The 121896-nt window shown below is 47.1% G+C and overlaps 1 protein-coding gene across 1 annotated transcript; it reads left to right on the top strand.

Annotated features, from left to right (window-relative positions):
* Positions 1–55463: 55463 nt before the first annotated feature.
* FOXK1 (forkhead box K1) lies at positions 55464–121693 on the top strand. The gene is made up of 9 exons (XM_064295983.1): positions 55464–56020; positions 101759–101944; positions 114137–114293; positions 115216–115362; positions 116771–116964; positions 117662–117828; positions 117941–118225; positions 118992–119216; positions 119777–121693. The coding sequence occupies exons 1-9, from the start codon at positions 55464–55466 to the stop codon at positions 120046–120048; spliced, it is 2190 nt and encodes a 729-aa protein (XP_064152053.1). The 3' UTR covers positions 120049–121693.
* The last annotated feature ends 203 nt before the right edge of the window (positions 121694–121896 follow it).

Raw genomic sequence — 121896 nt, forward strand, 5'->3', positions numbered from 1 at the left:
GACACCCCAGTTCCTACCGTCTGGCCTCTAGCTCACCTGCTCTGTGTTTTGAGCTCCCCAGCAAGCCCTCAGGGCACCCAAAGAGGTCAGACCTGAGCAATTGAAAAATGGAAAGTATGAATGAAACAGGCAGGAAGCAAAGTCTTTGTGAGTAAAGACCAATCACTCCAGCCTGAAACCCTGGATTGCTCTCTCGCATTCACTTCCGCCTTCACTCCATCAGCAAGGGCAGTCCATTTCTACTGCAAAATACCTCTCTGGTTTGCCTAGCTCTAACTATCTCTACTGCTGTGATGGGTTGAATTGTGTCCCCCAAAGAGATATGTTGAATTCAACATGCAAGCCCCCAGAGTACAGCACACAGATGGGTGGTGGTTGACTGGAGAGAACACAAGGTATTGCCCAGCCTGTTGCGTGACCCTTCACAGTCCCTGCATAAACGTTTGCTCGATATGAACTCCTAAAAACCCTGTACCTGTGAACATAACCTTGTTTGAAAACAGGGTCCTTGAAGATGTTATCAGTTAAATTAACACAGGGAGTCCCTGGGTGCTGCATATCGTTAGGCACCGGATTACTAACTGAAAGGCTGGAGGTTCAAACTCACGCAAAGGCACCTCAGAAGAAAAGCCTGGCGATCTGCTTCCAAAAGGTCACAGCCTTTAAAACCCTATGGAGTAGTTCTACTCTGCACATATGGGTCACCATGAGTTGGAATCAACTCAACAGCAACTAACAACAACAAGTTAACATGTCACGAGGTCATGCTGGAGTAGGGTGGGTACTAATCTTAATCCCTTCTGACTCATGTCTTATGAGAGAACAAACACAGAGACAGAGTCACACAGAGGGAAGGTGTCATGTGAAGATCCAGCAAAGGGACAACAGAGGAAGAAGGAGAGTCAGCAATAGGAGGAGGGTATGGAATGTGTGGCTTATTGCCACCATTAACAACTGCCTCTTCTGCAATGACACCAGAACTGGAAGGTACCTGGCTACCATAATTGAACATTTTGATCAAAGATTCCCTAGAAGAATTCTGATCAAAAGGGAGGAAATGCAGAACATAATTTCAAATTCACATGGACTCCAGACTTCCTGGAGCATGAAGGCTGGATGAAATCCCTGAGATAATCTTTAAACCTTAAACCAAAAATATCCCCTTAAGTCTTCTTAAAACCAAATAACAGTTTAGCTTAACTAGCAAAAAATGTCTGCCTTGAGCATTATGCTCTTTTAATAAGTATCTATATAAGATCATATTGACAACAGCAACTCGAAAGATTAGATAAGGAACCTTAGTCAGCAGTGAATTCACAGGTTAATGGGGGAAGAACTCTCAGAAAAGAAGAATGAGAATGGTTACACAACCCGAAGAATATAATCAACTTCACAAAATGGTACATAAAGAAACTGTTGAATTGGTATACGTTTTGCTGTACATATTCTCAACGATGACAACAAAATAAATAACATCATATTTTAAAAAAATTATAACCTAAGAAACTCTACGGGGGTGTTCTACTCTACCCAGATTTCAATGCAACAGCATTTAACAACAACGGTCAGAAAACTCTGGTTGAAATGAAGTCACTAAATAGTTATGTACACATAAACAAGAAAATATGCAGTGGTGAGAAGAGCAACGATGAAAGTAAATCAGGGCAAAGTGACAGGGAGTGATGGAGAGTCATTCAGGCTGGTTGGTCAACAAGGGCCTCTCTGAGTAGGTCATGTTCGTGCTGAGTCTTGAATGACAAGAAAGAGTTGTCAGAGTATGTAGTAAAGTGTTAATTCAGCAAGCCTGGGCTGTCCAAACCTTCCACATTCCAAAGAAAGAACTGGGGGCCCTGGGCACCACCTGATAGTTTATGTTAATGATGTGATTTATAGTGAGGGTCTTGGGCTACACTGTCTCAGTTTGACCGCTGGAGGGCTGGAGATTGAATAACTATGATCGGCTACATGAGCACTCCATGGCTACCTGACCAGCCCCCAGTAAAAATCCTGGACACCAAAGCACATATGAGCTTCCCTGGTTGACAATATGCTGTACATATCATACACCATTGCTGGGAGAATTAAACACTACCTGTACAATTCTACTGGAACAGAACAAATGGAAGGTCATTCCTGGTGTCTCCTAGGTACTTCCCTGTATACTTTTTACTTCTACTGATTTTAATCTGTATCCTTTTGCTTTAAGAGACCATCACCTTGAGTTTTTGGAGTTCTGTGAGTCCTTATAGTGAATTATTGAACCTGATGGTGGTCTTAAGGATCTACAACACAGGCAGAAACTTCAGGAAGAATGTTCCATGCAAAGAGAACAGCATGTCTTTTTGGGTAACACATTTCTACCCATAATATACATATGAAAGACTGAGCTGGAAGGAAGAGTGCAGCAGCTTGAGTGAGCACACCAAGATGAGCCAAAGGGTCTAGTCTTACCTTCTGGATCTGCTCTTTTCAAACAGGGGCCACCACCAAATGTGGTAAGCGGAGGTTCAAAGAAGGGAATGCCAAGTGGGCATGACCCAGGCACCTCATCTGCTTCACCCAGAACAGCTTTGCAAATTGAGACTTCGCATTCATTTGAAGAATGTAATCAAGGGTCTCCTGGCCACAGAGTGCCCAGTGAAGGAGGTATTGAAGAAGGCAGGGAGTGGGAGCCAGGAACTAGCTAGATAGGACCAGCTGTGAGATTATGGAGGAAATGAAGAAATTACTGTAACAGAACTGTCAGGAGGAAGTCATCATGGGAGTCTGGACCACCAGGGTCCCATTCCATTTCTGCCACTCACTCACTTGATCTTGAGTAAGTCTCTTCCACTCTGTTTCCCCACCTGGCACATAGGGAGGTTGTACTAAATGTTCTCAGTACTCCCATACTAGTATTCCATGAACAAAGTTCAAAACTTCCCAGGTTATAAACCTAGAAGATGGGGATAGAGAGCAGAGGTGAGAGATCAATAGCAAGCTGGAAAATGTTGCAATTTGATGATGACACACATATGATGTTTTCCTCTCACTCTGCCTCACTGGCATGATCCTCCCTGAATGTTAAACAATGAATTCAGTTGGACAGATGAACCTTAGAAGTTCAGCTCATAGCCAGACTACTTCAGGCAGGTTGAGAATACGAGCTCAACTCACCACAGAGATACACTAATATGGGACAACTCTAGTGCCTGTCATTAAAAGTCGAGATTTATGTGACAGTTTCAGCTCTCCCAGAATGTGTGCATTGAACTAGAACCTAAAAGGCAATTACCTGCATGCCCAGAAATTTTATTTGCCACTGAAAAGGCCCTACAGAAGCTAGCTGAAACATCACAGGTTCATATTCATTAAAATCTCTGGGGACATTAATAAATAAAGTCCAATGCTGGTGAAGTGACTTCAGTGACAACAAACACCAGGGTTTTTCAAATACTTCCCAGGAAGGAAGCGAAGGCTGTGTAGCACTCTCGTAGCACTATGATGGGTCAGTAGACATGGATTCGCCATTTGTAAAACCTGACACAACTCAAGAGTTTAGGGAAACAAGGATTACACTCATAAAAATAAAGGAGACCCTCAATATATAGAGGAAAGCTTTGGAAGAAAAAGGGGCAGACACAAAATCAGATCTGTTGACGCTAGGCTAAGACAACTAACTTAATTCACAGCTATTACAGAAAGGAATGAGAACAGAAAGAACTAGAAAACAGATCATGGAGAATCTGTGTCAGAATAGAAAGGGGCTGCCAATGGAAACCATCATCAGGGAAATTATTAAAGATGAAATTTTTGAACTAAAAGACAACCCACAATGGATTTATAAAGAACCTCCACCCCCAGAAAAATAAAAGTCCAGTTTTAAGCTTTAAAGATAAAGGTAGAATTTTTATTAGCTTTCAAAAAAAATTAGAAGAGAGAAGATTTACAGACATGAGGATAATTATGACTTCTCTTGCCAGGTAGGCTCTGCAGGAGAGAAAGACTTAGGGGGAAAACATCCACATCAACTTAAGACAATGGAATTTCTCTACAGAATTCCTTGAAAACAAAGGGAACCCATTTTAACCGTTGGATGATTTGAAACATTTTGTCCACAAAGCTCCAGAGCTGCAAGATGATTGCAAAAAAATTGGAAACCAAAAAAACCTGAGAACCAAACAAATGAGGAAAGAAGGAAAGGAATCTAGAGAGATATAAGAAGCAGAAGATAACTGTTAATTTGAAGGTTAGGAAACGCTCATATTGATGTTCTAGAAAATAATCAATCAGAAAATTAAGTAACATATTTCCAGAAATGCAAGAGGCAGATGAAGAATTTCAAAATGGCTGTAGGGTGATGTTATGGGTTGGATTGTGTCCCCCAAATAGATATGTCAAAGTCTTCACCCAGGGTACCTGTGAATGAGACCTTGTTTGGAAATCGGGTCTATGCAGATGTTATTAGTTGACGTGAAGTCATACTGGAGTAGGGAGGGTCCTAATCCAATAATAACAGTGTCCTTATAAAAGAGAAGAAACTAAAGACAGACAGAGGGAAGACAGTCATGTGTAGATGGAGGTAGGGATGAGAGTGATGCATCTACAAGTCAAGGAACTCCAAGAATCACCAGCAGTCACCAGAAGCTAAGAGACAGGCATGGAACAAATTCTCCCTCAGAGCCCTCAGAAGGAATCAACATGGCTGACACCCTATTTCAGACATCTGGTCTCCAGAACTATGAAAGCATCCATTTCCATTGTTTTAAGCCACTCAATTTGTGGTCTTTGTTACAGCAGCCACAAGACACTAACACAGGTGATAAAGATACAGTGGCAGCCTGCTAATGTCATGTATAATGCATTCCTGGAAATACACATGTACATCAAACAAACAAAAGGTAAACCACCAACTCACTGTCATCAGGAAGGATTCCATGCTTAGAGAGTCCACCAACACTGTAAAATCTCTAACTGAAGGCCATTTAAATACAATCTTCAATCATGTATTCCAACAGTTTGTACATGTTCTTTCACTTCCTTCCCTGTTGAATTAACTTGAGTTAAGATCCACCATGAAGGACAGTGATGGTTCAGTTGTAGAAATGAATTCTCACCTTCCACGCAGAAGGCCTGGGTTCAATTCCAGGGCAATGTACCTCATGTACAGCCACCACCTGTCTTTCAGTGAACACTTGCATGTTGCTATGATGCTGAACAGGTTCCAGCGAAGCTTCCAGACTAAGACAGACTACTTCTGAAAATCAGCCAATGAAAAGCCTATGGAGATGGGAGCCAAGATGACGGAATAGACAGATGCTTCCGTCAAGCCCTCTTTACAACAAAGACCCGAAAAACAAGTGAAACGAGTATATTTGTGACAAGGTGGGAGACCTGAGCATCAAAGGCAAGCTTACACAACGAAATGAGGGACAGGGGAAGGAACGGACCGTTCAGAAGCAGAGAGGAGTCACTGGACCTGAATCGCAGGAAGCCCTCAGGCACCATTTCCTGAGCGGTAGCGGTGGCGGCGGCGGCAGGCTGGCAGAAGCGTTCGGCCGCAGTTTCCTCAGGGAGAAGCAGCCAGCCACACAGCCCACTCACACTTCCGGAACCTGAGCAGAAGGGCGCTCTTGGCAAAAGCTAAGTACTTGCGTGTATTTTACCGCGCCCCCCCACCCCCAACCCAGCTTCAGCGGCTGAATCCCTAGGCCTGAGATAGACCCTGGTGAGCACCTGGAGCTGTCTTCCCAGCCTTGGGGAAGGAAAAAGTTTCCAACTGGGGGGAAAAGATAATTTGCTAGCTCCATTAACTGGGGGAGCTCAGGACAGAAGCAGCTCCTGTCCAGACAGAAACCGTCCATAGACCTTGAGCACCTTTCCCTTCTGCACGGACCTGTGTGGGCCTATTTCGGGGGAATAGGCCCTTGCTGGCAAACTCCAACCATTTCAGCGGTGCGGTGGAGAGGTGGGTGTTTGACGTTTGACATTGCTTTGCCTATTAAACAAGGTTCTCACCTACCCACAACAGGGACCTAAGGACTGGTGGCTCCACTTGGGTCGCCCAGACAACCGTGACAGGGGCCCAGGGATAACTGGTACCTCCCAGTCCTTACAACAAAATCTTTGGGTGCCCATGGTCCCTCTGCAGAGCCCACCCACCAGCACGCTCTAGGGAACAGAGACGTGTTTTCCTCAGAGACACTTGGGGGTCGGTTCTCAGCCCCCTGCCTTGTTCAGAGTATGACCCCCTGCTGCAATCAGATAGGGGTATATACACCAATCACCCCTGCCCCTCTAAGACTGTAGGACAGAGCCTGTATATCAGCTACGTGGAAACCTGAACTGAATTCATACAAGAAAACTGAATGGACTCCTAGACTGATATACCTGGTAACAGCTCTAGCCAGCTGCAGACAGGACACCAGAGCTCCAAAAGCGAAAATAATCAAGCTAGCTCACTCAATCAACCCATAGGGGTATATCAAAACAAAACAAAGCAAGCAGCTACAACACAGTAAGCAAGCATAAAAAAATACAATAACTTATAGATGGCTCAGAGACAACAGTCAATATCAAGTCACATAAAGGAACAGGCCACGATCACCTCAACAGGCTCTCAAAACAAAGAATCCAGGGATCTTTTAGATAAAAGTGCGTTTCTGGAATTACCAGATGCAGAATACAAAAGTTTAATATACAGAACCCTTCAAGACATCAGGAAGGAAATGAGGCAATATGCAGAACAAGCCAAGCAACACGCAGATAAAGCAACTGAAGAAATCAGAAAGATTATTCAGGAAAATAATGAAAAGTTTAATGAGCTAGAAAAATCCATAGACAGACAGCAATCAGAAATTCAGAAGATTAACAATAAAATTACAGAATTAGATAAAAGAAAGTCAGGGGAGCAGAATTGAGCAAGTAGAAGCTAGAATTTCTGAACTCGAAGAGAAATCACTTGGCACTGATATATTTGAAGAAAAATCGGATAAAATAATTTTAAAAAATGAAGAAATCTTAAGAATCATGTGGGACTCTATCAAGAGAAATAACCTACGAGTGATTGGAGTACCACAACAGGGAGGGCTAACAGAAAATACAGAGAAAATTGTTGAGGATTTGTTGGCAGAAAACTTCCCTGATATTGTGAAAGATGAGAAGATATCTATCCAAGATGCTCATCGAACTCCACATAAGGTAGATCTTAAAAGAAACTCACCAAGACATATTATAATCAAGTTTGCCAAAACCAAAGATAAGGAGACAATTATAAGAGCAGCAAGGGATAAAAGAAAACTCATCTACAAGGGAGAGCCAGTAAGAATAAGCACAGTCTACTCAGCAGAAACCATGCAGGCAAGAAGGCAACGGGACGACATATTTAAAAAATCGAAGGAAAAAAACTGCCTGCCAAGAATCATATATCCATCAAACCTGTCTCTTAAATATGAAGGTGAAATTAAGACATTTCCAGAAAAACACAAGTTGAGGGAATTTGTAAAAACCAAACCAAAACTACAAGAAATACTAAAGGGAGTTTTTTTGGTTAGAAAATCAATAATATCAGGTATTGATCCAAGACTAGAACACCAGGCAGAGCAACCAGAAGTCAACCCAGACAAGGAAATCCAAAAAAAAAAAACAAAGCAAGATTAAAAAAAAAAGAAAGCCCAACACAGGGTAATGGCAATGTTATTATATAAAAGAAGACAACATTAAAATAATAAAGAGAGACTAAGAAATGTAGTCATACACCTTCCATATGGAGAGGAAGATACGGTGATACAAAGAAATAGAAGTTATTTATAAATTTAGAAAAATAAGGGTAAATAATAAGGTAACCACAAAGAAGCCAAACTATCCTACTCATCAAAATACAAGGGAAAAATACAGACTCAGCAGAAACAAAATCAACAACAAATATGAGAAAGGACAATATATAAAGAAAATCTACTCAGCACATAAAATCAAGTGGGAAAAAGAAGCTGCCAACACACAAAAAAAGACATCAAAATGATAGCACTAAATTCATACCTATCCATAATTACCCTGAATGTAAATGGACTAAATGCACCAATAAAGAGACAGAGAGTGGCAGAATGGACTGAAAAACAAGATCCATCTATATGCTGCCTACAAGAGACACACCTTAGACTTAGAGACACAAACAAAAACTCAAAGGATGGAAAAAAATGCATCAAGCAAATAACAATCAAAAAAGAGCAGGAGTGGCAATATTAATTTCTGACAAAACAGACTTTAAAGTTAAAGCCATCAGAAAGGATAAGGAAGGACACTATATAATGATTAAAGAAACAATACACCAAGAAGATACAACCATATTAAATATTCATGCACCCAATGACAGGGCTGCAAGATACATAAAACAAACTCTATCAGCATTGAAAAGTGAGATAGACAGCTCCACAATAATAGTAGGAGACTTCAACACACCTCTTTTGGTGAAGGACAGGACATCCAGAAAGAAGCTCAATAAAGACACGGAAGGTCTAAATGCCACAATCAACCAACTTGACCTCGTAGACATATACAGAACACTCCACCCAACAGCAACCAACTATACTTTCTTTTCTAGTGCACGTGGAACATTCTCTAGAATAGACCACACATTAGGTCATAAAGCAAGCCTTAGCAGAATCCAAAACACTGAAATATTACAAACCATCTTCTCTGACCCTAAGGCTATAAAAGTGGAAATCAATAACAGGAAAAGCAGGGGAAAGAAATCAAATACTTGGAAACTGAACAATACCCTCCTGAAAAAAGACTGGACTATAGAAGACAATAAGGATGGAATAAAGAAATTTCATAGACTCCAATGACAATGAAAACACTTCCTATCAGAACCTTTGGGACACAGCAAAAGCAGTGCTCAGAGGCCAATTTATATCAATAAATGCACACATCCAAGAAGAAGAAAGGGCTGAAATCAAAGAACTGTCCCTACAGCTTGAACAAATAGAAAGACAGCAACAAAAGAAACCCACAGGCACCAGAAGAAAACAAATAATAAAAATTAGAGCTGAACTAAATGAAATAGAAAACAGAAAAACAATTGAAAGAATTAAGAAGACCAAAAGCTGGTTTTTTGAAAAACTCAACAAAATTGATAAACCATTGGCCAAACTGACAAAAGAAAAACAGGAGAGGACGCAAATAACCCGAATAAGAAATGAGATGGGCGATATTACAACAGACCCAACTGAAATTAAAAGAATCGTATCAGATTACTATGAAAAACTATACTCAAATTTGAAAACCTAGAAGAAATGGATGAATTCCTAGAAACACACTACCTACCTAAACTAACACAGAGGTAGAACAACTAAATAGACCTATAACAAAAAAAAGAGATTGAAAAGGTAATCAAAAAACTCCCAACAAAAAAAGCCCTGGTCTCTGGACAGCTTCACTGAAGAGTTCTATCAAACTTTCAGAGGAGAGTTAAAACCACTACTACTAAAGGTATTTCAGAGCATAGAAAAGGACGGAATACTACCAAACTCATTCTATGAAGCCACCATATCCCTGATACCAAAACCAGGTAAAGACACCACAAGAAAAGAAAATTATAGACCTATATCCCTCATGAATGTAGATGCAAAAATCCTCAACAAAATTCTAGCCAATAGAATTCAACAACTTCTCAAAAAAATAATTCTCCATGACCAAGTGGGATTCATAGCAGGTATGCAGGGATGGTTCAACATTAGAAAAACAATGTAATCCACCACATAAATAAAACAAAGACAAGAATCACATGATTTTATCAATCGATGCAGAAAAGGCATCTGACAAAGTTCAACACCCATTCATGATAAAAAAAAAACTCTCAGCAAAATAGGAATAGAAGGAAAATTCCTCAACATAATAAAGGGCATTTATACAAAGCCAACAGCCAACATCACCCTAAATGGAGAGAGCTTGAAAACATTCCCATTGAGATCGGGAACCAGACAAGGATGACCTTTATCACCACTCTTATTCAACATTGTGCTCGAAGTCCTAGCCAGAGCAATTAGGCTAGATAAAGAAATGAAGGGCATCTGGATTGGCAAGGAAGAAGTCAAAGTATCTCTATTTGCAGATGACATGATCTTATACACAGAAAACCCTAAGGAATCCTCCAGAAAACTACTGAAACTAATAGAAGAGTTCAGCAGAGTATTGGGATACAAGATAAACATACAAAAATCAGTTGGATTCCTCTACACCAACAAAAAGAACACTGAAGAGGGAATCACCAAATCAATGCCATTTACAGTAGCCCCCAAGAAGATAAAATACTTAGGAACAAATCTTACCAGAGATGTAAAAGACTTATACAAAGAAAACTACAGTACACTTCTGCAAGAAACCAAAAGAGACTTACATGAACATACCTTGCTCATGGATAGGAAGACATAACATTATAAAAATGTCTATTCTACCAAAAGCAATCTATACATTTAATGCAATTCCGATCCAAATCCCAACGACATTCTTTAATGAGATGGAGAAACAAATCACAAATTTCATATGGAAGGGAAAGAGGCCCCGATAAATAAGGCTTTACTGGAAAAGAAGAACAAAGTAGGAGGCCTTACTTTACCTGATTTTAGAACCTATTATACCACCACAGTAGTCAAAACAGCCTGGTACTGGTACAACAACAGATACGTGGACCAATGGAACAGAATTGAGAATCCAGGCATAAATCCATCCACATACGAGCAGTTGATATTTGACAAAGGCCCCAAAGCAGTTAAATGGGGAAAAGAGTCTTCTTAACAAATGGTGCTGGCATACCTGGATATCCATCTGCAAAAAAATGAAACAAGACCCATACCTCACTCCATGCACAAAAACTAACTCAAAATGGATCAAAGACCTAAATATAAAATCTAAAACAATAAAGATCATGGAAGAAAAAAATAGGGACAACGTTAGGAGACCTAATACATGGCATAAACAGTTTAGAAAACATTATAAAGAACGTAGAAGAAAAACTAGGTAACTGGGAGCTCCTAAAAATCAAACACTTATGCTCATCCAAAGACTTCACCAAAAGAGTAAAAAGACTACCTACAGACTGGGAAAAAGTTTTTAGCTATGACATTTCTGATCAGCGCCTGATCTCTAAAATCTACATAATACTGCAAAAACTCAACTGCAAAAAGACAAATAACCCAATTAAAAAATTGGCAAAAGATATGAATAGACACTTCACTAAAGAAGACATTCAGGTAGCTAACAGATGTATGAGGAAATGTTCACGATCATTAGCCATTAGAGAAATGCAGATCAAAACTACAATGAGATTTCATCTCACTCCAACAAGGCTGGCATTAATCCAAAAAGCACAAAATAATAAATGTTGGAGAGGATGTGGAGAGATTGGAACACTTCTACACTGCTGGTGGGAATGTCAAATGGTACAACCACTTTGGAAATCGATTTGGCGCTTCCTTAAAAAGCTAGAAATAGAACTACCATACGATCTAGCAATCCCACTCCTTGGAATATATCCTAGAGAAATAAGAGCCTTTATGCGGACAGATATATGCACACCCATGTTTACTGCAGCACTGTTTACAATAGCAAAAAGACAGAAGCAACCAAGGTGCCCATCAATGGATAAATGGATAAATAAATAATGACATATTCACACAATGGAATACTACTCATCGATAAAGAACAACGATAAAGCAATGAAACATTTCATAACATGGAGGAATCTGGAAGGTATTATGCTGAGTGAAATTAGTCAGTTGCAAAAGGACAAATATTGTATAAGACCACTATTATAAGAACTTGAGAAATAGTTTAAACTGAGAAGAAAACATTCTTTTGTGGTTACGAGAGGGGGGAGGGAGGGAGGGAGAGGGGTTTTCACTAATTAGATAGTAGATAAGAGCTACTTAGGTGAAGGAGAAGACAACACACAATACAGGGGAGGTCAGCACAACTGGATGAAACCAAAAGCAAAGAAGTTTCCTGAATAAACTGAATGCTTCGAAGGCCAGAGTAGCAGGGGCGGGGGTTTGGGGACCATGGTTTCAGGGGACATCTAAGTCAATTGGCACAATAAAATCTATTAAGAAAACATTCTGCATCCCACTTTAGAGAGTGGCATCTGGGGTCTTAAACGCTAGCAAGTGGCCATCTAAGATGCATCAATGGGTCTCAACCCACCTGGATCAAAGGAGAATGAAGAACACCAATGATACAAGGTGATTACGAGCCCAAGAGACAGAAAGGGCCACATGAACCAGCGACTACATCATCCTGAGACCAGAAGAACTAGATGGTGCCCGGCTACAACCGATGACTACCCTGACAGGGAACACAACAGAGAACCCCTGAGGGAGCAGGAGAGCAGTGGGATGCAGACCCCAAATTCTCATAAGACCAGATTTAGTGGTCTGAGACTGGAAGGACTCCAGTGGTCATGGCCCCCAGACCTTCTGTTGGCCCAGGACAGGAACAATTCCCAAAGCCAACTCTTCAGACATGGATTGGACTGGACAATGGATTGGAAAGGGATGCTAGTGAGGAGTGAGCTTCTTGGATCAGGGGGACACTTGAGACTATGTTGGCATCTCCTGCCTGGAGGGGAGATGAGAGGGTGGAGGGGGTTAGAAGCTTACGAAAAGAGAGAGTGGAGGGAGAGAGCAGGCTCTCTCATTAGGGGGAGAGTAATTGGGAGTGTGTAGCAAGGTGTCACTGGGTTATTGGGTAGCAAGGTGTATATGGGTTTTTGTGTGAGAGACTCACTTGATTTGTAAACTTTCACTTAAAGCACAATAAAAGTTATTAAAAAAAAAAAAAAAACCCTGTATGGATATCAACGGTCTGATCTGCCACAGATCATGGGGACGGTGCAGGATTGGGAAGTGATTCATTCCACTGTGGGCAGGGTCACCATAAGTCAGGAGACAACTCGAAGGCCGATTAACAACAACTATCACAAAAATTCATCATTTTTCACACACACACAGTGATTTCTCTCTTCATCTCCATTTGGGTTGCTTTTTTGTTCAATGCTTCTTATCACTAGTTTTCATATTAGGACATTTACAATATTATTATTTTTGAAATAATGAGGCAAAATGCAGTAAAGCATTCCAAAAAAAAAAGCATTCAAATAATTTTAAAAATATGCTCTGCTACTCAGAAAGCAAAGATGGTGTTGCTCCACTGATCCGGCAGTGAGCGCCACCATACAGTAGGTCAAAATGTTCTTCTATCAGGTGCCAGATGGACGTTTGGACTCAGTGTAAGAGAAGCAAGTCCATTAGGGGTGTCACTGAGTAGTGTTCAAAAATGTGGGTAAAACAAGGTCAAACCTACAGAAATAAAAGGGAAGAGTGTGATGCGGTGAGTCATTGACCTCAATGTTCAGCCACCACTGGCCGCTCCCTGCTCTGCTCTAGGCCTCCTACTTTATCTTCTTTGGAAGGGTCTCTGACCACAGATGCTCACACTCACAATCCCTGGATGACACAATCGGTTAAGCACTCAGCTGTTAACTGAAAGGTTAGTGGTTCAGACCAAACCAGAGGCACCCTGGAAGGAAGATCTAGCAATCTGCTTTTGAAAAGTCATAGCCTTGAAAACCCTATGGAGCACAGTTTTACTCTGCAACATATGGAGTCGCCATGAGTTGGCATCAACTGAATGGCAACAGATTTTTTTTTGTTTGGGCAGTGCAAACTGTTAATGTTCTGGCTGATAACTGAAAGATTGTAAGTTCAAGTCCACCCAGAGTCACCTTGGAAGAAAATCCTGGTGATGTACTCCTGAAAATTCAACCATTGAAAACCTTTTGGAGCACAAATGGGGTCTCTGTGAGTTGGAACTGACTTGAGGACAACTGGGTTGGTTGGGTGTAGGTTGGTGGGTAGGTTGGCGGGTAGGCTGGCAGGCAGGCAGGCGGGCGGGCGGGCGGGTGGGCGGGTGGGCAGGGTGGCAGGTTGGTAGGTGGTAGGTGTTGGGTTGGTTGGGTTGGTTGGTTGGTGCCACACACACTGGTGCATACCAGTCCCTCGGAATTTTGCTGCCCCAGTGGGCCATTGCTCAGCAGTAACTGCTCACCCCATGGAGGGTGGCCTTCTTCGACAACCCCTTGAATATGGCAGGATTCCACATTCAAGGACTAGCCCCTGCTGGGCGGGCTATAATGACCTGTCTAGCAGATTAAAGACTAGATATTGGCACTTCATCCCCCATCGGCTCGGACTGCCCTGGGTCAGGCTCAACTGTCAGGAAATATTTATCCCCAACCACAGCAGTAATGTCTATCAAAATCTTTCACATTCAAACAAGCCCAAATGAGTTTCTATGATGTGCCCATGCATTCAATGAACATTTTCCTAGAGTCTCCTGGGCTCTGGCTGCCCTATTAGACACCTCAAGGTGGTCACAAAGGATTGTTGTTGTTGTTCTTGTTAGGTGCCATCCAGTAGGTTCCGACTCTTAGTAACCTGTTGTGGATTGAATTGTATCCTCTCAAAATATCTGCCAACTTGGCTAGATCATGATTCCCTTGTATGATTGTATGATTGTCTACCATTCTATCATCTGATGTGATTTCCCTATGTGTTGTAAATCCTATCGCTATGAAGTAATAAGATGGATTAACAGCATTTATTTTGATGTGGGCTACAGGATTAGATAGTGTCTTAAGCCAATCTCTTTTGAGATATAAAAGTGACAAGCGAGTAGAAGGACAGAGGGATCTCATATCACCATGAAAGCAGCACCGGGAGCAGAGCACGTCCTTTGGCCCTGAGGTTCCTGCACTGAGATGCTCCCAGACCAAGGGAAGGCTGATGACAAGTTCTTTCCTCCAGAGGCAACACAGAGAGAAAGCCTTCCCCTGGACCCAGCGCCCTGAATTCAGACTTCTAGCCTACTGGGTTTTGAGAGAATAAACTTCTCTTTGTTAAAGCCATCCACTTGCACTAGATGACTAAGACATGACTCTACGTACAACAGAACTAAACACTGCCCAGTCCTGTGCCATCTTCACAATCGTTGCTATGTTTAAGCCCATTGTTGCAGCCACTGTGTCAATCCATCTCATTGAGGGTCTTCCTCTTTTTTGTTCACCCTCTACTTTACCGAGCATGATGTCCTTCTCCAGGGACTGGTCCCTTCTGATAACATGTCTGTGATGGTTAAGGTTGTGTGTCAACTTGGCTGGGCCATCCCATGATTCTCAGTGGTTTGGCAGTCATATGATGTTGTGATCACTTCCATGATGAGATTTGATATAATGTGATCACCTCCAGGATGGGATTTGCTGTGAGTAGCCAATCAGCTGAAAGGGAATTTCCTTGAGCTTTTGGCCTGCATCAAATATAACTTGACGTAATGGCAAGTCTTGCGGCTTTTCCTTGCTCTGGATCCTGTAGCTGGCTCCTGTTCATCCAACCTCCAGTTCTTGGAACTTGAGCTAGCAGCTTACCTGTAGTCTTGCCTGCCAATCTTTGGATTCATTGATCTTCACAGCCTGTGAACAAGAGCCCTGCTGTCTGACCTCTGATCTTAGGTTCGCCAGTCCCTGTGGCTACATGAATCAGGAGAAGCCTCTATACTGACTCATAGACTTGGGACGTTCCAGCCTCTACAACCGAGTGAGCCATTTCCTTGATATAATATATAAATTATATACACATAATATACAAATTATATACAAATTTCTTTAAATATATATTTATACACTTCACTGGTTTTGCTTCTGTAGAGAACCCAGCCCGAGACAATGTCCAACATACCTGAGACAAAGTCTTGCCATCCTTGATTCTAAGGAGCATTCTGGCTGTACTTTCTCCAAGACAGATTTGTTTGTTCTTCTGGCAGTCCATGGTATATTCAATATTCTTCATCAACGCCATAATTCAAAGGCATCGATTCTTCTTCAGTCTTTCTTATTCATTGTCTAACTTTTGCACGCATATGAGGCAGCGAAAATACTCATTGGCCAATTTTTTTAGAAGTAAATTGCCAGGTCCTTCTTCCCAGTCTCTCTTAGTCTGCAAACTATGCTAAAACTTGTCCACCACGGGTGATCCTGCCGGTATTTGGCGTATGAGTGGCATAGCTTCCCGCATCACAGCAACATGCAAGCCACCACAGTATGACAAACCAGCACAATGGATTAGAGAAGTAGAATGGCAGAAACGTACGATACATTCTTAAAATCAAACTAAAGTCCATAGACTTTTGGAATTTTAAATATTGATATAATTAATTCCTTTATTCATTTAACAGCTATTTTTATTGAGTGGCAGGCATTATACTAAAAGTTGGATCTCCTGGGTAGAAAAAAACAAGCACATTTCCTGCCATCACAGAATTTGCATAGAGCTAATAATTTTAAAAAAAAGTTGCTGAAAGGGACAGCATGATAAAGAGATTGTAGGGGCCTAACATCCTGTATTGTTGCATTGTTTCTGCATGGCTTGCACTATTAGCGTTTGCATACCCCAGCGATTTTGTGATTTGTGCTTTGTTTCTTCCCTTCCCTCTCCCATTCCCATGATTCTATAAAGTTTACAATTAACCTATGTTCCTCTTGGAGAAGCAGAACAGCAATCAATAAGATCTGGGACGAGACAACTAGACAATGGGGGCCCATCTTGTAACCGAAACCAGGATGGCATCAGAGGACCTCTGAGGATACCCGCAGAAGTTCAACATGTTTGAAATATGGTCAACATGCCCCCTCAAAGGAGAACTGCCATTCTCTAGATTCTTCAAGCCTAAACCCTAATCCTATAAAACCCTCCGGTCGGTCTCTGACAGACAGACAGACTTTGGAGGAGCCCATGCCCCTCTGTCTCTTGTATACAATAAAGCTCTCTTGCTGCTTACCTCACCCCATCTCAGCATTGGCTTTGCGGCAGGTGGCTCGAATCCGTGTTTTGCGGTAACATTGCCACTGAGTTGATCCCAACTCATGGTGACCCCATCTATTGCAGAGCAGGACAGTGCTCCATAGAGTATTCAATGACAGATCTTTCAGAAATAAACCACCAGGCCTTTCTTACAAGTCACCTCTAGGTGGATTCAAACCTCCAACCTTTAAGTTAGTAGTCAAGTGCTTAACTGTTTTCACAGCCCAGGAACACCTACAGAATTAATAGGTGAATTAATAACAGTAATTACAACAGTAACCACAAAGCTTATATTGACTGAGTGGGGTGTTAAACAGCTTTTTCCCGTTACATCCTCATTGATATAGGTGATCTCCACTGAGACTTACAGATAGAAAAACTAAAGCACAAATAACTTAAAAAGCTGGGACTTACAGAAGTGTTTTTGGTCTGTGACTCGTTTTCTTAACATTTGGAACAATTTTGGCATCTTATGACTTCTGACAACCCTCTTTCTTCTTGGATGTTTCCTGGCTGTATTTGACATTTCCTCATGGGAAGGTACATAAGACAGTAAAGATTAAATGTGTAATACTGGATAATGTCCACGTTTCCCCGTGGACTGCTGATAATAAATTAACGGGATTTTTTAAATTAAGCATCTTGCCAAGGTCACATAACACTTAAGCAGCAGAGTCTGACCTCAGATCCAGTCAGTCTGATCTATGACCCATTCTCTTGACCGTACAAAAAAACCAAACCAAACCCGTTGCTATCAAATCAATTCCAACTAATAGTGACGCCACAGGACAGAGTAGAACTGCCCCATAGGGTTTCCAGGGAGTGGCTGGTGGATTTGAACTGCTGACCTTGGGGTTAGCAACCGAGCTCTTAACCACTGCACCACCAGGACTCCCTCTTGACCGTGGCACTTGCTAAATTGATCACAAAAAGTCTGTCTGCCTCAGCCAGAAACCTGAGCTCACTCAAATTAGCTAGGACAGAATTAAGGGTACTGATTTCATTCTCTCCGCCTAGGCTGCAACGCAGGTTGATCATATTTTTGAGTTATTAACCGATGTCTTTTTTTTTTTTTTGAGCTGAAATTCATATCAAAGCTTTCGCCATCAAGTCATTTTCAACTCATAGCGACCCTAAAGGTCAGATTATAACTGCTCCATAGGGTTTCCAAGGTGCATCTTAACCACTGCGCCACCAGAGCCCCGAAATTCATATAACAACAGGATATTAACCATTTTAAAGTGAACAATTCAGTGGCATTTCAGACATTTACAATGTTGTGTAACCACCACCACTCACTAGTTCCAAGACGTAACTGATGGCGTTTCCATTCCTGGTATTTCCTTCAACCTTGTTTTCAATGCCTGCAGGAACGAATGACAATGCAGGAATGCAGAAGGAACCTGTTCAGCCTCTGTCTGAATAAAACCGGATGCATCACTGGCCCTCTGTCTAGGGCTCAATATTTATTTCATTCCTCCTATAAGTTTACTTGGAGCCCTGGTGGTGCAGTGGTTAGGAGTTAAGCTGCTAACCAAGAGGTCAGCAGTTGGATCCACCAGCCACTCCTTGGAAATGCTACGGGGCAGTTCTACTCTGTCCTACAAGGTCGCTGTGAGTCAGAATTGCCTCAACAGCAACGAGTTTGGTTTTTTGGTTTATAGGGCAAAAATAACACGTGATGAATGCGTTTCATAGTTCAGTCATGTATATGAGACTAAACAGGCACAACAGTCAGAAAGTAAAGACAAGAAGGCAGGAAGGGACAGGAAAACTGGTGGAATGGAAACAGGGAAACAGGGGTGGAGAAGGGGAGAGTGTTGACAAACCTCGGGCTTGGCAACTGTCTTAGTCATCTACTGCTGCTATAACAAATACCTCAGGTGGATGGCTTTAACAAAGATAAATTTATTTTTTCAGTCTAGTAGGCTAGAAGTCTAAATTCAGGGTGTCAGCTCCAGGGGAAGGCTTTCTTTCTCTCTGTCTGCTCTTGAGGAAGGTCCTCATCAATCTTCCCCTGGACTAGCAGCTTCTCCCAGCAGGAACCCTGGGTCCACAGGACCCGTTCTGCTCCTGGCGCTGCTTTCGTGGTGGTATGAGGTCCCCCAGTCTCTCTGCTTGCTTCTCTCTTTTATATCTTAAAAGAGATTGGCTCAAGACACAACCTAATCTTGTAGGATGAGTACTGCCCCTTTAACATAACTGCCCCCATCCCACCTCATTAACATCTCAGAGGTAGGATTTACAACACATAAGAAAATCACATCAGATGACAAAACCATGGACAATCACACAATACTCAGAACCATGGCCTAACCAAATTGATACACATATTTTTGGGGGATACAGTTTAATTCATGACAGCAACCAATGTCACAAAACAATTTGTGTACTAATTCTTTAATGAGAAACTAATTCACTCTGTAAATTTTCACCTAAAGCACAATAAAAAATTTTCAAAAAAAGACTTCAGTGGAGGAAGTAACTACAGAGGTGCTGGAAACAGCAAAAGAACTAGAATAAGAAGTGGAGCCCAAAGATGGGACTGAACTGCTGTCATCTCATTTTTTCACGGCAAAACCTCAATGGATGAGGAGTTGCTTCTTATGAATGAGCAAAGAAATGGTTTTTTAGGATGGAATCCACTCCTGGTGAAGATGCTGTGAACATTGTTGAAATGACAACAAAGGAGTTAGAATATGATGTAAACTTAGCTGATTAAGCAGCAGCAGGGTTTGAGAGAAGTGACTCCAATCTTGAAAGGTGTCCTACTGTGGGTAAAATGCTATCAAACAGCACCACACGCTACAGAGAAATCTTTTATGAAAGGAATAGTCAATTGATGCGCCAAACTTCATTGTCTTCTTATTTTAAGAAATTGCCACAGCCACCCCAACGTCCAGCGACCGCCACCCTGATCAGTCAGCAGCCATCAACATCGAAGCAAGACCTGCCACCAGCAAAAAAATTATGACTCGGTGAAGGCATTTTTGAGCAATAAAGCACTTTTTAATTAAGGTACGTACATCGTTTTTTTAGACGTAATACTATTGCACACTTAATTTATTTCAATATTTGCTTTTTTGCGGTGGTTCTAGAATTGAATTCGAAATATCTCCAAGGCCTGCCTGTACATATATACGTGTGTGTGTGTGTGCATGTGTGTATACACACACATACTTCTTGTTGTGTGTCGAGTCGATTCTGACTCACAGTGACCCTACAGAACTGGTCATAATAACGAGTGAGGTTTTCTAGGCTGTAATCTTTACCGGAACAGATCACCAGGCCTTTCTCCTGAGGCGCCTCTGGGTGGGTTCAAACAGCCAAACTTTCAGTTAGCAGCCGAAAACTTAAGTGTTGCCCACTGTGCCACCAGGGTTCCTTCATATCTATCTGTACCTATCTAAAGTAGATAGATATAGACATAGAGAAAGAGAGACAGAGACAGAGATAGAGATACATCTCACTGGTTCTGTTTCTCTAGAGAACCCTAAGACAGTCACTAAGCACACCTCCTGCCCACCTATCTGCTATGTTTCCCTAAGTAAGACTTCACCTCCCAGACGAGGTCAAAATCCCTTCTTACATCAGTTCTTAGCACCAGGAACCCCATCTCTGTAGCACATACTCATCACGCACATGTACTTAGGTATTTGATGCTTGGCTTCATCACCCTTTGTTGTATTTGCATTGTACTATGTCTCCAACACTAAGCACACTGCCTGCCACACAGCAGCCAATCATTAAATGTCACTTGAATGATTAAATGAGTGCTTTCCCACACTGGGCAATGACCAGAGCCTCCCAACAATGTCCATCTGAGTAGCAGTGTTAGAGGGTTACTGGGGGCAGGCTGCAGGGGATAGCAGCTGACCCAGGCTCCAGATTTCTCCAGGAAGCTGGGCCCAGGACACACTGGGGAGAACAGCAGGCTGCTCTGGCGATGAAGGCAGGGAGGAGCAGCTGTGGGTTTTTGCAGCTTCGCACCCTGCTCAATTCCCGTCCTGTACTGCCATCTCCAGGACGCCAGGCACTGTCCAGGATGATCAAAGGTACAGCAAACTCAGCTGGAAAAACAAATCACGCTCACCCTCAGCACTTTTGATTGGGAGACGTTGGACTATTTTAGAAACATTCTCTCATTGTTATTATTTTCTCCTGACTGTGCAATGGAGAGAGGAAGGAAAGTCGTTTGCTCAAAGCACCAGGGACAGAATCAGAAGCCAGACACTTATTGCTCATCAACTACACGTTTGCTGGCAAGACCACAGGGCCAATACGGGGGCAGGGGGTAGGGAGAGCCTTGACCAGCATTTACCATGCCCTCCCAGTCATCCCCTGGACGCTGTAAAATGCAGATTCAGATGCAGAGCCTGGGGCGGGGCCTGAAAGTCTGCATTTCCAACAAGCCCCAGGTATGCTGATGCTACTCTTCAGAAGGGCAAGGACCAGCAGCATTAGTGTCGGCACCTGGGAGCTGGTTTAAAATGCAGAGTCTCAGGCCTTGCCTGGAACTCTGCATTTTGACAACACATCCGGGAGACTCACAGCCATTATATTTGGAGACAAGACAGTCTGCTCTAGAACCCTGGCTGTCAACCCCATCTGCACATTGGGACGCCCTGGGGAGCTTTAGTAACTACTGATGCAGGAAGCCCTGGAGATTCTGATTTGATCTGTTTTGGGTGCAACCTGCACATCAAGGATTTTTTTAAACTCCCCACGTGGTTCTAATATAAAGTTTGAGAACCACGGTTCTAAAACTTTCATGTTTTCTCTCCTACCTGCTATTGCCAGAGTAGGTCCCTAGGTGGCACAAACGGTTCACAATTGACTGCTAACCTTGAGGTCGGTGGTTTGAACCCAACCAGTGGCTCCGGGGAAGACAACGCCTGGCGAGCTGCTTTTGTTAAGGTCCTTGATGTTGCTAGGTGCCGTGCAGTGGATCCTGGCTCTCAGCAACCCCGTGCGACAGCGCAGAGTCGATCCGTAAGGTTTTGTTGTTTCGTTTTGCTTTGTTTTTTAACATTTTTACAATCACAAGGTGAAAGTTTACAGTGTTATGGGTTGAGCTGTGTCCCCCAAAAATGTGTGTCAACTTGGCTAGGCCATGATTCCCAATATTGTGTGGCTGTCCACCATTTTGTGATCTCATGTGATTATCTTATGTGCTGTAAATCCTAATTTCTAAGGTGTTTGATGAGGCAGGATTAGAGTCAGTTATGTTAATGAAATAGAAAAGACAGAATCAAGCAGAGAGGAGGGGGAACTCATGCCACCAAGAATATCCTTTGGACCTGGGGTCCCTGCACTGAGAAGCTCCTGGAACAGAGGAAGAATGATGACAAGGACCTTCCCCCAGAGCCAACAGAGAAAGAACTTCCCTGGAGCTGGCACCCTGAATTCAGACTTCTAGCCTCCTAGGCTGTGAGAGAATAAACGTCCCTTTGTTAAAGCCATCCACTTGTGGTATTTCTGTTATAGCAGCACTAGATAATTAAGACACAGAGCAAATTAGTTTCCCATTCAACAATTTACACAGTTTGTTTCATGACATTGGTTCCAAACCCCTGAACGTGTCAACACTCTCCCCCTTTCCTTTCTGGGTTCCCCATGTTCATTGACCCAGCTTTCCTGCCCCTACTGTCCTTCTGAACTTTGCTTTTGGGCAAGTGTTGCCCTTTAGGTCTCCTATAATTGATTGTTCTGAGGTGTACATTCCCCACCGGTGTTATTGTTCATTTTATAGGCTTGTCTATTATATGGCTATAACGTGATATCCAGGAGTGATTTCGGTTCCAGGTTTGAAGGGTATCTAAGGACCATAGTCTCGGGGGTTCTACCAGTCTCTATCAGACCAGTAAGTATGGTCTTACTTATGAGTTTGAATTTTGTTCTACATCTCTCTCCCATTCAGTCCCTGACCTGCTACTGTGTTCCCCATCAGAGCAGTCCCGCAGGGTTTTCTAGGCTGTAACCTTTACGGAAGGAGTCCCTGGGTCTCTGTGAGTTGAAAACTGACTCAAATACAACGATCTGTACGGAAGAGTATCACCAGGTCTTTCTCCTGCTGAGTAGCTGGGTGGGTTTGAACCGCTGATCTTTTTGTTAGCAGCGAAGTGCTTACCGCCAAGAAAACCATATGGAGCAGTTCTACTCTGTAACATATGGGGTCACCATGAGTCAGAATCAACTCAACGACACCTAACAACAACAACATTGCTACAGTAAATTTTAGAAAGCCTTTCCCTTAGAGCTAAAGGTGTATTTGACACCCTTGCTGGAGAATTTAAAGCAGAGATTCGAACTGGTCTGTTCTGGTTTGAACCCCTGCTGAGAACTTCCATTTCCACCCCAGATATACTGAATCAGAATCTACAGTTTAACAGGATCCCCAGGTGATTCTTATGTATGATAAATTTTGAAAACCACTGCTCTACTAATAAGGAGCCCTGGTGGCGTAGTGGTTAAAGCGATCAACTGTTAACCAAAAGGTCGGTGGTTCGAAACCTCCAGTAGCTGCAAGGGAGAAAGATGTAACAATCTACTTCTGCAGAGATTACAGGCTTGGAAACCCTATGGGGTTGCTGTGAGTCGGAATCGATTTGATGACAGGGGTTTGGTTGATGGGGCTCTACTCATGGTTCTGAGAATGGTCTCTAACCAACTGCATTAGCATCGCCTAGGTAGGAACTTGTTAGAAGTGCAACTTCTCAGCAAGGGTTCGAAACAGAATGAACAGGTTCGAAGCCCTGATTTAAATTCATATTAACATGCTGGCTGATGAGTTCTGTTGTCCACCCCTTCCACTTATGAAACTCTACAATTAGCAGACTTTTCATAAATATGTATTGGTCTGATTTGTAAATTCATATGCTGACAACTCCCAAATTTGTATCTGCAACCCAGGCTTCTCTCCTGGTTTCCCTATTCATACATCTAACCACCCCAACAACTCACTCAGAGTTAGAAGGCAGAGTTCCTACAAAGGTCTGCAAAGCCCTACAAAGTCTGCATCTAGCCTTTCTCAGCTGGGTCCACCCCTCCTCAAGCCTTTGCTCAAATCTCTATGCTCAACTCTTGAAGTCAGCACTCCAGACCCTTGACGCTGCTCTGTTTTCTTTTCTCCATGGTGGTGATTGTTGTTAACTACCATCTAGTCGGCCCCCGAACTCACAACAACAACAGGATCAGACTGTTGTGACCCGCAGTAGTTTTCATTGGCTGATTTTCAGAAGTAGATCACTAAACCTTTCTTCCCAGTCTGTCACTGAAACCTGATCAGTATCACAGCAACATGTAAGTCTCCACTGATAGACAGGTGGTGGCTGCTTATGAGTGCATTGGCTGGGAATCGAACCTGGGTCTCCCGCATAGAAGACAAAGATTCTCTGAACCACCACTGACCTCTTTCTCCACGGTACTTATCACTTTCAGACACCGTATTAACTTTACTTATTTATCCGGTTTACTGTTTATTGTCTCTTTCCCCCACTAGCTCATCAGTTTCCCCATGGAGATCTTGGTCTGTTTTGTTCACAGATGTATTCCCAGCACTTAAACCTATGCCTGGCTCAGAATGCATGTTCATTTATTGAATAACTGAATGAATTGTACTTTAAAGAATCATAGATGCAAATGCCTGGACCATGTTGATTAAATGGGCTACAGGTATAAAAAAGAACATTTAGAAATATTAAGCCATAACGAGAAATGATGTTCTGATATAAGCTACAACATGGATGAGCCTTGAAAACATTGTGCCGAGTAAAACAAGGCAGACACAAAAGAACAAATACTGTACGATCTCACTTATGTGAAATATCTGGGATAGAATAGTGTGTAGAGACAAAAGTTTATTGGTGGTTACCAGGAGATGGGGGGAGGAGGGAATGGGAATTATTGCTGAAGGGGCACCAAGTTTCTGTTTAGGGTCATGGAAAACATTTGGAAACAGATAGTGGTGATGCTTGTACGACATCGTGAATGTGATTAATTCACTGAATTGTACATGTAAAAAATGGTTGAAATGGCAAATATTTTGTTAAATATATTTTACCATGATAAAACTTTAAAAGAAGTATATTCAGAGCCGTAAGTTATAAGCTACAACTTTCTAAATAAATGTTATTATAATTATTTTTTAAAGCTGCTTTTATGATGGTATGACTTTAAGTCTGGAGGCCAGGGTTCAAGACCTGATGCTCACTAGTGAGCTAGATGTTGCTGGTAAAATTGCTGAATTTCTGGGCCTCCATTTCTTCATTACTAAAATGAGAAGGCTGCTGAGCACTATGCTCTGTTAAGAACTACCTACATGGGATCAAATTGAGAACAGCAACTCGAAAGGTTAGATAGGAAACTTAGGGGGCAGTGAGTTTACGTTAATGGGAGAGGAACAACTTGGAAAAGAAGGATGAGAATGCTTGCATAACTCGAAGAATGTAATCAAGGTCACTGAAGTCTACATGTAGAAATTGTTGAATGGGTATATATTCTCCACAACAAAAATAAATATTAACTTTAAAAAATAAACAAAATGAGAAGGCAGAACTAAGTAAGCTTTATTATTTTTCATTAATTTTCCTGAGTGGGTAATATATGTACATGAAATGAAATTCAAAAGGAACAAAGAAGTAGACAGTGAAATTTCAGTCTCCCTCCCACCCCTAGCCCCAGTCATGACCGTCATCAGTGTTCCAGGTGTCCTTCCAGAGAAGTCCCTGGTTATGCAGAGAGGTAAGTAGACCCTATTGTCCTCATAATCATTTGCAAGAGGTGCAGTGTCTGAGCCTCATCTTCAAGTGTCCCTCCCACCCAGATTCTAATCCCTGAGTCAGAGATTTCTCAGCCAACGTCAGTATGATTGCCAAATCTCAGATGCTCCAGGTTTTCCCTACATTTTATAGGCCCAGAATCTGGCCACAAAGGTTTTGCAAGAAGCCACATGTTCCTGCACCACACCTCAGCCTTCTTGGAAACTGTTTTGGCCTATCGTAAGGTGAGTCAGGTTGGCGGTCTGAACCCACCCAGCAACTCCTCAGGAGAAACACCTGGCAATCTCTCTCATAAAGATTACAGCCTAGGAAACCCTATGGGGCAGCTCTACTCTGTAACACTTGGAGTCCCTGTGAATCCAAAATCAACGTGATGGCATCAACAACAAGGTAAGTCTGAATCGTTCTTCTTCCCTTTCTTTTTTTAATTTAATTGTGGTAAAACATGTGTAACAAAATATTTGCCATTGTGGCAGTTAAGGTTGTGATGGCTGGGGCATGACTCTCAGTGGTTTGGCAGTCATATGACAATTACCTCCATGATGAGATTTGATATAATGTGATCACCTCCATGATGGAATCTGCTGTGAGTAGCCAACCAGTTGAAAGGGAGTTTCTTTGGGCATATGGCCTGCATGGAATATAAGTGGGCATTCTGACAAGGCTCGTGGGCTTTGGCTTCCTCTGAATTCTGCAACTGGCTCCTGTCCATCTGACTTCTGGTTCTTGGGACTCGAGCTTGCAGCTTACCTGCAGTCTTGCCTGCTGATCTTGTGATTCGTACATCTTTGCAGCCTATGAGCAAGAGCCCTATTGTCTGACTTGCCAATCTTGGGTTCACCAGCCCCCGTGGCTACATAAGTCAGGAGAAGCCTCTATCTGACCCACATATTTGGGATGTTCCAGCCTCTACAACTGCGTGAGCCATTTCCTTGAGATATACACACACACACACACACATATATATACACATTCACGCTTTACTGGTTTTGCTTCTCTAGAGAACCCCGCCTAAGACAGACATTTTAACCATGTTCAGTAACATTAATTACATTTACCATGTTATAACTGCCACCATCTACTTCCAAAACTTATTACCCCAAAGAGAAACTCAGTACCCTTGAATAATAATTTCCCATTCCTGCCTCCCCCAGACCCTGGTAAACTCTGAAGTATTTTCTGTTTCCATGCATTTGCCTATTCTAGATATCTCATACAGGTGGGATCATACAATAGTTGTCCTTTTGTGTCTGACGTATTTCAGCATAATGTTTTCAAGGTTCACCCTTGTCATACCATGTATCAGAACTTCATTTCTGGAGGCAGAGCCAAGATGACGGACTAGTCAGATGCACCAAGCCATCCCTCTGCAACAAAGACCCAAAAAACCAAGTTGAACAGATACAGACACCAACCCTGGAACCATGAATTTTAAATAAAAGGATGAAGTATTAGATCAGAAACCACTGAGAAGAAGAAATTGATCAAAAACAATGAACAAGCAGAAACACAGAGTGGAAGTTCCCTGCCATCCGGCACAGCACAGGGCAGCCATTTTGAGATAAAGACAAAAACCTCATGCAAAGAGCACTGAAAGTCACCTTTGTGGAACTTCCAATAGAAGATGCAGGAATGGCAGGACACACCCAGAGTGAAGTGAGGTCGCGTTTGCTGGCTGCAGCTCAAGGAAATGCCCCAACACTCTCACACAGTAACCAGAGGAGCACACTCCTACAACCCCCACCCTTCTGGCGAGTAGTGGCAAGAACAACCCCACCCACCCCAGCAGCACCAACTGCCAGGAACCACAGTACAAACTCCCTCTACTCCTTCCCCAACTAGACCTGTCCAACCCCCTCCACCTGCCCTTCTTGCCTCTCTCTTCCCACCAGCCACATCCTGCCTTGATGCAGCCAAGTGACCCAGGTCTGGACACCTCCCTCCCTGCTGGCCAGTCTGGCTATGTCATAGCAGAACGACCCAGACCCACGCCCCCTTCCTTCCCAATGGCTCTGAGACACTGTGCTGCAGCTGAGCACCCCAGCCTATGTCCTCCCTCCCTGTCCATTCCGCCCTGCTGCCCCACAGCTGAACATCCTGGCTCTGCCCCTCTCCCTGCTGGCTCCTCAATGCTGCACCACAGCCAGGTGACCCAGCCCACGCCTCCTCCCTCCCACCAGCTCTGCCCCACTGCCCCACAGCTGTGTACCCCAACCCATGCATCTCCCTCCTCACTGGCTCTGCCCCGCTGCCCTGTGGTTGAGCGCCCTGACCCATGCCCCCTCCCTCCCCACTGGCTCCACACTGCTGCCACGCAGCCGAGCATCCTGGCCCCATGCCTCTCCCCCTGCCAGTTGCACCCTGCTGCACCACATCCAAGCGATCCAGCCCCACTCTCTTCCTCCCCGCAGGCTGGTCCTGTTGCACCAAGGCCAAGCAACCCAGCCCCATGTCACTTCCTTTATGCCAGCCATTTACAGATGCCAAAGATAAAGAGAGAATCCCAAGAGCAGCTCAAGAAAAAAAAGTCACTTACAAAGGAGAAACAATAAGACTAAACTCTGATTACTCAGTAGAAACTATGCAGGCAAGAAGGCAATGGGATGATATATAATAGACCTGCCCCACAGAGTTTCCTATGCTGTAATCTTTCGGGAGGTGGGGGCAGGTCACCAAGTCTTTTCTCCCATGGAACAGCTGGTGGATTCAAGCCACCGACCTTTTGGTTAACAGCTGAGCCCTTAACCACTGAGCCACCAGGGGTCCTTTGAATGTCACTGAAGTGTCAAAATACTAAAGAAGTTTCTAGATGCTTATTTTTTATTTCTGCTCTTACCTCATCACAGACCAGAGAACAGTCGGCAGACCAGGAGTGGTCCACAGACTACACTTCGAGTATCCTTGCTTTACCCATTAGCCCTGCCGTTGAGTTGATTCCAACTCATAGCAACCCCATAAGACGGAATAGAAGTGTCCCATAGGGTTTCCAAGGCTATAACTCTTTGGAAGCAGACTGCCACATCTTTCTCCCACGGCGTGTCTGGTGGGTTCAAACTGTTGACCTTTTGATTAGCGGCTGAGTGCTTAACCACTGTACTACCAAGACTCCTTCCATCTTTGCTTTAGACTGCTTCTAATGCTGAAGTTTTAAGATGCTAAGGTGCTAAAGCAACAGTGCCGTCTCACATGTTCAATTACCAAACTCTGCTTTCTACTTCAAGATCAACGGAGCTTTTGCAAGCTGGAGACACCTGAATAAATGAGTTACAAGTATGTGTGTGTGAATACACTTTTTATGTTTAAAATGAGGAAAAAGGGAAGGGATAATATCCCAGGGATGGAGACAGATAGAAAGATGGCCGGCCGGCCGGCCTGTCCGTCAATAGATATAGAGAAATCATAGATAGATTAGGTAGATTAGATAGATAGATAGACAGATACTGAAAGAGTTAAATGAATTTTTTCCAAACTTGGGGTGGGGAGGGAGGCAAATCTGAGCCAAAAATAAGTTTTAGAAATTCTGAGCAGTTTACAATTGGGTGGGCAGTGTTATGGACTGAACTGCGTCCCCAAAAAGATACGCTGAAGTCCTAACCACTCTGCTGGCGAATGTTACCTTGATTGGGAAATAAGGGGTTTAAGTGGTTTTTTGCAGATATTAAATTAACAAACTCGTACAGGGTATGGAGTGGATCTTAATCCTAATCCCTTCTGACTAGCGTTTTATAAAACAAGACAGAGAGGGAAACACTGATACACAGGCGAAGACAGCATGCGAGGATCCATCTACCCACCAAGAAATACCCAAGGCTACAGAAGCTGAAAAATACATGGAAGGTGCTTCACCTAGAGCCAACAGAGAAAGCTCATCCCTCAAAACCAAAACCAAACTCGTTGCTGTGGAGTCAACTCTTGACACCCTGAATTCAAACTCCCAGCCTCCAAAACTGTGAGACGATAAATTTCTCTTCTTTACAGTCACCCACTGTTACGGACTGAATTGTGTCCTCAAAAAATATATGTGGTAAATCCTAATCTCTATGCCCATGGTTTAGAGCCCTGGTGACACAGTGGTTAAGTGTTCGGCTGCTAACCAAAAGGTCAGCAGTTTGAATTCACTAGCCACACCTCGGAAACCCTATGGGGCAGTTCTACTCTGTCCTGTAGGGTCCCTATGAGTCTGAATTGATTCACTGGCAATGGGATGCCTGTGGTTAGAAACCCATTTGGGGATGGGTTGTCTTTGTTACGTTAATGCGGCAGGATTAGTGCAGGGTATGTCTTGAATCAATCTCTTAGAAGATATAAAAGAAGCAGATTAAGCAAGCCAAGGTGGGGGAAGATAGATGCCAAGCCATGGTGCTCTCCAAGGAACCAGGAAACAGAAGCTGAAGAGGTAAGAACCTTCCCCCAGAGCCAACAGAGACAGAAAGCCTTCCCCTAGAGCTGACACCCTGAATATGGACTTTTGGCCTGCAAAACTATGAGAGAATAAATTTCTGTTTGTTAAAGCCACCCACTTGTGGTATTCCTATTATAGTGGTACTAGACAACTAAGACACCCACTTTGCGGTATTTTGTTACGGCAACCCTAGAAGACTAAGACAGGGAGGGAAAACTAAGTTTTTAAAAATAGATGCTTCAATTAAGATGTCTGCTCTCACTACTAACTAGTGTCACAAGTGACGTTAATGGCCTAATCGTTCCTGCTGCAGAGGGAGAATTGCCTGTCCGTAATTACATGTTGGGCCTGCTGGAGTCTTATGAGATCTTTGCAGTAAGCTCAGGACAAGTGGTGTCTGGGATTCTGCCAACTACACGGATCCACTGGCAGGTGAACAACTCATTTGCAGCTCTGAAGCCAGGGGTTTCTGGTCGGTACCCCACCCTGCTCAGCTCCCTCCCTCACCGGCCAACAGTGAAAGACCACTTATGAACTCTCTGGAGTTTCGGCTTCCAAGAATCTTCATTTTAAAGTCAACCATAGGGGCCATCTAGGCAGGGTGACGCCACCCCAAGGGGCTGGCCAGGCTTGCCCTCAGGCCCCAGGGCAAGATCCTCACCACCAAGCAGACAGCTCCCCAAACTCCCGGGGGTTCCAGTGCACTCCCACAGTCATCATCATAAAACTGCTCCTTTTTGGGGGTCTCCCATCTTTATTTTTCCTCTCATCTCCAAGTCCCATCTCCCTGCCCATTACTATGTTCCATTCCATTACATGTTGTTCCTTATGACCATGAGCCTGGTAGCTTCTTTGAGAAATGGTGTGATATAAAAAACCCCTATTTCAGTAAGAATTCTTCACAATGGTACTAGTGGGACCCCCAAATGGACTAAACCTTTGCACATGTTGCTGTTGTTAGTTGCTGTCAAGTCCATTCTGACTCATGGCAACGCCACATGTGCAGAGAGACCTGCTCCATCAGGTTTTCAAGGCTGTGGCCCTTCAGAAGCAGATCACCAGACCTGTTTTCCAAGGTGCCTCTGGGTGGGCTCAAGCCTCCAACCTTTTGGCTAGTAAACCGAACCAAACCCACTGCTGTCGAGTCGATTCCAACTCATAGCGACCCTGCAGGATAGAGTAGAACTGCCCCATAGGGTTTCCAAGGAGCACCTGGTGGATTCGAACAGCTGACGTTTTGGTGAGCAGCCACAGGTCTTAACCACTACGCCACCAGGGTTTCCTTTGGCTAGTAGTCAGGCATTTAACTTTTCACCACCTTCATCCTACCTCTCTAACCCATTACAAATTTGGGAGATTGCGGGGAGAGCGCTGTGGTCACTGGGAAAATAATCCAGCCCACAGCTTGAATCCTGACTCTGTGAGCCAAGTGTCCTTGAACAACTTACTCTCCCTTTCCAAGCCTCTATTTCCCAGTCTGTAAAACAGGGCTAAGGATTCCTGTGAGGAACTATGTTAAGGTCTGTAAAGTGCCTGGCTTGTAGTAGGGGCTCAACAAGCAGCACTTAGAAACACTAAACACACCTTGCTGAAAGCTTTCCATATATCCATTCCACAAGCATTGACTGAACGCTTCCGGTGGGCCAAGACCTGGGCTGGATGCTGCAAACACAGGTGAGAATGAGACAAATAAGTTTCTTGGGAGTGAGAGATACAGGCATTAAATAGGTAAACCAACACACAAGGTAATTTGAGACAGTGATAAGGGCTGTAACAACAATAAAACTAGAAGTTCCTGAAGGCTTCCATCCATGAGGCTGGAGCAGAGCAGGGTGAGAGAGATATGGAAGAGAAAGGCCTGGGTTCACTCATGCTGAAAAAGCTGAGTCCTAGTCCTTGCTCAGCTGTATAACCTTGGGCAAGGTTCTTCACCCCTAAGCATCATTTCCTCCATCTGTAAAACGGTGCTACGATCACCTACTGAAGTGATTTTGAAACATGGCTTCAAAAACAAAAGCCTTTGACACTCCTCCCACTGAGGTGTCCTTCTCCAGGGACTGGTCCCTCCTTATAACATGTCCAAAGTATGTGAGACGAAGACTTGCCATCCTTACTTCTAAGGAGCATTCTGGCTATACGTCTTCCAAGACAGATCTGTTCATTCCTCTGGCAGTCCATGGTATATCCAAATACTGTTCAGCCACAAAGAGAAATAAGTCTTGATACATGCTGTGTCCCCTCTTCTTGAATTTGGGCAGGCTTCCGATTGTTCCAACCAATAGGACACAACGAAAGTGATGCTACATGATATCCTTTAACCACTGCTATTACTTAACTGTATATACTTAAGTGAAAGACTTGAAAGCAAGGACTCAAACTGATAGGTGTACCCCAATGTTCACTGTAACAAATTAAGAACAAAGTTAATTAGTGGTTACCGGGGGCTGGGGGTGGGGGGAGACGAATGAGAAATTATTGCTTAAGGGGTACAGAGTTTCTGTTTGGGGTGAGGAAAAAGTTTTGGAAACAGATAATGGTAATAGTTGTACAACATGATCAATGTAATTAATGTCACTGAATCATACATGTAAAAATGGTTAAAAAGACAAACTTTGTGTTTTATAGAAAAACTCAACGCCCCTTAAACAACCACTCCCTACTTCCCCCTTTCCTCAGCTCCTGGTAACCACTAATAAACCTTTGTCTATACGCATTTGCCTATGCTAGATATTTCATATATTGGGATCATATAAATATCTGTCCTTTTGTGCCTGACATTTCACTCAGCATACTGTTTTCAAGGTTCATCCATGTCACAGCATGTATCAGGTCTTATTTCTCTTTATGGCTGAATAATATGTTGAATATACCATGAAGAATGAACAAGTCTGTCCTGGAAAAAGTACAGCCAGAATGCTCCTTAGAAGCGAGAATGGCAAGACTCCGTCTCACATACTTTAGACATGTTATCAGGAGGGCCCAGTCCCTGGAGAAGGATATCATGCTTAGTAAGGTATAAAGTTATTGAAAAAGACAAAGACCCTCAACGAGATGGATGACACAGTGGCTACAACGATGGGCTCAAACACAGCAATGACTGTGAGGATGGTGCAGGACTGGGCAGCGTTTTGTTCTGCCATACACAGGGTATGAACCAACTTGACGGCACCCAACAACAACGGATAGACCACATTTTATTTATCCGCTCATCTGTTTATGGAAACAGGTTGTTTCCACCTTTTGGTTATTGTGAATAATGCAGCTATGAACATTGGTGAACGTGTATCTGTTAAGAGTGACCACTTCTAAGTTTCTTGGGTATATACCTAGAATTGCTAGGTCATATGGCAATTCTGGAAACCCTGGTGGCATAGCGCTGAAGTGCTACGGCTGCTAAACAAAGGGTCATCTGTTTGAATCTGCCAGGCGCTCCTTGGAAACTCTATGGGGTAGTTCTGCTCTGTCCTATAGGGGTCGCTATGAGTCGGAATCGACTCGGTGGCACTGGGTTTGGTTCATGGCAATTCTAGCTCCCTGCGATCCGTGGTTAAGAGCTTGGCAGCTAACCAAAAGGCCAGGAGTTCAAATCCGCCATCCGCTCCTTGGAAACCCTATGGGGCAGTTCTATTCTGTCTGACTGGGTCGCTATGAGCCAGAATCGACTCCATCGCAATGGTTTTTTTTGCGGGGGGGGGAGAGGAGAGGGGGGTTGCACAAACTGACCGCAATTGACTCCTAAGGTAATGGTTGGCAGTTGGAACTCACCCAGCGGTGACGCAAAAGAAAGGCCTGGTGATCTGCTTCCACAAAGATGACGGCTAAAAAAACCTACGCGGCACAGTTCTGCACTGCAACATATAGGGTTTCCGTGAGTTGGAATGTGCCCCACCCAATGGATTTTGGGGTTTTTTTTTTTTTTTGGTTCGTCATAGTTTAGTTTACCCTTTTGAGGAGTTCTGACTTGTTTTTAAAGACACTCTTTGGCTGCTACGTGGAGGCTACCCACAAGGGGCACCATGGGGCCGAGGAGCCGGTCAAGGGTCCTTTGGGCGGGTCTTCGGGCGAGTCCAGCATTTAACCTTCACCACCTCCGCATCTCGGTCCCATTTTATAGCCCCAGCCAACAGCGTGTCTGACCCGAAGACAACAGCGCGGATATAGAAGGCGGGGTGGTGGGTACCCCAAGCCGCGAACGCGGACCCTCCTGACCCACCTCACGACCACGCCCCGAGGCTGCCCACCAATGCGCACGCGCAGGAGGAGCGCAGCGGCGCAGCTACACTGCGCGCGCGCGCGAAAGACTCCGCTCCCCTGGGCGAGAATCCGCCTATCCGGGGTTTCGGCCCCGCCGGGAGCTCTGTTTATAAACACACCGCGCGGCCTCCAGTGAGGGGGTAACCCTGGAGGTAGTAGGGTCCGGGGGTCAAAGGTAGTTGAGTCGCGAGTGGAGAGGCCGACCCCGTCACCCTCGCGGGCTGCTGGCCTCCTGGCGTGGGGGGCTGGGACCCCACTGGCCTCAGGCGGGCAGGGGCGCCACGTGGTGCGCACGTGGTCCGCTCCCGGCGCGGCACGCTCCCCTCCCCCACAGCCGTGCCGCTGCTCCCCCTGGCGGCGCACGCACGCTGCGCCTGCGCACTCGGTGCCTTCCGGTTCCGGAAGATCCATTCTTGGGTCCGTTGCGTTCTCATGACAGGGGTTTGTCCACCAAATAGGGGAATACCAGGGAGGTAATGCTACCTGCGTGAGGTCGCAGGTGCAAGTAACTGGGAGAGGCTAGATTTGAGCTGACATGATGCTAAGTGAAAAAAGCAAGACAAAATTCCTCCATTCCAACTAAAAAAGAAAAAAACCCGTTGCAGTCAAGTGATTCCAACTCATGGCAACCCCACGTGTTAAAGAGTAGAACTGCCGTATAGAGTTTTTTGGCTGTAATCTTTAAGAAGGAGCAGGTGGCGCAGTGGTTAAGAGCTACGGCAGCTAACCAAAAGGTTAGCAATTTGAATTCATCCACCAGCTGCTCCTTGGAAATATGGGGCAGTTCTACTCTGTCCTATAGGGTTGCTATGAGTTGGAATTGACGACAGTGGGGTTTTGGCCCAGTGGTTAAGCACTAGGGTGCTAACTGAAAGGCTGATGGTCCGAACCCACCAGCCCCTCCATGGGAGAAAGATGTGGCAGTCTGTTTCTGTAAAGATTTACAGGCTTGGGAACCCTATAGGGCAGTTCCACTCTGTCCTATAGGGTTGCTATGAGTCAGAATTGACTCAATGGCAGTGGGTTTAGTGTTGTTTTAATCCTTCAGGAAACATTGGCAGGCCTTTCTTCCATGGTGCTGCCGGCCTTTAGTTGTTTTTAGACGCTGTCAAGTTGATTCTGATTCATGATGACCCCAAGCCTTACAGAGTGGAACTGCCCTATAGGGTTTCTTGGCTATAATCTTTATGGAAGCAGATTGCCAGGCCTTTCTTCTGTACAGTCACTGGGTGGGTGGGTTTGAACTGCCAACTGTTAGGATAGTAGCTGAGAGCGGACCCTTTGCACCATGCAAGGACCTCTCCCCCATTTCACCTAGAGCTAAATGCAGCCAAAGGAATCCTTGAGCCAGCTGGAGAATTCCACCTGTGATGGTCTGTAGGCCTGGGCCGGCTGGCTATGGTATTCCTTCCTGTTTTAACTCCACCATGCCTTTTCACCTTCCTCTCCCTTTCAGAGCTTGCCCTTACTTATGTCATGGTAATGGGAGGCCTGCTTTGTCTGCCCAGAAGTTAGTTGGGGCTGGCCAAAAGCAAAGTGTCCCCATGTGCTTCTCCCCTCACCTCCACCACAGAGGCCTGGAGGCTGGGCAGCAGTGGAGGTGCCCTGCTTGTACTGTGTCCCTGGATGGTGAAATGTCACAAACTGCCTTAGCTTCCTAGTGCTGCTGTCACACAAACACCACAAGTGGGTGGCTTTAAAGAGTAGAAACCCATTGTCTCACATTTCGGAGGCTGCAAGTCCGAATTCAGTGCATCATCTCTAGGGAAAGGCTCTCTCTCTCTCTGACAGCTCTGGGGGGACATCCTTGTCTCTTTGAATTTCTGTAGCTCTGGCAGTTCCTCCGTTCCTTGGCAATCTTCACATCTATCTCTTCCCATTTGTGTTTCCTTCCTGTGTCTAATCTGCTTTTTTTTGTAACTGAGAAGTGATTAGGTTTATAAAACACACGCTACACTGATACGCCCTCATTATCATAACAAAGAAAATCCTATTCCCGAATGGGATTATACCCACAGGGGTTGGGATTCCAACACACACTTGAACCCATTGCCATCATTGATTCCAACTCATAGTGACCCTATAGGACAGAGTAGAGCGGCCCCCATAGGGTTTCCAAGGGGCACCTGTGTGGATTCGAACTGCCAACCTTTTGATTAGCAGCCATAGCGCTTAACCACTACACCACCAGGGTTTCCAACACATACTTTAGGGGGACACAATTTGATCCATGAACACCGGCCCTGCCCCTTGCTCTTGTTTGCAGGATTTTACAAAAGAATCCAAGGGTCTCTGGGCCCAAATTTCCATCCAGAAGCCCAGGAGCCGGGAGCACCTTGCTGGAGCTCAGCCTCCCCTTTGCTTGCAGACTCCCAGGCCCACTCAAGAGGGCGGTTGTTGTTGCAGTTACCTGCCGTCCAGTTGGCCCCTGACTCATGGCAACCCCACGCACGATAGAACAAAGCGCTGCCCAGTCCTGGGCCATCCCCATGATCCGTTGCCGATTGGACCCTTGTGATCCATAGGGTTTTCACTGGCTGATTTTTGGAAGTAGATCGCCAAGCCTTTTCCTAATTCGTCTTAGTCTGGAAAAAAAAAAAAACCTGTTCAGCATCATAGCAATATTCAAGCCTCCACTGACAGATGGGTGGTGGCTGTGCATGAGGTACATTGGTCCTGAATCAAGCGAGGTCTCCCTCCTGGAAGGCAAGAATTCTACCACTGAACCACCACTGCCCCCCAAAGGAAAGACCAGTTACTATGGAATCCATTCTGACTCATGGCAACCCTGTGTGTATCAGAGTAGAACTGTGCTCCATAGAGTTTTCAATGGCTATAATCTTACGGAAGTAGATCACCAGGCCTTTCTTCCAAGGCACCTCTGGGTGGACTCAAACCTCCAGCCTTTTGGTAGGTAGCCAAACCCTTAAGCATTTGCATCACCCAGGGACTTTCCCCCAGAGTTGAGAGACTCCAGGTGATCATGCTCCCCCACTTGGAGGCAGATGAATCTTCCCAGAGGGGCTTAAGGAGTGAGGTGGGCCTGGCAAAGATGAAACAGAGCAGCAGTGAAGACTGGATTCCCAGTGAGCCCCCTGGGAAGGCTGTATGGCTGTTCTCTGCTGAACAAAGGCCGGGCCTGGAGCTCATGCTGCAGCTCTATTGAAACCTTTAGGCGGTTCCCTATTATTCACCCCCTTTGGTGCCTCAGAGGCCAAAAAGGAAATCAAACAAAACCTCTTTCTAAGCAGGAAGAGCTTTCCAAGGGGCCTGAGCAGAAAGATTCCCCCAACCCTGCTCACCAAAATAGCACTAACAAGATATTTCAGCCTCCCAGGCTCACACAGTCACACAAGAATAGCCACCTGGCCTCTCAGAGATGGGGATTTGGAAGGGGCCCAACTCTGCAGAGTGCTCAGAAAAGCCAAGTGCAGAAAGCAGGGTGGGCGAGACAGGGCTTCCCCTTCACACAGCCCCTTCCTTGTTTAATTTTAGAAACCAAAAAGACCCAACTGAATAAAACCTTTTGTCAAATGTAGGAGAGAAAAAACAAAAATCACATTTCCTGTGATGAGCTCAGCTCACAACTCAAACTCTGGCACAATTGAGCATGCCAATTTAGTATGCAGAAGTGTAACGTTAAGTCAGTTTTCAACTCATATCCATACCTGTTGCCGTTAAGTCGATTCCAACTCAGAGTGACCCAATGTAACAGAGTAGAGCTGCTCCATAGGATTTTTAGGCTGTCATTACGGGAGCAGATCAACAGGTCTTTCTTCCACGGAGCCCCTGGTTGCGTTCGAACTGCTGACCTATCGGTTAGCAGCCTAATGCTTAACCATCGTACCACCAGCACTCTTTATTCCATTTAGTCATATGGAATATTAAAAAGACTTGTAATCGAGGGTCAAGATTTAATAAAATTAGTGCTTTTTTGCTGCTTCCTTGTTATGGATTGAATTGTGACTCCCAAAACTGATCCCTGTACCTGTAAATATAAACCTGTTTGGAAATACAGGCTTTCCTTTGTTATGTTGGCCTCTGGGTGGTGTAAAACGTTTGAGCTTTAACTACTAAAGTTTGGCAGTTCAAATCCAACCAGCAGCACCACAAAAGAAAGACCTGGAGATCTGCTTCTGCAAAGATGACAGCCTAGAAAACCCTACAGAGCAGTTCTACCATGTAACACTTGGGGTCACCACAAGTTGGAATCAACTCTACAGCACCGAGTTTGGTTTTTTCTTTGCTCCTCAGACATCAGCTTGAATCCCAACTTCTTTGTCTCTTTTTTTTTTTCACCAATAACTAATATTGCATCATTCATTAATCTATAAATATGAAGTTTGGGTTCTGTTTTTAAACAGGAGACGCAGGCCAAAATGCCAAGCAGTCATTTCCACAGGCAAGCGTTTCTGCACTAGGTAGCAGGTCTGCGATCTCTGGGGATGCACTTGGATTGTCCTGTTGCAGAGAGAAATAGCGACCCGTTTTGCCTGTAAGGAGCGACTGTCCTCGATGTTTACGCCTCTGAGTGGCAACTCATTGTTTTTCATATAAGTTACAAAAAAAAAGGAAAGACTAAAAGCTGGCTCCAGAAGCATTTGAGCACCATCTGTTCATATTTCAGGGCAGAAGTTTGTCTGGAGGAAGAGCATAACTGGGAGGATTAGCTGAATCAAGACGCAGCATTTCATTGCAACAGCACTGTCTGTCCTTGGCCTAGCAAGGTAGGGGGTGGACTTCAAAGTATAGATTTTGGTATACCTTGGCCAGAACAGTAGGCTTGACAATCTGACACAGACACAGCCCAGACGGCAGGAAGGGTTGAGAACGAGCAGCAGAGTCTGTACAGTGGAGAAGGTGGCCCAAGTGGTTTGCTCTCAGTTACTAACCTAAAGGTTGGCGGTTTGAACTCACCCAGCAGCGGCACCACAGAAGAAAAGCCTGGTGATCTACTTCCATAAAGATGACAGCCAAGAAAACACTATGGAGCTCAGTTCTACTCTAAAGCGTGGGACGGCCATGAGTTGGAACAGACTCGATGCCAACAGACAGATTGTCAATCAGTAGCATGGTGATATCGTTTGTTTTTAACCACAGTACAATCAGAGATCTCAGGCCTGCTCCCTGGCACGTAAAAATTTATCCACGGAAATGATCGCTTAGCATTTTGACCTGCATCTTCTGTTTAAAAGCAGAAGTCAAATTTCACATTCATGGATTAATGAATAATGCAGTATTACTGACTAGTGAATCCACAAGTCACATCAGAAAAAAAAAATAATACATTGAGGAATTAACTAAAACGATAGGTGGTGGGTTGGCTTATTGCCCCCACCACTTCACTTCTTTTGCCAGGTAACTTTACACTGCGTTTCAGGAGAAGAGGAGGCAGGATGGCCATGAAGGCAGAGACTGAAAGGATGCAGCCACAAGCCAAGAATGCCTAGGGCCACCAGAAGCGGGAAGAGCCAAGGAAGACTCCTCCCCTAGAGCCTTTGGAGAGAGCACAGCCCTGCCGACACCTTGATTTCAAACTTCTGGCCTCCAGAACTGTGAGACAATAAATTGCTGTTGTTTTAAGTCACCCGGCTGTGGTGCTTTATAACAGTAGCCCCAGGAAAGTGATACGCACACACTTGCTGGATTTTGTGTGAGGAAATAGTGCGAGATAAAAGTGGACTCCAGGACAAGATTTGGAGTCACATACAACTGGGTGGGACCCAGATCTGCCATTTATTTCCTGTGAGACCTCCTGCAAGTTACTTGGCGCTTCTATGCCTCTGTTTCCTCATCTGTAAAATGGGACTAATGATAGTTCTGAGGGGTTCCAGTTACACACACCTCCCCCCATTTTTCTTCTAATACACGGCTTTCTGTCTTTAGTTTTCCTATTTTTAAGAGATACGTTGTTGTTGCTGCTTGCCATCTAGTCTATTCTGACTCATGACACAGGGTTTTCAATAGCTGATTTTTTAGAAGCAGATAGCCAGGTCTGTCTTCCAAAGGACCTCTGGGTGAGTTTGAACCCCCAACCTTTTGGCTGGTAGTCGAGAGCTTAACTGTTTGTGCCACCCAGGGACTCCTAAAAGAGTAGATTATATTCATGACAGGTAGATTATTGTCACAATATTCTCTACCGTACCATTGTGGTTGTTGTTGGTTGCCTTCAGATGGATTCCAACTATTGGCAACCCCATGTGTAAAGAGTAGAACTGCTCCAAAGGGTTTTCAAAGCTGTGACCCTTTAGAAGCCTGAGGCACCTCTGCATAGGTTCGAACTGCCAACCTTTTGGCTAGTAGTCAAGTGCTCAACTGTTTGTACTACCCCAGAACTCCAAAAAGAAACATGACAGGGTAGATTATATTTATTGTCATAATATTCTCTACCCCTCCCTACCAGGCCTTATCCAACATGTCTGTCCCAGTGGGAAGAATGGACTCCCTGGCCCAGGGAGAGCAGGCATAGCCACATCATTGGCTTTGACATGGAAGTGATATGTACCACTCCAAGCAGAAGCTTGAGGAGAAATGTCAAGGTCCCACTTCCTCTCTTCTCTCTCCCCTTTACTAATATGAAAAGCAACAGTGTGCTGAGGCTAGGTAACTGACATTTGTGTAGTATCAGGGAGACATGAGGGAGTGGTAAGGTGTTGGCAAATGGAAGATCCCATGTCCTCTCCAAAGGAGAAAGCTATTAATCAACTCTGCCATACTGCCATATGATCATGGGAACCAACGCTGCTCGACCTTCCCATGCTTTTCTTGTTTTAAAACCTTACCAAATTTTGTCGCTTCTTGGCCTTTTGGCTAAGATCCAGCGTAAGACCTTACCAAATTTTGTTTCATAACTTATCCGATGACACTTTGTCATCTGCCTCCCTCCATTCTTGTCTTCCTTTCTTTGTTTTCCATTCTCTTTCTTTCTTTCTTTCTTTTTTAAAGAAAAGTTGGAAATCCTCACATGTCTGAATGTTGAAAACAAACTCAACTTTTTAAAAACTCAGTGTGGGTCAAACAAAACACGTACGGAGGTTGGACTAGGTCCAGGGGTTGCCAGTTTGCAACTTCTGGCTCAGTTTAGTTCCTTTTCTTTTTGATTTATTAAGCAAATACTTGGTAACCTCCCCCCCGCCCCATTTTACTATAAGAACCTGAGATAGAGAGGCGAGAAGGCCCAATAATAGATCAGAGGCCCTTCTTGCAATGAAAATCAAATTATATTATTTCATTCATGACTGGTGATGCCTACTTACTCCTTAAAGTTTGACAAAATCAGACAACTGGAATTTATCCACATTTTTGTTGTTGTTAGGTGCCATCGAGTCACTTCTGACTCATAGCAAACTTATATATAACAGAGCAAAACATTGCCTGGTCCTGCGCCATCCTCACCATTGCTGCTATGTTTGAGCCCATTGTTGCAGCCACTGTATTAATCCATCTCTCTGTGGGTCTTCCTCTTTTTCGCTGACCCTCTACTTTACCAAACGTGATATACTTCTCCAGGGACTGGTCCTTCCTGGTAATGTGTCCAAAGTAAGTAAGAGGAAGTCTCGCCATCCTCACTTCTAAAGAGCACCCTGGCTGAATTCTCTCCAAGACAGATTTGTTCATTCTTCTGGCAGTTCATGGTATATTCAGTATTCTTCACCAGCACCGTAATTCAGAGGGATCAATTCTTCTTTGGTCTTCCTTATTCATTGTCCAGCTTTTTCATGCATATGAGGTGACTGAAGATGCCATGGCTTGAATACTACACGTCAATAAAGAACAATGATGAATCCGTGAAACATTTCATAACATGGAGGAATCTGGAAGGCATTACACTCAGTGAGATTAGACAGTTGCAAAAGGACAAATATTGTATAAGACCACTATTATAATAACCGGAGAAATAGTTTAAACAGAGAAGAAAATAGTCTTTGATGGTTACTGGAGGGAGGAGGGAGGGAGAGGGGTTTTCACTACTTGGGTAGTAGATAAGAATTATTTTAGGTGAAGGGAAAGACAACACAATGCAGGCGAGGTCAGCACAACTGGACTAAACTAAAAGCAGTTTCCTGAATAAACTGAACGCTTCGAAGGCCAGTGTAGCAGGGGCGGGGGCTTGGGGACCATGGTTTCGGGGGACATCTAAGTCACTTGGCATAATAATATCTATTAAGAAAACATTCTGCATCCCACTTGGAGAATGGCTTCTGGGGTCTTAAACACTAGTAAGTGGCCATCTAAGATGCATCAATGGGTCTCAACCCACCTGGAGCAAAGGAGATTGAAGAACACCACAGACACAAGGTAATTATGAGCCCAAGAGACAGAAAGGACCACACAAACCAGAGACTATATCAGCCTGAGACCAGAACTAGATGGTGCCTGGCTACAACCGATGACTTCCCTGACAGGCAACACAACAGAGAACCCCTGAAGGAGTGGAGAGCAGTGGGATGCAGACCCCAAATTCTCATAGAAAGACCAGACTTAATGGTCTGACAGAAGGACCCCGGAGGTCTTGGTCCCCAAACCTTCTGTTAGCTCAAGACAGGAACCATTCCCAAAGCCAACTCTTCAGACAGGACTTGGACTGGACTATGGGATAGAAAATGATACTGGTGAAGAGTGAGCTTCTTGGATCGAGTAGACACATGAAACTATGTTGGCATCTCCTGTCTGGAGGGGAGGTGAGAGGGCAGAGGGGGTCAGAAGCTGGCAGAATGGACGCGAAAATAGAGAGTGGATGGAAGAAGTGTGCTGTCTTATTGGGGGAGAGTAATTATGAGCATTTAGCAACATGTATATAAATTTTTGTATAAGAGACTGACTCGGTTTGTAAAGTTTCACTTAAAGCACAATAAAAGTTAAAAAGAAAAAAAACGCAAGACACCATGGCTTGGATGAGGCTTATCTTAGTCCTCAAAGTGACATCTTTGCTTTTTAACTTTTTAAAGAGGTCTTTTGCAGCAGATTTGCCCAATGCAATACATCGTTTGATTTCTTGACTGCTGCTTCCACGGGTATTGTTTGTGGATCCAAAAAAATGAAATCCTTGACAACTTCAATATTTTCTTCATTTATCATGATATTGCTTATTGGTCCGGTTGTAAGGATATTTGTTTTCTTTATGGTGAGCTGTAATCCATACTGAAGGCTGTAGTTTTTGATCTTCATCAGTAAGTGCTTCAAGTCCTCTTCTCTTTCAGCAAGTAAGGTCATGTCATCTGCAAAGCCACATTAGGCATATAGATTCTGCTATCAGGTGCCTTTGAGTGAATTCCAACTCACAGTGATTCCGCGTGATGGAGTAGAACTGCCCCATAGGGTTGTTGTTGTTGCTTTTCCCATTTAAAGAAAATTAGATTTTTTTTTAATTGTGGTAAGTTATATAACAGAACATTTGCTATTTCAATCATTTCCACATATACATTCATGTTTAGTGCATTGTGCAGCCATCACCACTACCCATTTCCCCAAATTTTTTCTTCACCCTTAACAGAAACTCAGTACCCCTTAAGCAATACCTCGTCTTTTCCCCTCCTCCCAGCCCCTGGTAGCCTCTGATCTACTTTCTGTCTCTATGAAGTTGCCTATTTCAGATACTTCATATCAATGGGATTATGTAATATTTGTCCTGTTGTGTCTGAATTATTGCATTCAGCATACTGTTTTCAAAGTTCCTCCATGTCATAACTTGTATCAGAACTTCATTTCTCTTTATAGCTGACTAATATTCCGGTGTACAGACAGACCACATTTTGTTTATCCATTCATCTGTTGATGGACACTTATGTTGTTTCCACCTTTTTGCTATTGTGAATATGCTGCGATGAACATTGGGGTACAACTGTTTTAAATCCTTGCTTTCAGGTCTTTCGAGTATATACATAGGAGTGTAAATGCTGGGTTATATGGTTAATTCTATGTTTAACTTTTTGAGGAATGTCCTAACTGTTTTTCACCGTAGCTACAGCATTTGACAATCTCACCAGCGGCAGATGAGGGTCCCATAGAGTTTTCTAGGCTGTAATCTCTACAGGAACAGATGACCAGGTCTTTCCCCCGAGGAGGCAGTGGGTGGGTGGGTTTGAACCACCATCCTTTCGGTTAGCAGCACAGTGCTAACCATTGCACCACCAAGGCTCCTCTAGCCTAATATTCAACATGGTTAAATAGCAGGAGGAATCCTACCGTGGCAGTTAACAATACTTCTGGAGCTTTGCTATTGTGAGTTTTTTTTTTTAATTAAAAAAAATGACACTCTAATAGGAGAGGTGATTATAATAACGGCTCTACAGTGTGTCCTCAGGCTTAATCACACCAGCTAAGGTAGGAAATCCAGGGTACCTGCTCACTATTATTCCCTGGGAAGCGGTCAGACACTCAGTGATTTTAACAAAATGCCACTAACAATTAGAAAGTGTCGTATTTTACTCAATGGCTTTCAGCACAAATCGGTGCTCAGGGTCTTACTAGAAAATTCCAAGAAGTCCCTCCCACCCAGCCCTCAAACCAAACAAACCAAGCCAGTTGCTGTGGAGGCGATTCCAACTCATAGCTACCCCATGTGTTGCAGAGTAGAACTGGGCCCTATAGGGTTTTCATGGCTGTGACCTTTTGGAGGTAGATCACCAGGCCTTTCTTCCAAGGCACTTCCAGGTGGACTTGAATCCCCATCCTTTTGGTTAGTAGCCCAGCGCTTAACAACCTTTTGTGCCCTGCAGGAACGCCTACCCTACCTTACCCTCAAAACAAGCTTTTATTTTTCCCAACTTGCAGAGGAAATCAGAGGAATCCTAAGCTTTTGGCCTAAGGTCCCTGGGTAGTGCAAAGGGTTTCTGCTTGTAGTTCAGTGAATTTCTGTTATACGGCCCTTCTAGCCATGGTTTGTGACCCCCACAAAATGATTGGGTGAGGCTATGCAAGTAAGGTTCTTGTGGGCCAGCAACGGGATTGGACGGCTTGCTAATAATGCAAATAAGGTCCATGGAACACTTGCAGGGGTGGGACCATCCAAATAAATTGTATGGAACCCTAATAAAGGGATTGGTCAGTTTTGCTATCCTGATAGGCCTAAAGGGACCCAAACTCAGAGGGGAGAAGAGGACCTCACTGTCATCAAGAAGAACCAGGAGGAGCAGAGCGCATCTTTTAAACTCAGGGTCCATGTGCTGAGAACCTCTTAGACCCAGGACACAGACAGAGCCATAACACCAGAGATAACGTGGCAGCAGCGAGAAGCAGTGAGAGGTGGCAGTAAGCACAGCAGACTCCAGTGGCAGAAAAACAGCAGCAACAGAACCAGAAGACCAGTGCAAGATGGCAGGATGGGCTTCCTGGACCCACAGTTCTACTGTGACACACCTGGGGTTGCCATGAGTTAGGATCAACTCCATGGCAACTGGTGGTGGTGGTTGACGAGGAGGAAGGGGAGAAAGGATACTGGGGAGGCATCTAATCATTTGGCCTCCCTGCTTCTTTTGACTGCACACGTAACACTAACCTGGGATCACATGGCTGTCATCAGCGTCATGACCAGAAGCCAGACCTTCTGACTATCCCCTCCCTGAGGGCACACTGCCTGTTTTCCTCACTCAAACAATGATTCATTTCTGGCAGCCTTGAGGCCAGAATCATTTCTACCTTTTTAGCTCTTTAATTCTTCGATGACTGATTAACTTTCTAGGTGAGAGGTTTATGCAGTGAGCCTTCCCTCCGTGTGTGTCAGCTTGTTGCTGTTGGGTGCCATCAAGTCGATTTCAACTCATAGCGACCCCATGTGACAGAGTAGAACTGCCCCATAGGGTTTTCTAAGTTGTAATCTTTATGGAAGCAGATTGCCAGGTGGTTCTCCCATGGAGCTGCTGGGTGGGTTTGAACTACCACCCTTTCAGTTAACAGCGAGTGGTTAACTGTTCGCACCACCAGGGCTCCTTACATGTCGGGTTACAGTGGTGACTCAAGGGTGACATGGTGGTGTTACATAAACTCTACTTTCTGTGTGTACTGTCAGGCACAGCTCTTTCCAAATGGGAACCGGGGTTTCGAGTTCTCAGTTTTGAGAGTTATGTCTCCTATGCCCAGGACTCTCTTTTTATTTTGTATGTATTTGGTGCTTTCTCAGATATTAATTATTGTTTTATCCTAGAGGCCCCTGGGTGGTGCAAACAGTGAATGCACTCTGCTGCTAATCGAAAGGTTGGAGGTTCAGGTCCATCCAGAGGCACCTCAGAAGAAAGGCCTGGTGATCTTCTTCCAAAAAATCAGCCACTGAAAACCCTGTGGAGCACAGTTCTACTCTGACACACATGGGGTCACCACGAGTTGGAGTTGATTCAACAGCAGCTGGTTTATCAGGGTTTTAAGTTCTTAGTTTTTGAGAGGTTCAGGTACCCTGTGCCCTGGACTTGCTTTGTATTTTGTATGTATTTGGTGCTTTCTCAGACATTAATTATTGTTTTATCCTAGGTTTCTTTATTCTAGGAATTCTTTGGTACTTTCATTTACCAAGTTAGTAGGAAAGTGCGGCTAGGGAGGATTTAAAATCCAGTAAGTTCATAACGTGGCCTCACTATAATTTTAATACCAGTTACCATCAAGTCTGCTCCAGACTCATGGCGGCCACAAGTGTATCAGAGTAGACCTGTGCTCCACAGAGTTTTCAATGGCTCATTGTTTGGAAATAGATTGCCAGGCCTTTCTTCCAAGGCACCTCTGGGTGGGCTTGAACCTTCAACTCTTTGTTTAGTAGCCGAGCACATTAACAGAGCTGCTTATGTTTGATGACATTAATATAACATTAGGAAAACAAAAATCCTCACAACTGGCCGGATAAACAACATCATGATAAATGGGGAAAATATTGAAGTTGTCAAAGATTTCAGTTTACTTGGATCCACAATCAACACTCATGGAAGCAGCAGTCAAGAAATCAAACGATGTATTGCATTGGGCAAATCTGCTGCAAAAGACCTCTTTAAAGTGTGAAAAAGCAAAGATGTCACTTTGAGGACTAAGCTATGCCTGACCCAAGCCATGGTGTTTTTAATCGCATCATATGCACGCGAAAGCTGGACAATGAGTAAGGAAGACCGAAGAAGAATTGACATCTTTGGGTTGTGGTGTTGGCAAAGAATATTGAATATACCATTAACTGCCAAAAGAATGACAAATCTGTCTTGAAAGAAGCACAGCCAGAATGCTCCTTAGAAGTGAGGATGACGAGACTTAGGCTCACGTACTTTGCACATGTTGTCAGGAGGGACCAGTCCCTGGAGAAGACATCATGCTTGGTCAAGTAGAGGGTCAGCGAAAAAGAGGAAGACCCTCAACGAGATGGACTGACGCGGTGGCTGCAACAATGGGCTTAAGCATAACAACTATCACAAGGATGGTGCAGGCCTGGGCATTGTTTCATTCTGTTGTACACAAGGTGGCTATGAGTCAGAACCAACTGGATGGCACCTAACAACAACGACATGCTTAATGACATTAATATACACAAAAAGAAGGAGGCAAAATTATGTCTTATAGATTGAATCTTTTTTATTAACTTAAATGTTGCAGGAGCCCTGGTGGTGCAGTGGTTAAGAGCTCAGCTGCTAACCAAAAGGTCAGCAGTTCAAATCCACTAGCCACTCCTTAGAAACCTTATGGGGCAGTTCTACTCTGTTCTATAGGGCTGCAATGAGTTGGAATCTACTCAACAGCAACGGGTTTTGGTTTTGAATGTTGTTAGACTCTCTTAGTCAGCTTGTTGTTGTTGGGGCTTTTTTTGTTTTGTTTTGTTTTGTTTTGTTTCTTCTTTTGAAGCATTAATAGGTTAAACTGTAGAAGGGAAAATATGACCAATGAGTATTGGAAACTCGAGGGATGCAGGGCCATGCACATTTCATGTGTATTTTGTGGCCTGGCCACCCCACATCATAGTTGGAGGCTGCATATCTCCAACGCTAACTAGGAGGCTGAATCTCATCTGCTTTCAATTACCCCAGTGGTGTGTGTGTTTGGTACAACTACACGTCTCCCCACCAGCTGAGAGCTGGGCTTCTCAAATTCCATTTCCTTCTCAGGATATGAATTTCTTCATCAATGTGGGAAAGTACATTTGTTTTTGTTTTTGTTTTTGTTTTTCTCCCACTCCAAAACAGAGACTGTGTGAATATATATTTAGAGTCGAGTGAGAAACTAGCAGTTCCTACTTGTGGTATTTGATTTGCTAAAGCCCAATTCAATTTTCTTTCAGTGCCTCTGTTTAATTCTGTCTTCTTCATTGTTCAGAGCTCTGAAAATTTCTATGGACTCCTACACTTCAGTCTTTTTTATTAAGTTTTGATTCTAGTATCAGGTTGAGTCAAGTGAAATGAGCAATAATTGGCCACATTTGGTCATTTCTGAATGGTAGTTGCATATGATCTGACCTTTTGATGTAACAACAACAAAATATTGTGACTTTCCTACATCCCATATTGATGTTGTTAGGTGCCGTTAAGTCAATTCCAACTCATGGTGACCCCACGTGACAGAGTAGAACTGCCCCATAGGGTTTTCGAGGCTGTAATCTTTATAGGAGCAGGTCGCCGGGTCTTTTCTCACACAAAGCCACTGGGTGGTTTCGAACCGCCAGCCTTTCAGTTAGCAGCTGAGCGCTTAACCATTGTGCCCCCAGGGCTTTTTATATCCCATGTACCAAAAAAAAATCCCATTGCAGTCAAGTCGATTCCAACTTATAGCAACCCTATAGAACCGAGTAGAACTGCCCATAGGATTTCCAAGGAGCGCCTGATGGATTTGAACTGCTGATCTTCTGATTAGCAGCCATAGCTCTTAACCACCATGCCACCAGGGTTTCCACATCCCATATAATGCCTGTAAACTCATACCCATGTGTTCATTCTACCAACTGTTTTTGAGTGCCTACTGTTTGCTTCTTCTGTTATGGGTGCTGGAGACACCACAGCAGACAGGATGCGGTTCTTGCCACCAAGGGGCTTATCATCTACTGAATTCTTTTACACAGTTTACATGTATAAAATGCTATAAAACATAGAATATTGCAGTTATTGAGCTCCTGCTGGGAAGTCTGGACTTTGAATAAATAGTGTGGTTTCAAGTAACAGAAAAGAAATTCTGATACAGGCTATGGCATGGATGAACCTTAAAAACACTATGCTAAGGGAAATAAACCAAAAAAACAAAAAACAAAAACCAAACTCAGTGCTGTCCAGTTGATTCCAACTCATAGTGACCCTACAGGACAGAGTAGAACTGCCCCATAGAGTTTCCAAGGAGCGCCTGTCAGATTCAAACTGCCGACCCTTTGGTTAGCAGCTGTAGCACTTAACCACTACGCCACCAGCGTTTCCCAAGGGAAATAAGTCAGACGCAAAAGGACAAATATTGTTTGATCCCACTTATATGAAATACAAGACAGAGTAGAACTGCCCCCTAGGCAGCAATTTTTATGGAAGCAGGCTGCCACATCTTTCTCCCACGGAGCAGCTGGTGGGTTTGAACCACCAACCTTTTGGTTAGTGGCCAAGCACTTAAGCACTGTGCCACCAGGGCGCCACATGAAATAGGAGAAATAGGCAAATGCATAGAGACAGGAAACAGAGGTTACCAGGGGCTGGGGAGTTATTGCTAAAGGGGTACAGAGTTTCTGTTTGGGATGACGAAAAAGTTTTGGAAATAGATGGTGGTGATGTTTGCACAACACAGTGAACGTAAATTAATGCCACTGAATTTTACACTTAAAAATGGCAAATTTTGTGTTATATATGTCATTGTTGTTAGTTGCTGCTGAGTTGAGTCCAACTCATGGTGACCCCCTGTGTGCACAGTAGAACTGCTTCATAGGGTTTTCAAGGCTGTGGCCTTTCAGAAGCCGATCGCCAGGCTTTTCTTCCGAGGCATCTCTGGGTGGGTTTAAACAGTCAACTTTTCAGGTAGCAATCAAGCGCTTAACTGTTTGTGCCACGCAGGGACTCCATGTTATGTATATTTTACCAAAATAGAAAAATAGGATTTTTTTTTTTTTTTAAATACAAGAAGGTTCGTGCCAGGTATAGATGAAACAAGATTGATGATGAACTGATCATTGTTGAAGCTGGGCGATAGGACATGAAAGTTAATTTTACTGTTCTGTCTTCTTATGTATATGTTCCAAATGTTTCCAGAGTTAAAATTTACAAAGATGAACTTAAAGTCTTAAGAAAAAAAAAAAAAAAAGCCACATTGGCCAAGCTCTGCACCGGTCACTGACGAAATCGTGTTGGAATGAAGCAGGGACAGCTATTGTTCCTGTCGGCTCAGTCCCCCCTCCCTCCCCTGTGCTGACAGCAGCCAGACTTCGCTTCCAGGCAGGACCAGCCCTCTGCAGGGTCTGCCCACCATGGCGCCTGCCCACGCATGGCCCAGACCCCATCCCGAGCCATCCAGCCTCCCCCTTCAGAAGATTCAACGCTCCTATGAAATGATTCAAGAAGGGGGAAAGGCGGGAGCTGATTAATCCTGGGGCTGGGGTGGGAGGGGGAATCCCGAGAGACCAGTCTTTGGTTTTTGCCGCTAAATCCCCCCAGCGGCCTGGTTCCTGCACTTTCTGAACCCTGGATCTCAGCTTTCTTTGCGTCTGTGAACAACCTGGTGTCGTTCCAAAAATTCTCTTTTTGTTTAGTTGCCTGGAGTTGGTTTCTGTGGCTTGAAACCAAAGAACCCTGAAGCAGAGACAGCGTTGTTACCCAAATGCTCCATTGCTCCCCCAAATATTCTGTGTGCCTCCCAAATATTCCATTGTTCCTCAGATATCCCATGTGCTTCCCGAATATTTTGTGTCCCCTAGATATTCCAAATATTCTGTCTATCCCCTTACCTCTTCTGGTCTCCTTTAGCTGTTCCAGCTACGAGCTCTGAACCCGTTGGACATAAAAACTTACACGACTCGATCTAACAACTAAAAGAGGAATAAAAATGACACTAAGACAACCATATTGACATTTATGAGACCATGTTCTTTTAAAAGACAAATTCAAAGCAGTGCTGTTAGGACAAAAACATCTGTTGGGACAAAAAGTTTCATTAGTCTATAACGGCGCTGCCCAATAGAACTTTTTTAATACAAGCCACAGATGAGTCATGTAAGTCATTTCAAATTTTCTAGAAGCTGCATTAAAACAGCAAAAAGGAATGGGAAATTAGCTTCAATAACATTGTATTTAACCCAATATATCCCAAATATTCTCATTTCCAACTGTCATCAGTATAAAAATTATTAGATAGCTTTGTAGTGGGGGTGGTTAGCTGCCATCCAGCTGGTCCCCAACTCATGGTGACCCCATGCACAATGGAAAGAAATACTGCCTGGTCCTATGTCATCCCCACGATCAGTTGTGGATCAGACCGTTATAATCCATAGGGTTTTCAGTGGCTGATTTTCAGAAAGAGATTTCCAGGCCATCCCTTCTAGTCAATCTTAGTCTGGAAGCTCTGCTGAAACCTGTTTGTGATCATAGCAACTCACAAGCCTCCACTGTCAGGTAGCTTGGTGGCTACTCATGAGGTGTACTGGCAGGTAATTGAACCCTGGTCTCCCGCGTGGCAAGCCAGAATTCTAACCCTAAACCACCACAGCCCTCTATGAGATAGCTTATATTTTTGTTTTTGTACTAAGTTTTCAAAACCTGGTGTATATTTTTTATACTTCTAGCACATCTCAACTTGGACTAGCCACATTTCAAGTGCTCAATAGCTGCAGTGGCTAGTGGTTACCATATTGGAAATTGTGCCATCAAGTCGATTTTGACTCATAACGACACCATGTGACAGAGTAAAGCTGTCCCCATAGGGTTTCCTGGGCTGGGAGCCCTGCTGGTGCCAGTGGTTAAGTGTTTGCTGCTAACCAAAAGTCTTCAGTTCGAATCTACCAGTTGCTCCTTGGAAACCCTATGGCACAGTTCTAGTCTATCCTATAGGGTTGCTATGAGTCGGAATGGACTCGAAGGTAATGGGTTTGGTTTTTTGAATCTTTACAGAAGTAAATTGCCAGGTCTTTCTCCTGTGGAGACACTGGGTGGGTTCAAACCACTAATGTTTTGGTTTGCAGCCAAGTGCTTAACCGTTTACACCACCAGGGGTCCTTATTGGAAATGCAGGCCCATAAAATATCCCTAAGCCATTTCCAAGTGTATTGTCCTAGATCATCAAGCGTTAGAATGGTTATTCTGTCTGCCTAGCTAAATCCTCAGGGTCCTTATCTAAAGGATGCTGCTAAGGTTACAACTGGGAGCCCTGGTGGCGCAGTGTTTAAGTGTCCGGCTGCCAACCAAAAGGTTGGTGGTTTGAACCCACCCAGTGACTCCACAGGAGAAAGATGTGGCAGTCTGCTTCAGTAAAGATTACAGCCTAGGAAACCTTACAGGGCATCTCTACTCAGTCCTATAGGGTCACTATGAGTTGAAATTAACTTGGCAGCACACAAGAACAACAAGGAATTTTTTCACTCTGAGAGAAGCCTGCTGCCATGCTGTGAGGACACCCAAGCAACCCTTCAGAGAGCCCCACAGAGTGAGGAACTGAGGCCTCCTGCAGACAGCCAGCACCAGCTTGCCAGGCACAAGGGTGAGCCACCTTGGAGGTGGATCTCCCAGGATCAGTCAACTTCCAGATGACATAGCCCCAGCCAACATCTTGACCACAACCTGATGAGACCCCAAGCCAGAACCACCCAGCTAAATCACTACCTAATTGCTGACCCAACAGAAACAGTGACATAATAAATGCTTATTGTTTTAAGCTGCTAAGTTTTGGAGTAATTCATTTCACAGCAATAGATAAGTAACACAACATTTCTTTTTCTAAGTGCCAACACCAGTGTGTTCTGTTGAGAGTATTTTTCACCCATGCTTTGGTTTGAACACATTTCCTGTGGTGTCAGAGTCAGACATATCTTTTCCTGAATTGGTGTTTAAGAAACATGTGTGAGTTCTAAATGACAGGGTGGCTGGAGATAGGCTGTACAGGAAAGCAAGTCAGCCTGTTCCAAGCAAGCTGAAGGGACCGAGGTCACCTCTTTTAGATTTTTAGCGTATGGTCTCAAATGGATAAAGAAATGCTTCTGTGGGGGATTTTTTCTGTGATTATTCTCCCTCACACACTAACATACACATACTCACATAGATACACACACTCACACAGAAACACATGCACACACAGATACATACACCCACAGTCACACATATACTCACACAGATACACACATCCACACATACATACATCCACTCACACACACTTGCATACACACACATAGAAACATACACACCCACTGATACATACACGTACACACGTTACATACACACAGTCATACATACACTCATACACGCACACCCATATAGACACAATCACACACACACACACACACTTGCACACACTTTTGCTCTGTATATTTTGCAATGATACAAAAGTGTAGTCCTTTTCACTACTGGTTAGCAGTTCCAACATTGTGGGGTGTGAAATCCTAAGAACTCAGTGAACTGGCAGGAAACCCTACCGGGGATGCAGGAAGGATCCAAGAAGGATACAGAAGCAGTAGGAAGTGACACTCCGCAAACGGGAAAAAGAAGGGGATGGTGATAAGAGAGAAGAATGGTCTGGGTTCCCCAGTCATTCACCAAGTGGTTACTGAGCTCGCTAAGATTCTAGTGTGGACCAGCAGCTCTCAGATTGTGGGGCTTCTCCTCCCCAGCTTTATCCACCCACCTTGAAACTCAGCTAGTCCTAGGGTGGAGGGATTTCTGTATGGCTTCTCTCTTGTGATGGGGCTGCACTCTACTGACTTGCTCTTATTTACCCAGGAACAACAGACAAAAGCGAGGACCCCTTTGGTTTGAGGAAAGGAACAACCCTCTCATTGTTTCTTTGTTGGGGAGCTTCCTGTTGGGGAGTATTGTTGGGCAGCTACTATGTGCCAGGGACACGTTGCCCAGCGGCATGATTCCCCTGACTTTGAAAGATAAAGAGAAGCCTAGTTCCATCCCGTTCTCTAGAGCAGAACTATCCAATAAAAATTTCTGCAATGACGGAAATATTCTTTATCTGCACTGTTCAATGCGGTAGCCACCAGCCATATGTAGCTACTAAGTGCTTGAAATGTAGCTAGTGTCACTGAGGACCTGACTCCTTAATTTTATTTAATTTTAATTAAAATCTAAATGGAAACCCTGGTGGCGCAGTAGCGAAGAAGAACTGAGGCTGCTAACCAAAAGGTCAGCAGTTCGAATCCACCAGGCGCTCCTTGGAAACCCTATCAGGTAGTTAATTAAAATTTAAATAGTCACATGTGGCTTGCAAATTGGATAGCACAGCTCTAAAGCCTTGCTTTAGGTCTACAAACACAATTTTTCTAGAGTTGTTTTTCCCCTCCCCCCTCCCCCGTTCAATTCTTAAAGTAAGGTGTGATCTACATATAGTAAAATTCACTCTATTTAGTGCACAGCGGGCGGGGTGCTGGCTCCACGGTCAGTGAGTGACTCGGGCCAAGGAGGCTGCTGAGGTCATGTGCCCCTTTCTCCAACGCCCAAACTTTCAGGTTAGAACTTTTGGGGATCACCCAGGATGGGGGCCAGCCAACAGCGGAGGGCTGCCAGAGGGTGTATGGCCCCAGGGTCAGCGTGCGACTCAGGCCCTGGCGACTGCCGAGGTCATTATGCCCCTATCTCTTGTGCCCTATGATACAAACTTTGGGGGTCAAAGGAGGAAAGGTGAAGAAGGGGCAGCCAGCAGCGGAGCGCAGAGGCGGCGGGGGGGTGGGGGGTCCGGGTTCAGAGTTGGCGAGCGAGGCGGACCCAGGAGGCTGTCGAGGTCATGTGTCCCTTTCTCCAGCGACCAAAGTTTCAGGTTAGAGGTTTTGGGGGTGACGGGGGGAGGGACCGGCGAGCGAGGCGGGGTCAGCTCTCGGGCGCGGCTCTCCCCGGGCTTAGCTCACCCTGGGCTCAGCTCTCCTCCGCGCCGCCTGCGCTGGCGCTGGGCGGGCAGCTCCGCTCCGGGCGGCGGTGTGATCCGGACCGGGATTCCGCACGTGCCCGGCGCCGCGTCCGCGCGCCCCGCCCCGCCCCCCGCGCGCGCGCCACCGAGGCCGCTCGGAGCTGCGCGAACATGGCCGAAGTCGGCGAGGACAGCGGGGCCCGCGCCCTGCTGGCGCTGCGCTCCGCACCCTGCAGCCCGGTGCTGTGCGCCGCCGCCGCCGCCGCCGCCGCCTTCCCGGCCGCCGCGCCGCCGCCGCCGCCGCCGCCCCCGGCCCCGTCCCCGCCGCCCGGGCCGCCCGCCGCACCGCCCCCGGCTCCGGCCCCGCCGCCCGGGCCGCCCGCCGCGCCGCCCCCGGCCCTGGCCCTGGCCCCGGACCCCGGCCCTGGCGCGGCGCTGGTGGCGGCGGCGGCAGCGTCGGTGCGCCGGAGCCCTGGACCAGCCCTGGCGCGCCTCGAGGGCCGCGAGTTCGAGTTCCTCATGCGGCAGCCCATCGTCACCATCGGCCGCAACTCGTCGCAGGGCTCGGTGGACCTCAGCATGGGCCTGTCGAGCTTCATCTCGCGGCGCCACCTGCAGCTCACCTTTCAGGAGCCGCACTTCTACCTGCGCTGTCTTGGCAAGAACGGCGTTTTCGTGGACGGGGCCTTCCAGCGACGCGGCGCCCCTGCCCTGCAGCTGCCCCCGCAGTGAGTGCCAGGGGTGGGGAGGGCGCTGTCACCCCGCCGGGCCCCGGGGTCGGCCTGTCAGCCCCGACTGGATCCCCGAGGTCTCCTCTGTTCCTTTCCGAGCGGCCCGGACCCCCGGGGGTCGCCCCCGCTCCTCCAGGATTCCCGGGGTTATCCCCGTCCAGCCTTGATTCGGAGGATCATACCCCCCTTTCGGGACCCCCGGGGTTCACTCCCCGCCGGTCCGGATCTCCGGGGCAACCTCCACCCCATCCGGATCCCCGGGGTCACAGCCGCCCGGCCTGGACCCCGGTGGTCTTCCCCGCCTTTCCCCGCCTCGCCTGGCCCGGTCTAGATACCAGGGGCCGCGTCCGGATGCCGGGGGGTCACCTCTGCCCGGCCTGGATCTCTGGGGTCGTCTCCGCCCCGACCCGACCAGCTTGGGTCCCCGTTTTTGAACCTGTGGACCTCCCCGGCCCGGGCCCTGGAGGGGACTCTATCGCCCGGCTTGGACCCCTGGGGTCGCTCCCGCCCCCCCCCCCCCGATTCCCGGGGGTGACCCGTGCTTGGCCTGGTATCGGCCTGGGGTAGGATCTATGGCCCTGCCTGATCTGGATCCCTGGGAGTCTCTCCTGTCGCCCCGCCCTGGTTCTGGGGTCTCGCGCACACACCGGAGAAGGTGTTGCATCAACTGGTGGGAGGGGTGCTCTCGGAGAAGTGCAGGGTCCCTCGAAGGCCCGAGCTCCTCCTCCCTTGGGACCCCCAGTAGTGGGAGCCCCCTGTGAATGGACAGAATTTTAGAGGGAGAGGACAGATAGGAGAGTGACCGTAGGGCAGGGGGACTAGCACAGAAAGTGCCCTCGAGTTTGCATGTACCTTGAAAACGCCCTGAGTAAGAAATGGCACCCTCTCGGCTTTGCTGGGGAAGGAGGTTTGATAGAGCAGAGTACCTGGTACTCAGGAGGCCTCAGAGGGTTCAGTTACCATTTCCCCTTCAGCCGGAAGGGAAAGAGCAGCTGCAGGGCTAGGTCGTGGGAGCAGGGGACAGACCCCAGCTTGGCAGAGCGCCGGTGCCCCGAGGTGCTGAGGTAACCTCCGGTGTATTCCTCCATCCTTCATTCACTCTGCTATTTTTTGGCTTTTGCATATAGTTTTTCTCACCCTCTGCGCTGTCGGAGGCGATCCTTGCCTTCTCAAGATCTGTTGATCAGGAGGGAGCCTGTTTAATTACTCATTTCCTCTCCTCTTTAGGCACTTTCTTTTTTTCTGATCAGTAATTGCTTCTAACTTCTCACTGGTGTTTGTATTTTTTCAGTGTGTTTCACATTCAGGAGTTGTCTTGTGACTGCCTAATTAATCTTTTATAAGCGCCCTGAGTGCAGGGTATTTCTGACGGCGTAATTCCCAGGGCCTGTTTTCTAGGGTCTTGGCATGTTTGGTTGTAAATCTTGAATCATTTTCGAGCTCAGCATTGATAGTGACTCACTCCGACTTGGGGTTTGAGAGGGAAAGTTTACCTCCACTTTCCAGGTGTGAAAGGTGCATTTCTGTAAATCACAATTCCTCCAGAAGCGAAGCAGTTGGGTCCTGTGATTGTTACTGCTCTGTTGTATCTCTTAGATAACCCCCGCCCTCTCCCTTCTGGGCCATTGCAGAGAGTTCTCACCAGTCTCTTCTGGGGAGGAAATGACAGGTAAACGGCCCCTCCTTCCCTCCCTGGCTCTCAGAGGCCTGTTGCTGCCAGTGCATCTCTGTATAACCGAGGTTTCGTAAGGGCTGCCATTAACAGCCCAGGTTACCGGCCTTGCTATCGCCTGTCTCCTGACACGGGCCTGACTTGTTGTTGTGTGCCGTCGAGTCCATTCCACCTTCTAGCGACCCCATAGGACAGAGTAGAACTGCCCCATAGGGTTCCCTAGGCTGTGAATCTTTGCAGGAGCAGATCTCCAGGTCTTTTCTCCCACGGAGCTGCTTGCTGTGTTCGGTTAGCAAACCAAGCAGTTAAGCCATTGAGCCACAAGTTCCCTAGGGCCTAGTTCACTGCATCCTAAGTGAGACTTTTGGGCTAGAGTTTTCTCTAACTCGAGGCAAAAGAAAATCAACCCTCAGGGTCCTGTCTGTCCATCCGGTGAATAGGCCCATACCAGGTTCATCATGCATGAAACGTCCCTGGAGCACTTGGATTCTTGCAGATTGATACTCCGAGGAGCTTGCATTCTCCTGGGCGCATCCTGAGGCATTGAGGTTGTCGCTGGCAGGCTGAATGGGTCACCGTCCACTGATGTGCCTGCAGCGCCTCTCCCAGGGTGCCAGTCTGTGCTTATTTGACTTCAGCTGTGCTGCTGCTTCTGAGCAGTGCTCCTGTAGGCAGTGTCGGAAACTTTACAGGAACAGAACCGAGATGCAGACAGAGAAACAGTGAGTGAATGTCGGGGCCTGCCATCCCAGAGTAAAGCTGTTTGCTTTTGGAAACTGTCAAAGCCGGCCAACTGATGTGTTCAGCAGTTTAAACAGTTTTTATGTTCTTCTTTGTTGTAGAAAAGTTCAGCCTAAGTAGTCGCATCTGTAGAACGGTCTGTTATGCACTGCTTTTTAGAGTTATATTCCTTGGCCTATTACATTGAAGGTGACCAAGGTATTTTCATGAATTCAGGGCAAGGTGCTTGAATGTGTAAGTTTTTGTCACTCCCCCTGCCGTGGGAAGTGACTTTAAAAATATGGCAGTAATATTGTGTCCGTTTGCTCTCAGGCTTTCGTACATGGTTTTGCCATTGATATTGGAATCATGAATTTTTTTACCATAAACTTCAAATTCTTTTATTGTATTAGAATTTCGCGGACTGGAACTTGCTTGGATTTAGTGGGCTGCAGTTGCCCGAGACAGAGCATTTTTTGCACCTTGGTGGTACGAACCTCCTCGCCCAAAGCTGGCTCATGTCCTGATGCCCTTCCCCCGCCCCTCACAGTGGGGGACATCTGATGGAGGACATCTTTGTGGGGTGACATTGGGACGAACCACGTTCCTCTGTAGAGGCTCCACTACATCCTCCTCCCTTTTCTTTCCCACTCAGGAAAGCATGTGGTTAAGAGAGAGGCTGAAACTTAGCCTCACTTGTTACCAGGAGTGAGTCTTTCAGAATCTTCAACGCTTTTAATTATTGGTGGGGAAAAAATGACCTGTGACACCACCGAGAGCTGATCTGATATACCCCCTAGTCGGGACAGTGTGGTAGGAATCATGCTGTCGTTTCCACGCAGAGGGACATGTACGTCTGCTCTGATTTACCATTTGTCTCACCTTGTCTTTGCAGACCTGCGCTTGCCAGCCTCATTGCCTCTGGCCCATAAGCTCCTTGAGAGCTGGGGCTGAGACTTTTTTATTTTTTGTTGTGGTGGAAATACATACAACAAGACGTTCTCCAATTCACCAACTTCTACGTGTACATTTCAGCGACGTTGATTAAATTCTTGAGGTTGTGCAACGATTCTCACTTTCTTTTTCTGAGTTGGTCCTCCCCCTTAACATAAACTCACTGCCCCCTGAGCAAACCCTCCCTCCCACCCCTGGTAACCACGAATAATCTTTGGTTTCTGTATGTTTGCTTATTTCACATATGTGAGGTTATACAGTACTTGTTCTTTTGCAACCGGCTTGTTTCATGCTGTTTTCAGTGTTCATCCATGTTGTGGCCTGCATCAGGACTTCATTTCTCGGCATGGCTGAGTGATATTCCGTTGTGTGTATGCACCACGCTTTGTTTATTCATACATCTGTTGATGGACATTTGGGTTGTTTCCACATTTGGGCAATTGTGAAAAGTGCAAAAGCGGGAGAATTTTTTGTTTAACCCCAGGGCACATGGTGCTGAAACTGGCTGGCAGTAGGTGCTCGGGTGAGTTGTGTTTGTTGATTAAGTTAATGACCAAGTGAATTTGCAGCTTCCCTTGGAGAAAAGCAATGCTGTTGATTGAGCCTGGTTTCCTAAAATGGACAGTCAGCACAGCACAAGGGGACAGTGTTCTTCGGTTACATAGGTGGGTATGGTGTGTAAGAGACTGGAGGTCATTGTGCCACTTAATGAGGAATTTGAATTTAGATGGTAGACATGAACTTAAAAAAAAGGATCCACCTATAGCCCCCTACTTGCTCTTGCTTGCTTGGTGTTTTTTTTTTTTTGTAGCTATCTTTCTTTTTTTTTCCTGATACTTCTATAAAAAAAACATGGGTTTCTTGAATAATCACAATAAAAACAGACTTCTTGTGGTACCTTTAAGTGATAGAATTTATGGGTTTTTTTTTTCTTTCTTTCTTTAGAAGGTCCCTGGGTGTCGCAAATGTTTTGCACTCAACTACTAACCTGAAGATTGGTGGCTCGAACACACTCAGCAGCACCACGGAAGAAAGGCCTAGCAATCTGTTTCCATGAAGAGAACAGCCAAAAAACCCTATATGGCACTTCTCCTCTGTAATACGTGGGGTTGCCATGAGTCTGAATTGACTCAGTGACAGTGGGGTTTGTTTGTTTGTTTGTTTGTTTTCTTTTCTGTGTTTTCCAAACTTTTGGCAATGGGCATTTTTACAAAAACACTTTTGTTTCTGTAAAAATTCACCTAACCCAAGATTTTCCAATTCAGTGTTTTTCACGTGTGCAGGTTAGTGACATTGATCCATCAGTCATGTTGTCTAAACACCTTTCATGACTGAAAATCTCAAGCACGTACAAAAACAGAGCAGTGTGATGAATGTCCCCATCGGCCATCTTCCACCATTATCAGCCAGGGCCAAGCTTGTTTTATCTTCCTCCTCACATACCTTCCTCCCATACCTCCTCACCCCCACCCTGCTGTTGAGGCAAATCCCAGAAGCCATATGCAGATCTCCAGAAGATAAGGATTCTTTTTTTAAAAACTTAACTATAATGTCATTATCACACCTAAAAAATTAACAGCAATTTCTTAGTCTCATCAAATGTCCGGTTGGTGTCTGGATTTCCCTTACTATCTCTTGTTTTTTTTTTTTTTTTTTTTCACGCTGCGTTTATTTGAATCAGGGTCCGAATAAGTTCAAAAACTGATTGGTTGGTGTCTCTCTTGCTCTTTCTTTTTAAGTAATATTGTATTTTCAGTGAAAGTTTACACAACAAATTAGGTTCCCGTTTAATAATTTCTACACAGATTGTTCAGTGACATTGCTCACATTTTTCACAATGTGTCAACATTCTCATTAATTCCATCTGGTTGTTCCATTTCCAGTAATCTAGTTCCCCTGCCTTCTTCTCATTTTTGCTTTAGAGTAATTGTCTACCGTTTAGTCTCGTATAAATGATTTTTCAAAGGAATGTACTCACGGGTGATTTTTTTTTTTTTTTTTAACCAATCTTATTTATCTAAAAGATGACCTCAGGGTCTAGTTTTGGTTCAAGGTTTAAAGAGTATTTCAGGGCCACAGTTTCAGGGAGTCCTGTAGTCTCAACTCGTCCAGTAAATCTGAACTTTTCAAGAATTTGAGTTCTGCTTGGTTGGTGTGTCTCTTCCATCCCCTTTAATTGATAGATTGCATCTCATTCTCTCTTCCCCCTGCTGTTTCTTCATTGATGAAATGGGTTTGCTTGTCCTGTAACGTTTCCCACAGTCTGGTTTTACAGATTGGGTTCCTGTGGCATCCCTTAATATGTCCTTCTCTCCCTTAATTCCTGAAAACTGGTTGTTGGATCTAGAGGTCTGATCGGATTCAGGTTTGATGTTTCTTTCCTAAAACTGCCTCGTAGATGATGGTGTTTGCCCTGTCAGGAGACGTAAAATGCCTGTTTGTCTCCATTTTTGTAACATTAGCCACTTTGGATGGTCATTGCTGACGTCAATTAATTTACTACACCTGTGGTTTTTTGGCGACTGTTTTGGCCACCGATGCTGGAATGGTGTGCTCGCATGCATTGTGAAGGGCACGTGTTAGGAGTCACAGCTTCTGTGTGTGTATCATGACAAAAAGTGAGTAATTACAACCACCAGAGCATTTTACTACATAAATACTTTTTTTAGGCCCTGTAAAGACACACTGCATAGTTTCTCATTGCTATCCATCCAACTAGTTGCTTGAAGGGTATGGAATTAGTTATTAACCGTCATGTAGTTATCTGATTGAAATTATTTGGAAATCAATTACAAAACGCCCTAGAATTAGTAGAGACAGCAAGGACGGTATTTGTTAAATGTCTCACTGCCCAGTGTACTATGGAAGCAGTAACGGCATTCCTTGTCTTCTGGGGTTTCCGTCTCCCTCATCACCATCCCTCTCCCAATCCAGTAGGAACTAAAAAACCAAAACCAAACCAGTTGCCAGTAAGTCGTTTCCAACTGACCCGCGTGTGTCAGAGTAGAACTGTGCTCCCCAGGGTTTTCAGTGGCTGAGTTTTAAGAAGGAGATCTCCAGGGCTTTCTTCCAGGGTGCCACTTGGTAGGTTTCCACGGTCAGCCTTTCAGTTAGTAGTTGATTGCTTAAACATTTGTACCACCCAGGGACCCCAAAATACCAGTTGCCATCAAGTCACTTCCAACTCATGGCAGCCACATGTGAACTACGGGTTCTTAGATGGCCCCATGCCTGGGTCATGGTGGACCGGTCCAGGGCTAGGCACGTGGATTGAGTTGGATTTCCACACTTGAGGGGCAAGAGAGGGTGTCAGACAGCTTCTTTGCAGCGGCCGGAGCTGGAAGATGCAAAAGCTAAAGCTGTGTTGGCTCTGATCGCCCACAGTGAGAGAGCAGAATGGAAGAACCGTGGGTTAGGGAGGAGGCCAGCCTGTTAGTTGTGTGTGCGCGAGTCAGCATGGCAGGAGGTGGGCCCTCGGACACCACCTGGGGAAGAACACAGCAGTTCAGGTGTGACTCGTCAAGACCTGGCTCAGGTGGCCCTGGAGATGGTAGACTTAGCCAAGAGGTCTTCGGAAGGAAGATATTTTCCGATCTGGTGATTAAGTAGAAGGGAGTGGAAGAAAGTAGCTGTTGTCTAAGGAAGGGGTGGGGCTGGGGCAGCTGCTGTGTGGTAGAGGGAAATGAAGTTTGCTCAAGAGATGAAATGTAGCATTTTCTCCAAATAAATGCTTTGTTCTGTTTTTCTTGGCAGTTATTGTGTATCACATATATTGGTTCAAAGTCAGATGGACCTCTTGTTAATATCTTACTTTAAAAAAGTTTATGAGAATGTAGCAAATTGGGAACTGGTTCACTGAACATACATTAATAAAAATATATGCCGTTTTCTAGTATTTAGATTGAGCTTATTACCTGTATAAGAAAATGTACACAGCATTTCAGAAATCAGTCTGGGAGATGGATGGTGTTTATCATGTCATACCTGTTGAACTGATTTCGTAATAAATTTATGAAGGCTCTTGCCATGTTGATTTAGGAATAGGATTGGTAGGTGTTAAAGTATATAATGTAGTGTTTGTGTTCAGTACTTTTGGAAAAGGCACAGTTATGTTTAAAATTTTGCGCTGAAGTGAAACTAAAACATTTGATTTGGAGACGGAGTAATTTACTATTTGCTGTTTCTGCACCTTGTGACTGTCAGGGGATAAACTTGCTAAATTAATGACAACTTCAATTACAGCAATGCCTCGTTTCCATAATTATCCTATATTTAAAGCATTTCATATTAAAATGAGAGGATGGCATAAAATGCTTTTACTTTGATTTCCTGGAAATAGGCCCTTGTATTGTGACTCGTTAGGCGATCCCGTAGTTAATTTTCATTTTTACTGTTGCTTTCCATGAATTTCTAGTTTTCTGGTGAAATTGTTGGTGGTTAATTAAAAAGAAAAGAAAAATGGCATGTGTGAGCATATTCTGTGATTTTATAAAGGGAAGCCAAGAAGGCGTGCTGTGTGCTGTCAGGGGGCTTGCATTTAAGATGACGTAATGATTAAGCACTCAGCTGCTAACCGAAAGGTTAGGGGTTTGAACCCTCCGCCCCCAGCTGCGCGGCTTCGTGGGAGAAAGGCCTGGCAGTCTACTCCCATAAAGATTTCAGCAATGAAAAACATGTGGGGCGGTTCTCCTCTGTCACACGGAGTCGCTATGAGTTGGAATGGACTCGACAGCACCAATACCACCACCACCCCAGAAGGTGAGAGCCGGCTTGTCCCTATCTGGCTTATGGACACCTGGTCCTGTTGCTCTGTCCCCGCAGGCCTCCCTCCGCCCATTTCTAGACTGTTGACCATATGTGCTTTCCTTGGATACTGTGAAGATTAGTTAACGCATGTTTTGTTTTCCCTAGACACAACAGTTCTACCATTAAGTCACATACTGCTTGCAAATGTGAGGTTGTTCTCGCCCAAGAACAACTCCAGTCCATTCAACAAAGGCTGCTCAGTACGGGCAGAGAATGGAGGTGGGTGTTTCATACAGGATTCGGTAACATTTCTAACCATGCCAAGGAAGGCAGGCACTTACCTGCCAGTCATGGGCTCTTACCTGACACCAGAGAGCTCAGCTCTGACCCGTTGGTGCCCTGCTCTAGAATCTCAGTGGCTCCAAACTGCCCTGAGCCAATCCCATGCCCCCGGAGGAGGTTCACATGATCTACAGATCTTTCTTTATCCTCACAACCCTAACTTTCAGAGTGAATCTCTTTGGGGCAGATATGCTGTCTATACCAGCAGTTCTGACAGTATTGTGGTGGTTTTCTTTTTTCCCCAGTAGCAGTCCTGGTTGATTCTGGCTCATGGTGACCTCACTTGTGTTGGAGTAGACCTATGCTCCGTAGGGTTTTCTGTGGCTGGTTTTTCAGAAGTAGATTGCCAGACCTTTCTTCCGAAGCAACTCTGAGTGAATTTGAACCACCAACCTTTCAGCTAGTAGCCAAGCGATTAACCGGGGACTCCTTTTTGATTTTAGGGCCCATTTATACCCTTAAACATTACTGAGGGACCCCAAAGAGCTTTTGCTGATGTATATCTGTTGACGTTTACCAAGGTCAGGATCTCACTGGTTCTTAAATTAAAAGTGGGAAATTAAAAAACAGCAATAATTACATAATAACTGGTTTTATGAAAAATAACTATATTGTCCAAGATAAAAATATTTAGTGAGAAGCACAGTACTGTGTTCATTTTCTGGAAATGACTGTAATGTCTGGTTTAATAGGCGGCTGCTGAAATCTGACATCTGCTTCTGCTTTTAGCCTGTTGCGCGTGGTGTTTTGCTGAAATACATGAAGAAACTTTTCAGATAATCGTGCTCTTCTTTGATACCTCACCAAAACTTGACAAGTGGTAGTTTCTTCAAGGTCAATTGCAAAATGGAACCTGAAACTGTATCAGCAATCTTCTTGTACTCTGTTAACGCTAAAACCCATTGATCTGCCTGGAATTTTGAGTGAATCTTTTCCCTTTGGTGGCATCGTGTGTTGATTATCGGGGAAAATACTGATTCTGAGTTATGCAGATCCCATAATGCTGATATATCTATTAAACACACTATTAAAAAGATCATGTGTGCTAATATCACCACTGAGTCCATTAGAAAAGTCTTCAAGCCTTGAGAAGCTGTTGAGCTTATGGTGGAGGATAGAAGTTTTCCAAATTGTAAGTCTTGCTTGAAAGATGGACTCTTTCAGTTGGCAATAGATGATTTTCAGTTGTTTTCCTTGAAGTGACAGCGCACTTAGTTTATTTTCCAGATAATGTTTGCCAAATATCCAAATCTGAATGATCATAGTTATTAAAAAGTAATTTTTGTTGTTGAAAATATACACAGCAAAACATACTCCAGTTCAACAATTTCTGATGTATGATTCAGTGACATCGATTATTGATTATATTCTTCAATTTGTACAATCATTCTCACCCTACTTTTCCAAATTACTCTTCCACCGTTAACATAAACTCACTGCCCCCTAAGCCTCCAATCTGATCTTTCGAGTTGCTGTTAATTTGATGAATGACCATGGTTTTTCTGTTAGTTGTTGTTTCAAGTAAAGATCGGTTTCATGGAATGAAAAAAACGAGACAAAACCCAACTAGATGAGCTCGCAACTCAGTTGCTCCAGTGCTTCTCCTTGAGACAGCCGTCGTGCTTAGGTGTATAGCAGAAGCTATTATGTCTTCGTCGCATTTGCCACAGGGAATGTTAAAAAGATGCATACTCAAGGGCCAAGATCTAGGAAAATTAATACCTTTTACTGCACCATCGGGGACATTCTTGAGTGAAACTGGCCTCTTTTTTTTTTTTTTAACTTCTAGCCCCGTTTGGTGCTACAGCCCTGATGTGTGCTAAGGCTCTGCAGTTTTCTCACCTGTGCGGGGGTCAACCCATTACAAAAGGCAGATACGTCCTTGTACTATTTTGAAAATAGTTTTGACCTTGTAGACTCCCTGAAGGGGCCTTGGGGACCCTCAGGGGTCTCTGGACCACCCTGTGACAATTGCTATTTCACACCAGCCCATCTCTCTGGATACCTTTTCTTTTCCTCTCCAAGGTCAGGCTCTCTTCCATTAAGAGCCAACTTAATTTCCACCTCTGCCCTAGCCCCTTTTCTGTCCTTGTCCCTGTCTAAGAAGGCCTGACCCACTTGGGGCTCTCTTGTCGGGTTTCATTCTCTGCCTTCCGTGGTTATCTACGGATATTGTTACTTTCCCTGCAGAGCAGAAAACTCTTGCTTTATTCACTTTGGCGCCTTCCGCCATGCCTGATAAATACCTTCCCTTACCAGTTGTGTGGAGTCGACTCCGACTCATGGTGCCGTGTGTGTCAGAGTAGAACTGTGCTACTTAGAGTTTTCATTGGCCGATTTTTTGGAAATAGATTTCCATAAAACATTTGGTGGTGTTGTTAGGTGCCATCGGGTCAATTTTTGATCCATAGCGACCCCATGTGACAGAGTAAAACTGCCCCATAGGGTCTTCTTGGAAGCAGATTTATGGAAGCAGATTGACAGGTCCTTCTCTCGTGGAGCTGCCGGGTGGGTTCAAACCGCCAACCTTTCAGTTAGCAGCTGAGCGCTTAACCTTTGCAGCACCAAAAGCCTGTCGTCGCCAAGTCGGACTCCTAACGATCCTATAGGACTGAGTAGTACTGCCACATAGGGTTTCCAAGGAGCAGCTGGTGGATTGGAACTGCCAACCTTTTGGTTAGCAGCCATAGCCCCTAACTGCTGCGCCACCAGGGCTCCTTGCACCACCAGGGCTCCATGTAAAATACTTAGAAGGTGCATAATAAATACTCGTTGACTGAATACCAGTTAGGTATTTGCAGTTTGAGAAAAAATGGCATATTGCACCAAGTTTGCACTTGCACGGCGGGAATTACTTGTAACCGTAAGCGGTTGGGTTTGCACAATTAGTTTGTAAAGCATTTTGAGGTTCTTAGATGTGAAATGGTGGAAAGGTGTGGTATTCCTCCTTGTTATAGAACTTGAAATTCACGATCGATGCCATTTAATAGTGTCACCTGAGTTTCTGATCTAAATTAGACTGACTTATAATTTGTGTGAAACTAAGAGGAATAAATGATACTTTTTGCTACTTTATTGAGCATTTGTGGACTTCCATGTAGAGTAAAATTTTCCAAAGGAGGAGTATTCTTCCCATAAGTTCCAAAACCAAAACCAAACCAAGCCCAGTGCCCTGGAGTCAATTCCGACTCATAGCGACCCTACAGGACAGAGTAGAGCTGCCCCATAGAGTTTCCAAGGAGCGCTTGGCGGATTCGAACTGCCAGCCCTCTGGTTAGCAGCCGTAGTACTTAACCACTGTAACACCAGGGTTTCTGCCTTAAGTTCAGCTGGTAGTTAATCTTGATCCCTTTGAACCCACCAAATCATGTTTTTTTTAATTGAAATCTTTTATAGGAATAGGCTTTTTGATGTGGTTTGATTTTTAAAAGTTCAGCGACAGCATTTTGTTGTTGTTGAGCATGTACATAGCAAAACGTACAGCAACTGAACAGTTTCTACACGTATCATTGAGTGACAGCGGTTACATTATTTGAGATGCGCAACCGTTTTCACCCTCCAGTTCTGAATTGTTCTCCCTCATTGGCATAAACTCACTGACCCCTACGTTTCCCATCCAGCCTTTTGAGTTGCGCTTGTCATCTCGATCCCATATAGATTGTTCTTGAAAGAGCATAATGCTCAAGGCAGACATTTTTTTACTAGTTAAGCTAAACTATTGTTTGGTTTTAAGAAGACTTTAGGGGATATTTTTGGTTTAAGGTTTAAAGATTTTCTCAGGGCAGCAGTTTCGGAATTCAGCCAACCTTCATGGCTCCAGGAAGTCTGGAGTGGATGAGAATTTAAAATTCTGTTCTGCGTTTTCCTCCTTTTGATTAGAATTCTTCTACAGAATCTTTGATCAAAATGTTCCATAATAGTAGCCAGGCACCATCCAGTTCTTCTGGTCATATGGCAAAGGAGGCAGCTAACCTCACATTTCATATCCTCCTTCTGTTCCTGACTGTCCTTCCTCTGTTGCTCCAGGCTAATGGAGACCAATTGTTGTGCCTTGGATGGCCACCTGCAAGATTTTAAGACCCCGGGCATTATGCACTGAACTAGGAGGTAGAACAGAAGCACTAAACACATTATTAGGCCAATTAACTAGGATGTCCCATGAAACCATGACCCTAAACTTCCAAACCAAGGAACAAAATCCCATGAGGTGTTTGGTTGTACATAAGCAGCCTCAGCAGCTCCTCTTTTTTATTTTTTTGACATTGCTATAAATATATCTATCCCACAACTTTTGCCAATTACAACTTATTGACAGCAATTAAAATAATCCTCCCTGCAACCCTACGCTTAATCAGTGTGGTATTTCCATCACCCTTAACCCCCTATTTTCCCCTCCCTCCCACCCTGATAACCACTAATAAATTTTGTTCTCTATACATTTGCCTTTTCTTGTCTGTTTATGTAAGTGAGGTTATACAATATTTATCCTTTTGTGATTGACTTATTTTATTCAGCATGATGTCTTCCAGCTCCATCCACACTGCAGCATGTATCAAGACTTCATTTCTCCTACTGGCTGAGTAGTATCCCATTGTATGTATGTACCATATTTTATTTATCCACTTACCTGTGGAAGGATATTTAGGTTGTTTCCACCTTTTGGCTGTTGTGAATAGTGTTGCAGTGAACATTGGTGTACAAGTCTCTGTTTGAGTCTCTGCTTTAAAGTCTTTTGGGTATATACCTAGGGGATGGCACAGCATATTTTTATAGAAAGAAGTCATGTAATTTAGTCATTGGTATCCAGCTTATTAGCACCTTGTGCTATAACTTGACTAAATTTGGTAATTTTTATATGAACATTTAGTTCTTGAGTAAATCGATGGAACTGTTCATCTTGTTAGCTACCTCTGTTATTTTCTCAGGGGGCCCCCCTGCCTTTTCCCTCTAGCCCCTCCCCTGGGCACCAAGAGAAAGGCCGAAGGGGTGGACTGAATGTGGAGAAGGACATTTCACATGAGTCCTCAATAATTCAAGGGACAAAATGTGTTTTTCCAAAATGTTTGCTGTTTGGGATTTTTAATGAGACTATTTTCTAAGCATATTTTTTAACAAAATTGTGCCACTTCTTATGAACATAAAAATTCTTCCTGTCCATTCTGGCCACCAGAGACGGTTTTGCCAAGTTTTACTCTTTGTGATTCATGTGGTGAAAATCAGAGGTACTTACTATGTTTCTGAATGTCCATTATAATGTTACATGTGCTCCTCCCACAGACCTGCATTGCTCACTTCACAGGTGTCCTGTTTTCTTGGCAGCATGCAGGATTTAAAAAATAATTTTATAGCTTCAAGTCAGAATTTATGCCCAACTCTTATGAAAGATGGCACGTTTAGATTTTTGGGGGTGGTTGTACTTTTGATAGTTCCTGAGCGGGGCAAACGGCGTGCCTTCAGCTGCTAAGCTAAAGGTTAGTGGTGTGAACTCACCCAGTGACCCCACGGAAGAAAGACCTGGTGATCTGCTTCCGTAAAGATCACAGCCAAGAAACCCCTGTGGAGCAGTTCTGCTCTGTGACACGTGGGGTCCCCATGAGTCGGGATCAACTCAATGGCAATGGGTTCTGATTTGGGTGCTTTTGATGGGGGGGGTGTGTATTAACTGGTTGCAGGACGGGGTCTGCTGGAGGCGGCTCGCCCCGATACTCCTGAGCCAAGCTCAGTCAAGCCCAGGTCAGCCCGTACGCTGGGATGGGATTAGTTGTCTGTAGGAGCCTTCCATGAAGCGCCCTCCTGGCCTGTGGTGTGGATGCGGTCAGCTGATGCAGCGAGGGAGCCTCTTGGTATGTCACCCGGAAGCAGGGCCTGGAACGTAGTCCTTGAAAAACAACTTGTAAACTCAGTAACTCTCTGGAGCTTGTGTTTGAAGAATATGGAAATGAAACCTGATGCTAGGATGGCAAGGCAAACTGGTAGGGGACCAGGAGGTTATCTAAAAAAAGACCATTGCAAAGTAGGAATATGTGTTCCTCTGCCTCCCCTTGGGGACGTAAGTGTCCTGTCTGCTTGCCAGGTATCTTCCTGTAGTTGGGAACAGTGACTCATCACAGCTTGATAAAAACATCTTTCCCTTAAGAATATCCAGCTCCCTTTGGTTGAATTCCATCCTAACCAAGGAACATTTATAGTTTGGCTCCGAGCTGCAGGAAGTCTCTACTGGCTCTCCAGCTTCCTTGGCAGTTATAATTTTCTCTGTAAGTTGTGGTGTGAACTCAGATTTTCCAGGCCTGTTCACCCCTGGATTAGCCAGTCGGATATCCCAGGGAGAGTCTAGAACTTTCTGCAATGACAGAAATGCCCTGGGGCTTCACTGTCCAGTACAGCAGATGCGGTTGAACATGTGAAGGGTGGCTGTGGGACTGTAGAACTGAGGTTTCGTTCTGTTTATTCATTCAGTTCCAACTCATGGTAATCCCTTGTGTTACAAAGTAGAACTGGCCCATAAGGTTTTCTTGGCTGTAATCTTTATGGAAGCAGATTGCCATGCAACCACCAACTTTTAGTAGTGAGCACAGTTTGTGCCACCGAGGGTCCTTTCATTCTCTTTAGTTTTAATTAATTTAAATTTAAAGAGGCACCAGTGCTGCAACTCCTGCGTATTCCTGAGGAGGCTGCGGAGCCCAGAGCCTGGGCTCCTGGGTGTGGCCGCTCGTTTCTGCCTGTGCTTCCAAGTGAAAGGATTGAAAGGATCAGGAAGTCCTAATTGATGGTGCTAATCACTTCCTTTAGTGTTGTGTGGTTTCTCCACTACATAGTTACTGTTTTTCCTGTCATAATCGGTACTAGCATACATTACTAACTTTGTATCTAGTTGCCTTTGCTATTCCCAGGAACAGCTTTTCCTTCATACTCTTTCATGCTCTTCACTTGCAAATGATCCTGACTTTGTCTCATTCTTGCCACTTGTCAGAATGGTGTGGGGGAGGCATCTGACCTGCTCTAACCTCACAAGGGGGAAGGAGAATGAATAACAACAGCACCAGCCCAAGGGTGATTCCTGTGAAGTGAAGGTCAGACCTACCATAGTTACAGAGAGAGCACACACCTCCTGTGTTTGTTTGCCGGCTGCGCCTCCCTTGTGCCCCACGAAGTATTTTTGTAATCACACTATGGTAATTTTTTTTACAGCAGCAGGTGGAAGAGGATTGGCATGGCAGTGTTTTGTGAGGGTGTGGAAGGCACGGCCAGCAAACAGACACGGAAGGCACACGTTATTTGCATAAAAATACTGTACTTCCATCCTCCAACCTTTTTACCAATTCTGACACCAACTGTCCCTCCCGTGGCGCTCTCTACTCCTTTGCTGCATTTGATAATTCGTTGCAACGGCCACACAGAACTCAGACCATACTCACAGTTAAGGGGTTTATTAGGGAAGTCACAGGTTACAGTTCAGGATCAGTAACGACTCCGCATACGGCTGTTCCATCAGGACAGCCTCTTCTCAGCTGTGCCACAGGTAGGCTTCTCTCTGCCCCTGACTTCTCAGCGCCTCAGGCCTCTTGGGCCAGCCTAGCTTCTGCTGTGCTGGGGCAAATGTTACAAAGCTATTTTGGTTCTGCCAGTAAATGCCCAGAGGCACCCCACTCCACCAGTAAGCCTCGGCCCGAAGGTGCTCGGCTCTCGCTCCCTGGGTCAGTGAGCCTAGCTCCACTGCCAAGTGTCCAGAGGCCCCCGACTCTACCAGGAAGCCTCCCACTTGAAGGTGGTCAGCTCTCTTGCTCTATGGGTCCACACACCCACTGTAACGGCCTTGCTCCTGCACCAAGAAGCCCACCGCACTGTTTTCTGCCCGTCTCCTAGTTCTGCTGCCTCTGCTACTGCCATTTTTCTGCTGCAGCTTCTTGTCTCTCTCCGTCTCTCGCTGTCTCTCGCCATCTCCAGTGTTATTGCTCTCTGCCTCCTGCATCTAGGAGGTTCTCAGTGCAGGGATCCTGGGTCCAAAGGATGCTCACTCCACTCCTGGTTCTTCCTTCTTGGTGGTAGTGAGGTCCCCCTTTCTGCCTCTGGGATGGCCCATTTGAAGCTTAGTGGGGTGATAAAACTGACCTCCTCATCAGGGTTCCGTATACCTTATTTGCATGGCTTTCCTACCCCACAGGGCTTCCATGAACTTTATTTGCGTGGTCCCACCCCCATAAGGGTACCACGCACCTTATTTGCATTATTAGCAAGCTGTCTGATCCACTTGGTGTCCCACAAGCACCTTATTTGCATAGTCCCATCCAGTCATTTGGTGGGAGTTACAAGATCATGTCAAGAAAGACCACGTAAAAGCAATCCATCACACTGCACCACTATTTCATATCTCATTTCCTTCTGTTGTCTTGTTGAGTTGGCTAGAACCTCCCAGTCACACTGGATAAATACCATGGTAATGGGCTTTTTTCCTGTTTCTAGCTTTATGAAGTCTGCTGATGAGGCATTTCAGAGCAAATACAGCTTAATCCCCTACAAGCATCTCCTTGAGGAGGCCGCCCTGATGCCTGGAGGAGGCCAGGTTCTAGGGGTCCTGTGCCCAGGGCTCCCCATGGTTCCTGGTGCACTTTATGTTGCTCCTGTGGTTATCAGTAGTTACATTCACCTGCTGTATGCTAAGTTTTGTGGGAGCAGGACCCTGTTTTTCTGTTTACTGCCGTAACCCCAAACTCATCACCAGTTCAGTTCCTACTCATGGTCATCCCATGTGTTACAGAGTGGAACTACTCTGAAGGATTTTCTTAGCTGTAATCTTCACAGAAGCAGATTGCTGAGCCTTTCCTCCACAGTGCCGCTGGGTGGATTCCAACTGCCAACCTTTGGGTTAGCGGCCAGGAGCAAACTGTTTGTGCCACCCAGAGACTCCTCATGATGGGCCTGCGTTATTCTGTAAGCATCTGACACAGGAAGGGAGGTTTTGTTTCATCAGAAGGAATGCACACTCAGTGATTTGAGCCAATCACAGTGAGTAGACTGGCTCTTCCGAAGTCTGGGAGCTGCCTGTCTCCAGCACCTTCCGGCAGAGGCCTGGTCACCTGACAGAGAGGTCGCAGATAGCATCCTTGCTCAGAGCTAGAGAATGCGGACAAGGACGTGGTGGCTCCGATTCCCACTGCCCTTGAACCTCTATGACCGGAAAGAAATAGCAGGTTTTTTCCTTCTGTTTTTCTGAGCTTGCCTATAGAATGGGAGCTCAAAGTACAGGGGAATTTGAAAAGACAAACCCATATCTCACGTTGAATTGGTCTGAATCTCCTTTGTCAGGTGCAAAGACTGGCTGAAACTGAGGGAGGACCCGGGAGGACCGCCACCCCTGGGAGATAAGGGGGCCCAGTGCTCTGGCCTCAGGCCACCTCACCCCCTCATTGTATTTTGAGGACAAGCTAGATACAAGGCGTTCTGTGAAAGAAAAGTTAGAAACTGGAGAAAAAAGCACAGAACTGATCCCAAAATCCACTGCTATTGAGTCAGTTCCGACTCATAGTGACCCTGTAGGTCAGAGCAGAACTGCCCCATAGGGTTTCCGAGGCTGTAAATCTTTACAGAAGCAGACTGCTACATCTTTCTCCCATGGACAGGCTGGTGGGTTCAAACTGCTGACTTTTTGGTTAGCAGCTGAGCGATTTAACCACCGCACCACCAGGGCTCCCCCAGAACTGATTACATCATATGTATTTTAAGACATTTAGAAATACAGAAAAGTACGAAGAATAATTTTTAAAAAAAAAACTGTGAATCGCCAGTCATTCACATTTTGTCCTATTTTTTCAACTCCCATTTTAAATGAGAGAAACAACACGTTACAATAAAGCAGAAGTCTCCTTTGTTTCCCTCCTCCAGCCCCATTTCCAATCCTGGGAATTTAACTCTTGTCCTTTATCACACTTTACAGACACCTGTAGATACCTAAGAATAACATATTGTTTAGTTTTGTGTGGGTTTTTATGTTTACGTAAATGGTGTTGTACAGCTTTCTTCATCACACTGTTAGTATTTCCTCCACTCTTCCAAAGTGATTGCTTCATAACTGATGCCATCACACACAAGCACCGTAACTCTTTCTACCAGCCCTGACCTTTATTTAGACCGGAACCCTTTGCAGTCTCGTTTTGTACCCGCCCCTGCTCTCTTGGCTGTCACCAAAGAGGCTGTCTGCAGGTCCTTGGAGGGCCGGCCACACTGCACCCTAGCTACATGCTGCTGCCTCTTGGTCAGAAACTCCCCTATCTCCTGTCTCACACCAAGTGCCCTCCCGATCTCAGGTGGGGCATCAGGTGCCTTGGCTCCCCATCTCCATCTCCTACTCGTGTCCCTGGAGCTCTTGCTGGACTCAGTGGGCTCCCACATGCCCCCGGTGTGGGGACTGAACAGAATTCGACAAAATCACCCGCGATTCCTTCTGTCCCTCCCCCCCCCCCGCCCCGCGCACACACGCACACGCACACCATCCCTGAGAGCATTGCTCTTAAATTTGTTGGCAGGTGTGCTGGAGAGTGCACTTGAATCCTGTGCGCTTGAATCCTGTGCCAGGCCTGGAAGTCCAGGGGCCAGAAAGACAGATACTTGTTCTCTCTCGTAAGATGGAGGAGACACCGCTCACCCCCAGGGGGCAAGTGCAGTTTGGCTGCAGACACCGTGCCCCGTCCCCAGTGCGGTAAAAGTGACGCAGACCATGATGCAGAGAGTGGGCAGGTGGGAGGGGCTTTGAGGAGGCCTTATGTAAGCTAAGAACTGAATGACAAAGAGGAGCGTCAAGAGTCCAGGAAAGAGCCTTCTGACAGTGGGAGCCTCAAGTTTGTGGCTCTGAGCCAGGAGGGAGCCTGGCTTACCTGACATCCTGGAAGGAAGCAGGCACTGCCAGGGCCAGAAGTTCATGGGGACTCGAGACCAGAAGGGCAGGTGGAATCAGCCTTGATCAAGTGTTGGATTTTCTCTGCATGGAGGGGAGCACTGGGTGCGGATGGACTGTGGGGGTGGACCCTGGGCCAGTGGGAGGCTGTCACTTGCAGGGGCTGGCATGGCAGCAGGGCTGTGGAGGGGAATCACTGAGGGCACTGAAGAGATGACACCAGCAGGGCCAGTAATGGCTCGAGAGCAGCAGAGAGACAGGCCTTAGGATGACCTATAGCACCCGGAGCCCTCAAGTGTGGGGAGGACCCAGCTCTACTGGCAACCAGTGTAGAGGCCATCCTGGGGCCCTGCCTCCTTGTCTCGCTGTGCATGGGGGAAGAAAATCTGCATAGAATTGAAGGCGTCCACCAGAGTAGGCTAGAGTTTGTGCATCCAGAATTCTGCCTGGGATAGAACACCATTAGGAAACATGATTTTATATGTGGCAAAACTCAACGCTTGAGTATTAAAACCCAACCGTCCGGGGACTTGCTCCGTGACGTTCAGAATGCTACTCAGACAACCTAAAGTCACTTCCGGACTCTGGAAGCAGTTTTGGCCTCCTCTTTCAGAATATTGCGACTCTGTGAAAAAATGAAAGTCACTGCCTGCTGAGAACTTTGCAGAGACTCTCCTGACTGTAATAAAATTTGGGAGAGGGAGAAAGTAGCATGTTGTATTCTGTAAAAGTACAAGTGTGAAGGCTGGGTACACCCCATGTCTGTAAATACAGAAAAAACAAACACCTGAAGGAAAAATGTGTGTATACTTGGAAAAAAAAAAAAAAAGGTAGCTATCTATATGTTTGGAAAATTGGTTGCTGCTTGCTTCCTAAAAGAACCTGAGAATAAATTACTAAGTGGTAAGGCCAGGCTTTGCCTCAGCCTTTCCCTCTCAGCGCTTTGGGGAACGGCAGTGCTCGAAGCACGTGGCTCCCAGGACTGCGAGTGCTTTGCGAGTGAGTGTGACCCTGGCGTGGTGGCCAGCAGAGGGGTGCCAGGTGTCAGGACAGATAGACTGACAGCAACAGCTGAAGAAACTGGGCAGCTCACGCAGGGCCCTCACCCACCACCGCCCGCTAGTGCAGAGGGGAGCATCAGGGCCTAGTCCTAGGAGAGTCCTCAGGGAGCTGTGACAGGGCAGGGTGTGCGGGTGGCGCCTACCAGCTCTTCCATCCCAGACGGCCCCCTGCCAGCCTCCACCAGCAGGAGGCGGGGTCAGCCCTCATTTCCAGTCCAGGCTATAGCTGCAGAGAGCACTGTGCCCGGGCTGTCCTGGAGAGGCCGGAAAGGCAGGACTCAGTAACATCAAGTCCTGGTCTGCTGAGAGACAGGCCATGCAGGTTGGTGGACCAGTGCCCACCAGGACAGGGCAGGTGGAAGGACAAAGGGTGTATAAGGACTGGGGGGACTGACCACAGGGGTGGGGGTCAGAAGGGGTTTCCTGGTGACTGGATAAGACGGGGATGGAGAGCCAGCAGGTGTGGTGCAGGCTAGAAGCCTGCAGGTCATTGGTGAGGTGGGTGGGAGCAGTCAGGGCTGAGCACAGGGCAGGGGAGGTCCCGTGCCCGCCTCTGTGTGGCCTGCACAGGTTGTGCCCTGTTCCCAGGACCCTGCCTGGAAGGACGGTGCCAAGACCCTGCTGGCCTTCCTCAGCCGGGTGCCCTGGTACTGGGCTGTGTCCACCTGAGGGGCGGGGCGTTTTCTAATGTGACGAGCCTCTAGGCAGGCACGTCACCGTCGTTCTGGAGTCAGTACTTACCTGGCATTGCCCAAGGGAGAACCGGAGGCCAGGAGGGCGCAGGACTAGCTGCAGGTATAGAGCAGCCTCCTTCTTCTGTTATGGGTGGGGCTTCTGTGTAAGGTTTCCCCTAATAATTTATTTACTGTGATTTCTGGCGTGGGATCAGTCTGGCAAATTTAGTTTTTCTAAAGCAAGATGGGTTTTGTTTTTTAAGTGCCACCAAGATTTGTGATGGGCGTCACTGTGCCCGCGATTCAGCACGTCGCTGCTTGCCCTGGGGAAGGCAGATGGATGCATCAGCAGAGTCCCAGGCCAGGAGGAGCAGCCAGGTTGGGGACAGACCCCCGAGCGGCACCCTCTGCTCCTCTTTCTCACACCCAGAAGCTCTGCCAGTGCCTCCCTCCCCCTTTGCTTAGCTACCTTGCCACCCTCTACCACCAGCCATTCCACTTCGCAGGTAAACTGCTCCTGGAGCCTCCTAACCCCTCTTAGCTAGAGGCTGTCGAGTTGACTCCAACTCACAGCAACCCCATGTGTGTCAGGGTAGAACTGTGCTCTGTACGGTTGTCAGTGGTTGACTTTTCAGCAGCAGACCACCAGGCCTTTCTTCCTAGGCACCTTTCGGTGGTCTCAAACTTCCAGCTTTTCAGTTAGCAGCCCAGCGCGTTAACCCTTTGCACCACCCAGGGACTCCTAATACATCTTACTGTGTCCACTTTGACGTTTCATTTCATCTCCACCTCGCAGGCAGTCTTATCCTGCAAGTAAGTTTTTATGGCACGTACGTAAACTCTTCAATGGCTCCCTTAAGTTTTCAATCTGGCCCACAGGGCCCTACGTGCCTGCCCCCTGCTCACTGTGATCCCTCAGACAGGCCTTTTCCGACCGCCTCCCCCGCCACCCCGCCCCGCCACTACCCTGAACACCCTGTCCCAGCTCCTTTGTGCACCCAGCCCGGTGCCCCCTCCCCAGGACCAAGTCGGGGGCCCTCACTGCCTGGGCCTCTGTATTTCTTCAGAGGCATTATTAGAGTTTATAATTGCATGTTTTTTATGTAATATATTTGTGACTCCTCCACCTCCCCCCACCCCAGGAATCTAGAAGTCCCATGAAGGTAGAGGCCCTGTGTGGGAAATGTGCTGTTACTGTCCACAGTGATTCATGACGGCCCTTTTCCTGTGAAACCTTTGGCTGGAATGTCTAACCAGTGGGAAGCGGGCAGAGCTGAGCTCAGTGCCCTCTGCCGTCCTCGCTTGGCCCTGGACGACGCGCTGATGGGGGTGAGATGGGTGGGGGGAGAACTTGGTTAGTCACAGCTTGGTTATTAGAACAGTAGGATGCCTCCCTGCCGGCCAGATCCAGGTCTTTTCAGAAGGCCCAGCTCCTCTGAAGGTCCCCCAGAAGTGCCCTAGCCCCCTCCTTCCTGTGGCACGTGGGTTAGCCTTCTTTCTGGCCTCTTGTCTAGTTTTTCACCTGTTGGGGAAATGTGCACTGTCTGCGAATACATCTCAGCCTGTATTTTGAGGAAATAAACTTGCGATTACGTGTCTTAGTATATACATACTCTACACTTTATGGGACCACGCTGTGGTTGCACCATTTGGGGGTCTGATGCGTGTGTCTGTGTTTATCCTTTTGATGGTACCGCCATGAAGTCTTGGCCTCTTCAGCCTTAGGAGCCATAACTTAATCACATGCAGTGTAATCTAAGAAGCCATGAAGGTACGTCATTTTTTTAACATGATAACTGAAAAACGGGCTAAAAAAAAAATTAAAGTCAGTAGATTTTTAAAAGAACAGGTTATCATCTAAAGTGACTTTAAAAATTGGATTCCAGATTAGAAATATGATAGAGTTAGCAGAAATTTTAAATTTTCATCTTACACGCTTATTTGGGAGTTTGTCCGTCTGCGTTCTCTAATTTTTTTTAAAGGCTAAAGTTCTTAAGTGCCATTTCTTTTTCCCGATCGGAAAAAGAAGGCCAAAAAAGTGCCGTTTCGCCTTCATGTTATATTTCCCTGCATACTGTATTATTTCACAGTTTTTCTCTGGTACATGTGCAGTACATGCTCGTGGAATATTTGGAAACTATGAAATGTGGGAAGGAGAGAAATCACACGCAATGGTGTAAGAGCACACACGCCAGTGCTGTATGTGTTGTTGTGTCTGTTTCTTTTTAAAACCCTGCAGCTGGCCTGCTGCAATTGTTCACAGCTGTCGGTACCCAGAAGGAGCACGGGTTGGCGTGGGCCTTGAACATAACACCTTCTATGTTGATGCTCTTTTTCCATGGGTAGATTAAAATTGCTTTGCCTTTCTCAGTTAAGAGCTTGTATTTTGTGACACACTCTACAAGTAAATAGTGCAATTGTTACGTGCTCGCTGCTAACTGAAACATCTGCCGTTTAGACCCAGCGGCCTTTGAGGGAGAAAAGACCTGGTGATCTGCCCCCATAAAGATTACAGCCTAAGAAACCCTGTGGGACAGTTCTACTCTGTCACATGGGGTAGCCATGAGTCAAAATTGACTCTGCGGCACCCAACAACAAGTAAACGTGGAGACAGCAGGAAGGGGCCACAGTGTGGCTGCAGGTGCAAGCGGCAGGGACCTCAGAACAGGCCAGTTGGCTGACAGCAACCAAGCTGGGTCAGCGCGGCTCCTGGTGTTCGTGTCCCTGGGAACAGTGAGATCCTTGGTTTCTGTGGTGGCCTCTTCTCCACCTTTCTGCATCGGAGGCCTGAATTCCCTTCCCTGCCCGCCTCCCCCAGCCTGATCAGATAATGCTGATGATAACCAAAAAGCGAAATGTGATTTATGGTTTTTCTGGATTTTTCAGAATGGAGCCATGTAAAAGGTGCCATGATGTAGTCTAGGTAGAGACCTATCACAGGAGTCGCGTTTGCAGCGGTTCCGGTGAGGGTTACTTCCTTTTCCTTAGTATCAGTTCAGCCACATTTGACCCCAGTGGTCAGGGGTGGACTTCTTAGCTCACGTAGGTGCGTGCCCCAGCACACCTCTCCAGCTGACTTCTCAGGGTGTTTGAAGCTGCCCCCTCTGCCTGTCTGTCTCCTCCACCAGGGGGACTTCCACCCATAGGGCGGACTGGGCTGTGGACTTACCGTCTTACATGGCTGCTGTTGTTAGCTGTCCTTGAGCTGGCCCCTGACTCATGGTGACCCCTTATACAACAGAACAAAATGCTGCCCAGTCCTGTGCCATGATCAGTTATGGATTGGACCATTGTGATCCGTAGGGGTTTCGTTGGCTAATTTTCAGAAATCACCAGGCCTTTCTTCCTAGCTTGTCTTAGTCTGGAAGCTCCGCCCGAAACCCGTTCAGCATTATAGCAACATGCAAGGCGCCTCAAGAGGTGGGTAGTGGCTGCACATGAGGTCCATTGGCCAGAACTCGAACCCAGGCCTCCTGCATGGAAGGCAGGAATTTTACTACTGAACCACCAATGCTCCCAGTCTACATGGTAAACCCTTAATAAATGTTTGTCTCTAAATTTCATGAGGAGGTAACTTAGCTGTTTTATAACCTAATGAAACTCCTTTGTCCACAGTGGAGGAGCGAGGCTGTCTTAGCCCAGATGGTAGGGGGTAGATCCTGGTAGGCAGAATGATGTGAGGGGCCCAGCTTGGCCTTGGGGGACAGCCTCCCAGCCTCAGGGAGATGATTTTACTTACCCCACCCCAGCTCCTGTAGGGGTGGTGCTTGTTATTAGTTGCGTTAAGTGGATTCCGACTCATAGCGACCCCATGTGTACAGAGTAGATCAGCTCCGTAGGGCTTTCAAGGCTGTGACCTGTTGGAATCCGGTCACCAGGCCTTTCTTCCTAGGTGCCTTTGGGTGGGATCCAACCACCAACTCTTTGGCTAGTAGCCAAGTGCTTAATCATTTGTGCCATTCAGGAACTCCTCTGTAGGGGCATGTACCCTCATTTTTATAAAGCGCACTGGTGCTGTGGTGCTAACCTCTACACAAATCCTAATAGAAAGGAAGGAGGCAGGTGGAAATTTAGGGCATTTGGGGATGGCTGTGTTGTGGGGGCGGTGGGCACTGGTAAAGAAAGTGGCTCGGTTTTTATTTCAGAGAAAACTATTCTGATAAATAGGCCATCAGGGATAAATTAATGGGACTGAGAATGCAATTTGCATAGCAATTAGACTGGGTTAGTACATCCGGAGACTCTCTGGAAACCATGCCTCTCCCTGAGACCACTCAGCATTATTAATCTGCTTTACAGCCAGTTTCCCTAGATGGGTAATTTCCTCCACAGCATTAAAATATATTAGGGACTTGGGTACCCACCGGGGCATGAGGCTGGCTTTAAGAGCAGGCCATGGAATTGTTTCCTGTACCTTCCACATGCAGCTTGCTTGGAGAAGGTGGCCTCACTGTGTCATTCAGTTAATACAGTTCCCAAGTGACACACTTTGTTTTTCTGATTTATGTGTGGGAAGCCATACCTTACCACTGATACTCCCTTGCGCAGTTGTTTGTATGTTTTCAAGATTCCAGGAAGCGTGAGGTAAGGGCCCCCACCAGGGTGGGGACCCTGGGGTGGATCTAAGAGTGTGAGTCCTTGGAGGCCAGGCCTTTTCTTGGCTTCCTTGGAACTCCGTCTTTGGAGGGCCGGCATCTTAACACCAAATAAAGGCTTTTCCAGACTCTGTGGCCTATACTCCACTAATTTGTTTCGCTTTGGTTCTTATCCAGAATGGCAGAGAGGTCTCTAAACACAAGTCCCTGTTGTTTATAAACATTCTCTGACTGCCAGGCCTCACTTGGTAAAACGGGAAGCGCTTTGATTCAGTTTTCCTTTTATCAGTTGCGGCCACTTTGGGAGAAATGGACCTGAAGGTAAATCTGGGTGAATCTTAGAAAAGCCCAACTGGGAAAGGTGAGTCGGTTAAAATCTAAATTGACCTTATAGACTCCAAAGCAATTTTCTGAGTTTAGCATGGAATTTTGTACGATGGAACCAGAACAGAGGTGATTAAAATATAACCAACTGGTTTAATATAAACATCACTTTGCCCCCAGGTGGTGTGCTCTTCTGCTCTGCTGGGACCTGGGGACGCATTTTCTATGGTTGAAGTGTCCCTCACGCAGTAACTCCCCGGTTTCCCCTCCCTGCTTCACCCCTGGTAACTACTGATAAGCCTTGGTCTCTATGCATTTGTCTATTTGAGATATTTCATTTAAGTGGGATCATGTATTACTCGTCCTTTGGAGTCTGACATGTTTCACTCAGCATGTTTTAAAGGATCATCCATGTCATAGCATGGATCAGAACTTCCTTTCTCTAATACATTTTTTTAAATTGGCATTTGAATTAGGAGTGGCATATTAGAAATTTATGCAGAGGACTGTTTTATGTTTTTAATAAAATCACCGTTGGCTTCAGAGAGATCAGTGACCAAGCAGGACGCCTCCTCATTGCTCTGGACAGGAGGCTCCCATCGTCCCAGACAAGGTGTCTCGTCTGCAGTGTGAGAATCCCGGCCTGAGACGGTGGGCTCGGGCAGCTGTGCTTCGGAAGGAGATGAAACTGAGAACTGCCCTCGTATCTCCACCGCCTGGAATTCAGTAGTTTCAAGCCTTGATTTTCTCTGATTTTGCTGTTTTAGATTTGTATTTTTTTTTTCTACTGGTTTTTGGTGCTTACATTGGGCTATTATTCTTATTTCTTTTCATATTCTCTGCACATCCTTTTTGTTGAGAGTTGTTATTGAGTGTTAACAAGGCAATTCCAACTCATAGCAAACCCATGTGACAGAGTAGAACTGCCCCCCATAGGGTTTTCTAGGCTGTAATTTGTACAGAAGCAGACTGCCAGGCCTTTCTCCTGTGGAGCCACTGGTGGGTTCAAACCGTCGACCTTTTGGTTTGCAGCTGAGCACTCAACAGTTGCGCCACCAGGGCTCTTTCCCTTTCACCTTTCACAGTAACAACTGCAGCAGATAAAAGATTGTTCCTTTTAGTTTGGTTCTTTACCATGAAATGCGCAGCAAGGAATAAACACTTCTAGGCGGAGTGTGACTCCTTTGTTTTGCTGTACATGTTTCCTTGGACAGGAATACTAATGGCCGACAAAATCAAACCCGTGTTGTCTGGATTGTGGGTTTGTTACTGTCATCTTGAAGGTGGTTGACTCTACTGATTTGGATGTGCCAGCTCTCTGGCTTTTCATGGTACAATGCTGGGTTATCTGTCCTCTCACCTTGGCAGTCTTCACTCTCTCAGATCGTGAGATTCAGTTCTGTGTGTACTCTGAGTGCATTCAAACCCATTTATGATTAAACACTGCTCACACAGCCAGGGGGCGGTTTGTTGACACAGCGCGGGGGCCATGTGCATGGAGTGCGGAGACGGCCCTGGTGACTCATTTCTCTCTGTTCTGTTCCTTTCCAGTTGGCAAGAGGTGACATTTATTTTTAAATTGTGCCTATATCTCTGTGACTTCTGTAAACCACCAAACAAGATTCAATTTTAAAAATGTGGCAGGGTGGGGGGTTGTTGCATGACTCACAGGGGCAGGCGCATGCCCAGAACTCAGTGAGATGGTTTGTCTCAGGTCACTTATCCAAATAAATCTGAGGCTTTAAAAAAGTTCTCTTCCGGCTCTGTCAGCTTGCTAAATGCTTACATTTTGAAGAGGAAGTTCATAACTCTGTGCACAGTCCACTGTGTGGCTTGGAAATAGTGGGAAATATTTCTTTTATATGATCGTTTCAGCATTGTGGTGTGCAGTCCTTGGGCAGGGCCCTGGGCGTACAGAGGGCGATGGTCTCTGCCCCTTGTCAGGTGTGGAAAAATGGAAACAGAAAGGCAGAAAAAGAGTTAAAGCACCGTGCAGCCCACGCCACGTCTGACTGTGCTTTGGGAAAGCCTAGGGAAGCTTGTCAGCTTCCTAAACAAACAGCAGCAACAACAAAAACCAAACCCATTGCCACTGAGTCCTTGAGTCGATTCCAACTCATAGCAACCTTATAAGACAGAGTAGGACTGCCCCCAGAAACCCTGGTGGCGTAGTGGTTAAGTGCTATGGCTGCTAACCAAGAGGTCAGCACTTCGAATCCACCAGGCGCTCCTTGGAAACTCTATGGGGCAGTTCTACTCTGTTCTATAGGGTTGCTATGAGTCAGAATCAACTCGACGGCAGTGGGTGGGTAGGACTGCCCCCATAGGGTTTCCAGGGAGCGGCTGGTGGATTCCAACTGCTGACCTTTTGGTTAGCAGCCGAGCTTTTAACCACTGCACCACCAGGGCTAATAACCACTCTCCTTTCTTTTGGTCTCTCACTCATCTTTGAGGTGTTTAAGTCAACTACTAACCAAAAGGAAACCCTGGTACCATAGTGGTTAAGAGCTACAACTGCTAACCGCTTCGTCTTAACCTCAGGTTAGGTTTGAGGGGAGAAGCTTGACCTCTGCCCTCTTCGAGACACACCTGGTTTAAAGATAAGATCCAGTTCTTCCCTGCCTTCATCTGAATTCTTACCTTCTTTCCTAAAAGCAAGGGTACTCTTTTATTTGTGATGTAGTGGTCAAGAGTTCAGCTGCTAACCAAGAGGTTGGCAGTTGAAATCTACCAGGCGTTTCTTAGAAACCCTATAGGGTCTCTCTGAGTTGGAATCAACTGGATGGCAACAGGTTTGTTTTTGCAAGGCACATTTTGCGAATTTTGATTAAAATATTTCCTGAATAAGCGATGTGTTCCCTTGGGTCAGAATTCAGGAGGTATGTGGTAAAATCTTTCTCTCTCATCCCATCCCGTTCCTTGGACAGTCAGCTTCTGGGTACTTCTACAGGTGGGGCGTGACATTAAATGTAAGTCTCCTTCCCACTCGAGTTCCATTCTCCAACGAAAACCATGGTTAATGTGTTTTCTCATGCACTTTGAGAAGTTCTGTGTGCATGCGCAGGTGCACTTTGAGATGCCGTGTGCACACAGAGGTGTACATAGGCATCCTCTCATTACAGCACTGCCCTGTGTCGTCTTCTCCCTGGACCAGAAGAAACACCAACCAGCCACTGACAGGTTATAGACAAGAGTGTGAAGGCTAGCCTTTCTGGTCAGGTGGGTTTTGTGGCTGCAGAAAACATTTAGGATTTCGCTCCAAGGAAGTGTAGGTGGATTCCTGACAGAGCATGTAGGAAAGATCATGAATAGCTGCCTTCCTTCCCTGGTGGCATGCCTCCGAGTGAAGTTGTCCAAGTTGGGCTCAGGTGTTAACGGCCATGGTGTGGGGCTGTGGGCTGGGGCCGTGCACACTTGCATGGGTGGCCCGATGGCTCCAGCTCTCCAGGCTCGCCCTGCCCTCCTTTTTCCAAGGGGCCAGATAGCAAGCATGCCTAACCTATGAGAGGCCTTCTGTTTATCAACAGTCAGCTCCCAGCCAAGTTCAGAATGAATGGAGAAGAGATTTTGAAACACTCCGCTGTTGTGAAATATGAAACTGTGCAAGTTCTCTTTGCCTCTCTCTTTGTTTCTCCCTGTAGCTGACGATAGGGATTGGTCCTGCCAAAAATCCTGCCGCGCTATTAAATTGGGTGTCATCCACCAAGTCCTGGCCAGAGGCTCCCAGGCTCTCAGGGACTCCATCAAAAGGACCATTCACAGGCCCAGTTGGCTCGCTGCAGATAAGGATTCTGTGGAGGTAGTTCAAACAGACAAACACAACACTCCTTCCAGTGCCGCAGGATGGGAGTGTCCAGACTTCAGCAAGGTCACCAGCAGCTGGGATTTGTAATTGTTTTTGTTAGTTGTCCTAGTGTCTGACTCTGACTCACAGCCACCCCATGAACAACAAACAGAACGAAACGTTGCTGGGTCCTGCACCATCTTCACCATCAACGGTACGTTTGAGTTCGTTGTTGCGGCTGTTGGGTCAATCCATCTCATGAAGAATTCCCCTCATTGTTGCTGACCCTCCACTTTACCAACCATGATGTCTTTTTCTGGTGATTGGTCTTTCCTGAGGTCGTGTCCAAAGACGTGGCAGATTGGGCTGCGTTCCTCAGAGTTGCTGGGGAGTCAGCGGCGCCATGAGCCTGGCTGTCATCATGCTGGAGTGGCTTTCTGACGCTCTGAAATGAGAGTGACAGTGCTGAGGCGAGTTGTAAGGAGGTATAGGGGAACACCTGCCTTGTCCACTTGGGGGAACTAGCATCGACAAGAGACCTGCTGTGGGCCAGCCTGGCCCAGGCACTTGGTGAGAGGTGCTGGGGTCCACAGTGCCAGGGCTGTGTGCAGAGTGCCGAGGGTCTCATCCTCCTGTGGTCTAGTCTGGGGCATGTTTAAACATTCATGTACATAGTCAGAACCGGCTTAGAAAGGCAAGGAGAACCTACAGTTACAAGCTTTGAGTTTATGAATTATTTTAAGCTGGTTGCTTGACTTTTTTTTTTTTTTAGTTATTAAAACTGGTCCTGGCTTGTGTCTGTGTTCGTTGGAGAGCCTCCCTGTGGGTGAAGGGGTGAGTGGGGCTCCATGCAGAGCGGGGCTGGGGGGAGGCCACTTGGTCTCTCTGGGCATCAGTGTCTTCATTTATAAGACAAAGCTCATCTCTAACTACCATTCATTCTAAAATTACATTTGTTGTTGAGTGCTATCGAGTTGATTCCGACTCATAGCAACCCTGTGTGACAGAGAAGAACTGCCCCATAGGGTTTTCTTGGCCATAATCTTTACAGGTGCTGATCATCAGGCCTTCCTGATACATTTTTAGTTATAGCATGCTAGTCCATGCTCCTTTATAGCGTAATTGAACTCTTCATTGAAGACCATAGTTCTTTTTGAAATATTTTTAACTGTGGTGAAATACATATAACAAAACATTTGCCACTTTAGCCATTTTTTATGTGCACAGTTGAATGACATTAACTATATTCATCATGTTGTACAGCCATCCCCACTGTCCATTTCCAGATTTTTTCATCACCCTTAGCAGGAACTCAGTATGACCCTCATCCTTGAGTTGAGGATGTGTTTGAGTTGCGACCTCAGGTTTTGTCTCAGCATCTTGGGTTTTTTCCCTCTATTATGAGAGCAGTAGAATATCCCTCATCTTCACCTTCTTGTCCTGGTAAACATCTGCAGACATTGCTTTGTGTGGATGAGTGGACCTTAGCCTTTTCTGTTCCTTTCACATGATGTTTCAGCTTTGCAATGGAGAACAGTAAGGGCTCCCCCTTTGTGTGTTGTGATCCCTGGTGAAATGAGGTGCTGCCAGCCTCGAGCCCTGGCATCATGTGGCTCTCCAGACAGGGTCCCCAGCTCCACAGATGCACTTATTATTTTGAAGTAATCATGGATCCACACAAAACCAAAACCAAACCCTATGCCATTGAGTCGAGTCTGAGTCATGGTGTCCCCTTGTGTTACAGAGTAGAACTGTGCTCTCTGAATGTTTTCGTGGCTGTGATCTTTATGGAGAGACCCCTGGGTGGTGCAAACAGTTCAGCATTCAACTGCTAACTGAAAGGTTGGAGATTCGAGTCCACCCAGAGGTGCCTCACAAGAAAGGTCTGGAAGTCTAAAAAAAAAAAAAATTTTTTTTTTTTTTCCTGAAAAATTAGCCACTGAAAACCCGATGGAGCTCAGTGCTACTCTGACACACATGGAGGCACCATGACTTGGAGTCCACTCAACAGCAACTGGTTTTATTTGAGCCTCTGCGGGCAGAGACGAACTTTCGGAGGACGTGGGCACAGATGCTGAGGGGGAGTTGGTTGGGCAGAGGTGGGCAAGAATGCTCTGGGCAGGCAGGGGCACAGCCACTGCAAGCCCTGGGCAGGAGACCAGGGTGAGGGTGCGGCCGGGACATGCGGTGTGGAAGCTGGGCAGGAGTTTGGGTTTTCTTCCAAGAGCCACAGAAGGTTTCTAAGCCGAGGAATGCCCTGATTTTATCTGGGGCTATAGAAAGGCAGTCATTTGTCTTCTGAACGCTGTTCTTGTTTTCGGTACGTGCTGAGCCGACGTGGTTTACATTCTTCTCCGAGGGCCATCTGGGAGTGGTCCTGCTGAGTTCTCAGCACACAGAACTAAATAAACGGAGCCCCTGTCCTCCTTGGTGGCTCGTGGGGCCTGCGTGTCCCACCAGGCTCTGGAAATACTCGCAGGCCTCGCAGATGATTTTCCTTGTGGCTGAGGCTGATCTCCATGGGTACAGACAAACAGTGAGTGCTCACAGGGATTCAGGAAGCACGTTCTGGCCCGTTTGCTCTTCCCAGCAGATCTTGCTCAGAACCATCACCATTTGTTTCTGAGAAAGTTAGATGGCCTGGCATTTTCTGCTGCTTGGCTTTTCTTAGGGCGTTAGGTATTTTGGGTTCTGGAGTCGTGTACTGACTTGCAGAAGCAGCTCCTGGTGCTGTGGACGGGGACTGCTGGGGGCCAGGCAGCCTTGGCAGTGGGGCCACCCCTCAGTTGTGACTCAGCACCAGTCCACAGCTTGTTTTTCCTTCAGTAGAGAGCTATGATTTATTTTCCTTCTTAAAGCCAAGTAGTTTTGTTTTTTTTTTGTCCAAAATGTGTAAAGGATCCCAGGTTTTATGTTGTTGTGTGTTTTGTTGTTGTGTAAAGGATATGAGGTTTTGTGTCATGTGTTGTGTGCTATTGATGGGTATAGGATATGAGGTTTTGTGGTGTTATGTGGGTGCGTTGTTGTGTAAAGAATGTAAGGTTTGTGTCATCATTGTTGTGTTGTATGCTGTTGTTGGGTAAAGGAAATGAAGTTTTGTGTTGTTACGTGTTTTGCGCTGTGTAAAGGAAACGAAGTTTTGTGTTGATACTGTGTTATATGCTGTTGTCAGATAAAGGATATGAGGTTTTGTGTCGTTGTTGTTGTGTGGGTGTGTTTAATGTGGCTCTTTTGCCTGTATCACAGACAGCAGTACGTGCTGAGCTTGGACTGCTCCACACTCATCAAATATCCAGGCTTCTGTTTTTCTGCGCCGCTCTTCTTAGAATAAGGCTTCCATTCTCAAGGTGACCTCCTTGCCCAGGATGGCTGCTGAGGCACCAGTCATTACATTTCCATTTTAGGCGACGAGCGGGAGGAAGGGGTGATGGCAGTAATTCTTACTTGATAGCTGTCTGTCCACCTCTTAAGAGACTTGTTTGCACATCTCCCCGTTAGGTTCCATGCACGTTGCAGTGGTCATAACTGCAAGGGAACCGGGAGATGGCCTCCGTTATCTGTGTGCATGCCCACCCAGAAGAAAACGGGAAGGAAGAGGGAGTGGGTACTGGGTGGGCAGCCTGCCTCCCTGCCCTCCCTCCTGCCTCTGCCTTCTGTACATCCCGCCCAGCACATGCATACCCGTGACCCCATCCCTGGGCCAGGTCAGGTCACACTGAGGTGCAGCCCCTGCAGGTGCCTCACCCGTGTGCACAGTCCACAGGCTGTCTCATATCCCACACTCCTCCGTGGTCGGGTCATCCCTGTAAAGTCTGTGTTGTGCTGGTAGGTGGAGCTGCTTGTCTAGATGACAGCTCTCAGGCCGTTGCCGAGGGGAGGAGCACCCCAGCACCCTGAAAGGGCGCGCTGTGTCCCCTTACTTTTGCAGCAGAACATGGCGCAGTGTCTCCTTAGAGGAGCCAGGGTGGTGGCGCTTCTTTGGAGAGAGCTATCAGTGGGTGTGTGGAGTGTGATTGAGTTATTTTTTACTGTTCTGACCCAAATCGAAACCTGGCTCAGATACTCTTTCAGGAAACCAGTCAGCCCTGGGGACTCACTGCCTCTCCTGCAGCAATCAGAAGGGCGTGGAGTGCAGACGGGCTTTCTCTTTCACTCTCTGGTGGTAGGGTCAGGCACCACCTTGTTGAGAAGCACCCTGAGGCTCAGCTGACGTTTTATCTGTGCCGACCGAAGCACCAGGACTTGCTGGGCTTTTGGGGTGCTGCACAGGATACCCCTTGTCGTGTACACACATCCCCGCCTGCCGCCACCCCAAGCTGGCAGGCTGTGGATTTCCAATCATGTCCCAATCCCTGCTGGCTGCGGCTGTTCCCAGGCTCCTCCTCTCTTTGCTGTGTTTCGGTTCTCGGGGACAGGGGCCAAGGCCACACCGTATCCCAGGCAGCAGAGGGTGGAGCGCCCACACTCGTGGCCCGCACTTGCCTGCGTGGTTCTGTGCTGCTGGCTCTGTATAGCTGCTTCCGTTCGAGGCTGGGTGTGTGCCTGGTCGGAGTCTCCAAATTAGGAAGGTAAGCCGGCGTGAGCAAGGAAGTGATATGCCAAGGCATCCAGAGACTGCCTGCCCTGTGTAGACAAGTGGGCTGGCTTTTTATTTTAGCTTGTACTTCACTGTTCTCTTTGGACCTATGCGTGTCTTTTCCTTTGGTATCAGAAGGGAGGCATTAAAGGAAATTTAATCTGGAGAGTGAGGTCCCAGTGATGAGGACAGGAGCTTCTGTGTGCTTCGCCAGTACAATTTCTGTTGGGAGAGCTGAGCACTTACAGACAAGATCTCCTATGGACCACCCATTTGTCCCATTTGGAGACAGAAGCCTCCTTTCTGAGGGACTCTGTCCAGGCCAGGTCCCGCCTACCAGCTCTGGTTTAGCAGCATTGGGCGGGGGCCTTTTTGAGTTGCCAGAATTCAGAAAATAAACATGTAGAGCTGATTTCTGATGAGTTTTCTTTTGTTTCTTCCTCCCCACCCCTGCCTCTCGCTCCCAGCACCCTCCTCTCTGCAGTTCAGCAGCTGCTTTGTACTGAAGTCCCCTGTCTTTGCACTCCTGTTTTGGTTTTGTTTTTCTTTTTTGGTATACATTTTTTTATTGTAGTGAATATATAGTAAGAAAGCATTCGCAGTTTCAGCAGCCTTCACATGTACAGATTAGTGACATTAAATACGTCCATCACCATCAACCATTCCCAAATGTTCCCATCACCCTGAACGGAAGCTCGCTGTCCCCAAAGCACTGAGACCTCTTTCCCCCTCCCTCCTGCCCACCCCTGGTGACCACTGATGAACTTTGATCTCTGTACACATGCCTGTTCTAGGTACTTCCTGTGCCCACCGTGTGTGATGGGGGAAATAATGACAGACACACAGACCCTTCTAGTATTTTTTAAATAGTTGTGTTTAAATATAGCTAGCACGTCAGAGGGATGGCATGTTTTGCTTAGTTTGTACACTTAAAGTGCTCAGCGTACAGAACCTGGCAATATAATAATAGCAAACTGGCACTGTATGTCCTCGTGATTGCACTTCATGTTAAGTAAGGCTTAGGCGAAGACCTCAGTTTTGCAGACTATTCTAAAGTGGAATGTGTCCCCTCCTGCATTCGTGCTGAAGGCCAGAGGAGGCCATGCTACCTTTCCCCATGACTGGCTTAACGTCCTCACTCGCCGTCCAGAACTCCGAGTCAGACCTGTGGCCCTCACGAGATGGGGCCGGGGAGCTGAGGAGGCGCGTTACCAGTGCTCGCTTGTCATCGTGCAAGAATGAACGCAGTGGTTCCTCGTGCTGCCACTGAGCGGCCTCTGTCAGACCTGGCTCTTCCCTCACCCTCTCAGCCGGCGTCATTTTCATACTTTCAAACCCTGTGCGTTCCAGAGGGGCAGGAGCAGTGGTAGATAAGATAACATGGGGACAGCGGTAGCATTTGTTTCCAGGTGAGTCTGAAGAGAAGACGATTGATCATGGCACAGACTGCTCCGCCACCGCTACTGCCAACCACTCCCACGCCCACCCCCACCCCAGCCCTGTTTTTGGTCAGTACCCCTGACCACAGGCAGCAGCTCCAGCTCAGGGGTAGTAGGTGGGGCCAGCCGAGAAGCTTCCATCTTCACAGGACCCTGTCTTTAAAAAAAAAAAAAAAAGTGATCGTGTCCTTGCATCATTAACTAACTGTTGGGGTGACAACACTGATTCTTTGGCTCATAGATTGCCCTAGACGCAGTGATGGAGGTATTGTCAATACCGCTGCAAGGTCACCCAGGATCCGTGGGTTTTGGAAGTCCCAGCAAGCAGAAGTTCTAGCCATCATGCCTCTGTGTTCCCTTGGTGGGTCGCTTGTTTCATTCTGCCTTGTCCTTGTTTACAGGTGTTTACCTCCTAATAGTGTTTGAGTTCCTGACACACAGCTATATAAATGTTTACATGCTCGTGGGCAGTAAAAGTACATGTGAAGTGTGTATGTGTGTATGTGTGCGTGTATATGTGCACATGTGAGTGTGCATGTGTGTGCATATGTGCATGTATGTGTGCGTGTGGGTGTGAGTGTGTGCGCGTGTGTGTGTGCACGCATGCATGTACACTGATTGACTTTCTGCCCAGGGCAGCACTATGTGGCAGGGGAGCAGAAAGGCGCTGGCATGATGGGTCCTCCAGGAGCCAATGGTCCAGTAGTACTGAGGGCAGAACCTGCCCCACACGGGAGCCTGGCCCGGTGTGGGCAGGCTGCCCAGGAAGGCTCAGCGGAGCAGATGATGTTGGGGAATGTGTCTCAGGCTCAGTAGCTATCAGGTGCCCAGCAACCATCAGGTTGCTCTACTGCAGACAGCATTTTAAGAACATCTTCCAAGGAAGCCACTTTGATTTAAAGCGTTTTCTTTAACTCAGTATGTGGGAAGGAAGATAAAAGGCGAACTTGAATTGTGACTGACGTCACAGTGAGCAGGGCTCATCCTGAGCAAGCCAGCAGCAAGCACAGTCTGTCCCCATGGCGTCTGTTCGAGGGACGGCCCCAACATCGCCATTGTGACTTCCCGCCTTGGCTAAGCCCAGGACAACCCGCCTTCCCTCTTGTTTTACACGTAAGACATGAGTACGGGGGATTCCTCGAAGGGCCATGTCCATGTGGAATTGGACTTCAGGAAACCCAGGAGATCTGAAAGTGGGGTTCCCTACGCCACAGCTCCTGCAGTTGTCACCTTGGGTGATCTTGGGCGCTTCTCAGTGACATCTTAGAGGTCCTTGCTTTCCCAGGTATTGAAGACTTTGTGCCACATTGAATTTTCCTAGCTGTCAAGCTTGTAGCTTGCCTTGCAGAGTGGTTTTGCTTGGTTGTGTTTCAAGTCTGATAAACCTCGGTAAAGGAATGGGCGTGTCCACAGGAGGATGGCCCCCTGTCCTCGACGTTCCACTGCTGGGGCTTCTGCTGGGATGCTGTGTGTTCCCTGGGTCCCAGGTTCCGTGGGCCAGGGTCTCCCTCATTGATGGAAACACAGACCCAGCCGTTTGGAAAAATAGCCTTTGTGATGAATGGTTCACTCTTTGACGATCACCACGGGCTTCAAGAATCCGTGCTGGTGTGTTGGCGACTCACGGTCTCGCCGCTGCTCACGTCTCTGCCTCTGGCTGCCTCTTGCTTTCCCTGGCTTGAGTCTGTGCTTCTGTCGCCCAGAGCCGTGCTTAATCCCCTGCCTCGGCTTAGGTCTGTGTTCCCTTTGCCATTTTGTGGTGCTGCTTACGCACGGTCAAGTCGTGTCTCCAGTGTAGCAGGCACCCGTGGTTTGTTCATTCTGGGGGTGTTCTATGAAAATGTATTAAGAAATTGTTAATAGAAAATACTTCAGGTTAAAAAAAATGGAAATTGTCAAAATGCTTTGACTCTTTCATTTGGGGATTTTATATGTAAAGGTTTCTTGCAAAGCCATTTCCTGAACAGCCTGACTTTTCTTTGGAGTGCTTATAACACACAGAGCCACTGATGCCTCCTGGAGTTCTAATTTCAGACCTTACGTAAATGAAAACCGCCTGTGGTCCCCGGCCACCCCAGGAAGATGGCCTCATTGCCTGTACACAGTCTGGACGGGCAGGGAAGTGGGAGGGTGTTGCCCTGTTGAATCGAGCTCTGCTGGTTTCCCGGCTTTCCCCTGTCTGCTGGGCCCCAGCCACGTGACCTTCTCCCTCCCTTGGGCTGGCCCCCCTCGGGATCACACATAAAACCAGGCTCGGCCTGACGCCTCACCAGGCTTCTAGAAAACACACGGCCGCTGTGAAATCTAGTAGTACTTCCCATTCTGGAGTCTTCTGTTTCCTAAAGGACACTGTAACAGCATAAAAGGGCATTTTGCAGAAAGAGCGGCTCCTGTCAGGCCAGCCTAGCTCCAGGCTATCTCCTCTCATCTTCTGCCCTTGCCTCATAATGCCCTCATTGAGGTGAAAGCTCACTGGCCACTGGCTGTGCACTGGGCACCACTCAGTGCTGCCCACCACCACTTGGGACCTTGCCACTGCTCAGGCCGGGTGCTGGGTCTCCTGGTCTGCCGGGTGACAGCCTGAGACTCCAGAACGTGCCCCTCCCTGCTGCAGGATTCAGGCAGCCGCACGCCCAGCAGGTTTGTCTGACTTTCAAATCCATTTTCATCAAGTCGACTCCGACTCACAGAGACCCCATTATGACAGAGTAGAACTGTACTCCAGACGATGTCCAATGGCTGATTTTTTGGAAGTAGATCACCAGGCCTTTCTCCTGAGGCACCTCTGGGTGGACTTGGACCTCCAACCTTTTGGTTAGCAGCCGCTCATGTTAACGGTACCACCCAGGGACTCTGAGCCCAGGCTGTTAGCCGCCGCACTGCACCATCCGTTCCCTGCCGTTGCTACCTCTCTGTGTATCGCAGACACTGCCATGTCCCCTAGGGACTGTCTTCAGTGCATCTTTACACTGTCATGTGCTCTGCTCAGAAGGGCCCATTAGTGCTCAGAAGTACCCTATGATGTACACGCTGTAATTACTGACAAGGGAACTGGGGCTGCTGCAGTGAGGGGCCTGTCCAAAGATGTACAGCGCTGGAAGGTTCTTTCAGATGCCATATAACTTTTCCTCCACTTATCTCTAGGCTGCTCAGGGATTTTTGGTAAAATAGAATTGAAGGGAAATGTAATTTGAAAACCCCACAAACAAAGTAGGTCTTTGTTTAGGAAAAAACCAGCTACAGACTGCCAGCCCTTCTCTGGTCACTCATTCTTTCAACATGCGTTCACTGTTACTTCCCTAGGATTGTGCTCTAACACCTTCTCAGGTTCGGTTCTAGAAACTTCCTGCGTGAAGTGACATCTTTATTTTTTTTGGCCAGATTTCTTAAGAAAAAACGTCACCCTGATAGTTCTGATTGTTACACAATTTGAATTAATAGCATTTTGAAGGTATTAACATTTTCATATACCTACCCTTTTCAAGCCCCAGGGGCCCCTTTTCCCAGCTCACAGCAGAACACGGGAATCTGGTAAGTCTGGAGCCTCTGGGGCCCTGCTGTCCCCACCGACACCCTGCAGCTGTTCCCCCCTACTCTCCTCAGGCTGCCAGGGCTGGTCGCCCACATGGCCTAGGGCCTTCCCCTCCTTGGCTGTGGGGTGTCCCCGCATTCCTGGCTTCTGTTTCTGCCTGCCACAGAGGGGTGTTAGGGAGCCCGCCCTACACACCACATGGTCCTGCCTCCCTCTGCGGGCCCATACCTGCCCCAGGCCCAGGCGGGGATCTGGCTCCACTGTTCAGTGCCTCTTGGGCCTGGAGGGATGGGGAGGAAAAGTGCTTGGTTTTGTTTTTGTTGTTATTGTTGTGTGCCTTGGAGACCATCCTGAGTCATAGTGACCTCATATGACAGCAGAACCGTCCCCAGAGGGTTTCCTAGGCTCTTAGGAGTGTTTACAGATTCTCCAGTAGCTGGGTTCTTCTTCAGTTTGGCTTTCTTCTCCCAGTGAGCCTGTGTGTGCGGAAGTGCTGCTTGGCTTCAGGAAGGAAGGCAGGGGCTGCCCATGTCTGCCCCCCTCCGAGCCTGACAGAGCACACTCAGCCCACAATTCCAGCGTCACCTGCATCAGCCCAGAATCAAGCCTTCGTTTTTCAGTGCACTTTGTCAGTGAAATTTTTTACGTTTTTAAAAAATCAAAATAATAAGTATAAAACAAAACAAAACAAAATACATAGTTTAAAAGGCCAAATAGTGATGTGAGGCTTAACAGGAAAGGCTCCAGGTTTCCCGTTGCAGGGGCACTGCTTCTGAAGTGCTTTGTGAATCACGGCCCAAACTGCTGTGTATCGTGTTGCCTGTGTATGTCTTTGGACACTGTTGGCCACCCACTGTGGGAGGTGATGGTGTCATGGCTGAGCCGTGGAGTCAGCACGTGGCCGGTGCCTTCCTGCTCTAGTGTCTTTGCTGCATTGATGATTGCCTTGTTTTTTTCCTCTGGTGGTCTGTAGGGAGCCCTGGTGGTGCAGTGGTTAAGCCCTTGGCTGCGAACCAAAAGGTCGGTGGTTTGAACACACCAGCCACTCTGTGAGAGAAAGATGTGACATTCTGCTTTGGTAAATACTACAGCCTTGGAAACCCTATGGGGCAGTTCTACCCTGTCCTACAGGGTCACTGTGAATCAGAGTGGGTGGGTGGGTGGTCTGTGCCTGTCCCTGATTCACCTCCAGCTCTGACAGGTGGGTGAGGGTAACCCTGTGCCCCCACTCTCTGAGGACCTCCTTCCTGAGCTCTGACCTCCTGGGAGGGACAGAGCTCCCACCCTCCTGGCTCCTGCACAGCCTCTGCTTGGGGGATGAGACGGGGTGTCAATTTTGCTCTTGTAACAAAGGTCAGAATGACAGGTTCAAATGAGAGATGTTGCTTTCTTTTTTGTCTAACAGTCTTACCATGAATTGATGTGGCAGCTCCAGGCGCTCTTTGTGATGTCACTGTGTGGTCCAGTGTACACTTCGTGGTTCATAGTGGCTGTCCTAGCTCCTGCCGTCACATCCACATTCCACCCATTGGGGAGGGGAGAAGGGATAAAGACACCCCTTCCCTTCTAAGGCTACAACCCGCTCCCATCCTGTGGGCCATACCTGGTGGCAGGAGAGGCCAAGGACTGTGGGCGGCCCTGTGTCCAGCCATCCATCCATCACAGAAGGAGACAAGGATACGTATGCAGGGACCGGCTCCCCTTTGGCCACCCACAAACTGTGTGTCCCCTTCTTCCAGCACCGTCAGAGAAGGCGGTCTGAGCCCCACCCAGTCACAACGTCCAGCGTGCAACCCTGCGCTTGTTGCGTGGTACAGTGACTTACAGACGGATTGCCGAGTGGAGGCCAGAACCAGCTCTTTGCCTTACCTGTGATCTGATGCCAAGCCACTACCAGCTCAGCCCAAGGAAATACCCAAGACAGGAGTGGACCCTAAACATGGGTGCTTTAGGGCAAGAACCTTTTTAAAAACAGCTTTATTGGGATATAATTCACAAAGCATGCAATTAACCCATTTAAACTATACAATTCAGTGGATTTTAGTGTATTCACAGAGCTGCGCCGTTATCAGCACAATGAATTTTAGGGAATTTTCATCACCCCTAAAGGAAACCCCATACCCGTTAGCAGTTACTTCCCATGCCCAACCGCCCTGTTGTTGTTGTTGTTACTGTTGAATCAACTCTAACTCATGGTGACCCCATATATGCAGAGTAGAACTGTCCCATAGGGTTTTCAATGGCTGTGATCTTTCAGAAGTAAGTCACCAGGCCACTCTTCCAGGATGCCTCTGGGTGGGTTCAAACCGCCAATCTTTTAGCCAGTAGTCGAGTGCTTAGCCTTTTGTACAACCCAGGGACTCCCTCAAACAAAAACCAAACCCATTGCCCACTGCTTCATAGTTTCCAAGGCTGTAAATCTTTGTAGGGGCAGACTGCCACGTCTTTCTCCCACAGAGCGGCTGGTGGGTTGGAACCCCAGCCTTTCAGTTAGCAGCTGAGCCCTTAATCACTGCACCACCAGAGCTCCTAGCAACACCCTAGGCAATCACTAGTCTACTTTCTGTAAATTAGGGCAGGAAGGTCTTAAAGAGATATGGAGCTTTCTCTGAGCACCTCTTCCTCCTGGTGGTGGGTGGCGGTTTGCATTGGGTGCCTTTAGCAGGGATTTGAGAAAGTAGAAGGAGCCTTGGTGGTGCAGTGGTTAAGCGCTTGGCTGCTAACCAAGAGGTCGGTGGTTTGAATCCACCAGTCACTCCTTCAAAACCTGATGAGGCAGTTCTGCTCTATCCTATAGGGTCTCTATGAGTCAAAATCAACTGGACAGCAGTGTGTTTGGTTTTTGGGATGGTGGAGACCGACTCGCAGTGTGTGTGGTTGGGTTGTAGACTGAAGGTGGAGCACTGTCATGGATTGAGTTGTGTCTCCCAAAAATGTGTGTGATTGTCTGCCATTTTGTGATCTGATGTGGTTTTCCTGTGTGTTGTAAATCCTACCTCTATGATGTTAATGAGGCCGGATTGGAGGCAGTTAAGTTAATGAGGCAGGACTCATTCTATAAAATTAGGTTGTATCTTTTTTCTTTCGTTGATTTTTTTTTTTTTAAAACAATTGGTAGACATACTGTTTTGTGACATCGGATACCAACACCACAACAAACACGTCAACACTCTCCCTCTCAACCTTGGGTTCCCTATTACCAGCTTTACTGTGTCCTCCTGCCTTCTAGTCATTGCCCCTGGACTAGTGTGCCCCGTCAGTCTCGTTTTGTTTTGTGGGCCTGTCCAATCTTTGGCTGAAGGAACGGTGAACCTCAGGAGTGACTTCATCATTGAGCTAAAACAGTGTCTGGGGGCCATACTCTGGAGTTTCTCCAGTCTCTGTCAGGCCAGTAGGTCTGGTCCTTTTTTATGGATTAGAATTTTGTTCTACATTTTTCTCCAGCTCTGTCTGGATAGGTTGTATCTTCAATCAGTCTCTTTTGAGATGTAAAAGAGAGAAGTGAGCAAAGAGACAGGTGGACTTCCTATCATCAAGAAAGTAGTGCCCCACTGAGGAACCCTACTGAGGAGCATGAGGAAGGAGAGGGGAGTCCAAAATGAATGTGCTCCATGGGCACTCTCACCTCTGCTGAGAATCACCTGCTGGTGTGCCCCAGGCCAAAAGCCAGAAAGACTGGCGAGAACCTGGCGTCCGGGGACTGTGCCACCTCCGCACACTGTCACACTATCTGTTTCTTAGGATCCCGTCTGCCTGTGACCCTGTTAGGGGCAGACGCCACATCTTCCTTCTATTTGGCCCTGGTGACTCAAGTATGATGTGATCATGTATGCACACAGGGACATCCACAGGCAGAAAGTCAGACGACACCCTTTAAGCAAATAGTAAAATGTGGCTTCTTCAGTTTATTTGTAACAGCTGAAGGAATTAGGAGAAAGAAACTAATGGTAAAGGGCCATAGGAACTGTCTTATGAAACTTTATCTTTAATGTCTTCATACCCATCATGGGGAGAACAGGTGTGTGTGTGTGAGTGCGTGTGCACGCACATACAGACATACACCCTTAACCCCATCTTTCTCCAGGTGGATCTCACCTTAGCCGGCCTGGCTCACCTGTCTGGAGCCTTTGGCTGGACGGCCAGCTCTAAGCCCCTTTCCTTCCATCTCTAGTACAGGGACACCCTCCCCATCCTTGGGCCCTTAAGCCTGTGTGGACGCTGGCTCTGTGACTTAAAAAAAAGGGGGGACAGTCCTCCAGGCCTGGAGACGCCACACAGCTTCAGAAAGCACCTTAGAAACGTGTGCTGTACCTTTCAAATACTGACAGAGGAAATCTCCACAGGGCAACTGAAGAATGTGGAAATGCCTTCAAACGTTTCTTGAAATATGACCTATGAGAAGGAAACTACAGAATATTTTAAAGTCACTTTGGGCTGTCCTTTAAGTAAAACCACAGGGGCGATGTTGACTGTACGTTGGAGACACACCTGCCCCCTCCATCCCTAACGTTTTGGTATCGGGGCCACATCTTCCAGATTGTCTCTCACCCCAGGAAGTACTATGAGAATCCCTTCGTTCTGATTTTAGGTTTGAAAAATAAAAGCTAGTACCTATGGGTCAAATGTCCCTGGGTGGTGCAAATCGTTAAGCTTTCAGCTGCTAACCAAAAGCTTGGCGGTTCAAAGCCTTGGAAGAAAGGTCTGGTGGTCTGCTTCTGAAAATCAGCCATTGAAAACCCTGTGGAACACAGTTCTACTCTGACACACATGGGAGTGCTGTGAGTCGGCATCAACTCCACGGCAACCATTATTTTGTTTGTTTTGTTTTGTTTTATCTGATAGCGGCCTGGTACCTTGAGAGGCTGCAGCCTGTTTCTGCTCCTGGCTTCCTCCCTGGGAGAGCCAGTGCTGGCCCAGTCCAGCCAGCTGATTTTCTTCATCCAGTGTGGGTGGCTCAGCTCTCAGAGTGGATATGTGTGCCACCCCGTCACTTCATGACAGTGGGCCCTTCACCATCATGGGGCAGCTGGGACCTGTTCTTTACCTTGTTTGTAGGAAACCGCTTTCGTAAGACCGGAAGGGGAGTCAGGTAAATGGGGGGTTCGCATGTGCTGGTGGAAAGTTGGTGGGGTGTTTAGTATTTAAACATTCCTAATGAATTAAAAATGATCCCAGTGGCGCAGTGGTTAAGCGCTTGGCTGCTAATGGAAAGGTTGGTGAAAAGACCTGGCAATCTGCTCCTATAAAGATTACAGGCCAGAAAACCCCATGGGACAGTTCTGCTCTGTCACATGGGGTTGCCATGAGTTGGGATCCACTCGATGGCACCCAACAACAACAACCGAATTAAAAATAGAGTCAGGAATAACTTCATACCAGTTACAGTTCCAAAGACTTGAACATTTCTTGAGAATTGTTGAGTCACTTAGCAGGACCCAGATGCCTTTGTGAAACTAGCAAAGTGTGTTGCAGGTGTGTGTTTATAGTCACATTATTTCCATCACCCCACCCGGACACGCGTGCACGCGCTCACGCACACACGCACACCTTTTTTTACAAAGGGCCTTGCTAAGCAATTGTCACGTCGTCTGTGCCACTTGTCTTCACGTAGGCAGCTTGCTACTGTTTGTTTTTCACTAAGGCAAGAAGTTAGCAACTTGTTGGTAGCCTGTCAGCTTAGACGTTCGAAGGTGAGCAGAATGAGTGCCAGCTGGGTTGTGGGTGGAGGTTTCTCAGGATGGATGAACCCTGGTAAGCTTTCCTCATACAGGCACGCCGGCACTGACTTTGATACCTGAGGCTGCCTCATGTTGTTGCCAGCATTTGGTTTGTTTGCATAGTCATTTGGCAGTCAAAAAACTGAGACTTGTGGTTTCTAAGCCCAGCAGCTAATTGTGAAAGCAGTCCGTTAAACTCCAGGCAGTAATGCCTGCTTTCTGACACTCCCACCAGTGTGAGTGTGGGCTGCGTGGCCACCTTGTCATTCACCATTTGCTTTGTGTCTTCTCTGGAGCGTGGCAGGAGTCTGGTCGGCCGTGCATAAATGGTGGCCGTGTGACCTCACTTTTCCAACAAGTGTTCTCTGCAAAGTGGTGACCACTCCCCGCCTACCCCAGTTGTAGTGGACAGGAAGTGACTGGCTGGCTGCCTGAAACCTCTTTTGGAGATGACATCAGACCTATTTGTCTGGGGATATACAAGTCTCTTCTGTTTACATGCCCAGTAAAGGGACAATAGATGTCAGAATTAACCTAAATCTCTGCTGAGTAGCCTAATGAAAGCATAAAAATAGCATTTGTGGCACATATGAACCCTGGAGTTTTTTAAGTTAGATCTTATTAGGTTAATTACAGCCTTTCTGTGCTGAGTTCAGGCTTTTTCCCTCATTTTCCATCCTGTGCCTGACGTGCCATGTTCCCTCCGTGCAGGTGTACCTTTCGGTTCCCTAGCACCGCCATAAAGATCCAGTTCACGTCGCTGTACCACAAAGAGGAAGCCCCAGCGTCTCCCCTCCGGCCACTCTACCCTCAGATCTCCCCGCTGAAGATCCACATTCCGGAGCCGGACCTCCGGAGCATGGTCAGCCCTGTGCCCTCCCCAACCGGCACCATCAGGTATGTGTGGCCCAGTCTCCTCTGCCTTTGGTCAACCGAGCGGTGTTAGGTGGGTGGGAAGCATGGGCCCCACAGCTTCCCCACATTCTTAGTGTTTGTCTGAGAAAGAACATGGCACAAGTGTTCCTCCTTTTATGCAGCAGTAGATATGGTTCTGGAAAATCGCATGAGAATGGAAATTTTGAAACTATTTTAGGTGCATTGGGGGACCTGACTACTTAAAGTCTCTGGTGAATTCTCTTTTAAAGCGAAGAAGCACTACCTAATTAATCACTTCCGCCAGTTTGAAGCAAGCACAGCTGTGATTTTTTTTTTTTCCCCTAAATGTTTTTCTACATTTCATTTGTAGAGATTCTTGAGAAGCTTCATAAATGAATCTAGATTTTAAAGAAAGGAGTGCCCTTTTCAAACTTTCTCACCCTTGGCATGTGAAAGATAAGCCTGGGGAAAGGTTTCAGTGTAGAATACGTAAATGGAACTCCATGTAACAAGTGGCTAGTTGAGCTTGCAACTCAAACAGTCACCTCAGTACTTTCCCACAAGACAGTCATTGTCCCCTGGAATACAACTGAAGTCTTCATGCCTGTTTCCCATTTTGCCCTACAGAATACTCCAAAGATGTTTATTTGAGGGTCGAATTTTAATAAATTTAAATATTCTATGACTTTACCAAGGACATTCTTGAGTGAAATGGTGTTTCTTCCTTTACTGCGAGCAAGTAGCAGAGAGAGTGTGGTGGCTCCTGGTACCGTTTGGTGCTAGTGCCCTGCTTCTTGCCAAGACATTACAAGCTTTCCCACCATTGCTTTTCCACAATCTTACAAATGTCAACCCAACCCAGTGAAAAACAGATCATGTCTTAGTATTGTTATGAAAATGGCTTTGACCTCACAAATCTAAACTCCCTAAGGAGGGTGTCAGGCATTCCCAGGGGTCCATTTGTGAGCCATACACTGAAAACTTATGCTGTCTCTATAGTCTCGTGTATCCCTGAAGCCACCACCCATCTTGTCAGTGTGTGCTGTTGTGGGGATTTGTTTGTTGCTGGGAGGCTGGAAGCTGTGCAGCCGGTATTTGAAAGACCAGCAGGGTCACCGTGGTGGACAAGTTTCAGCAGAGCTTCCAAACTAAAACAGGCTGAGAAGAAAGGTCTGGCAATCTGCCTTTGAAAATTAGCCAGTGAAAACTCTATGGATCACAGCAGAGTATAGTCCAATAAAGTGCTAGAAGATGAGCTCATAGAATTGAAGAAGGGTCATCCATCAGAATATGGAAATTATCTAATAATATAATTAAAATCACACACAAGTAAAATTTTACTGAAGATAATTGAAAAGTAGTTGCAGTAGTACTTTGACACGGAACTGCCAGAAATTCAAGCTGGATTCAGAAGAGGACGTGGAACTAGGGATATCATTGCTGATGTCAGGTGGATCTTGCTGAAAGCAGAGAATACCAGAAAGATGTTTACCTGTGTTTTATTGACTATGCAAAGGCATTCAACCGTGTGGATCATAACAAATTATGGATAACATTGTGAATAATGGGAATTCCAGAATACTTAATTGTGCTCATGAGGAACCTGTGCATAGACCAAGAGACAGTCATTTGAACTGAACGACGGGATACTCCATGGTTTAAAATCAGGAAAGGTATGTGTCAGGGTTGTATCCTGAGCAAATCCGAGAAGCTGGACTGTATGAAGAAGGCAGCATCAGAATTGGAGGAAGACTCATTAACAACCTGTGGTATGTGGATAACACAACCTTGCTTGTTGAAAGTGAAGAGAACTTGAAGCACTTACTGATGAAGATCAAAGACTACAGTCTTCATTATAGATTACACCTTAACGTAAAGACAACCAGAATCGTCACAACTGAACCAATAAACAACATCCTGATAAATGGAGAAAAGGTTGATGTTGTCAAGGATTTCATTTTACTTGGATCCACAATCAACACCCATGGAAGCAGCAGTCAAATCAACCAACATACCACACTGGGCAAATCTGCTGCAAAAGACCTCTTAAAAGTGTTAAAAAGCAAAGATGTCACTTTGAGGACTAAGGTGCACCTAATCCAAGCCACTATATTTTCAGTTGCCTCATATGCATGCAAAAGCTGGACGACGAATAAGGAAGACTGAGAAAGAATTGATGTCTTTGAATTATGGTGCTGGCGAAGAATATTGAATATACTATGGACTGCCAGAAGAATGAACAAATCTGTCTTGGACTTAGAAACGAGGATGGCAAGACTTCAGCTCACACGCTTTGGACATGCTATCAGAACATACCAGTCCCCAGAGAAGGACATCGTGCTTGCTTGCTATAGTAGAGGGTTACCAAAAGAGAGGAAGACCCTCAACGAGATAGATTAACACAGTGGCTGCAACAATGGACTCAAGCATAGCAAGGCTTGTGAGGGTGGCACAGGACTGGTCAGTGTTCCATTCTGTTATACCTGTGAGTTGGAAATGACTCAGTGAGTACCTAACAACAATAACAGATGAACCCCTGAAATGAGAAGATATTCACGATACACAGTGGCCGGAACGATGGATTGAAAGCGACCAACGATCCCGAGGATGGTGCAGGGCCGGGCAGCGTTTTGTTCTGTTGTACATGAGGTCCCTTTGAATCCAACCCTAAGTAACAAAATTGCACCTAATGACAACAGTCTCGTCAAATATTAGTTCCTTCTTTTCCTAACCAACCACACTCTTGTAGCCCCTGTTTTTTTGCACCATTGAATTCCTCTACCTGGTTTTGCCTCAATCATTGTTTTACTTAGGCTTTTTGTTTTCCACCATGAAATTTTTAGTTACAAGTTAGTCATTTGCACTGAGCTGCTTGGAGCTGGCTTCTGCTCCCCCAGATCCAGCATCTGGGTGTTCCTCTGCCTTTACGGAAAGAAGAGTTCTGAAACGGCGCTGAGAAATGGACTGGTGCCAAGGTCAGGGGTAGGAACCGGAGTCCGGTCAGCCTCACCGGGCCTTGCCCTCCTCTGCGAGGCCAGCACTGTCGTTTCATAATTCTCCGAGATGACGATGATGGTGCTAGGTAACAGCCGTTACTGAAAACCTCCTTTACGCCAGACACTCTGCTCAGCTCTTCACGGGCGTTATTATACTTAGTCCTCACAGCTTTACTAGAGAGACAGCTTTTTCCTAAGCTCATTTCTGACTTCCAGTAATTACTCTGTTCTAAAATTTAGTATGTGATCTCATTGTTCTTTCGTACATCTAACTTGAATTCAATCCAAAACAAGAGGACTCCATTTGAGACCACTGTTAACCGTGCCATGATGCGCTTACGTTGACTTAGGTGGTATAATTTATACATAGATAAAAATCACGTGCGGTGAAATGGTGCCACCACTGTGGAAGGCAGCCTGGCAGTTCCTCCAAAGGTTAAACAAAGGGTTACCACAAGACCCAGCAATTCCATTCCTGGGTGTGTACCCAAGAGAATTGAAAGCATATGACCACACAAAAACTTGTACGCTAATGTGTTTGCAGCATTATTCACAGTCGGCAGAAAGTAGAAACAACCCAAGTATCCACAACAGATGAGTGGGCACACACAGGGTGGTCCTTGCTTACAATGGAGTACTACTCAGCCATAAAGAGAAATGAAGTCCTGATGCACGCCACCACATAAATCAGCCTTGAAAACATCATGCTGAGTGAACGAAGTCAGACCCGAAAGACCACACCCGTTGTGTGATTTCAGTTTGTGTGAAATGTCTAGAGCGGGCGAATCTGTGGAGACAGAACGTGGAGCAGTGGTTGCAGGAAGCTGTGGGCATTGAGAAGAGGACCCGCCAATGCATGGGGTTTCTTTTCGGGGTCATGAAATGTTCTAAAATTGTTTTTGGTGATGGCTGCACAACTCCGTGAATAAACCAGAAACCACTGAATTTGGCACTTTAAGTGGGTGAATTGTGTGGTACGCTGTTTAAAAAGTTCTGTGTACTTAAGTCTTTAGCCAGGGGCACCTTAAAGCAGCTGTAAAACAACAGGCAGGGTGACTCTGCACACCACTAAGAGCTGACACCCAGAGGCGCCCGCCCCCGTGTGCAGGGCAGGCAGCGAGGGTTGTTGCCACATCCAGGTGCAGCCCAGCCCAGTGTCAGTGAGAGGCTTCTGAGTAAGGAGCACGTTCCTGTTGCAGCCTTAGACTGGCGTTGGTTATTAATAATCAATTTATAGTCCAGCAAATAGAAGCTTTTTAAGAAACATGTTTTGGGTCGTACCTTGGGGGCTTAATAAAATGAAAACGTTTCCCAGTAAAATTTCAAAGAACAGTAGTAGCCGACTGATCGAGATCCTCAGGTAGAGCTTTGCATATTGAAGCTGCTTTGTGTGAGGAAAGGAGGCCTGGTAGTGCAACGGTTAAGCGCTCGGCTGCTAACCAAAAGGTCAGTGGTTGGAACCCACCCAGCGGCACTTCAGGAGAAAGACCTGGTGATCTGTTCCAGTAAAGATTACAGTCTAGAAACCCTATGGGGCAGTTCTCCTCTGTCACATGGCATCACAAAAGATCAGAATCACTTGATGGCAACGGGTTTGTGTGAGGAGGAAGACAGCAGTGTGTAAAGGATAAAGAAAGCACATTTTTACAAAGCAGAAGTAAACACATATGGGGGAGGCTGTTCTGAGCAGTGAGGCCCAGAGGTCAGCTGAGACATGCTCCCTGGACCTGAGTTTATAGCTCACCTGTCCTGGCCCTCACCTGGAGCGGATGGGGGGCCCCTGCCTGGTGGTCTCCATCCAGGCCTTGGACATAGGCTGCAGGAGGCAGATTTGTGTTTATGTTGGGGTGGGACTCCCGGGTGTTAGAGACCTTGGGGTGTTAGGGACCTCAGGGCATTAGAGACCTGGCATGTTAGGGACCCTGGGGTGTTAGGGACCTCGGGGCCAGGCAAGCTAAGTGTTTTCAAACAGAGGAAGGGAGGAAAAGACAGGGCACCTGGCTCGCTCACCCTCCCCTCCCATTCCTCCTCCTTCTCCCCCTCCTCTTCTCTGCCCCCATTACCCTCTACCCTCCCCTTACCAAATCTGTCCCCTACCTGCTCAGTCTGACATCTGGAGACCCAGGTGCAATTTTGTTCCTTCCGGAGCCAGTGCCTCCACCCCTGTCCTGAGCCCCTTCCTGGTCCAGCTGTGAGGAGCCAGCTAACCTGTAGGAGCTGTGGCCGCCATCAACAGCCAAGCCACCCTCCTCCTCCTCCCCCTCCTGCCCTTTAGTCGGTTTCCCCACAGCTCTGCCAGGAGCCTCCCCCTGCCCTGTGAATGTTGTGGGTGGCGGGGTGGGGTGGGGGAGGTTTTTGTTTTTTCTTTTTTTCCTGTCCTGAAGTATTCTACCCAGAAATTGAATGAACTCTCTTTGAAACAAAGTCGGCTACGTTAGGCAACATTTTATTGACCTTTTTCTTCTTGCAAAGGATTACAGTGTTTTTAGGGGAGAATAAACTGGTTAATCATTTAATGAGTTTGATCAGTCAGGGATAGGAACCACCTGAAAGTGCCCTCCAAGCTAAGTTTTAAGAAAACAGCTGAAAGTAAACCCGAGAAAAGGCACTGCCCAGGAAGAGTGATTGATTTGACTCATAATGGCAAGATTTCAGGAACCATTTCTTTAAAAAGGCTTTTTAAAATTTTTCCAATATGGAGATCAAAAATGAAGATAATTTGGTGGGATTTAGCAAATGTAAGCAATGCATCATGAAAAATAAAAATTCAGCAACTAGCTGCTGAGGCTGCTTATGTACAACGAAACACCTCATGGGATTTGGTTTCTTAGCTTAGAGGTTTAGGGTCATGGTTTCATGGGACATCCCAGTTAATTGGCCTAGTAATGTGTTTAGTGCTTCTGTTCCACCTCCTAGTTCCTTACTTAGTGCCTGGGGTCTTAAAAGCCTGCAAGTGGCCATCCAAGGCATAATTAATTGGTCTCTATTCGCCTGCAGCAACAGAGGAAGAAGGAAAGCCAGGAATAGAAGGATATGGAATGTGTGGCTAACTGCCTCCTTTGCCACGAGACCAGAACTGGATGTTGCCTGACTACCATTACTGAACATATTGATCACAGATTCCATAGAAGAATCCTGATCAAAAGGGGGAAAATACAGAACAGCATTTCAAATGCTCACGAACTCTAGACTTTCTGGAGCCATAAAGGGTGCATGAACCCCTGAAACTATTGCCCTGGGATAATCTTTAAACCAAAAATACCCCCCTGAAGTCTTCTTAAAACCAAAAAAAAAAAAAAAGTTTAGTTTAACTAGTAAGAAATGTCTGCCTTGAGCATCATGGTCTTTTAAGATCTGTCAATATGGAATCAAATTGACAACAACAACTACAAAGATTAGACAGGGACCTTAGGGGTCATGAGTTTATGTTAATGGGGGAGAACAACTCAGAAAAGGAGGGTGAGAGTGGTTGCACAACTCAAAGAAGGTAGTCGGTGTCATTGAATTGTACATGTAGAAACGGTCGAATTGGTGTATGTTTTACTGTACATATTCTCAACAACAAAATAAATACGATTATATATATATATTTTTTTAAGTTTAAGCAACCGACTTCAAAATTTAAGCAACTTTTAGTCATAGCCCTTAAACTCAGTGCTGCTTTATTGCTAGATGAAGCCCAGCTCTGACTCAGTTGATGTTGTTCTGTGACATTAGCCCCTTCTCGCTGTGTGGTCCTTTGGGTTTGTCAGTTCTTGGGTCCCGGATCTGCATTAGAAACGGGCTTGTTTTTCCTGCAAACTCTGGCTCCTTCCTTCAGAGGGGCTCCTGCTGTTTCAGAGTTCCTAGCGGTAGCCTTTCCTGCTGTTCTCAGCCTGACTTCAGACAGGAGTGGGGTGGTGGTGGTGGTAGTTGACATCGAGTCAATTCCGACTCATGACCACCCACATGTACAGGGTAGAACTATTCCTTAGGGTTTTCAAGGCTGTGACCTTTTGGAAGCAGATGGCCAGGTCTTTCTTTTGAAGCACCTTGAGTGGCCATGTCCCTTTCCTGTACCTGTGGCCCCCACCCCACCCAGACCTTGAGCCTCTTCCTGTCTGAAAACTCAGAGGAAATAAAAATAGGTTCATCCACACAGAAAGGTCGGGCCCCCTGCTCTGAAACAAACCCATGTGTCCTGTTCATTTTCCCTTCTGCCTGAATCTGTCCCAGGGGCGTGCTTTGATTCACAATGTTGAGAGCGGGTGACCTGGGTGCTCGAGTGTCTGTCTCTGCTGGCAGCCAGGGCCAGGATGCTAGCATCTCTCGGTGAACCTCACTGGGGCTGTCCTGAGGGACACACCCATGTTCTGTCTGACTTGTACACCCCAGGCAGCCTGGTGTATGCTTTTGTGTGGGCACGTGCTGTGGGATAGAGAGCACTTCCCAGACCTCACAGGCTGGGTTAATGGAAGAGCCTGGGGAGCAGAGAACAGAGGACTCTGGGCTGGGGGGCCACGGATGTCAGCAGGCACCCCGAACCTGCAGGGCCGGGGCATCAGCTCTGGTCCTCCTTGCATCTGAAGAACAGTGAACTGTGCAGGCCAGCTTGCTGACTGTTGCTCACCAGAGCTAAGCAGTTCAGAAACTTAGTCCTGTAACTAGCTCCCAGGATTTCTCAGCATTGCCTTATGTTAAGGTGCTACAAAAGCCATTGAAGGTAGCCTAAGAAATATGCCTCTAAATTTGCTTTTTCATACTACGGAATACCATATTGCTTTATACAAAACTCTACATTTCAGAAAACTCACACTTCCCATAATGACACTCTCAGGGACAATTCACATGGTCACCTTCCCCAAACATTTTCCTTCATTGACCTACCATGTTGTCCCTTGTTATTTCTTCTCAGAAAAATCTTCTGGGATCCATGGTCCTTCTCCTGTCACATCACGTCTTCAGGTTTTCAGTGGCTGCATGATGTCCCACTTACGGATCCGCCGTAGTTTGTTAGCCAGTTCCCTACTGAGGGATGTGTGAGTGGTTTTCATTTTTTCACTCCTGCAGGCAGTGCTGTGATACCTTCTTGTAGAATCCCAGTCATGTCTAGGGAGTAAGAGGACTTTTCCAAAATGTCTAAACATCTTACACCGAGGTGGTAGAGTTCTCAGATGTGGTTATTTTGTTAAGAGTATGCCCTTTACGGTCAGGAGCCACAGGATTTTAAGAACAATCATGATAACAGAACACTGCTCAGAGCTGTGCTAGGGGCCCGGTGGATGTCATACCCTTTAATCTCGGCAGTAACCTATATTCTCTCTACAGAGAATATAAAAGGATCGTGTGTTGTGTCCATCAGCTGCCCACAGGAATAGTGGTGGTATGGATTCATTTCCTTCAAATTTTTTAAAGTTTATTTTTATTAATGTAATACACGCACATTGTTTAAGAACTCAGATGAGTCTGCAAGGCTATGATGAAAAACTTGCCATCATGCCCACACCCAGAGGCAGTCTCTCAGAACCTCTCGCTGTTTCTTCTGGGATCTGACCACAAACGTCAGAGTGAAATCCTTACATGGCTGTTTCGTGATTGTGTGGAGTACATACTGACTCCTTATCTGGACGTGAAGAAGTTAGCTCTCCCACCCTCCCCATAAGATGATAGCATCATTGTTTGCCTAATCAGTGTTAGCACCTTCTTTATAATACCTGTGCCATGATGATACTGCTCTGCCGTTGTCTGTCTTGGACGTTTGGCTCTGTTTTTTCCCTTGGTGTTGACATTTGCCCCCTTTCTGTGTTTGGTTCAATCTGTGTCCCTCTTGTTGATGCCCAGGTGCGTGGCTGTGCTCTGTGATGGCACGTGGGTCGCCATTCCTCCTGTTTAAGCCCATGGCTTTCCCCTGGACTGTGAAAACCTCCCCTGGAGCCACTGCCTTTGAGCTCTGCCCTTCCCAGGAATCCTCTCTGTCCTGATTGGTTCCTTTGCTTTATTGGACAACATCCACCAGTGGCTTCCTGGGAAAGGAACATTTTAAAAAAGCCTTCCGCCTGTGGAAATGATCTTTATTCTCCATCCACACTACATAGTTTACTGGCTAGAGAATTCTAAAGCCCAGGAACAAGTTGCCCTTGAGTTGGCGCCAACTCGTGGTGCCCCACGTGTGTCAGAATAGAACTGTGTTTTGTAGGTTTTCAATGGCTGATTTGTTGGAAGTAGATCACCAGGCCTTTCTTCCAAGGTGCCTCTGGGTCGACTCGAACTGCCATCCTTCTTGGTTAGCAGCCGAGCACATAAACCATTTGCACCACCCAGGGGCTGCTTGTAAGACTTAGACACATTTGTTTTCCTGTGAAGCTGCTTGGTCTTCTCAGATACTGGTGGACTTGATACAGTGTTTCTGCCAGGTGGGTCAGTGACAGGCACAGAGGTTACAGGGGGGCAGGGCTGTTGGGGGCCAGTGCCAGTCCTGTTCTGCCCCAATCTACACATGCCTGCCCTGGGGATGGGTGACCCCATGAGAGGAGCTTGCTGCTGTGACCACCTTAAACATCCTCACCCAAGACACACGTGACATGGGGGGTTTTTCCATGAAAGGGGGAACCAGTGACTAATGGTCTAAAGTGCAAGTCCAACTTCATTTCCATTTTTAACCCTTGAATCAGGAAGAGAAAGCCTTCGTTTCTGTGAGGCTTAGGGGTTGTTTCATCTGGCCTGTGCCCCTTGACCCTGCCTGAGTCCAGACTTCCTGCAGATCTGGGCCTGGGCAGGCAGAGGCCTTGTTAGGGTCTCCCGTGAAATCGATCTCGGGCTGTGGGGCCTGGGTGCCCCGTGCAGGCCTCAGGGCGTCCTTGTGTGGGGAACAGCGGCTCTCCCAGTGTCTCTTCTCCTTCCTGTCCCCTGAGGAGATACATGTGCGCATTTATACTTCATTTTTAAGAACTTTTGTCAAATTAATGACTCAGGGAGTTTTCAGTAGTGGGGTGAAACTGTCCATGTGAGACTCTGCGTTTGTTGGTTGGTTTTCATTTTCCTCTGAACAATCCCAAAGGTATGGGCCTGGCTTTAGGGCTCAGATGCCTGTCCCCTCCACCACTGCCCTGCCCCCAGCCTCCCTATCCCCCCCACCCCCCACCCCCGCCCCAACAGCGCCTGGAACACTCAGAACCATGAGTCGGACGTTTTGTAGCTCTGCCGTGGGCCACGCACGGGCTGTAGGGTCTCTCACTCTCTGCCTTTCCTGTCTAGATGGAGGTTTGACATCAGGGCTCATTTGGCACGAGCACCGCTTGCTAGGAGAGGACAGCTGAGTGGGGTTCGTTGGGAAGTCAGGTCCTCTGAAGCCCAGGAGAGCCCTGTGAACACACACACGCCGTCCTGACCAGCAGCCCCTCAAAGGCCTGTGAGCCAGAACTGCAGCCTGCACCAGGCCTGCTGTGCCCCTGGGGGAGCAGTGCCCTTCTCTCCTGTACGAGGTGCCTGAGCCTCATTCATCGTCCCGTTTGAATCAGCCTCTGGGGAGCAACAGCCCTGTCTTTGGGTTTTGCCGTCTGAGGTTCAGATGTAAATTTTCAACGATTACCAATTTCCTCTGGATATTTTGTAACAGAAATGATTTCACAGTTCAATCTTTGAGGTGGTTTGATGACCAAAATCTATCTTAGTAAATTAGAGGAAATAGGCCAAACTTATCATTGCTCAACTGAACGAAGAATTCCTACTGGAGCGGGCCTGGCCACAGTGTTCAGGGAGCCTCTGTTCTCGTGGGGGAGCCGAGGTCACTGTGGCGGTGGCCCTATCCCTGCCTCGGACTTAATGGTGTGTGTTGAGTGGAGAGGTCCCTGGTGGCTTATACAGTTGGTGTTCGACTGCTTACAGAAAGGTTGGAAGTTCAAAACCACCCAGCTGCACCAAGGAAGAAAGGCCTGGCAGTCTTCTTACATACAGATTACAACCAAGAAAACCCTATGGAGCAGTTCTACTCTGTCACATGGGGTTGTCATGAGTCGGAGGAGACTTGGTGGTGATGGGTTTGATTTGTCTTTTTTGTGGCTGAGTTGAGAGGTTGCAACGCAGAGCAGCCTCAGATAAGGGACGTCAGCTATTTCCACCCTGTTCACTTGGTTGTCATTTTCAGCTGTGGACTGCTGCCGCAGCCAAGGAAAACAGGAAGGAGACTGAACTGTGCCATGTTCTGGTCGAAGGGGGTGCTGTGGCTCACAGGAAGCTCCTTAGTTGTGCCGACTCTTCCCTGGGGATAGTGTCTCCAGGAGGCCCATGTGCGTCACTGCCCGTCACTACCCCCAACGGCCTACCCTCAGTCCAGTGGGGGCATGTCCTCTGACCATGTGTGCCCATGTGCAGGTATTCTGTGACTATCACTGCGAGGGTGTCCTGTGTCCCAAGCCTTTCCTTACACTGCCACCTTGTGGACAGTGTGAATACTGAACAACCATCCTTGTCACTGTTGGAAAAAAAAAAAAAAAAACTCATTTCGATGGAGTTGACTAGCCTCCTGGTGACCCCATGAATGTCCGAGTAGAACGGTGCTCCAGAGGGCTTTCAGTGGCTGTAATCTTATGGAAACAGATCACCAGGACTTTCTTCCACAGTGCCGCTGGGTGGACTTGAACTACCAACCTTTCAATTAGCAGCTGAGTGTGCAACCATTTTGCCACCCAGAGACCTGTGGCGGTGGCTTTAGGGGCCTGGCTTTAGGGCTCAGATGCCTGTCCCCTCCACCACTGCCCTGCCCCCAGCCTCCCCACCCCCCCCCACCCCCCACCCCCGCCTAGAGCCCACCCACCACCTCCCTGCTAGAGCCCTTCAGTGCCTGGCGTGGCTGACCGCAGAGCGCCTGAAGTTGGGGCTCCTTCCTCAGGTCCTGCTTTGGGGGGAGGCACTTGCTGAAACCTCTTAGTCACACCAGGCTCACCCTGCCCACTGCCACCCCTGCCGGTCCTGCTCCCGGGAACAGGACAATGGACCAGACTGTGCAGAGCCCAGGCAGCCACGGCCTGTGACCAGAGTCAGTGCCACAATGCGATGCAGTGTGCCTGCAGCCTCTGGAGTCCTGGTCTTGGTGTCCAGAGGGCTCCTGCAGAGGGCGATGGGTGTGGAATCAGAAGGTGCAGATTTTCCTTTCCCTTCTTCCCGGTGGCTCCTGACCCCCGCTCCTGCCTAGCGCCTCTCTCAGGAGCGCGGATTCACAAGGCATCTTCTCTCTCCCCAGTGTTCCCAACTCCTGCCCTGCCAGCCCACGTGGCGCAGGGTCTTCCGGCTACCGCTTCGTCCAGAACGTGACCTCGGACCTGCAGCTGGCCGCGGAGTTTGCTGCCAAGGCCGCATCAGAGCAGCAGGCAGACGCTTCTGGAGGGGACAGCCCAAAGGTCAGAGGGCGCGCTGTGCACCCACACATAAGCACACACAAGCGGGCACCACTGTCTTAGTCTCCTGATATTGCCATAACCAAAATGCCACAGGGGGCAGGTGTTTGTTCTCGCAAAGCTCAGGGAGCTGGGAGTCAGAATTCAGGGTGTGGCTCTAGGGAGAGGGGCCTCCCTGGTCTATTTGAGCTTCCAGTGGCTTCCAGCGATCCCTGGCATTCAGGGGGGTGGTAGACAGGTCCTCAGCATGAGCTGTCCCGTCCCGTTCCCGTCTCCGCCCCCCCCCCGCCCCCGTCTCTCTTTTGCTGTTTACAACTCAGAGGAGGTCAGGTTGAGGACCTAAGTTACTGTTTATGTCCTTATTAACATAACAAAAGAAACCCCTATTTCCAAGCAGGGTCATGTTTACAGGTATGAGGGTTAGAATTTGGGGGACTCACTGCAATCCATAACAACCACGGACATTTTCTGTCCTTACCATGCCTGCGTAATGTACTTTGGTCATTTGCTGATGACTTGTCCTTGGTACCCATGAGTGATACCCCCTCCTGACTGTGTCCTTATTCCGTCTGCTGTTGACAGACCTGCTTCTGAGAGGCTTAATTACAGCCTCTGAGAGGAGCAGCAGGTATCTTCCATATGACCTTGTGTCTTGGCTCATGCCCAGCTGATAGCAATGGTTTTTAATCAGTTGGTAGAGGAGATGAGACACCTCAGAATGAAATTATGAGGAAGACCTAATTTTTCCTTCCTGTGAGGCAGGCACGGCTCTTCCTAGTTTGGTGCAAGCCCACTGAGGGTGTCATTGGGATTGATGTAACCAGACTTACACATCCTGGTGGGAAGACTTGACTCTATATCATGAGTCATTGGGACCATGGGACATTCTCCAGCTAACACCGTGTTTGTCCTCTGTTCTCTGCAGGACGAGTCAAAGCCCCCCTACTCGTATGCGCAGCTCATTGTGCAGGCCATCTCCTCGGCCCAGGACAGACAGCTGACACTAAGCGGGATCTATGCCCACATCACCAAGCATTACCCCTACTACCGGACCGCTGACAAGGGCTGGCAGGTAAGGCTGGGTGCCCTCCGACCTCGCTGGACCGATGGCAGGAATGCCGCTCTGCCTAAAAGCAACCTGGAAAGGGACAGGGGATGTCCCCGTTGATTATGGTGGTCTGGCTAAAGTGTGTTAGAGCTGCAGCTGTACCAAGTCTAACATCCTCCTAAGTTTGGGTTGTTATTGATGGGGTGCCATCAAGTCAATTCTGACTCATAGCGACCTCACGTGACAGAGCAGACCTTCCCCGAAGGGTTTTCTAGCGGTAATCTGGGCAGGTCGTCGGGCCTCTTCTGCCTTGGAGCCACTGGGTGGGTTTGACCAGATGACCTCTCGGTTAGCAGCCAAGGGCTTAACATTTGTGTCAAGTTTGCATCAGTGGTTAGTGTTCCCCCTTCTGATGTCCGGAAACATGAAGATTGGAATATACCAGGTTACATGTCTGTGTTTGCTGTGTATTCTGTAATCCTGTGCCAGTTTAGAAGTGTACCATCTGCGTTGTTTATATATAGTATGTCTGCATGAACGATGGTCTCTTGCCGAGGACAGAAGTACCGCTCTCTGCATGTTGTGCTCATTGACGTTTTATCTATAGCTGATGTTTTCAGTTCACTGATTTATTCAGTAGTCATTTTGAGTGCTGCTCGATCCGGTCTTTTCTTTCTCTTGACATGCTCCCAGATCAGGGCATGTCTTTCTTTTTGCTTTCTCTGTCAAGAATGGCAATGCTCCCGTGTTGGATTTTTTTTGTTTTTTTGAAGATAAACAGCAAAACAGATCAGTTCAACAATTTCCACATGTACAGTTCAGTGACATTCTTCAAATTGTGCTACCTTTCTCTATATTCTTTTCCAAATTGTTTTACCATCATCAACACAAAGTCACTGTCGCCTAAGCTTCTTACCTAACCTTTCGAGTTGTTGTTAATTTGATCTCATGTAGATAGTTCTTTAAAAGACCACAACGCTCAAGGCAGACATTCTTTTCTAATTAAGCTAAACTGTTGTTTTGATTTAAAGATTACTTCAAGGGAGTCATTTTAGTTTAAGGTTTAAAGATTATCTCAGGGCAATTATTTTGTGGGGGTCATCCAGTCTCCATGGTCCAGGGATTTGAATTTCTGTTCCACATTGTCTCCCCTTTTGGTCAGGATTCCTCTGTAGTCCTGTGCTGGATTTTGATAGGGAAAAACCACCACTGTGCTTTGCGGTTTGCCAGTGAAGCCAGTACACCGGCACCGAGGGCTGATGCCGTGATATGCATAATGTGCTTTCCCTTTAGTTCTCACGTCTGTTGTTTTCAGGCCCCTTTGTGACTCTGTAGCCGTGTCTCTGGATCATTTGGCATCAGGGGCATGGGCTAGGCGGAGGTTTGTTTGCCGATCTGCGCAGTCATGGTGGACCTGTCTGCTTCCCTGCAGAATTCCATTCGACACAACCTCTCTCTGAACCGTTACTTTATCAAAGTCCCACGTTCCCAGGAGGAGCCTGGGAAGGGTTCTTTTTGGCGAATAGACCCTGCCTCAGAAGCCAAACTCGTGGAGCAGGCATTCCGGAAACGGAGGCAGAGAGGCGTCTCCTGCTTCCGGACCCCCTTCGGGCCCCTGTCATCCAGGTAAGCCCTGCTCTGCACTGGCTCAGCATCTGCAGGCTGTGGGGGAGCGCAGCGCCCAGGACAGAGGATTGTGTTTAGATTTACAGTGTTGTTTTTGGCACTTAAAAATTCAACCCTCCCCCGAGAGAATGCCTAGGGACTGACGAGCCTCTGTGGTAGTCAAGGAAGGTAGTGAGCAAACCGCTAACTCCTCCAGCATGTAAGTTCTTAGAACCTGACGCGGGCGGAGCGGCACGAGCGGTGTTTAGAAGCGTGAAGAACGTCAGCAGGGTATGGTTACAGCCATTCTGGTGGAGCCAGGCTCTGGGTGGGAGGAGACCCCGTAAGGTGCAGGGACAGACGAGGGCGAGACGGTGGCGGCAGCTTGACAGCGATGCGTGCTGTCATGCCATGGTGCTCCAGGCTCCTTGTGCCCTCTTAAGCTCACTGTGCCTGCACGCAGCCACGGTCCCTACAGAAGCCAGGCCACATCCCAGGAGATTGGTGGGCCTTTGAGTAAATACATGCTCCTGTTGGAAGCCACAAACAGCCCACGTTTAGTGGGGCTTTAAATGCCAGGTCTCTGTGTCAGGGCAGGTTGTCGCTGCCAGGAGTTTTGGAGTGGTACATGTCGTAGGGGCCGAGGGAAGGACGTGTTGGTGTTTTGTTCACTGTCCTTCTCTCAAGTCAGACTGACAGCTATGGTCTTTTTCCCCAGGAGTGCTCCTGCCTCGCCCACCCACCCTGGGCTCGTGTCTCCGCGCTCCAGTGGCTTGCAGACCCCAGAGTGTCTGTCCCGGGAAGGCTCACCCATTCCACACGATCCGGATTTTGGGTCAAAGTTAGCGTCTGTTCCTGAGTACCGGTATTCTCAAAGTGCGCCTGGTGAGGACCGTGTCTGTCCTTGTGTCAAAGGCAGCAGGACTTGGCACGGTGGGAGGGGGCCGGGAGCTGCTCTCGGCCCCGCCACAGCCTGACGCGCCCCTTCTGTACCCAGGCTCGCCAGTCAGCGCCCAGCCAGTCATCATGGCAGTGCCACCCCGGCCGTCCAGCCTGGTCGCCAAGCCCGTCGCCTACATGCCGGCCTCCATTGTGGCCTCCCAGCAGCCCTCAGGCCACGCGATCCATGTGGTGCAGCAGGCGCCGACCGTCACCATGGTCAGGGTGGTCACCACGTCCGCCAGCTCCACCAATGGTTACATCCTGGCTAGCCAGGGCATGCCCAGCAGTGCCCACGACGCCCCAGGCACGGCTGTGCTGGACCTGGGCAGCGAGGCCAGAGGTAACATGGTCAGGAAGCCCATGCAGTTCGGGTCTCAGGGAACTTTAGTCAGGGTCAAGACCTGGGGGTTCCAGGGTGGCAGGGGCTTTAGGGGTCTGTCCTTCTACATCCATGCTGACTCTTCTCCTGAGCTGTCCCCAGCTGTCTGGGAGCGCCACTGACATGTGGCACTTCCTTGGATTTCGTTTTCACCTCAACGGGACATGGAGTGAAGTTGTGGGTTGTGCATCCAGTGGAATGTAACTTTTTCTGAGGGAGGAGGGCAGCCCTGGGAGGGTGGCTCCTTGGGCCCCAGAGAGGAGCCTCTCAGCGGCATTTCCAGCAGAACATAGAAACCTGGGTCTGGGAGTGAGCAGGCAAACACTGAGATGCAGCCTGCACTGTGGAGCCCTCTTGGGCCCTTACGTTGGGCAGAACCTGCTTTTGGTTATCCCACCATTGGCTTCATCGCTCAGAAATCTCTTAATACTGTCACAGTGGAAAATGCATTTTGGTAAAAGACTAAGTTACAATGGTAAAATCACTTCATTTCAAATATTGTATTTTTTTTCTCAGATTAAATTTGAGGTGGCTAAAGTTCAAGGTGTTCAAACTTTTTTCTAAAGCCTATTCATCATCTTTATCTGAAAACACATTTCATCAGTGAGCTTCCTTTCTGAGAGCCAGGCTGCTGGGAGCCCCCAGCCTAGTGCGTGCAGGCTGCCTGCTGCGCAGCCAAAACACATAGCCACCAGGAGTCGGGTCTGATGCATGTCCTATCCCCTAGGCCTGGAGGAGAAGCCCACCATCGCCTTTGCCACCATCCCTGCCGCTAGCCGTGTCATCCAGACGGTGGCCAGCCAGATGGCCCCGGGCGTCCCCGGACACACAGTCACCATACTGCAGCCAGCCACTCCGGTGACCCTTGGGCAGCACCACCTGCCGGTACGGGCAGTCACCCAGAACGGGAAGCACGCTGCTCCCACCAGCGGCCTGGCCAGCAGCGCTTACGGTGAGGCCCAGGGGGTGGGCTCAGCAGAGAGTGCCAGGGACAGAGGCAGAGCCCACAGGACCCGAGGCCTGCGGCGGGGAGGGGGTCAGCAGGAGGAAGTCAGAGCTGCAGCCACTGGACAGCAGATGTGTGGGAGGGCTTAAGTGGGTGTGGAGTTCAGGGCAGGTGGCACTTCTGTGAGGAGGCACAAAGGAGCCAGGAGCGAGCCTTCTCGTGGTGGCTGGCACGGGGAAAGGCGGGTAGGTTGAGGTGGCAGTGGCACACAGACAGGTCGGGGTATCCAGGATCTTCGGCTCTTACACACAGCATGCACGGAGCAGTGAGAGCAGGGGAGGGGACTGGGGAGCAGGGGTCAGGCAGGGCAGGGATCGCTGCCACATACAGACCTCACCTTCCTCTACCTGACCTGGGGGCCTGAGGGCTTGGTGTGGGGGTGTGAGGGGCCGTGGCCTCAGCCGGGAGGGTGACACGCTGCCCTCCAGCAGGTGATGTGGCCTGTGCTTGGGAAGGTAGGTGCTGGTCCTTGCTGGCCCCCACTCACAGCCTGTTTCTTCCCCCAGCCCTTACAAGCCCCCTGCAGCTCCTCGCGGCCCAGGCCAGCTCATCAACTCCTGTGGTGGTGACCCGCGTGTGCGAGGTGGGGCCTGAGGAGCCACCAGCTGTGGTCACAGCGGCTGCCACCCCCACCACTGCTGCCCCCGCTGCTGCCGTCTCCCCCACTGGGGAGCCCGAGGTCAAGCGATCCCGGGTGGAGGAGCCCGGTGGGACAGCTGCCGCACAAGCCGGCGTGATCGCGGCCACTGGCCCCCAGGGCCCAGGCTCCGGAGAGTGACAGCCCCATGTTGTGGATCTGGAGCGGGGGTGCGGCCGAGCCCGCTGCTCCCACGGACGTGTGTGGGCAATGCAGCCTGGAGTCCGCAGTGCCCAACGTGTAAGGAGCAACCCACCACACACCCAGGACATGCGGTTGCTCCTCCTTTTATTCTGCCCTCCCCGTGGTCAAACACAAACATAAACACATTCAGACAACCGATTGTATGGTTCTGGAAATTCTTTTCTTCTTCTCCCTTCACACCTTCTCTTCCCCCAGCCTGGCTCTCGGGGGCACAGAGGGGAAGGTTGTAGTCCAGCATCCGAGGAATGTACCCCAGCAGATCTGCTGTGAGGAGCAGGCTGCCCTCTGTCCACGACCCGGCACCCCCGTCCTCTCAGCTTAGTGGGCACGGAAGGAGTGTCATCCGGAAGACTACACAGCACTGGAGGGACGGATGTGGCCTGGCCACAGCAGGCCCACGAGGCTGCACTCAGGAGCAAAGACACAGGCAGGGCACAGCAGGTTGCCCTGCTTCTGATGGCGTGGGATGCCTCAGAGCTGTCAGCATTAACCTGGGGTCTGATGTGGCTCTCGGACCCCACACACTCCGTGTTACGTGTCAGCATGGAATTCAGGTGCAGTCGCAAGGCAGAGGCAAACACGTGTTTCTAAGGCTCCTTCATGGATGGTTCACGGTGTCAGTCGGGCACCTGCTGGCCTCGTCCCCTCAGGGGTGGACCTGCCTCTATGTGTGAACTCCGAAGAAGACAAGGTGGAAGGTCAGCCCAAGCCGGTAGGCCAGGGCCCCCCACCCTCACGTCGCATCAGCTCAAATTTGGGGCTCCTGGTACTGGAGGTAAAAGGAGGTTACTGGCTCGAAGTGGAAGAGAGGGCCACAAGGACATTGGCGGGGTCGCTCTGACGGGGACGAGCAGCAGCCTGGCTCTGTGCCTGAGGCCAGGGCCACACCTGCAGTGGGACCTGGTCATTCTGCCCTTCAGCCAAATCAGTTTCACTTACGCCCAGCGCCTGCCTGCTGTTAGAAGTCAGAGTTGTCTCTTCTGCCTAAAAGCACCAGGGCCCCGAGTCAGCAGGAAGGAAACTACCTCCTGGAGCAGCGTGGAGGTAGTGTGCCTACCCCAGCCCACGTCACTGGTTGTTGAGTCCTGTCGTAACGTGGTGAGAGACCACGCCATCCCAGTTCCTCGGACGGCCTCCTGCACCCCACTGCCCCTGAGGTCCAGGCCCCACGAGTAGGCCAAGCCCAGGCCAACATACTTGTAGCCGGTTTGGGGTAGAATCGCAAGCCCCTCAGCTGCCCCTGGAGAGCGTGTTCAGGAAACAGTGGGTACGTCTGTGTAAAAGTTGATCCGAAGACTGCCAGGCTTTCTGGCATTGATTCTTACAGCTGTGGCCACAACCAGAGACAGCAACATCACAATCTAAGCAAGCCTGGGAATCTTGGAAGAAACAGGCTTCTCTGGGAGCCCACCTGTCCTCTCCCCGAGTCCTGGGCCACCAGGCTTTCCTTTGGAGGCAGCTGAGGGGCAGAGCAGACAGTCACACAAGAGTAGCCTCGGGCCGGGCTGTTCTGGCTTAAAATGGTTTTAAGGAGCTGCAGGCAAGTTGGATGTTTTCAGCTGGGTGCGACCGGCTGCCGGTCCCTGCATCACTGAGGCCACCTTGGCCCCCACCATGGGCATCAAGGCCCCCCAGCACTCCCTCTGCTGAGTGGGGGGGGCACGCCTTCCGGGCTGTTGTTCAGACCCTCAGACCGGTCATTTCTATGGCACTAAACTTTAGATGGAAATGAGCTTCTATGTGGCGTCCACTCCCATTGCCAACGGTAAAGCTCAGAGGGGAGGG

The sequence above is a fragment of the Loxodonta africana genome, chromosome 12, assembly GCF_030014295.1.
Source record: "Loxodonta africana isolate mLoxAfr1 chromosome 12, mLoxAfr1.hap2, whole genome shotgun sequence".
Classification (NCBI taxonomy): domain Eukaryota; kingdom Metazoa; phylum Chordata; class Mammalia; order Proboscidea; family Elephantidae; genus Loxodonta; species Loxodonta africana.

Excerpts from the sequence above, each read along its gene's own strand:
- FOXK1 (XM_064295983.1), top strand. The coding sequence starts at position 55,464 with ATGGCCGAAGTCGGCGAGGACAGCGGGGCCCGCGCCCTGCTGGCGCTG. Across the intron at positions 56,021-101,758 it reads GCCCTGCAGCTGCCCCCGCA|GTGTACCTTTCGGTTCCCTA; the intron begins GTGAGTGCCAGG and ends CCCTCCGTGCAG. Across the intron at positions 117,829-117,940 it reads GTATTCTCAAAGTGCGCCTG|GCTCGCCAGTCAGCGCCCAG; the intron begins GTGAGGACCGTG and ends TTCTGTACCCAG.